At 45.0% G+C, this 144179-nt stretch overlaps 3 protein-coding genes across 3 annotated transcripts; 2 read left to right on the plus strand and 1 right to left on the minus strand.

Moving 5' to 3' along the window:
* Positions 1–59502: 59502 nt before the first annotated feature.
* LOC131288155 (octopamine receptor beta-2R) lies at positions 59503–62816 on the plus strand. The gene is made up of 6 exons (XM_058317268.1): positions 59503–60035; positions 60340–60438; positions 60681–60779; positions 61011–61132; positions 61918–62350; positions 62489–62816. Exons 1-6 carry the CDS (start codon positions 59503–59505, stop codon positions 62814–62816), a joined length of 1614 nt encoding a protein of 537 aa, XP_058173251.1.
* Positions 62817–73875: 11059 nt separating this feature from the next.
* LOC131287774 (uncharacterized) lies at positions 73876–113613 on the minus strand. Its single transcript, XM_058316856.1, has 9 exons — positions 113270–113613; positions 98946–99044; positions 97666–97764; positions 96204–96479; positions 95896–96127; positions 88635–90318; positions 83333–83866; positions 78685–78796; positions 73876–74095 (listed from the first exon to the last, which is right to left on the minus strand). Exons 1-9 carry the CDS (start codon positions 113512–113514, stop codon positions 73876–73878), a joined length of 3501 nt encoding a protein of 1166 aa, XP_058172839.1. The 5' UTR covers positions 113515–113613.
* A 22236-nt stretch (positions 113614–135849) lies between these two features.
* Positions 135850–136272, plus strand: LOC131284587 (leucine-rich repeat and calponin homology domain-containing protein 2-like). The gene has a single exon (XM_058313449.1). The coding sequence runs from the start codon at positions 135850–135852 to the stop codon at positions 136270–136272; it is 423 nt and encodes a 140-aa protein (XP_058169432.1).
* Positions 136273–144179: the final 7907 nt, after the last annotated feature.

Raw genomic sequence — 144179 nt, forward strand, 5'->3', positions numbered from 1 at the left:
CACTTCGCCTGCACTCGAGCTCGAGGATGTGCAAAGTTAGTTCCATCACGCGTTTGCTTGCATTGCATTCGGTGTACGGCGATCGTTTCAGCACTGTACGGATTCAATTTTCCCCGTAATGCCACTTGGACAAGTTTTCGGAGGACGTTGGGTAGAACTTTCGGTCCCCAATTGGCAACTTTGGTCTAGTGGTGGTGGTGGTGGTGGTGGTGTTGGTGCAACTTGCTTACGCTCTTAGACTTTAAGCCACCCAGCATTCAACTTACTTACTGCGGTGTGTGCAGGAAAAGTTTCATCCCGGGCCGAGGTTTGTTTGTTCCACGCACACGGACACACACACACACACCCAGCAGACTGGGGGATAAATGAAATCCCCTACCGTTCCAGCCCTTGAGTGCCTTTCAGGAAGCCAAGTAGCCAATTGTTCCGAAAAGCTGTAAAATCATCGAAAGTAGCATAAGAATGTAAGTAAAGCTTTTTTCCTTGTTGGTGATGATTTTACGGCCCGGATTGGAGTAATGGAACCTTACTTTGTTGCAAAGTGTGCGTTTTAAGTGGAAAAGTTTCATTTGAAGTGGTGCGTTGATGGAATTGAATTTAAAAACGACTAAAGAAAGTAATGCATTCTTGGTTTCGTCGAAGTTTCAATTTCAAATCAACATCGCTAAGTGAATTTGAACATTTTACGTTCGATTTCTACATCGTTAAATGAAGAATCAATGTCAGAAGATAAACGATTGGATTATTTGGGGGATTGGTTTACAACATTTGTTCAGGTTTCGTTTTTGAATGATGTTGTTTAGGATAACAGCGCTCATTTGGATGGAGCATTTTGTTTATAAACAGACTGATTACATACTTTAAAACTGAATAAATAAAAAGCCATAAACCATGTCCTACTGAAGTGTTTGTCTGTATGTAAATGTAAAGCAACTGGTTTAATTTAAATCTAAGTTCAAGAATTTACATTCATTTCGATTGTCAGGCGTCCTCACTATACCTGTTTGAAAGTATATCTCTATAATGAACGAGAAGTAAATGGAATCTGCCTGCCTAATAATTTCTTAAGTGTATTTCAATTTCCAAATAGTTGTTATACGGGAAAAAATAATAAAAGCTTTGCGGAAACGTGCAAAGCAAAAGATAAACAATGGCAACGACTCATCTGTGGCGCTTTCTTTCAGGATATCATTAATTTTTCCTGTACTATGCGCATTTAGCATGGTTTTGTTTCACTTCCTTTTTTATGGTGACGTGTAGGGTAAAGTATGGGGAAAAAAACTGTCTCCATATCCTTAACACACATCCCAATGCCCTTCAAGAATAGAAGGCATTAACTAACACATGGGGAGACGCATTGTGAGGCGCACTAAATGGATATCGTTTGCATGCGGAGACGAAGTGGAACAAAGTGAAACTCCTTGTAATACCGCAGTTGATTAATGGCCAAAGCGTCCACCCGAAAACCTCCGACCGGCAGCTGGGGTTTCTCCAAAAATGGTGAACTGTGTTGCATGCGAGTGTTCTTCATATGTCCCTCCGGATCCTCTTCGAAGTGATGTCGGCGTCACCTGCAGCAGACACGCAATGGAAAGCGAGAGAGACGGAGGAAAATGTGGACCCCAGAAGCGGGAACATTTGCTTACCCGGTGGAAGGAACTGTCTCTAACCTTGACGGAAATGTCACTTTGTGGTTTTCGTTGGTCGCTTGGTGAGGCGTAGCGTCTGGTCCGGTCTGCCGGTTCCGTCGGGTTGCCGTTCCGCCTGATAGTTGAGCGGAGGGAAGCGCCGTTTGCGAAAACGCGATGGGAAAACGCTTGGAATGGTTCCAAAAATCGCAATCAACGCAGAACCGTTGAACCGCTTTCACTTTACCATGGAATGGGGCCAACATTCTGGCGAATGTATTTGGGGGTATGGGAGGAGATTTGAATCGCTTAGAAATACGGCAGCAACATTGTAATGCGCTAAAGGATGAATTACATCCTGACACAAAGTCAGGATGGAAGTACATGCTTGTGCATGTTGGTAAAAAATGTGATGGCATTTTTCTTACGGTAAAAAATAAGTGTAGGGGCATATTTGTGTTCAAATGTTTGAATCGTTTAGTCAAGATGAAGTGGAAGTAAATCTGTTAAAGAGGATGAAGAAAAACAAAGACGAACTTTTAGTATATTGAGTACAAAACTGCCACAAATTAAGACAATCACAACAAATTTATCATAAAACGGTTCGCACATTGTATGTCACGAATGTCTGAAGTAAATGATTAGTAACATAATCAGCTTCTCGTTAATTATGTGTGGAGAAGGTAATTTGCCAATTGAGCGATTCGCTTCACTTGGCCTGCGGATTTGGGTTTAGCCGCGGTTTATTCAAATCGACATAACACATTACTTTTCTCTCCCAACCTGACAATGTGTCACCCTTGTCGGAGCTCATTAAACGTGTCTTAATTCGTCGCCTTCCCTTCCACCAGCACAATCATCAACACGAGCCTAGCGGAAGTCACCCTCAGCGAAAGAAATGATCAGGATCAGAAAAGTAAATAGGAAAGTGACGAGGGCAGGGTGCTTGGAATTGGCAAAAACAAAACACTAACAAGCGGGTCAACCTATCCCCCGTGTCCGGGGCCTCGCGGGCTGACCTTAGACACGCCGTGACAAGCTGTGATGGGCGTCTCGCCGCTAAGTGAGCGCGAGCTGGCAAGTGGCAAAATCAGCCGAAAATGAGGAACTCACCCGGGGAGGGAGAAAGACGCCCGGACGAGGGGACTATCGCCGCGACTGGTTTGAAGTGGTTGACAATTGGGGCAATTTAGATTTAAGAGACCGAGGCGCACTACCGGTGGGGTATGTGCGTGTGTGTGTGTGTAGATTATAGCCCGTCTCGGATTCGCTGCCCGTTCCATAACAACAACCGACCGCCGCTGGTCTTGAGGAATGAAGATTTATAGCACTCGAAGGATGCTCGTCCGCAGCTCGCGTGGAATTCCTGGCGGATGACAGCTCGCCGTGTAGTTGGCTAGCGATTTGTCGCCCTTAAGGTCGGCCGGCCCGAAGGTCGCGCTTTTGCAGCGCATGTCTGCGTGCGCTGAGGGCGTGAAATCACAGAACCGGAAGAAGCGCTTTCTTATGCTAATGGGTGCGCTGGGACGCTTGAATGTTATGCATCTACCAGCAGATGTAATGCACACCCACACACCTAAACACCGCACGCTTGTCAGTGGCAAAGGACGCCGCCGGAAGATTTATTGCACAATAAGACGACGAAACGGTTTATTGACGAAAAACAATGTGTCAATAAATTAGTGGCAGCCGGCAGGCTGGTGATGAAAAGTGTCATAAATTTTGACCAACGACAACCGTTTTATGCCGGCGGGCGAACTAACCCTCCACCTCGCCCGCCGTGTTCCCGCCCATACCCTCCAATGAAGCTGAACTGCGATGATCAACAGACGATTCCGATGCCGCAATGCGTGAGTGTTGTTCGGATGGGTTCAGTTCCAATCCTCCCGTTTCATTCGCGGGAAGGGAGGTACAGTGGTTTTGCAATAAAATCGCGGCAATGATCGTCAACATAAGGTGCGATTTGTGTTGGGGTTTGGGGAGGAGGTCAGGGGTTGTGGTCGAGCGTCGAGCTCATTATTGGCTCGGCGTAGCGCGAATGGCTAACCGCGACTCTGCGCGAAAGTAATCTACTAAGTATATTTAATAGATTGAATTTTATTCATTGGGACGACGGGTTGTTTTTTTGATGATGGGACTGTTGCTATCAAGTTTTGAGCATGAAGGAGGTGAACCGGCGGGGGAACGGTTTATTTGACGAGATAGTCTAAGCCGAGGAATGATGATGAGTGGTTTTTGGGTCAACACGGTCGGGTGGTCTGTTTAGTGCTTGAAGGCTCATAAATTGAATAATAATACAAACAGCAATCAAACACGTGAGTAGCGGCAGTTTCATGCAATCGGTCTTACAATGACGACATTGTGAAATAATTCCAATGTTGCATAACAAATTAAAATAAAAAAGTACTACCTTCAAATCATTAGAAGTTTGGTTTGGTCAAGTATGATGAATTTGTTTGGTTTGTCGTGGAGATGATGAATTCATATTCTTATAGTTCTGTTAGTTCTGTTAGTTTTTTTTTGCCGTATGCAGAAGCTGGTTTATTGAAGAGTATTAACCTTATTCTGGTATATGCACAACTTTTATCACTTATCATATAGGGTAACGGTACCAACAGTGGTGCACTTAGTAACGTAACTAACTGATGTAATTTATAAATGTTAAGAACACAATATTTTTCATATTTGAACCAATTATGATCGAAACACGACTTTTCTTCTGGAAAACATCTATTAAAAATACACGAAAAAGAGCGTATATTTCTTCCGAGTTGCTTGCTCATATAGTGGTTGCAGTACATGGAAATGACTGAATATATTTTGAATGTGACTTATTTTTAAAGCATATTTCAAACAGAATGGCCAAAATACTCATTGGCCAATGCATTGTATTTGTCATAGACCAATGCATTAGCCTTATTGACCTCTCGCAAACCAATGCATTTTGCAGCGATTTATAGCCTTAAGGAAATCATGGCATACCTGATCAATTCTTCAGAAATCCAGCATATTAGTACAACCTGTTCGGAAAATATTAATGTTGGAGCCTTATTTTATTACGGAATGAGAAGGTTCACCTTTTGGACACTTCGCAGAAGATCAAAGAACATTTCATAGAAGAACACATATTTCCACTGTATTTATTTCGTCGTAGAGCTAGAGTTTTATTACACTACATCCACTATTGGTACTAGCACCACTATAGGAGCATTTACACTAACGATAAAAAAGTTCAACTTGTTTCAAATGATGCCTGCCTTTCTTGAGTTTAGTATTTTGAATCAATTTTATTCATAGCACACACTGTCGCTCGTGATTCCTCTGTAGGCCATTTAAATTATACCAATTGTGCATTAATATTTTTCAAGTGGTGTATTTGTTTGCTATGGGTATTTTAAAGCTAATCTACTAATTCGTAGAAACGACACGACATGTGTAATCTAAAGATGTTCAGTGCGCGAACAACGCTCTAACACTCCCATAAAGAGTCGACAAAGTGCGTCCCATAATGTCAGACGCTCGTTTCGAAAGTAAACCTTGACATGCACGCTTTCACACCTATAAAATTCGTGCTACATCGACGCCGTCTTGAAAGACATTTTCGATCGAGGAGTGGCTGACAGAGAAGTAATGTTCTAACTCACCGCTACGGAGTTCATTGCGTGACCGGCGATGCTTAAAGAAGCACGAAAGCGTTAACCTACCGGTCTCCTAAAACTCCCACCAAATCTCTTTACTCTCTCGCGCTTTCATTTTCCTTCGCTTGTGGATCGTCACTAAGCAGGTTTAGCGGCGACCAGAACATGATCGGTGGTCTTCATTTCGCTAGCTAATAAGGAGAGGACATATACATAATCCTCCGTCGGTGCTCCTCATCATCGGTTTGGGTACCTTTTTCGGGCGAATGAAACACCAGTAAATAATCCCCACCCGGTTACTTTGGAGGAGGCTTGTATCTAATTATTACTGGTGGAATGTTTCGTCGAGGCTCACGAACGGTTGGAGTGGAATGCTTTTTTTCTTGTTGGAAAATTCCTCTCAACAGTGGGGCAAGCCGCGGAAAATGGTAAAAATTTCATTTGGGCCACCTTAATGAAGCCCAACATCGGGCCCGTCGAGTACCGAACCAAATGAATGGTCAGCCAGCCGTGGGGGGAAGTGGGGGGAAGGGTGTGCCACATTGCATTAGATTCAACTTCCGTTTGGTTTTGCCTTCGCGAGCGCGACCTTTCACGAGGCTCTTTGCCGGTGCTATTAAAAATCGTGGGTAAATCTTTTGGTTAGCCTTCACCGGCGGGACTTTCTTAATCCTAACCCCGGGGGGTGGGATGGCAAAAAGAAGTAAAGAGCGAAAGAGAAAGAGGCCAATGCTTTAATCGAAATAATGACCCGAAACTGAGCCGCCCGCAAACGGAGGATTTGTTTCCTGGCTCCGGCTTGAACCTGTGGTGGGCAATTTTTAATTAAAATCATTCCATTGTGCCGTGGCCCGATCGGGGGGTGAAGCTTGAGGGGTGGAACATGCCGGAACGGCATGCGGCTTAATTCGCTTGGCGAAGAAAAGCGTATCGAGGGTTCGGCGAATCGGGCAGCCCTTGGAGCAGGTGGAAATAATTAGCGATCGGCCTCGGCCCATCAGTTTTTGCCCGGTCGCACGAAAGGGCGCCAATGTTTCACTGCACCCACCGCACCTCACCCGTGGTGGTATCGTCCACTGTTTGTCCTTGAGACTGAGTGCCGGAGAAAATGGCGAAGATCGCGTTACTTTCACGCAGCAAAGCCGACTGACGGGGAACGGGGCGTGATCTTCTGCGGTCGATTTCCTCCCACCGTACGGCTGTCAACCGAACCGAAAACGGACCCGCAAGGGTTCGGGATGGCCACGGCGAGATGATGGATTTCCATCAATCACAACCCGTAACATCATCTTTTTCAATTAATAAACGTCAGTCGGCGCTGACTGACATCGGAATCTGGCTCAAATTTGTTTCGTGCCTGCGTAGGAGACATCCGAGAGGGTGGCAAGAGAGTAAAGTGATGGATAGAAAAAAGGAAGAGGGGAGGGGGGGGGGGGGAGTGATACACTGAGACCACTCTATCCATTCCGTGGCGAAAGAGTCGTCCCCGACGCCCCGAAAGACATTCCCTTTCAACATCTCAGTGAGGCGGCCCAGCAAAAACGAAAGGTTTTAATTTCTGAAGGGTTTCATCGATAAGAAACCCTTCTCCCCGGGGATGGTCCTTTGGGGTTTTTGCGGGGTCTTTGTTAGCCGCGCGGGATGTTTCAGATTTTTGTGGACCGAAACCACACGCCCATGGGAATAGAAGGGAACCGCTCCGGTTGACGTTTCAGCCCGAACTGGACGGGAAATGAAAAATGAAGACCATCAAGCAGGATGAAACAATTTGAAGTATTCCTTTTGGGGACCGCTTTTGTGAGGTGGGTGGAGAGAGTGGTGGTGTTTTCAATCCGTTTGGCTTTATTTTCAATGGTAAAGTTAACTCCGGGAATGTCACAGGAGTTGGTTGATTTTGATTTACTTCGTGGAATTCCGAAGCTCAAAGACATAAACTTTAGGAGAAATGTTCTAGGAATATGGTGTTTAATCTCATACTAATATAGATATTCAATCAGTTTGTATTTTTCAATAACACCAGTGAAACTCAATTTCAATCTGGCGAAAAATGTTAGGTACTTATTCTATTTGTGTTCCCTTCCATTAAGGTTAAAGTCCGGTTTGAAAAGCAAAATTAAAAGATTAGCGTTGTTACCAATTTCTTACGGGAACCATTTATTTCAACCACATAAATGGCGCACTTGTTGTGTTTTCATCCGACCAGCTTGTTTTTCTTATCCGATTCGAAGGACTTAGCGGCAAGTGGCCCTTTCGATCAACTTCATCTTGCGTTTCGCGAAAGGAGCTTAAATAACTTCTTTCCATGTTTTTTTGTTCTCGGGCTCGGTGCGGTGTTATTCTCCGTTTCGATTTTTGCTGTGTGAATTTAATACTCTTTATTTATGTTTAAGCTTCCAACAGAAGCAGAAAAGGTTCGGTTTATCTTTAAGGATTTTTTTCAAAGCATTAACATCGAAGCAGAGGGTCGAGTAGAAGCAACCGAAGTCGGTGCGAAAAGAAGATCAGAAAAGAAAAGGTAAAGAGCAGGAAAATAGAAGCCGAGTGTCTGCTAAGTGTCTTGTGGCATCAATGGGCTTTGGAAAACCACGGCATAAGCAACGGAAAAATCTCTTTTAATTAAACCAACCGGAATCTACCGGAAAGGAGGCTCTGGAGGGGTGATGGAAGAGAGGGTAGGTTTCTTTAAGTATTATTTTTTGTTCGCTTTGCGTGCCACCAATAATGAATAACATGCGAGGTCGTAAAAAACGGGAAAAAGAAACAGGCTTTTCACTTGAAAGCGTTTCTAGCGTGAGGGAGGGTAAAACAAAACGGAAATGAAAAACAACGGATATTTTCTTTTGTGTTGCAAGCTTCTTTGCTCCGCGAGTTGTTGAGGGAAACTTTTTGGCTTGATTTTTGGGCTCTCGACCTCAATCTGGACTCGGAACGGAAAAACCCGCATCACTGTGTCAAGGAGAGACGAACACTGATAAAGGTGCGGTTCACCATCGGTCACTTGTAGAGGTTTTTCCTTCCCTAAAAATGTTGAGGATCTATTTGTTTTTTGCCTGAGCTTTTCAATAAAGTAGCTTCCTCAATCAGAGTGTTTATAATAACGAGCAGAAAAAATCCCTCCGATGGCAACTTCCCATCGTTCGCAATCAATGCGAAGGTTTTTGCTAGCAAAACAAAAGCCCAGTAGATGAAGTGGAAAACAGTGCGCGCACACCATGGTTCGATGGTTTTGTTAATTACCCATTTGGCTAATTTAAGTTCATTTACCCTGCCTCTCCTGCCTACCGTCCCCAAACCAGTGGTTTCGCTTGGACAGTTTTGTTGGGAGTTGAAATGGAAAAACCGATGGGTGAAAAAGCTTTTAGAAAACCAATCAATCGCTGAAATCAATCGGCTGAATTTTGCCACCGCACTATGGAGCGAAAAGAGCAAATTGCCGGGATAAAATTCAGAATCAAATGTTTTGCAATTTTTTCATTGTAATATCGTGTAATACTATTATATTACACGAAATTATGATGTTTCGGGACAATCCCGCCAGGTGGCGCTGCAAAAACCTCATATTTTTGGAATTTTCTATGGGTGCATTATTTTTTAATTTTTTTTTTTATACTAACTTAAAGATTTTTTAAAGTTTGATATAAAACAAACTAAATTTACTACAAACTTCCATTCAAAATATTGTCATCTGGAATATAATTGATATTCAAAGCATCTAACGCGGACATAACGTCTCCTAACGAAGAGCTACTATCTGAATATTCTGAACTTGTACCATCATCTTCTTGGGTTTGAATTGGCAAGGGACTGTTACTATTTGAGGAGCTGTAATCTACGAAGAATGTTTTTACTGCGTCTGGGTATGGAATTTGTTTTTTATTTTTCAACGATTTAGCCAGAGATATTGTTGAAATGTATGGATCGGATGATTGTAATGCTCTCATAAAAATGTCTTTAATATTGAATTCTCGTGACATTTTACGGGCGTGTTCTCTTCTATCCCTTCTGTATATTTTATTTCTACCTTCTGCTGCTTCCTCTCCTAAGGATCCCAATGGAGCTGGGGCATTTACAATGATTTCACCTACATGCGCAAGAACTTTATGGACAGTGGAAGGCATTTTGTACCAATTGTAATGATGTATGTAAAACTTGTATGTATCTTTGCAATATAGACTAATAGTTTTTGGATTTAAAGGCTGTGAACAGTTGATGGCTATTAAAATATTTCGAAACCTTTCTATGAGTTCTGTTTCTATTTGCAAAATATCGCTCAATTTTTCTATGTTTGAAAAAGCCCGACGACAAACATTTCCCGTCGTACTATTTCCACCCATTTGCCTTGGTTCATCTACTTTTACACCAAATTCCTTGTACATCTTTTCCAATACAATTTTTTTTCGATCATTGTACATGCTTTTAAAATTTTTAGTAACCTTCCATTTTTTAAATTCAATTCTGTACGAAATGTGAAGCAAGCATTCGAAAAATCTGATCCAACAGTGCAGTGGAGATATTCCATAAGATAAATTCTCAGGAGTTGGAATAAATCCATTTTCTAAGTGCTCTACACTGTTCATTTCGGTTGGTTTTGCACCACATATACAACATGTTTGCATAGATAGAGTGTCGGTTAAATATGCCAAAATTTTTCCATCAATTAAACTCATGTAAAATGAATAGTTTACCGTCACATTACTTGTTTCATTTAGCTGAATTGTATAAGGAACTAACCTGGTTATTTGGCTTTTGATTTCGTCTACTGTTTGTAAAACTTTTTCTTTTGACTCTTTCGCAAACTCGATCACAATTGGCCTGCAAAACCTAACACTTTGAGGCATCAAGTTTATCCAGATGATATCTGAATCGTCACTGATGAACGAAAGACGGATAGGCGTTAATGCCGATACTAATAAATCACTGTCTGATGCAGTATTTTCTCCGGAACCATGAAGCGGTTGATTGTAAATGCTGTGTCCACTAGATCCGTCAATGCCCCACGAGCACAATAATACGACGCTTAGTGAATCACACAAAGAAGATGAAAGGTGTCGCAAGATTTCTGCCTTTTGTATTTCAATTATTCTACACGCAGTGTGATTAACCAACTCTTGTAGATTAACTTCAGCTTTTGTTTCACTAATAGAAATAAAATCTTCACTTGGTGCGCAGGTTTTTTTAAGTTTGTTGATTTGGTAATATGACGGAAAAACTTTTTTTGATACTTTATGCAAATCATTATACTGGGATTTTGAGAAACTATTGTCTATAAAACATGCCAACGCTTCTTCGGCAGATACTAAAACATCACTTTTGGTTGTCATTGGCATAACACTTGAAGGATTTTTCAAAAACATGTCTATCATACTCATCAGCCTTAACTGCTTTTCTTTAAAAGCTAACAACCTCACTGAGTATAATTCCTTTTCGAGATTGCCGTTGATATCTGTCTCTTTGGCCACACTTCGACGTTTATTCCTCACGCAGAGATCATTAAACTCTTTTTTTGGCCGTCCACGACTTTTGTTTTCCGTATAGGCACTAATGTCAAATGGTTTGTTCAACCAGATTTTCGAATCCTTTTGAAAATTCTTCGAGTTTCTAGCACATTTCTTCAATCTAGCCTTGAAACTTTTTTCCAGTATCATCAACTTATTAGTCACTTTCAATTTATCACACGGTTTGATGCTTACTTTACTTTCAATGAACTGTAAAGCATACCCAATGTTTTCCTTGCAAGAAGCATTGTTTTTCAAAACGTTTATGATATCATTGATTATAAAGGAACCCATCGTGAAATTATTAAATCAATCTCAGATAGATTATTTACTTGAAAACTAAAAAAACGTTGTTCGTTCTCCAAGGAGCTTTCTGACAATTGGTGTTTATGCTGTTCAAGGTAAAGCTTGAATGATGTTTTTATAAACGAACGTATGTTATATATGTATCTTTTCAAATGCATACCGCTATGGTATGCCGTTCGAAGGTCAAAATTTTAACATCTACCTTAGCTGTTACTGTATGGTTAGGGTATATTGTTTTCAAAAGCAAATATTATCAAATAGTTGTGTTCACTTCTATGAGTTATCCACCCACAATTAGCGGCGTTTTACCATTAGGGTAGAAAAAGAGTGACAGGTATATCTACCCAAAATTCACGGCTTTTACAGGTAAGGGTACAAACAGAACAAAGTGTTAGTGTAGGGTACATTTATTATTATTTATTATTTTAGTGTAGGGTACATTATTCCGAGGAATTTTGGGTATAAAAAAATGGGTTTGTGAGCTGTAGAACAAGTAAAAGCGACCTGATACATTCAAAGCAAACCAAACCAAGTTTCATTCTTTGCCAGTGACTTGGCTTGTCTTTCCCCTTTTATGTGATGTTCAATCACTACCCTGCTTCACATTTTTCATTGAATGAGAATTTCAAATTTGAATGCATTGAATGAGAATTCATATTTCTTACCACACATGATGCTGCATATGGCATGATGGAGGCGCCTAGTAGCTGATAAACTATAAGCTTCACATCTAAAGTACAGAATAACGTAAAGATGCGCGCGTATGCGCAAAAAAAACTATCATTTATTGTTACAAAACATTCTAGGCTATAAGTGGGTATGCATCATATTACAATCTTTCGCAATCCTTAGCGATGGCATAAGGTTAAAAACAGAAAATTGAAAAATTTTCCGGGAGTTTTGCGAAACAATGCTTAATATTTTGTGACATTCAATTTCAATTAGCTTAAACTGTCAATAATTTTAAAGCTTGATAATAAACCTTTCCAAAACTGTGCTTGGAATCCGATTCCGACCATTATTATAGGAGTTACAGACCTTCAAAGTTGATGGATTTTTTTCAATTTTTCACGCAATATTTTCACAAATCTTGACTTTGAGAGGCTGTTTCTCAGAACCTGGAAGAGCAGAGGCTCTAGTTTTTATGTCATTTCTTAGTTTCATCTTGTAGTTTAAGAAAACATGTCTCTTTTTTCTGAAATCCAAAAATGAATTTTTGATTTTTATCCCGGCTTCGCTCCATCGTGCACCGGTCGGTTGCCGCTCGGTTGATTCGATAAATATGGAATTAAAACTCGATGCCAGCGGGGGGATTTCCGGATTTCCACCGCGATGTGGTACGGATCGTTAGGCGCGAGAGTGACCGGAAAAAGCACCGGCAATGCATGGCTTGTGGTGCTATTTCATTACGAACGTCATGTTCGGATCATTATTGGTATTCCATTGGACTCAACCTTGTGATGACGTTCGTCCCTGGTTCGCATATGTTCGTATGGCTTTGATCCAGACGAGTGTCTATCTTCATGGCTCTCTCTACGTTGGTCGTTGCAAAATTCCAAATAATTAATTCCGCATTCTGGCTTGTCGGATGTCCCGTGGCGTCTGCGGGAAAAACGGGCAGATTCACGGGCAGGAAGGAGTGAAGGGTAATTTCAATGCAAGTGTGCAGTTGCAAATGTCAGCATGACGCTAAGCTCTTGCCTCAAGGCTCTGGGTATGTCCCAAGCAAATGCTTCATGCTGTGGAAAATGGGTGACCTTCGCTAGACCGTAGCTCGATACTGTGAAAATAATCAGTATCGATCCATGCCGACTGGAAGTAGTTGCTTTTCCTTACCACGCTCTGGTGAAGCATTGATCTGTGAAGTTTGTATTTGACGCCTATAGAATATAATAGAAAGACTATTTTTAATTATGTTTTGCGAAGAAAGTTGCGTGTATTTTCAAAGCCGGTCTGAATTTTCTCAAATATCATAGAATCTTACTAATTTTAAAATTGGAAAAATTGGATCGATAATTTTTACCCATCTGGTTTGATTGAATCTTTTAGATAATATGTTCAAACACCGTTTAACTAGTGAGTAATCACCATGACTTGGTCAGTTTGATTTTTCATTTTCGCTTTTTTTTCTGTGAACTACCAGGCGCCTCCATGGCCATCAATAAATAGCGTTTGGTGCAACGATCGACCGGTGATCAACATCAATCCAGCAAAAACGACAAATAAGCTCCTCACCAACTCCGGGATTCGTTCCCGAGGCTTAGCAAAACATATCCAAACGAACTTCCGACTTTGGCCAACGATCGCTGCAAACCCTCGTCCCGCTGGGAAATCAGAGAAAGTTCTCAACGCCGAGTCGGGGGAAAAGCAGTTTATTTTTCTCCCCTTCTCAGGTTGGCGGTATTGTCAGTTTTCGGTGGAGTGTTGAATTCGCGCACCCGAAGGTAAACGTCCCACTGTTTGCCCTTCGATTGTCTGTGGCGCATCCATTATTGGGTTTGCCGGTCGGTTCGGGAGCTAAGATAAAAGCCCGGAGGATAAAATGAAACTGTAAACGATTCGATTCGGCGTGGAGCGAAATATGATAACGTTAACTTGCGAGTGGGCCGCGCTAAGAACGAACTTGTGAAGGTTTATAGGGCACGAGCGCTACACTTCTTGGAAAATGGTTTCATTCTTGCACGCTGTATCATTAGAAGTTCACGGCCGAGTGGTTGGGGGGGTTGTGGGGGCGGGCGCACGGAGGAGTTGGGTGTGCCCATGGGAAGCATTGTATCATGTTGCCACCGGCCCAGCCTGATGCTACCGGCTCACCAGGGTTGGTGCCGTGCTATTATGTAGCAAATTGATGTCGTTACCGGGAACGATGGTTTTGACACTTCAGGCTGAAAATCATTTGTATGATTGAGGGGACATTTATCTCGAAACGATGTTTGACTTGCATGAGCGACGGGCGCTCGGTGGCGGCAGTTAACGTGTCCTCTACGGTTGCCAGCGGAGGTCAATTTGTCGCCTTTTTGATGCTGGCTCACGGAGGGATTCGCCCAAATCGTTTCCATTATTTGAGTGGCTCGTTTTGGGCCACTTTTCTTGGAAGCGGCGCGTAGGATGAAGTGATGAAAATTATGGGGCTATTGTTTTATTCATCGTTCACTATCGTTTGGTATACAAATAACGGGCTTTGATTTATGGCGAACGATTTATGTCAAAATTAATGAAATGTTGTGCTCCACCGAGCGAGAATGACAAGATTAAACGTGAAACTCAACATTAAACACAACGTGCAATAAATTTTTATTTTAAATCATAGCTTGATGTAAATAACCAATTTCTCCTTTTTCTGTTTTCAGGTAACTCTTTGAAGCAAAGGTATGTAGAGATTCAACTCGATTGCTACCTTAAAATTAGTCAGTCCGTTCCAAGAAAGATAACATTTCGTAAAGTGCTCCATTTCACAAACAAATGAATCAATGAACCGTTTTCCAAACCAAGCAAATCATTATATCCGCCCACTGATATTGTAATTGATTCATCTGCATTGCAACGATTTTTCCTACCCTAGAATTCGGATACAGCTATTTTGCATGCTTGCGAGTGAAGACCACCCGGCGAGGTGCGGGATGTAGCGATTTTTAAACCAACGCGGCCATTTTTGGACGCGAGATGTTTGTTTTTGCAAACGAAAAACAAATAAAAATTAGCCATTGAACCATGATTTAAGCCGAATGTAAAGAAACCCACGGTGTATTGTTTGTGGTTTAATCTTGTTTTTGTGTTTTTTACTGTAATGGTCATATTAATGACATTGTCGTTTCCCTTTTGTACGTTGCGAGGAACAACAGTTAATGCACGAGCAGCACGTTTTACGCAAACCAGCGTGATGTTCACGCGAATGGATCGTTGTATTTTTTCGTCAGCTCTGCAGTTTTTTTGCCGTCGACCGAGCGTTGTTAATGAACGGATACTTTTTCGCTTAAATTAATGTGCCGTGAAAGTGTCATCGAATGCAATTATCCATTTCATCCGAACCGCAATAAAATAAACAGTGAAGAGCAATGGCTGGTGCGGTGAAGAAAAGCCGGTAGGAATGAGAATAAATGGGGAAAAGAACAAGTTTTATAAGGCGTTAATCGGATTTGGTTAAATGTTTCACTCACCGAATGCAATTTGTGGTTGACCTCCGACCAATATTGATGGGGATTAATTGAAGTCTAAGAAGCTTAAAGTGATTTGAATGCGAAAGTGGCTCAACATATTCAATTAGTTTTCTAAACCACACTTTTTAAATTGGTAAGCAGACTTTTTGTCCATTCATTAATGTATGGCAACCTTTAGGCAGTAATTCCTCTGGATCAATGAAATAATGACCATCAATATTGCTTTAGAAACCAATTAAATTTGTTCAATTGGGCCCCATTTAAACTTATCTATTGGCATGCCACAGCTGTGTTCTCATTATCATTTTAATAGATCCTATTGGTTATTGCATTAGCATGGACGAAACACGAACTACCATACACTACATGAGGCTTTCATTGTTGCTGCCCATAAGTCTGTTTTTAATGATAGTGCTGGAAATGGTAGCATAACGTGTTTTTGATTTAATTAATCCCACCTCCGCTGGTATTGTACTCAATTGCGCTGTCACTAGCGGCAGGGCGGGAAACGGCGGGAAAGACGAATTATATGGGTCGTAAATCCCTCAGATGTATTTGCATAATTAAACAAAAACAGACTGATTCAATAGCTCCACTTAATATGATTAGCATTGTTAAATGAAATTGATGTTGGCCGCCATTGGGAATGGAAATGAATCCGGCAGAAATGGTTTAGTTTCACGCGGTGGAATAGTGTTACATTAGAATACATTGATGAGGTACTTTGTTTTCGTAGTTAGACTGGTTTTAAGTTTAGAAAAATGAGGATATGCTGTAAAATGATTTCAATTCAAACTTATGAGGCGGAAAATATACGATTGTCAAGTAATCAGGATATCATCATAACTTCGGCCTTACCTACTCTTCAGATTTAAATTTGTTCAAATGAAATAAACGAGACTTTTGCACCGCATCCGAGTTAAATTAGGATTCAATGCGATTAGTTTAAAACTTCTCAGCACATGTTGCTGAACAGCCGAACACCAATCATCGCTCATTAAACACTTTGCGTAACAAATTGGCTTTAGGGTTGCTTCCACTTCCACACCGGAACACCTGCCACAAACAAAGGGGAACAAAAGCATTAGTACGTAACGGGCATAAATCAACACCAGACGCAGTCAAACGAACCGGACGCCAAACCCGTTGCGACAAATGTTTGGTGGCTGTCGTCTAATTTCGGTTCGCCGGAAAATGGCCCAATGACGAATCTCCGGTTCGGTTCCGTTGATCAACCCGCCTTCTGGGTATCATAATGCTACTGAGGTATCCTTAACCATGTTGAGCGGTGTTGGGAAGGAGAGAGAGAAGGAAAGTTCGCACAGGATTCCCCAATCAACGACGGTAAAAGGGGACGAGAATGTAAAACAATAATCCACTTAATGATTTGGCCCGAGGAAGATGCAAGGAGAAGGGCCAAGCGTCGGTTTGGTTTCGTTTCCACATCCGGGCGTAAAACGTTCGACATCTTCCACCGAAGCTACGGTGTACGGTATCCAGTTGCCTTCGTGGAACCGTCTGCTTGGTGTTGGCAGCCAGTTCTCCCTCCAGGTATGCCAGGAGCCTTTGGAGCGTAGCCGGTGTTCGACTTTTGGTGTTCTGTCGGTGTTCCGCTTTTCCCCGACCAACCTCATGGGATAGGCGACCCTTGCCCAAGGCGGCCCTTTTCTGTGCTTAAACCCCCATGCCTGCCTAATGGGGGAAAAACCCTCTCGTGAAAGGTGTCCTTAGCCGATTTCCGGTCGGCGGACGGATGTCTGCTGGAGATGGGACTGCGTCCATCCATCCTGCCTCGAGTGGACGTATCGACCTTTTCTCGGTCCCGTTTTTTTACGACACCCAACGTTCCCTCTCGATTTTCTTTGCATATTCGTTTTGCTGAACCTTTAAAAAAATAGAAGGCATGGGAACACTGGGTGGAACTAATGGGAAATATCGAATATCAACGTATCGATGATGTTTGATCTTTCATCGTACGGAGTGTGTTGGATCTGAGGAATTTATATTTTCCCGTTGTTCATCTGAAGCGACGATAAACGGTGAAATGATGAATCCAGTGAAAGTTTAGTGACCCGAAAACCTGTTTCTGGTTCAAAAAGAGGAAAACTACATAAAACACAGGAAGGGAAAATGGTAAGATAAATAAATTTTTGGCTAATATCGTTGACAAAGAGCGAGAAAATAAGCCATTAATTTATCAGCCTATTAGTTTCTTGCGATTTTTCCAACAATCGATAAAGTAATGTAAGGTAATGCATTATGTCACATGCAAATATGCAGTTGATTGTGAAGCGATAGAATTGCTGTTTTAAAATGCAATCAACAGAACACTCACGGAAATAAATACGTCAAACCAATCCAGACGATCAACCCTCTCGTATGCCTCCGTGAACAAACTGTCATCTATTTATCTGCTAGCAATCAACCGTCGATGGAAATTGGCAAATTGCTACAGATAACACTGGGGCTTTTCCACTTAGCTGGCCAATCGATGTTTCCACGTCGAACCGGTCGATATGGGACCCGAAATCGGCTACGAACCTTACCAATTCAATCGCATTCGTTCACACGGAGCGCCACCAACAAACGATAAATCTGGCTCGCCGCAAACCGGCAAAACCAATGCCGGACGGTCGACGGTGATTTCGACGGTTTGCAAATGTTCGCAAGGTGTAATTGAATTGTGCCGGGTACGTGTACATTTCTCTGCCGGCCACCGTTCGATATGGTCGAACTTTGGCCACTTGCGGATCGGTTGGCCGGGCAAAACGATGCTGCCGATAATATTCTCGGGAAATTCACTACAGCATCTGGTGCAGGTTGTGTTGTTGCGCGTCCCGGGAAGCTTTTTCCAACTTTTCTACACTGGACAAGTAAAATGGCGAAAAAAAATTGAGGTCATGCTTAAAATAACACAAAACTCGATACTGGAATGGTATTATTTTTGCAGTTTGATTTTTTCTGTATCGGTAGGCAATAGAGTTCTGCCAAAGAATATCATTATGCAATTCGATTCATTCGACTGAAAACGTGGCGGAAGGCTTTGAAAATTGTTTTCCTTTTTGCATAGTTCAGTCTAGAAATTGATCACTGCACTGTGAGCTCTTTTGATCTAGTTGCATTTAACAGTAGGAGAGAAATAAGGGATACAAAAATACCATGAACGGTCGATAAAAGTACAGTAGCAAAAGACTTTTTTTGAATTTATCATTTCTACTAGGTTTTTGTGTTTGAATTTTTCAAGTATATTTTAACTTTAATCTTCTTAAAAACATATAGTTTGAATACGTTTTTACTGATATATTAATGAAAACGGAAATCGATGTTGCTGCATGCTGAAGGACTCTAATTTTAATATCATGCCCTACTGACCGCTACAAAGTGCGCTTAATGACGAAGCAGCTGATAAATTCGAAGCAAAATCAAATTGGCAACCGGTTACAGCGGGCGAAAACACGATTCGATAGTGTTAGAACGGAAATGCCAAAACAATCGAAAGAAAGACCTGACAGCCCGTTCCTCAAACAAGCCCCATTTCACCGAGAGAGGGCGCCAACGAGTACAAGGACATTCGCGCCACCAAGGGCAACACCGTCCTCGTCCGTTTTCGTGGAGGCGGGAGGAGGAAAGGTTCACAAAAAGACCGCCCAACAGCGGGGTGGAAAATCATAACCAAACAAACACAATAACAGCCACAGCGAAGCAGTGTGAAGCCGGAAAATCGAAACTCCCAAAGGGCGGGCAACGGCCCGGTGGAGGGGGCGAAAATACGACAACGAACGGCCTTGGGTGGACTGCGACTTGGTTGCGCGGGGAGGAAAAAACAGTTCCCGCTTCCCCCCCTCCGTTTCCCTCCGCTGCTGGGTTGAGTTTTATTTTTATTTCAAATTAATTAAGTAGCTCGTCGCCATGCGGGCTCGCTCGGGAAATGCTGAGAATTCGATGGAGGCGCCCGGTTTTTTCGTTCGGCCAAGCGTTACTTCGTTGACGACCGAACCGAACCGAACGAACTGGTTTGGGATGGAATAAAAGTTTAACGCACGCTTGAGTACGTAGCCATCGTCGTTGAGGGCCGACTTTTGCGGATCCGTTTCGTGCGCTTTGGGTGGTTATGAATTGAATGATTCAAGTATTGCATGAGAAACAAAAGTTTACCGAGGTACTTAAAGAGGTGTTCGTTCGAGGGTAAGAAGAATTCGACTGAAAAAAGAAACGCACTGAGGCACGAAGGATTTTGAGTTCGAAAATAATTAAAAGTTCTCATTTTCGTTCAAGACGCACTGAAATGAATTGATAGCAAATCATTAATATTACATCGAAATAGCGAAATAAAATGCGAAATGGCAACCAAGAAAACGGTGGAAGGAAAAAGGAAATAAAACAAACTTTTTTATCTGGCACGTAAATCCAATCGAAACATGAGCCACATTAAACCACGCACAACGCTCTTCCCACGGTGGGCTTTTTCCATCGGACTAGATTTATTAGACCTTTTTCTCCGTGCCAGTTTCGGAGGAACAGCGTGCGGTTTCATGGTGGATGGCGTTCCCGCATACCTAATGGCAGCAATTAGCAGCCCGAGACGGGGTCCGGTATCGATCGTTTCGACATTAAAAGTCACCCGGATCTTGCCGGAGGTCACGTAACAATGAACTTTCGCCCGAGTTCGGTTTCGTTTGCAATTTTCTCGCTACAACTTGTACCATTTTCCCCGCCACTTTCATTGGTTGCACGCCTTTCCTTTGCCTGCCGGTAGCAGCGGTAGTTAGTAGGGCAGCTGGAAATAGCATCTCGCCTCGTACGAGGTTCCATGGCCTGCCCTGACCTAGCCAGCCTCGTCTGCCTCACACAGCCCTGGGAGAAGGTCTTGCCGAAATCATCAAAGGGTCAAAAGGGGCGCCTAGACGGCCGACGGTAACACATGCGCCGGAGCAATAAAAACAAATCAAAACAGCTTCAGATGTAATCAGTGCCCGGACCGCGGTGCGTTCTGTGTGGTACAAATAATGAAGATTTATTGGTAACGTCATGACCAGGCGGGAGGAGAGATTGAGGGGGAAGAGGGAGCGTCTGGTGAGGTAAGTAAATTCACCGGACCTCGACGTGGTCCGGCAGTGGGACTGGAGTTTGGCTATTTGATTGGTTTATTTTTCGTTGGTTTTGTTCGTCGGTTTTGAGCTGAGGTTAAGGTCGTAAAGGCCACGCTCCGAGGGAAGTTTTAGGAAGTAGCCGGAAAAGTTTGGAAACCATTATTTTGGGAAGGCCGACAATTTATGCACTCGGTCCCGACGGTTGTTTGTTGCTTACTCCTTCGTGTGTATCTTCAGGCAAATTGACGTGGGGTGGATTGACAAGTTTCGTTGAATGTTCTTACATTCAAATGGGACTAGTTTTAGCATTTTCATTTTTAGATATTTAACTATGTCCTGCCAGGAACCAGTAACTGTTTGATTATTTATAGTTTCATTAGTCCATCGTTTAAATTTTGACCCCCAAATTTATGCCTTAGTATTTTTCGAAAATAATTCTATAGGGAATGTAAGAGAAACTCCAAAGTGGTTTCTCAAGATTAAAAAACAAAATACATAGACTCCTACAAAATTAGAACTTTTCCCTTCGGTAAACCAAACGTATCCCATTCCTTGCTTGATGTAAAAGGCGAACAGTTGACGGGTGAGTGAATGATTTACTGGATCCCTGAAAGCAGGAAAACCCGGCGTAGACTAAAAATAAGTTCATCCTTTGTCAAACACAACCGTTCGGCAAGCACCACAACCCGCCGTGGTCTTCATTCGGCTGTTGGGAGAAGAGTGCGAGAAGAAAAGAACATAAAGGTACGCGCTTCTGCCTTCGTCTTGCCGAAAAACCCCGACCTAATCGTTAGCTTGTTGACATAGGAAAAACTTTGCTGGCAGCCGCAACGTCAGAGGCGGCCCGGCCAGCCTGTTTGGAAAAAGGGAAGCATGTGTAAGACGAGTTCGGCCTGCGAGACAACAAACCGTTCGTCAGGGAGGATGCCATCCTTGCCGTCGGTCTTGGCCGGGGTTGCTTCGTTTAAATGGTGACAAATTTTCCATCCCAACGTCGCCGGAAAACGGATATGAAATTCACGACCCAGAAAGCAAACAAATGAATGAATAAAAAAAGTGTGCTGAAGAAAAGCTAGCAAAACCTGAAGCGAACTTTGAAGGGCTGCTTGGAATTTCGGAACCCGGGAGTGGAGTTGCTTGTCTCGGCAAAAGAGCTCATTCTTGTCCCGGAGAAAGTGCGTTCTTTTATTTACGCAGTTTCTTGCAAAGTCGTACGGGTGAGGAATGAACAGTGTTTCCGGTGAGCAAATGTTCGGAACACAGGTTGTACTACAAACAGGTCTAATAATTCATAACCCTTCCGGCGACTGTACAGCGAGATTGGACTCCTGTAAGCAGACTGTACCCTACCAGAATCCCGACCGGAACGTAGCTTATTTACTCTTTCGTTCTTGCTTTGCTTCCAATCCTTAGGGATATGAGTTTGTTCTGTAAGCTTGATGACATCGAGGTATCGAGAAATACGTGTCCGTTTGTGGGTGTGTGTGTGTGTGTGTGTCAAACACGGGTTTCTATGCGGTGGAAGGAAGCCCACGCCCAGCGGAAACTACACGTCCTGGACCGGACCGGATCTTCGCCATCAGTTCGTTCACACCCGTTCGTCGGTTGGGATTAGCGAAGGCGGCGCTGTCTGCTCCTCCGGGATCAATCCTAACGCCTCGAGGAAACATCAGTCCAAACAGCACCCGAAACCGGAAGGACACACCACCCGACGACAACCGGGTCCATCCGATGCGAGATTATCGAAGGCTTTACACTCTCGCCAGTGTCGCTTTTTACTTGGACAAGTCGAGCCATGAGGCGCTGTATTTGCGCTTACCGACGGCTTTGTGTGTAGCTGGTACATTTTTTCATGTTTTTCGACAAGCTTTGTGTTCGTACGAGCGCGCTTCGTGTGTGTGTTTTTTATGCTGCGTTTTCCTTTCACCAACCAAAAGCTATTTTACTGTTTGAAGAGGATTTTTGCGCCGAGGCGTCGACGGTTCGCTGTTCGGAATAGCGGGGTACGGCTATTCGAAGCTGATGTCATCTTTTGTGTGAAGGATTTTTCCTAATCTCTCCAGGACGAGAGTATCACAGTTTGGCAACAAAAAAGGAACATCCCCTCTACCTCGTCAGTGGAACAAAAGAAAAGGAAGGATGTGGTGGTTGTGTTACTTGAGAGGTTTTTTTTTGCCATTTGCTGACGAGAGCCTGTCAAAGGCTCGTCAAGTGTTTGGAACGTCTTGTTGAATGGCGTGTAGTTGGTAGTTGATAATATTGTTTGCTTGGGAGGAAGATTTTTTTTCACTGAACCAACCAATCAAATTGTTACCTAGGTTCAAAAGAACCATCCGAGAAAATTTAAGTTGGATGGTTTTGAATAGTGAAGAAAATTTACTCCTGATATAGGCGGGTATTTTCCTAAATTTAAACCGATTGAAAATAACCTTGGACTTGTGTCATTCACTGAGCATCATGTGTCTTTCCGTCACTTGTAAAAAATGTCATTTAAACTAACGAAATATAGTTGATTCAATACTTTTATTGAAGGGTTTTTGTCTAAGGGTGAAGAATTGTGTTTGTTTGAAATTCGAACTCAGGTTTGACAAGACGTAAAACTTTCTGGCATGACGAAGAAAACAAGAAGATCCGAATAAGAAACAATGTTCTAGTCGTTTTACAACTTTAATGGTCACTCATACAAAAATTGGGTTTATTCTTTATTAAACAAATTATGCTATCTACCTTCATCTCAGCATGGACTAAATAAAGAAAAATGAAACGATACGTGCACGATAAACAAAACGACTAAAGATGCATGCGTTACAACGAATGAATAACGGACATGGTGTGTTTCATAGTTTTGCCAAGGTGCATGATGCTCCCCCCTGCGTTGAGCGTTCAAATGGAGATGCCGTTGAAGTAGAAAACAATATGATAAAAGATAAAAATAATATAAACAGTTCCATGCACACATCACGCCACGCCACGAGCGGCATCCTCTGCAGTGCATTTCAGCTGATGATCGCGAAAAAAGCCGGCGCTCGAGGGAAGCGGTGGGGGCAGTGAGCGTTGCATTTTTTGTTCGGGGGTAACCATTCACTCTCGGCAGCTGCAACGATACATGAAGGTACTCAGTGGAGGGTTTTTTTTAAATTCCACCGTAGGAAACGTGCCTCCACGACCGGTAAAGTAGTCGTGCCACACACTACTCGTGGCGGATTGTTTTACAAATAAACAATAATAAGGGCCCGCGTCATGCGATCGGTGTGTTTGTGTGCACACCCCCTCGCCCGTTTGAATGGAAAGAGGGGTTGGTTTTGTTGTTGCCCATGCGCTGCCACCCATTGTGAAGTGTCTCCAGCAAACACCACCTGGCGCAGTAGTGTTTTGCTTTTCCCGCTGATGATGTGCCTTTTTTTTTATTTTAACCTATGTTGCTTCTTTTTTACACGCTTAGAACCAACAGACCACAAGGCCCGGCTAGTTACGGACAATGTTGCGGACAAATAGAGTCGTTGAATGGCAGTTGATTGCAGCTCGAGCTGGGTTCGAGGGTCCGCGAAGCATCAATTTGACGCACGAGATGCATCGATATGTTTGCTTCCCGCTGTTCGAAATCTGCGCTTTAATGCTCTTTAGCAGAAACAATAAAATAGACCGGGTTGAGTGAAGATCGTTAAGGTAGCATCTCTCCGGGTGATTGATGCAATTAATTAAAAGTAATCCCGTTGACAGAGATGGATGCACTGTGCGCCATCGAAGGCGGTATTTGCTGGATTCTGCTTTGAATGCTCCATCATCTGATGGAGGCACTAGCTTCTCGGAAAGTCCTCTTCCGGCCGAGAACATCTTCCTACGAAAGGGTACGGGTGATGCATTATAATTAAATTATTCCACCGGGCGGATTCCTCGGGAGGTAGCTCAGTGGTCACCAGTCTTGGCACATCCATCACGATGCATTCCGTTGTGACAGTTGGAAGCGGGTAGCCTCACCTTTTCTTGCCCTCACAACGCGATGATTTGACATCTATGGAATGCGATGGGCCTTTCCCTCAAGTCACCCAAGCACCCGCTGGTGCTTTAAGAGGTCTTTTCCTCATGTTATTCCAATGCGAATGGAAATAATTCTTCAAAACAATTTACCTACCGGTCGGAATTCGTTACGGGTTTCTTTCGATGAAGATTTCACCGGAATCGCTTCCGTGCCTAATCCCATTCCTCGAACGATGCTACCTCGGTTTGTCTTTATTGTATCGATATCAATTCCACTTGTACGCAACGACCCCCCTCCAAGCAGGGATGCAAAACATTCGTGCCCTTGGCAGGGCTTGTCGGAATGGAGTAAAAGAAAATAAACCATCCAAAATGGCCGGCACCTCGCATCAATTCGTCAGCTTTCCATCAATCAATCGTCGAGTTGCTCAATGGTACGCCGAGTCAATCATTGATTTATTCTATCCATCATTCACCGCGCTGGTGATTTATTGCAGCCGAAGGAAAAGATAACGGCGATCACATAAAGGGGGCGCCCCCGGTGACCCTTTTTGTGCGTGGGAGATGGAGAGGCAACAATGGGTTCCAGGATTGATGGAATTTAAATCGATTCGATAGAAATGGTAGTCGCGTACAAGAACCCTTTAAAATGTACCGTGCAATGAGTTCCGATGTGGGAGTCTATTCATGTAAATTCCAAGAAATAAAACCATTGAAATTATAATCTTATCGTACGAAAATAAACGAAAAGCTCCGAAGCAATTTGTATTTGTTTTGAAATTTAAAAATTTCATGTTCCAAGAAAGCTTGCCATTCAGTGGAAGGAGTAGGTTTGCGTTGGCTTTAACAACTCACCACAACCGGGATGATTCCAGTGAGCTGGAACTGCTTTTCACCATTTTCGATTTGCTGGTTCGTTGCGCACATTGAAGTTCCCCGACAGCGCTTGTAATGCGAAAGACAAATGTTATTCTTTCTCGATTCGACAAGCGAAAATCGTCACTGTTGTGTCTTTGCGTCGTCGCATTCTCGAGTGCCCCCGAGGCGCTGTTAGGAGTGTTTATTTGTTATTTCTGCATTATCAGCAGACTTAACTCAAACAAAATTGGGAGACATCCTGTACCTACGTTTCGTTTCGATGTGGTTGTTGGAGGGAGGAAGGTTGAAATTAGGGGGGAGGGGGGGGGGTGGTCTTGGGCGAATCGAATCTATCTTAACTTAATTAGCTTCAATCAACGCCGCTCGCGGACAAATTAAAGTGCGATAGAGCACAACAGGAGGGGTTGCGTTTGTGTCACGCACACACACACACATACAGACACACACTTCCGGAATGGCCCGGGGTTGGGGTCGAATTGAATTTATTCATCAGCCGCCCCGTTTTACCGGTTCCGAACGGCACGCGAACGCGAATGGCACCTCGTCCGGTTGTCAATTTGTCCCAATCAATCCCATCGGGGATGTCCCCGCCGGGAAGCATTCCTGGAATGCGGCCGAAAGAATGACGGGGTGTTTAGGGCACACACACACACACCGTTTGGTCCACCCACGTGGAGGGATGGAGTTCGGCGAATTGACAGGCAGCTCACGCCATCCCGGTGTGACGATACGTTCAAGTATCAATTTCAGATCTCGCGCGAACCGGCGCGAAATGTCATCCGGCGATTGATCGGACGACGAATGAAAATGATCGCCAATTAAGCGCGCCGACCGCAGAGTGTGAGTCCCGCGAGCGTGAGTGGTTTCGCGTTTGATCGCGAGCGCACGGTGAGAAAGTGAGTGAGAGAGAGAGAGGGAGAGAACGAGTGCGGCGCGCGTGCAAAGCCTTGAACTTTGTCGCATAAACGGTGCGGGTTGATGGCGCGAACGTGAGACATGCGGTCTGCCGACGGTTGGCGGCAATTAAACGTTTGCTCGTCTAACGCGCTGGCACAAACAAATCGAATTAGTTGGCGTCGGATGAATGCAGTGTTATGGAGTGGTAGGTTTTTTTTTTATTGAAATCACTTGCTTCCCTTCGATAAACAGTTAACATTCCTATGGATCATGGATGAGTCAATTAGTTTTGTAATCAACTCAGACACCCCTACTGAAATAATATTGATATGATTTTCATGAATTTAGTGTTCGATTATTTAAATGTGGTACAATTTCCATCGAACAACGGTGAAAGGTGCTATTTTTCTACCGGAAATCTCAACCGACTGTCATGGTCATCCGCAACGTGGACAATCCGTTTGCAACTTTCCGTCGACGGTGACGAATCGGTTCGGTGTGTGTTTCACGGCATTTCCCGGGGCCCCGGGTCTTACACCTTCTCCAACCTTCACCTTCCCACCCCGGAACGGGATGAGATGGCTGCGGCTCTCGGGTTGGCATTTCGTGTGGCGGTTCATTATCGACTCGTAAGCCACCGGAATCTGCAATGCAAATGTGCCCACCGGTGCCGTTTATCCGTTGCTCCATCTCAACCATGCATGCGTAGGTGTGTGTGTGTGTATGTGCATGCACCGAAGCGACCTGCTGCATATCATGCGCTATAAATAATGTCCATGGAATTATCACCGCCTGGGGTCCAATCAGTTTGCCCACGGATCTCCTTCGGTCCGGAGTGCGGACCAAGAAGAAGGGCGATGAGCATGAAAACGGAAAGCAGCTCCAGAAGGAACGGAACTGAACGGAACCGAACGGAGAGAACGGGGCCTCCATCCGGCACCACTTGGCGACGATTTGACAGACAGACTCGCCGCGGGAAAGTGATTGCTGCAGCCATTTGCATTCGTCGTCGGTGCAATTGTCCTCTCAGCTTTGCTGCAGCTCGTGCACCGTGAGACTGTCGGTGGGGTGTGCGAAACGAGGGGGGGAGACGGTTACTGCTAATCGCATCGAAACGTGGTCTCACGAAACGGTCTCGCCAAACAACCAAGAACATTTTAAAGAGCAGGAAACTGGTCGAGCATTCGACAAGGTTTACCTTTTCATGAAAAGTACAAAAAGTAAACTTATTGATTTTTGAAAATATTATTATTTGCCTTACTTTACCATTTGACCTCATAAAAAACATTTAAACAGTGTTTCTTTTTTTAAATATTAAATTATTTGCGGAAATGTAAAAGGTTTGAATTATTTAGGTGAAATATTATTATTATTTAATATTATATTATTTAACACTTGTTTTACAATGCTTTAGTAATGTTTAGTAAATGTAAAATGTTTTCATATTATTAGAACGTACAGCTGAGTATGTTTTTCATTAATAATGTATCTTTTTTTAAGTTGTTGGACAGTTGTTTTACTCTTCTTAAATTCCATTTTCCGGGAGTTCTCCGTGAATCAAGTGGCGTGGAATTGTTTTTTTTTCTGAGCTCGCACTCGTATATCAAATCCTCCGCTTATCATTATCCCTTTTTTCCAGGACAGTTTGACATTTGTGTCCACTTTTTCCCCGGTTTTCTTTTATCCCCTTGCGCGATTGCCATATGCGCTTCGGAATGGTGAATATATTGTTTTTCCGGGCTGCACCTGCACCGGCACGTCCGATAACGGTGGCAACTAAAGAACCGAAATGAATATCAACCCCAAACCCACCCCCCGCACCCTTTCCGTCCGCGTGCCGTCAGAGGTCAACTGAGTCGTCCGGTGTGTCCGGGTCGCTTATGGGTCATTCGTTCGCCGGCGCGAGTGTAAAATGTTCCGTTACATAATTCTGCGCATAGACAATATTTATCACCAGTGCATAGTTGCAGTGCCTGCCATCCCCCTCCCCCCACTTCCCTCGAAAAGACGACCGTTTTTCTGCTCGTTGTGCAACGGGATATAAATGCAGCTCGGTGTTGCACTCCGGCGGTGTACGGCGAAACAGAGAACTGCATTCAAATCCGCATGGCACACGGGCACGTTTTGTTCTTTTCTGCCTTTGAGACTGCCCAGCATTCATCAAATTTGCTGAACTGGCCGTGGATTAGTTGGGGTAGGTGGTTTTTGTTTAGCTTCGGTGGAATGAAATTAAATTTTGTTTTGCAAGCAATCAATTTCAAATTTCGCTCGTTGGTAGTGTAAAATTGTCCGCGTCAGGTTCGGGCACGTCCACCCCGACACACACACACACACACACACTCCCCCACACTGCAGTTGCATCACGTTCCGGCGGTTGCATGACACCATCGGACTAATGTCAGCGGCGTCCGACATTTACTCATTCATGCCAAAGCGTGTGCTTGCCGTTCGCACTCGCGCCCCATTGACGCTGGAAACGGATGTCATAAATTGATTGAAACTGCCTCGCTACATACTCGCACCGTAAGCCCTTGCCCCCTCACCCGCTCGCTGCAAACCCTCCCATTCGTTCCAGTAAATGTTAACATGCACATGGTTCTAACATTTAGTGCCGGTGTTAGTTATTAGCATGCGATCGGAAACGAACGGACGAAACAAATCCCCTTGGGTGTCGCTCGGTGCGATTCGTTCGATTTTATCAGCAAGCAGCAAAGCCAAGGCGAAGGCGGTGGCCAACAAGAAGAACGAAAAACCCAAAAGGAAACTCTACTTAGCCTTGTCGATTAGCGGGAGGTTTGCCGCCATTAAAGCAAATTGCCTGCAGTTATAGGGTCGTAAAAATGAATCCAATCCTCCCACAGACCGGGACGACGGGGTGGGTGGGGGTGGGAGCAGTGCAAACAAGCCTCACACCGGCGGGAGTGCAACAAAAATGAGGAACTGGAGGATGAAAGGAGCGTTGAATATCTTGAAGACGGGCGAGACGCTGGGAACTCGCCTGTAATCGCTTCATTACGGCGAAACCGTTCCGTTTCCGTTTAGTTGGACACGTGCGAAGTCGTCGAACCAACCACGCGGGGGGGTGGAATGGGAAAGGCTCGTACGAGAATTATGAAGCTCGCCGGTCGTAAAGATTCGTCCGATTTTCGCACCGTCTTACCGTCGTCGCTTGCGTTCCCTCCGGAGCGTCAACCGAACGCTCAAGTGTGGCGAACCATATGTGTTCTGGTCGCTCAACATCACACGTACCGCAACACGCAGCCATACATACATACAGCCACACCTTCTAAATAGGTGGGTGGGAATAAGTAGCGTTTCGATTGACAGCTCGTACCGCACCCGCGTTTGCAGTGCTGCAGCCCCCAAAAGGCACACCATTTTCCCAAGCAACAGGGGAAAATCTTAGCGAGCTCAACATCCTTTTCCCACTGGCTGTGTTGGGAGAGACCGAACGCCACGGGTGTCCACGGGCAAACCATAATTCTCGGTTACGATTTCGTCGGGAAAACCGGGCTGAACTTTGCGTGCGCTGTGGTCCTAGACGGAGGAAAATGGGAGATTTATTTCCCGCAATTTTCCCTTTCCCGGTGGGGAGAGAAGGTGGCCGGGTATGTATGTCAAGACACCGCAACGATCCGTCAAGATAGTGGTTGGCACCTGACATCCGTTTGTGCGTCTTCATTTGTGTCGAAGCAATCGAAACGTAAACATGGCCGAGACACTCTTGCATTTGGACGAGCATTATTTGTGAGTTAGTTTTGTTTATGTTTCGGACTGTCTTTAAATTGTTTACGACCGTAGGAAAGTGCATCAGCGGATGCAGCAACGATGCACCGAGCTGACGAAGTTAATTAGCGTTGCAAACAGTTGGTTCATGGCGAGTAGAAGGTAAATCGAACTGATTGTGTCGGAGTGAGTTGTGCGTATTTGAAAGGAGAAAATAAACACCCGGGGAGTTTTCTATTTGCCATTTGCATCAAATGGTGTTTCACGGCTGGCTTTTATTTAGAAACCGCGAGTTGATGTGCACACAAACCGATGTTTTCTATTCACCGATGTGCGCTCAACATCATTTACGATTGTTTGTTGATTGTAGAGCTTAATTATACAGAACACTAGCGTTGTGTTAAAACAAACTTTATATCATTTTCAAATAGTAGGATCAACAATCTGTACCTTAAAAAATTCAGCTTAAATAGAACCCTTAACGTGAATCGACTCTCACACAACAAGTATTGTATGATATTTTAACATACTTTTCAGTGATAAACCCCATTTAAACATTGTAAAGAAACACTTTAAGTCATATTTCTGTCTTAAAGCACACGGGGGTGTGTGTGAATGAATCATTTTTTTCCCCCTTTGAACAAAGTATCTCGCAATGTCGTAAAATGTACCTCAACGTGTTCGTGTTCTAAGGAAAAACATGGAAAAGCTCGTTTCACATGTGCTACTTCTAATAAAACATTCCTTTCGCTGCCATCGGCTCCAAATCCTTCCAGCTGCTACCAATAAGCGCACCATCGTTTGCAACTTCAGACACATTTTCCAACCAGAACCAGGAGAAAGCAGAACCCATCGGTTGGCTAGCGCTTCCACAAACGGAACTTTGTTTCGTAGCCTTCGAACACGGGCGCAGGATGTTGGAAGATGACAAAAATAACTCCACCGACAAGGAGCGACTCCAAACCCATCGGGCTGACTTTTAGCGGGTCAAGGACGAACCGTTCGGGGTGTTCCAAACGTTGCACTCCGTCCAAGGACAACCCTGGAACGGTGACATTTGCGCTGGGCTCGGGATTGGAGGGCGAATAAAATTTCCTTCACTTTTCCTTAGGCTGCAAATTGTTTTAGGTAGAATTTTTCTTGAAAACTTGTTTCAAAGCAGAAAAGAGAAGGAATGAACACCGTTGAGACATGGAAAAGGTAGAACCAGAGTTCGTGAAGGGTCCGGTCATGCAATCCACGTGCCGCACGAAACTGTCACTCGTCGCGATGACAGGAAAATCGTGCAATCGTGTCAAAAGGAGGTGGAGTTATTCGACTTGCCCTCCTCCAGAGCCCTATTTATAGCTTCCACCATCCGCAGAACGAGACAACGCCATTTCCGAGGGCGAACAAATGACAAAAGTTTTTCAATTAATTACCGATCGATCTCCGGGGAGTGTTTTTTCATTCTGGCGGCAAACAAAGAAGACCAAGAAGAAGAAGGAATGAAAAGGTGATTCTAGACGGTGGCCAAAAATCATCGACTTTCGATCACGTCCTATTGGAATAACCCCCAACAAGGTCATCGCTAATCCAAGCCCTGGTTCTACATTTCCATGAGCGGGAAAAAAGAACCGCTCGCACGGATAATTCGTTGGCCGTCTGCCAAGCCGTCGGGGATCAACCGATTGATCGGGTTCTGCTTAATTAAACCTATTTTCTGCACTCCATTACCTCTAATTAGTTCGGCCCCGTTCGCTGTAGCGCTTGCTGCAGGATAATCCTCGCACAACGGCTTCGATTGGCCAGTGAAAATGGGAAAAATCACTACGTACACATACATACACCCACAGACAAAATCGTCCCGGTGGGAAAATGTGAGCCCCCCAAAAACAATGGCACAATGACGAGCGCGAGTCTCGGAAACATCATCATCATCATCGTCGTCATCATCGACTTCATCGGTTTTCCTTCTCCATTTCCATCTTTACGTCTGCCGCATATTACGACCATCAATATCCTCATCATACGATCGCCGGTTGGCGGAGGGTGTGTGTGGAATGTGGGTGAGAAAAATCGTGGGGTACATTTTCGGCTTTAGGATTCGAAAAGGTAAAAAAAAGAATACGGTGAGAATACAGGCCTCCTTTTCGTCGAATTTGGGGAAAAGAAACCTTCGGTTCTTCTATTTATCAGCGACTCATGGTTGGGCTCTCGGGATCGGGCCTTCCTCTTTTTTCTATTCTGTTTAACCTGTCAAATTGAAGATGTGGGATCATTTCTTTCCGCCTTCCACTCTCCCACTTTAGTATCGGTGGAAAAAAATCACCCTACTAAAAAGTGTGATTTCGACCCTTCGCCGTAACGTTTAAGAACCGCAAAGCAATACCGTAGAACCTTTTTGCCCAAGACCCCGGCAAGGTTTTTCTTTTTTTTGTTTCATAAATTTATGTCTGCTTATTGAATGGAAATCGCTTACACCGCGTTCATGTGCGAAATTGACTGTCGCCCTTACAGTTTTCCCTCTATCCGGGGTGGGTCTTCAATATTTACTTTCGATTTTCCCATCAGTCGCGAGATTCTGGGAAATAGGGGGCTCGTATCGTGGCTAAGATGGTTGTGTTTATTTGTTTATGTTTCTTCGTTTCGGTGGTACGGTGTTTGAATTTCGTTTTGGTTCAATTTTGTTAGTGCTATGTATAACAAAAAAGGGATGTGATATAAGTATAGCAAAAAAAGGGATGTGCAAACATGACAGGCAAGCAATTTTAAACGTAATTTTTACAACAAGGCGTTAATACAAAACCAATATCATTTGAAATTTAAAAAGGATGATTTGAACCAAATGTTTTCTAATTGTAGAAACAAGGACAACTGTTTGTATCTATTTTCACATTTCAAATCCTTCCCGTACATATGAATAGGAAGTTTTGGTTGTGTAAAATATAAAACAAATAGATTCCACATGTTTCAATTCAATTCCGCGAAACATAAATCTCAATAGCTTTAATCTGCAATATTTTGTCCGAGAATCCCAGTGAATCGGAAAAATACCCAAATCTGTTCATCGCTCGAAAAAAGTTGTGTCCAATAGGGGAAAAAAGGTTTACCGTGCTTCAGCTTCACCTAGGCCCTTTCCAATCCGCGTTCGAACATCGACACAATATTTCCTTTTAAATAATGTTTGCACAATTATGGCGGTTTTGTAGTCTTTCGGAAGGAAGTTTACGATCCCCATCGATACCCGGCAAATGTATTTTTCCCTTCGGAGCGCCAGTGGGACGTACGTGGGTGGTACCGGCCAGCCAAGGGAAACGAGGTATGAGGGGTTGCAATTTTGAAATATGATTTTTATGAGTTCTTGCGATCAAACAGCACTGCCCTTCCGCACACCGGGTCAAAGCACACGTTGCTCGACACTTTGATGTTATTTTTCATTACACTTAGCAAACCGATGGAAACATTTGTGTGTGTGTATGTGCGCATGAGTGTTTGTGTGCAAGCAAATGTTTGCATTTGCCCCATGTTCGCTCCTATCAAGAGCATCTGGTTGCTGGACTCGTTGGAACATTCGTGCGGGGATGGAAAAGAATCCGATTCCATCAATACGATACCATTTTGGCAACAAACTTTTACATTTTGCTCCTCACGTGGTTTTATCCGTATGCACCACACAGACCCATGCACATGGGTATTGAAACTTTACCGGGGGTCTTGGCCCAAGTTATGATGATTGAGTTACAGCCCTCCGGTGGCTTTGGTTGCTTAGACCCCGGCGGGCAAAGGAAACCTACACCTGTGCCAAAGTTGAAGGAAATATAAATTGGTTAAAAAAGAATTTGAACCGATATTGATTTGAGTGAATCCTTTTTCCTCCCTTTACTTGCATCCCGTTAGCTGAATTCGAATTGAACAACTGGTCAGCTCTCAAGTCAGTCGCTAAGAGAATGTATTTTGCTGGAAAAAAGGCTTAACTAAAGTAAGAACCATCCACACACACATACACTCGTACAAATATATTTTCCAGCGAACCCTTTGCGTTGAACTTTTGCACTCGGGAAACTTTGTAATCCTATTACAACACACTCCGAGATTGGTTGGAAATGCTCCGGGGAAAAGCGCCCAGGGGCAGGGATATTCCACCCGGGAAAAGGCAGTAGCCGTTGCAAATCAAATTTGGTGTACGATCGTTCACGTCTTACGCGGACGGTCGTACTTTCCGAGTTGCCGAATCCCAACGCAAAAGTCTTATGCCATTGCTTTCGGTCTCGGGAGAAAAATGCGTTACTTTCTCAGTTGAAATAAAGGGGATTTTAATGCCGGAATGGCGTAGCTTAAGGTGAGTGGGCAACGGATGGCGTGTTCTTGAATTTATTTGCATACCATTGCATTTCCCTCTTAAAGTTAATCGTGTGAAAAGAAAAAAAAATCAAATCACGAGATATAGGAATCCCAGTAATATATTTTCTAAATTTGTTTCCATAAGTATGAGACAAGAGAAAGTTATGTTTGATAGGAGTACGAATGATTCAATTGTCCTTTCTATCTGCAGAATATAAGTTAATGACGAAACATCCGAAGAAATAGTAGAAAGTGATCAATTGAAAAACTATAAAAACAAAGTTTGTATTTGTTTTAGCCTTTTTCGGTCTTTCTTTTATAGATTTTAATTATTTTTCCTCCCTACCGAAAGACAATTATTTCTCTGAAAATCATCAAATCTTTCCTCCCTGTACCTAAAAATGACTGCTTCTGTTCCTCTAAACTGAATGAAAATAGACATTTGCGAGGGGTGTGCGATGAAAGAAACTTCCATTTTCTTTTCCCATTAAAATGAGAGGAAACCTCTTAAGGTTAGCTCCCTCATAGATGCCATTGTTGAGAGGTTTTATTTTCATTGCGACGTGTTCTTACATCGCTTGCACCACCGTCGAGAAGAGGAGAAATAGGCCACCTGGAAATATCTGTAAATGAAGTCAATTATGTTTTAATGCTTCCGGCCTCTTTCCACCGAGCAGCATTCGCAAACGCAAGAACCGAGGTTGAATTGAACCGGAAAAAGGTAGAAGGTAGTAAAAGTAGGAGTTTCTTTTTATAGCCGTTCAAAGTTCGTTGCGAAAATGTTTTTTACCTATACGTACAAAGTTTTTCAATTCAACAATATTTAAGAATGGCTCTTCCATTGTTCAAATTAAGGACTTTCGAAACATGACTCGTGTGACAAAAAAACCCAAAAGCGCTAAGAAACGATTTTTCTCGCGGTGTCAATCGTTAAAGGCATCGAAGATGGAGTTCTGTCACTCGTTCTGTGTACTATATTTTTAAAACTCTATTTTATCTCTTCCCCGCCCTGTTCATGCCATAACTGTGCAACAGATATAGCAATTCTTCTTACTCGAATAATGCCACCGGGGACACTTTGAGATTGTGTACTAAAACAGAGCGTTTCATCTCGGCAACCTCGAGCTATTTATTCTTCGTTTTTCTTCCCATCTCTTGAAGAAAAAAATCTCAACCCACGCCCGGGGCGGCTAGGGGTGGAAAAGTTTCGCGCACGAATCCGGAAAACGGCACCAAATCGATCGGGCAACGATTGCTCGATGACGCGAAATCGATTTAAGCTTTCCGTGGGCTTTCGGCGAAGGGGATTTGTAGGGTCTTTTATTTTTCGATTGTTTTATTTGTTGTTGAAAGTGATGTGAAGGGTGGGATGGCTGGTGAGGCCCACGATTTTCCGTCCCCGCCCCCTTGATCACTGCGATTAAATGGATTTGGGCAATGGATTTACCCGGATGAGTTCGTTCCGTGGTCGGAGTAGAATAAATGATCAAATCCTTTCTACTGCCGCCAGCGGAACGATTCATTCGCTTTCCACGGATTTGGAAGGGACGCGTCGAAATAAAGGGATTAGAAAGTGATCAAACTTTATAATACGCTGAGAAAGTTTTCGATTTATTCCGTCCGCTGCGCTGTGGCAGGAGGAAGGATAGTACAATCGCCAGGCTAATGTGCCTTTTCTTCCGCGGATTGGAAAATTCATCCTTCCGTCTGATGCCGTTTCTTTCGTTAGGTCGATTCTTCTTGGCTCGATGGAATTGTGATCGGCTGCGATTGTCTTTTGCTTCAACTTGGATCCTAATTTAACCACAGAGTTAACCATTTAAAGTTAATAATCGTTTTCCAATGCGATTTCGCATCCATTTAGCGCTCGTTAACGGGTTTTGGCGGTTCGAGAATGTAAACGGCTCGTCACGTTTGCAGCGCACCGATTTTGCAGCGCGGTCCCCCCGTCGGAGGTTTTTCCCTTGTTGGCAATCGTGTTCGCTGTCAAATTTAATTTACACGCCAATGTCCGCTTGCGTTTTCGCGACGCGTTGCGCCATAATGGCCGCATTTGCGTCCGTGTCGCTAAGGCGTCGGTTTTCACGGGCTAATTTGATTGTCACGTCGCGTATTAATACAGTAATTAGGCTGACTCACCATTGGCGGAGAGCTGTCTATTCCGTGGCGGGGCGGGGAAGTCCATCGGGGGAAAAATGACTAACCACGCCACCGATTTCCACGATTACGGTCGCATTACGCTTATCATTCCGAGCCCACCCGAGGCTCCAGGGAATGCACGTTGCTATTGTGCTCGTACCTGTGGTGCGAACGTACGGATTGGTGAAGCGATTAAATCTGCTTTAGTCGAAAAGGTTACCGCCGGGGGTTTCCTTTGGGATGAGAGCAGATCACGAAGATTTATTCTGACGCTCGGAGACTAATGTGTTGTGGGAAGTCAACGAGATCTAAAATTGTGAAAGAAGATTAACATGCTAGGTTTGTTTCTTTACAAATAATTACTTTATTTTTAAGGACATTGATTAGAGATGATTTGAGATTATAATAATACTAAAGACAAAGAGATATAGACTCATTTGAATTAGGTTAGTTTTGTAATAATACTTTATATTTTCCTGCTCTATTGTTATTGTATTTAAATAATTACATATGATGCTATTAGCTTCAAAATGTATTACATTAATTTGTAACTTTTTTGTTCGTTAAGATTGATTTAGTTGCTACCTTAACTGTTACAGTTCATACTACACAATAAGTACCGAAAAGATACGGTTGCGTTTTGACAAAAAGTTCAACAATTTTCGTTACCGCAATTTGAAGGTGGACTAGTTTAAGTAGTATTGTATGCATTCAGCAAGAATTGATGAATTCAAGAAATTTTATGATTGTAGGAGAGATTTGTAACCTAAATTCTGTTATGAATTAATACTTTTTTTTTTGCTGTTGTCTCATTTTTTGTTGGGATTCGAATTTCGGCTTAAGATTTAAATATTTGTTGGGATCAGTTACTCATTTTCTGTGTTTAATATCAACAGTTAGTATTTTAATCATCATGATGATTATTAAGGTCGATTTAAATCCCGAAAATGTGTTATGCTTCCCATCTCTGCTTTCAGTAACACCAGGCTGATATATAATACAGTTTTAACTTCTTAGCAGTGCATTGAAAACATACAACGCTACAGTATGTGGGATGTTAAGAAAGAAGCTAGCCGCAAACGTAGTGTTTCAATGGACAAATGGCGACGAAAATAAAACAAATGGCCTACCTAGCCGCGAAACGTGGAATGAAGCTGCAAACGAATACCGACATCAAATGGAGGTTTTTCGCGATACTTTTCCCGGGGAAAATCTTTTCTCGCCCTTCCCCATTCCGCCGCAACAGTGCGAGCGAGTTCGAAACCTTCCAAAGTCACGCTCATCCATCTCGGCGGCTGAAAATTGGACATTTATCTCCGTTCGTGTGATTTTGCACACGAAATGAAGATAAAACGGGTCGACATATTTCTTCAACCCCCTCTCTCGGTGCTGCGGGCTGGGATTGGGGGTTGGATTGTGTAGACCAGGGCACGCGAGGACCATCGAATGTCTCGTCAAACCATTCTACCATTTCTTCGCCACTCCAATGAGTTTACCCAGCGAGGAGTTACCCGGTGGCGATTTTTCATTGGGGGGTTTTTGTTCTACTGCTGCCCTCGTTGGATTTCCCAGCTGCGACGACAATGGCGATGGTGATGACGGTGATGATGATGATGATGTTGTCGATGATGATAGTAGAGGGCCATAAAGTGGCCGAGCCTCCCGCCTTCGGTTTCGTCACGTCGGGAAAGTTGTATCGCCTTTGGGATGGGGGACGATAAATTGTTTCATTACAGCCCTAACGAGTCTCCGTCAACGGTCGGGCGGTGGTCGTGATTTTCATAATAAATTTACACATTTTTTTTTCCGGGCGGATTTCGTTAGGGAGGCAAGTTTTCCGCCTCGAGGATGACCATTTCACTCATCGGCCCGGCGTGCGTTGCGTGTTGTATTGAAGATCATAATTTGTTTGCACTTAATTCCACTCGCATCAATCAAGGTTTCGGAAAAAAAACGCTCCAAGAAGCAATGAGAGAATGTTCTTTTATCTAGTGCTGATTGCTGGTGGTTGTACGAAACTATTCGAATGTTGACACAACTTGCACCTCGAAGCTACCGAAGCACCGGGTGCTTCAGAGGTGTTTCTTTTGGCATTTTCATCATTTTTCTTCTCCTCTTCTTCTCCTCCACAGCATTCTCACGAGGACTGCTTGGATGGAACGCGTCCAGCCATCGATGAGGTAAGTTCACTCCACCGGTTGGCCACTTTTTCGCCGGGCGAGACTCCATCGACCTGACAATGACAAATGGCACTTGGCGCCGAAACCGACGGCTGCCGAATATCCTTCTCGAGCCGTCCCGCCATTGTTCCGTCAAGTGGACGAAGCAGGACGTAATAAGCGCGCACCTCGGGCGCGTCAGGTTGGATCGGGCGGAAATTTGATACGCTCTCCATGGCACGCTCCGGGAGGGAAAATCACGTGCTGCTGGAGTTACCGGGAGGCGGGGAGGAAAATACATAAGCAGGGCAAAAAGGATAGGAAAATCCATAACACAAGATCCTCTTGACGTGCGCTCGCCCGACGTGTCATATGTTGATATTGTGTTTTAGTCCCATCCACGGTCCCCACTACCCCCTCGGTGTTCGGTCCCCGTGGAGGCGGAAAATTGGAAATGTGCTCCCCACGGCACCTTTCTCCAACCGGAGCCGAGGGTCTCATCTGGAGTCGGAACTCGCCCGAACCTTACGTGACACAATCCCATGTCGAAGCACTTCGGGGGACACTCAAGGCACTTTCTTTTCCCTCGGATCCAGCGTTTGTTTTCTCTTTCCCTCCCGTGGGAACCGGTATCGAAAAGAAGTCGACGGTCTACTACGTCTTCAATAGGATGCCGTGGGTAAATGTCTCAAGAGGCGTATTGTAGATAACGGACGGCAAACAGATTAGACCGTGTCCTAGGTTCCGGCCACGGAGACGCGTTCCGTTCTTGGGACCGATTTTTCTTTCTCCTTTTGTTGGTGCCGCAAGGCCGTTGTGCGTGTGTGTGTGTGTATATGAGGCTCCTGCGGGGAAAGATCCAGGCCCATGCCATTGTTTCCTGTGTATTGAGAAAATGAAAAATAACTAAGCTTATTGCCACGAGTTCCGGGCCGGCGCCAGCACAAATTGACTCGAAGTGTGTTGCTCGATGTTTGCGCAGTTACGGCTGAGGAAACATTTTAACAAGAAACTTGGGTCCCGCTCGCTCCACCCACCCGGTCCCGGGAGGACTGGCCTGCGGCCGGATGTTGCGTGGCCGGAAATATATATGTATAAATATGTGTGTGTCTCGTGACATTTGGGCATTCGTGGAAACGGACTGGCACAGGTATTGAATCGCCCGGCAGTGCATCAAATGTCTGTTAGATAGCAGGTTGATGGGCAGCTCGGGGTCTAATGAAATATATTAAATAAATAAGGTCCAATAAAATAAAACACGTGGGTAATGAATTGGATTACAAGTAGGAACCCGAGAAAAATGGCTTGGTGTGATGGATGAGTAACGAATGATAGGGCTTCATGCTTTCCTGCAACATTCCGAATTGAATAGCTTAAGTTACTTGAGGAAGCTTCTTCCTGTAAATATGTTTACCTAGCCGTGTTTAATTTTCCTTCCTTTCGTTCCATTTCTAAATGAACAATATTACAGGTTAATCGTTCTATTTTAGCTACCCCAGTTTACTTGCACGAACGAAACAGAAAGAATCTTAATGCGATCATTCAGTTCCCACCCGAACGAGCATTCGCAGGAAAATCCTGTTTTCAATCCGGCGCATGCTAGAAAAACGGCACATTTGTCACGCGCACAATTATATTAAAAAAGTTCCAAAAGCGGATAAGTAAATCAATGCCGGGTCCGGAAACATCCGAAGCCGGGTGGAAAAGCTTTTCGGGGAATGAGAACAAAAATATAAAGTACCGACTCGTTGGCGACGTTTTCATTTCACGCTGGGAAAACGGTTTGCATTTCGCTGCTCATTTCGGTTGCGGATTTTCTACTCGTTAATTTTCGCTTCTTCGGAAGGCGGCTAGGCTTCCGTTTGCTTTCACCTTCGCCAGAATTCTAGACTTTCCATGCTGCCAGCTCGGGGCTACACTTCAGTGGGAGGGATTTTCGCGATTGCGAGAGGGGAGTCGCGGAGGGACGGGGTCCAAAGGAGCTGCGGGGCATAACATGGTTCGAGGTAATCAGATGTACCGGAAAAGTTTCGTGTCGGCAAACAGGTGCACAGTGTATCCGTAGGTGGAACGAAGGATCATACGTGTGGGCGTGTGTATGTGTGCGTGTGTGTTTGTGTATGTGTGCGAGACAGGTTTCGTGGCCGAACGCGAAACGATAAAGCGGACCCCGGTAATGTGTGGCTTTAAAGTGTAGCTTTATAGCAATTCACTAGCCCACGCACTGCACACAATGGTGTAATCGTCGGAAAAGCGGGTTTTCCAAACGATCCGCCCGACGACCGATTTTGACGCGCGCGGGTGTTTTTATGCGGAAACCCATTACTTAATTAAAAGCCGTTTTTTGTTCCGCTTGTGTGCATTGAAATGGCGTCAAGGATAAAGCAAAAAAAAAACCTAATGCAAAATGGAAAATCCCTAATGAGCTGTATTCAAAGGAACTGTGGTTAACGTTTTTCAGCCCTTTCCTTAGAACCATTAATTGGCATTCATCTTAACAGCGGGAAGTATGTTGTTCGTTTCACACTTTCCTCGCTTTAATTACCTTCAAAGGAAAACTACTTAATATTAGCATTCTCGTTATATATTTTCATTTACACTGCATTCCACTTCTCTTACTTGTTGTGGTGCAGGAATGTTGCAAGTATTAAAACGGGTTTGAAGTTCTTTTTAAATCAACAAACGTTAATAACGTGTTCCACCTTACCGTTTTAAAAACACTTCTATGTTACTCCTATTTGGAAATTTCCCCCTCCAACATTAAGTGTCTGCTATTACTTTGTTCAATATCCCCGTGTGGTTCTATTTATTTTTTAAAACGCTCTCAAAAGTGGGTCCCTACAGGTTACGTACGAAAACCATGGAAACCCGTAATGGCGTCATATTCAATGAGCGTCAAGGACATTCAGGAGCAGCAGCATCCAGAATAAAACAATTGAAATACCACCGGGCTCCTTAAACCCCACTTCAAGCATCCTTAATTCATGCGGAGCTAGCAGGAAACCCTGGCCCCCTTCTCCTTCCTCCTTACGCTGTGAGGTGGCAAAGGAAATTGAATTTCAAACAGGTTTTCCTTCCGTTTCCTGTGTGTATGCCTGTCGCCGGTCGGTTTTTCATAAATAACTAATGAACCACCAAGGGTGAGGGGCGAGTGCCTTACGCGATCCCGAAAAAGGAAAGTTGCTAATGGAACTGGAACTTGTATGGTTGCCCCTCCGGGAAACCCGAACGTAACAACGGAACCGGATCGGAACAAGTTTTACAGCGGGCATCTTAGCTCTCGGTTGTCGGCAGGACAACGGAAGGAAAACCTATCGAAGATAACGGTTGTGCTGCAGGCTCGGGTTTTCTCCGCTCGTTATAATCAGAAAGATCAATAGCAAGTCTGCTGGCCGGTACAGAAATAAGGCCGGAAGCACCATGATGGCATAATTTCGGTCGCCCTATTTTTTGTCATTTTGCTAAAACTATTTGCTTTAAGGCCAGAATGGATAGGTGAAGGATTTTCTCGTGTCCTCGTTCCGTTTTGCTCGCCCTGCTTCTCGATCGAAAGGATGGAATCAACTAATTCAACTCGGTGCTCGTCGCACGTCCCGAGGATGATTTGTACCGAACCTTCCTTACAGGATAAAGTTTCTCCTCAGAACCCTGTTAGACGGCGAAGGTTTTTATCTCATATCCTGTTCGCTTCGTATCGATCCGCGGCAAAATATCGGAAGCTATCCCATTCTGTGGAGGTAGTTAGAAACATGAACCACATGCAGTACGGGTTTGCCACTGGAAAGGCATCACTGAAATGGTCACGAAGCACTGCAAAGGTTTCTTATCAAGAAGGATCTGCCTGAAGGCCCTGTAGTGCACAGGATGAGAAATGGCTAATATTATGAGAAGATAAAACTTAGTCCAGAAAAGTAGTTAAGCTTAATTTCAAAGCCACAAAAATATAACTCTAAAAAAGAAACCTTCGACGTCAAAGTAGTGAAAATTTGAACACATTTTACAAACCCATGAAACCAACCAAAATGGACAACAATAATTACACATCTGTTTGAACTCTTCAACTACAACCGGAGAGTTTCCCTAACGATCCTCTCGAACAGCCACTCATCTTCGGGCGTCCACAAAGATGCAACCACTTCCCAAAAATGTTAGTCATGTGCCCACTAAACTTGCCTTTGCCGCGTTCCATTCGCCCGGTGCCGATTGTTCTTGGTCAGAAAGTTTCTAATCAGTTCCTGTCAGCCATGCCCGAGGCGGTCGGTTTCCTCATTCCGGAGCCCGCCACAAGAAGCCACTTACTTACGAGGAGCCAGAGCCATAAATTAATTTCTCCCAACGGAGCACCGAACCACCGGTCCGTTCCGGGCTGTGGATCCGGTTTGTGGGCCGGGCTGCGTTTTTCCACCACCGCTCAGGTTAGTTTTCTCCACCCTTTCCCCCTCGGGAGGCGGAAAAGAAAACAAACAAAATGGAAAAGCTGCTGCAAAACAATTGTCTGCAAAATCGGAGTTGAAGGAGGGGGAGGGGGAGGCTACGAGGAAGGTATGGGTGAGGCAGGAGGGCGAGAAAATAAGCTGTCATTTTTAGTGCAATGGGAAACGGGCCGGGGAAAACAAACGGCCACGGCTGGCACTCGATGGGCTACCGGGAAAAACCGTCCTGAAGAGCGGTTTGCGCTTCGCTCATCGATGCGTGTTTGTGTCGTTGTGTGTGTGTGTAAGGATGGTTTGAGGCTTGTGAAATATGAAGCTCTCTGCGCGTTTTCCGACACGTGGTGCAGCCTGTGTTTTTCTGTTTTCTCTCCTTCGACCCAGCCTTGCCATGGTTCAATTTTTTTTCTCCCTTCCTTGAGCTTCTGCTTAAGATTTTATTTGCTTTATGACTGCGCCATGGGAAAATTAAGCCCCTAACTGTCGCACAACGGCGGCGGTCTTTCCTTGCTGTGGTTTTTCCTGCGAGAGTCGTGTCTACGGTTGGAAAATCCTCCCACTCAACCACCACCACCACGACCATCCGCTGGAAAGTGTTGAAAGCTCACACTGCGGTCATTCGGAGCGGTCTGGAGGAGGCAAAGCGGACAAGGACGTATAACTTTATTTTAGCTCCGACGACGACAACGACGAGGACAACTGGGCCACGTCAGCGGATGCGATGCGGCGGGTGTGAAAATCTAAAATTCCATTATGAATAATGGGACGATGTAATTATTTCACCGGAGAGTGTTGGAAAAAGGAGAACGCCGGCTGGTGGCGGTCCCGGGGAAAACCGTGGTGCATTCGGTCGGATGGAAGCGGGAAAGTTAAATTAATAAGCTTTGGGTTGTCCACTGCTACCGCCTGAGCCGTTCACGTCAGGGAAGCGTTTTTCTTGCAGTTTACCGGTGCAACCGTTTTTCCGACACTTGAAACTATTCTTCCAGAAGTAGTACTGATGTTGTAGAAAACAGCTTCGGACAATAGTATTGATAATTTATATCTTTGTTTTGGCTTATAACTACGAAAAGGATGTGTTGATATTGATAAGTTTTAATACGATTACGCTAGTCTTAAGAAATAGTAAAATTTCGAAATTGATGAAATTGTCGAAGGTTTAGAGTTCATGGACGTATTCACAACAATCATGTTCAAATTCTGTACAGTTCCATCGGCAAGGATTAAGAACAATTGTTTGATTCAAAAAGAAACGAAAAATTGAATGCTTGTGTTACTTCTCAAGTTCGATACTCTGCAGAAGAGTTTCGGAAACATTATTCAAGTGGCACTCAATATAAACTGTACCCATACAACAACAATAAGAAACTAATTAGCAATAAACTATGCCAAACAGCATCAAGTCGCTTCAACTCACCCCATTCACCATTGTGAAGGTCTTCGGTGCAGACTCTTCTTTCGGGCGAAAAAAAAAGATCATTATCATGCGGATTTTCAGCCAATGGAAATATGTTCCCGCAAGAAAATGGCCAGCAATTCAATAAACCATTATTGTCTCGTTCCAAGCCGGTAAGATTGGCCAGTTCCGGAAGTGAAGTGTTCGAGCCGGCAAGTCGGTACGAGGAAGGATATTATTTTTTATTGTTTTCCGAAGTCGCTTTTCTTTAGCAGACTTTCTTTTCTTTCTCTCTCTTGCTTCCTTGTTCACTTGAGCTCTTATTTGGCAAACCGTTTCGCGTTTCCACACGACTGAATACTTGATTGGTGCGCTGGATCGCAGCATCGTCTACCGCAGCATATTGCTTCCGGGCTTCGGAGCAACCGGTTGGATCCTTCCCGCCGAAGGAAACAGTTCATTACCGGCCATTTAGCATATGCTGCACGCATCCGCCACAATCGAGCCGGCCACGGCGTTGATTGGAAAGATGCAATGGTTTGGTTGAATGTTACGCGCGGTGACCAAAAATCGATGGCGAAACAATGTAGCTTATGAATATAGTAATGGTTAGTTCGTGGAATGTTTTGTTTGATAGATTTAAATGTTTCTTCAATATTTATTTGAACAGATCAGTGTTTCTCAACCCAGGCTAAGTTGGATCTAAGAACTGTGGCAAAATTGTTCAGCATACTTGCTCAACATAAAAAGGAAGAACCATAAAAGTTATAATCGTCAGAATCATACAAGCATTAACAGAACTTATGTACACGTTTGTTGATTTTTTGGAATGTTTTCGTGCACTTTTACGGCTTTTGTTACTTAGTTTTGCCTTTAACTCATCGTGATAAATTGAAATATAAATATAAAACCTTCAATATCGATATAAAACCTACAATATCTATAAAAAAAAACAAACAAATAATTAATGCAATGCATGTAACCTTTTGTTTCTGATTTGGCCTGCTGTGTACTGGCTTCTGTGGTGTAGTGTATATCATCAAGAATAACAACAACTGCCATTTTCCCTTGTCAGAGACAAAGCAGATAACTACGAGGCAAAAGTAGATGCGTTAGAGACAAAAGTTGAAGAGTTATTTCATGTGTATGCCTTGCATAAACATTGTAAAATCAGCGAAAGGAATATTTACTTACAGCATAAAGTTGTTTATGACAAAAAGTAAATTATCATTTTGCTTTCGAGAAATTTAAATGAATCATAATAAAGTTGAAAAAAGATTGTTAATTGTGTCAACCAAATTATCTTGTAATTACGAAACTAGGAACACCATGGCACGTGCAACAAATAATGTCTGATGTATGAAGCCTTCCCGCTGGGAGAAGATATGAGCTAGATACACGAAACAAAGACTAGTGTTTACAAAATCCCTTCGCATCCATGACTAAACGGTATGCATTGTAATAAATTTTAACGGGAAGCAAAATCTCACCTGCTGCAAACTGTCGCAAACGGCCATCACAAGATGATAAAACGCTTTTATCCCCTATCCTGCTCCCCGGACGCTACATCTGTCGCTGTCAGATGTGCGCCAAAATTAATGGATCTAAAACAATCGCACCGCCCGAGGGCCCCCACGGCAACTGGGGGTGCACCCTCGGGTGTGGAAAACTAGGTGACATTTCTTATATCCTCCGACTTGTCTTTTTTTTTTTGTTCATTTGATTGAGTCGGTTTTTTATTAAAGCGGAGTGTATCATGATTTCTATTATTTATTATCGTTTTCATCACGCCACGACCAGACGGGTGAGGTCCGGTCCCGCACAAGACGCTAGAAGGGTCGCCAACTCGAAAAGAAAATGAAAGACACTGCAGATAATTCTGTTGATCCGTTGCCACCGTCGGCTGAGTGGCGCGCTTCTGTTCCGCTACAAAGTGGCGACCTCATTCGGGAAAACGCAAACGGCTGGATGACGTTGTGCCGAGGTTTGTGGCTATGTGTGTTTGTGTGTCTGTGCGCGCGGAGTGGTTGGCGACGGACGGCGGTGACGATATTTGTCGCCGTACACGTTTTTCCGACTCCAAAAATAGATGCCCGCAGTGGCCGAAAATAAAATCGCTTCAAACGCGTCCACCCAAGTTCGCCCCCCTCCCCCTGCGAGGGCGCGCGCGCGCGCGAATGTTGAACATGCAGCAAATTTATCACCTTCGCGCATAACACCCCGCCGCTCACTCCAACCCCCTCGACGACCGTCGCTTTGGGAAGGCGAGTAGTGCGACGTTACCCTTGACGCGGCCACCATCGGCAGCGAAGCGCAATGCGAAGGACCTTATGGCGGCGACCATCGTGGCGGATTATCCTCATAAGTGGATATATATTTCAACGGTAATTACCACCGTCGCCCGCCACCACCACCAGCCGCACCCTGCCCTCCTTGCCCCGCCTTCCGGAATCATCGACGATGCGCGTTGATTTTTCCGGACGAAATAAACATTCGCGTCGAGATCATTTTTTGCTCGTCTTCATTTGCCCGCTTCTCAGTTTGTTTACTTTCCATTTGTTCCCCTCCCCCCGGGGGGACAGGTCGGGAGAGCATGATAAATGGGTGACTTCTGGCCACTTCTCACCGAGGCAACATTGCGCCACGATGCTGCGGGATTCGGTGGCGATTTGTTGTGCGACCGCAACTCATCAGCTTGGCCGCGTGTTTAAGGGCCAACAACTCTGTTCGTAACGTTTCGTTACAACTCTCCGCATGTTGAGGACCCTTGAGGGAAATTGTCGTTTGTTCATTGTCTCCTCTAACGCGCCATGTAAACAATTAACGGCGGCCATGATTCGTTGATATTTATCGCATCAAGATTCCTGCGAAAGGTAACTTTCCAATCAACCCTTTCGCAACATACGATGTAAACGACAAACCACTGAAATATAAGTACTTTTAAATCGTTCGCTATTCGTTTGCCCACTCACTCACAACGGAGTGTTGTGCTATGGACAAGCAGAGGCACTTCCAAGTGAAATTATCAACTCACCATATTTCATCAACTTTTGAAGAGTCCCGCGAGCCTGGAGTTTCCCCTCCAACCACTGCCGCTCGGAAGGTGTAGCTTGAAGGACTTTGCCTGGCGAAAAAAGTTGATGCACGGCTCGTTTACATGTTGATTGCCACAGCGGGTTGCGCGTGTACGCGTACAGCTAGGGATTTAATGCGCCAGCACAGGATGCAGCTGTTGCAGGCGCTGCCAAAGTGGCTGACATTTAGGGTGTAGATTTATTCCCCACTCCACCCCCGGGGGACAACTTGTTCGCGAAACGTGTTCATGCATGGTTAGATTGCGGGTTTCGTTTTTTTTTTCGAGGCGACATTTTCTCGCGCACTTTCTCCCAGCTCGTTGGTTGGATTGGCTTGGGTTGGGGATACAAGTGGGAATTGAAATATGCCATTACACCTGCTAAGCACCATCTCATCGCGTTGGAAGCGGTTTCCAGCAGAGCTCGAAAGCCGGAGTGGGATTCAAGTGACTCGAGGTGAATGATATTTCGGATATATTTTGCATTTAGATTGACTTACTTTTCCTTCCCTTGTTATGCAGAGTTACTTTAAAAGTGGATTGATGCTGTTGGAAATAGTAAACTCGATAAGAAAAGTAAATTTTCGCGTGGTATTCAACGAAAAATGCAGTTTATGTAAATGTTTGCAGATCAATTTGTTGGGAAAAGGTCAGCAGCTTTCTCGTCCCAAAATGATCCAGGAATTAAACTGCAACGCAAAACAAACCAACCGCACGGTCGATCGATCGGTTTGACGATGGATTACGTTTCCTCTCGGGAGCGTGTTCTGCTCGATGTTTTATTGATCCATAAATCTCTCCCGGATGCAGTTCTGGTGCAGCTGCATAGTTTGTATGCACGCAGTCGCTTCAGCCAACACGAGCTGGAATCGAAAAGCGGTTCGGCGCTGGATCATTACGATTCTACTGGACCGTTTTGGATCCTCCAACCGACCCGGGGAGAACCGGTGGGACGAGTGATTAATTGCAAGTTTTTCGACGTTCCAAAAAATCGCTTGGGGTTTTCCTTTGGTGGGTTATTTTTTTTTGCGCCAACCCCACCACTGAATGATGCACCGTTGCACCTGCTGCAAACATCCTTTCAGTTGGTTTTATGGCCATGAAAAAACATGTTCCCTCTCGTTGAGAGGGCGTTACGATGTGGTATTATTATATTCCGCACCATATCCATCAGCTTGTGGTGCAATTGCAAGCGTTGGTAGATATTTTTTTTGCCGGGTTTTTCCTTCCCCCTTGGCGCCTATTTATCGCGCCATAAATCTTCCTCCAGCGGAAGCCTTTTCCCCGGTTTCGGTGAAGCCGAACTCACACGCCCGCGATTTCCCGTGCTATCCGGGTCCGTGACGGTAGATGAATGTATCCGCACATTAACCTTCGCCGAAGATAATCGACTCGCCAACGGCTTTTGATGGCCGGCCGATGATCGATGTTGTTTGATGAAGAATCAATTCAGTGACTCGATCGATTGTGTTGATGAGTATGACACATTTGTTTCGATGAATGTGGGTGGAAAATGAAAATTAATTATGTTTGACACATTTTGCATTTTACTACTATCATTTTTCCTTTTCATTTAGACAGATTCTTCAAATGTATTTATGATGTTGTTGCCATTGGTTGCTTTCAACTTTCAACTGCTTTTATAAAGATTCTTTGGATGCAATTGAATTTGGTTTGCTTAGTTATTCTATTACCTAATTTTGTGGTTGCCAAATCGTTTTTCTCGTATAACGTTGTAGAAAATACATATGAAAAAAGGAAAATGTTTTTAATGTAAATCATCAACAGTTGTTTGCTCGGAAAAGCATCTTAAACAACCCCTATTTAGTTATCTAGGTAGTTTCCTTTTGAGAGAAAAATTAAATAATATCCCAAAACCCCTATTAATTCCATCTGACCTAAAGCACAAGCGGATCCACACCACTTGGGAAAAGAATGGTAAGAAAACCTAATAGCAAACGATTTTCCGTACATTCGATCCGTCGGACGCCGGCTGATCGATTGCTTCGATTCCGGCAATACGCGTGCTTTCCGTACGTGATGGGTCTTTTGCTCGCTTCCTTCCTTTTGCTCCTTTCTTTTCCCCATCGCTTTGGGTCCTTTGGCGGCAAAAAGTCAAACGGGAGCTGTCAAAAGCCAGCTCGATTTCGTCGATAAAAGAGCTTCGGCATGCGATGTGGTTGCCCGCTCAAGTTTTCCAATAAAACTTTCCCTGCCCGGCACTCACGGCTGCATTCAGAAGTCGTTGCACGCGAATGCTAAGTTCCTTGCTTTGCAGGCGCCTCGGGAAAACTGCGGGCTGACGTGGCTATTGATTTATCGAACCTGGATATGTGTGGGTGTGTACGCGTGTGTATGTGAGTCTAAGCCTTTTGAGACCTTACGCAAAGCTAACGGCGGAGGAAAAATCTAGCCAGTTTCAACTGGAGGACGGACAATCGAACACCATCACTTTTCCGGATGGACGAAATCTGCATCTTGTTTGGCTGCCGATAGTTTGTTCAACCATGATCCCTCACCAGCGCCACCTTATCCGACGATTTATGAGTCGTAGTCCAAGCAAAAGGATGGATGCATCTGATGCCCGATGCCAAGATGGCAGGATAAGCTGTGCGTTGCGGCTTTTCCGGGAGCAAAGGCTCGCTAGCGGCAGCGAAACGGAAAGCCGCATGTGGAATGTAGATAGACATTCCTGGACACTCCTCCGTTTGCTTCCCAGCAGCCACGTTTGTGTGCTTGCCTGTGGAAACTGAAGAGCACTCTCGGCCTCATTTACACTCATTCCCACGGCATTTCACTTGGAGGACAAGCCAGCCTCCAAGCAGGTGATTGAGGTCGATTGCGATCGATTTCCATTTCCAATCGAGTTCAATCGGGGAAGGCGTAGTTGATGCCGAGACCATTACCGAAGGCATGCAGCATTGGAATGTAATTATAGCATGACAAGCAACCTGTGGACTCCATAAAGTGTGTGTGTGTGTGTGTGTGTCTGCGAGAATAGGTGAGCTGTAGAGCGAGAGATAATTCTTGTTGAATTGTTCGCACGACATCATTACTTGAGTTTGTTAGAGAGACTCCACCAATTGGAGTGATGATGAAGATGAACATTTTTAATGGGGCCAACTTCTTCAGCATACACTTTCAACATGTATTTGAAGCATCAATCAATTCATCGTTGCACTTTGCTGACTAATGAAGTTTTCTTTGTATAGCCTTTGATTAATTTTGAGGCAACTGAAAAGATTTTTCAATTTTAGATAAACTTCTCACCAAAATCTAAATTCAATTCCTGTTCAACAATATTATGAAACTTTTGACCGTCATTGTTACTTAAAATGTGTGCTTTCCAACAGATTGTGACGTGCCAATTTATTCGTTTCGACTGACGCTCGGTCGACGGAAAACCTTTCGCCCATCACGGAAAACTCACGATTACCATACATGCCGAGGCCACGGCTATCAAGCCGGTGACAGCAATCAATTTCCTTTCCATCTTCGATGCCAAACCGCACCACCAAACGCAGCACCCCTCCCCTCCTTCCTTCCTTTCCCGAAAGGGGGCAGAAAGCGAGCCTTCAATCGAATCGGTCCTGGGAAATAAATTACTTTCAATCATCGTGACAAATAGAATAAAATCATCGTCACCGCAGAAGCAAGTGCTTTCCACCTATGTAGGTCTTTCGGTGCGTTCGGAGGACAGTTTGCTTACTAGAGAGATGTAGTGTTTTCGTTTTCTGGAACCACCTACATATGGCGAGTCCGACGTCAGACATTCGCTGTGAGTGGAAAATGGGTTGGGATTTATTTTTCCATTTTTTTCACTGCAGTCAATTATTACCACTCGCAACAGATGGCCGGGGATCGGGAAAGGCTGTCAGTAACATCGTAATGTAATAATGTTTTGGTTTTTCCTACTTAAGACCGTGCGCCAAACGCTGAAAAACGCCCGTTGAAATGTTTGCCGAATTTTTGCACGCACTTGACTTGAAATGCTTTTTATTTTCGCACAAGCGATGATTGAGGATGACGTCGATCGGGTTCACTCACATTGTGCTCGAGCACCCGGCGAGTGGGTGGTTGTGTTTTCCGCCCGAAAAAAAAAAAAAAACGGAAATCGTCCGACCGAGCGTGAATGCGAATCTTCCGATGCGATGAGTGATCTTGCACTTGAAACGAGGAAAAACCTGAAACCCCATCCCACCGATCGAGTGATGATCGAGTGTCGCCGCGAAAAGGAGGGGGTGGTGGTTGGTTGGCTGGTTGGACTTAAAAATAACCAAACACTTCAAGTTCGATCGGTTCGGTGGTCAATGAGAATAGATCACAGTTGCGAACTGGGGCGACTTTGAGTGCGATTGCGGATTTCGTTCGCTACGTTTTAAGATGGCAAGGGGAAATGGGAGCGTGCGGAGGAATTCTATGCTGCGGAAGGGAAGTTTCCACTCACGTGAGCCGGGCAACGGTGGGAGCAAAAGCTGCCGATGGGGGTGGTGTGGTGGGAGGGGCCGCGGGATCGTATTACCGTCCCATAATGTGTTCGTTTTAATTATGTACTAACGAGATCCACCATTAGTGTCTATTTCAGGGCGTGGTGGAAAAGGATGTTTGTGTCGCAGCGCAGGGAAAACTATTCATTGCGAAAGAGAATATTTGATGAATGGGTTTTAAATGTGCGGCCCCGTGTGAACTATATTTTTGGAAGTATTAGTTTTTGTGGCTTTCTAAAATAGAAATACGGGTTTGTCTTGTTTGATTGATAAGTTATGATTGATATTTTGAAATTTAGTACGTCCGTATTCCTTTACTTTTATACTTCCAAACAAAGTGAAAACTTCTTTCAGCTTGAATGTAAATTTTCCAATCGGGGATACAAATGGGGAAATAGAAAGGTAGCCTAGGTTGATCAAGAGATTTGCATCGTGCAAATCCAATAAGGCCTCAATAAAGCTGCACCTTCATCGGTTCGGTATTCATGCTGTTCATGCCACGGTCGAGCCCTTTTCCAAGTGCCCTTCCATCCATTTTCCCGCCCTATTTCCACTGGACCATCGGAGTGATCAGTGCCGTCCGTCAGGCGCAGTGACTTACACTCGAGGGCCATTCCGGTAGGGAACGGACCAACGCAAACGCTCGAGTGATGCTGCACCTGAAAGCCAATAAAACCCTTGTGGATCACATGCCTCCTGCACACATGCACACATACCAACACAAGCGACCTCCCATTGTCGAGTAGTCGTTTGGAGATCGCCGTTTTTACGGCGACCATTCCATCGCCACTTCGATTGCTTTCGGAGAGGACGTTTTGGGATTGAATTTTCATTCAACAAGCCCTCCATCCGTTTGCCTGTGGGAGGGGTGGGAAAACACCCGTCCCCTACGGGCGTGTGTTGAAAGGGACGTTCCCGTAAAGGGACAGCCAACCGCCCGGTCGAGAGTGTCTGTTTGCCAAATCCACCACTTTATCTACTTTTCGATTATCGAATCGACAAGTTGAAGTGTTCGGGAATCAGGCGATGCTTGTAAACTCAGCAGGTTCCGTTCCATTTCGTGCTCTATTTGGTTCTGTCTGCAGGTTTGTTGTTTGTCGTACTGCCTTTTGCTAGATTCCTATGTGGTCAATATGTTTATTTGAGCGACGGGATCGACAAAAAGAATCGAAAAATGCTAACCACACGTTAACAGGCACTAAAACAATTTAAGCAAGTGTTTTGAGTTAATGACTTCAAGTATCCAATGAAATTTGTTTGATTTATTCAACAATCAACACGTTGGATTTTTATGTGCATACCTGGGAGTTTTTTCGCGCGTTTCAGAAAAGAATTTTGTAACCGTTACACTTAAATTCCTGAAATAGCACCGTTTGCGACAACGAGACATTTTTCGTCACCTTTTGTGTCATCGCTATTCGGTCGAGTTTTTCTGAACGACTTCGATGGAAAATGCGCGAACTGAAATGTGTGTTGTTGTGTTAAGGGGGCACATTATTCGCGTGGCTTTGTTGTTGATTTATTTGTCACATTCGCCGACGGGAATCCCAAAACACACACACACACACGCCACACCCGAACAGGACATTCCGACCCCAAAGGGCGGCCCCCCGACGGTGGCCTCATTGTAAAAACATCCGTTTGCAAACGAGCAAACATCGTCAACAGTTTTGGGATAGTGTGGGCAGGGGCGAAAAGAAAAAAAGAACTCCGACAAGGTGCACGGCGTCTGATGATCTAATCTACCCGCCTTCGGCACCCCTACCCAACCCACCGTCTGCGTTGTCTATGCTCGCCGGGAATGGATGTACGAATTTGCTCGTGCGGTTCCATCCATTTTGTTCTCGGCCGTGTTTTCCATCAGTGTTTTATCTTTTTCCCGCCCTTCCATGTTTTGAAGGCTTACGTGGTTAGGTGGTTCCTTTTCGCCTCCCATGATGGTGTTTTCATGCATGCAGATTGAACGGAGCAACTTGTTTCGACCCAGCAGGAGGATAACCACAACAGCAACTAACAAACCGCAAACCATCGCGATTGGCTGGACTGGACTTTGTTGCATCCTTGAAGAGGAAAAGGGTGGCAAGTGGGAGAGCGCAAAAACATCCCCACCACCCTTTCCTACTTGTCTATGCCCCTTTCCGTAAGGTGGAATGATCGAAACGCGGTGGCAATCCTGTGCTGCACGAGATCGGCATCGATTTTCAGTGCGAACCGAGCTTCCGATATTTTTAGTGTCACTGTCAAACACCAAAGTCGACCAAGCCGCCTCCCCCCCCCTCTAACACCTGTGCCATGCATGTGGGGTGGCAGGGGTGGTTCCGTTTTTCAAATTGGTTTCTAATTTTAAAAACCCAACCACAACGCTTTTGTGTCTAGTTTGTGTTCGACGACTCTCGGCGACGACGTACGGGTTGCGTGTTTTCCATACGGTTGTTCGACCCCTTCCGTACCTACCTCCACCAGTTCATAGGAGTTGGATGGGTTAAGGAGGGGGCAGCATTGTCGCAAAACGGCTCGTTCCTCGGCGCGTCGTCGTTTTTCACTTGCAACACCTGTCTTCTTCTTTTTTCGTTGAGCGTTAAGGAGGGTGGCTATGCTGCACGAATTGAGATCGTTGAACGAAACGTTTCTATTCGATGGGACGACCGAAAGTGTACACAGCTGTGGCCCACTCGATGTAAGGTGGACGTTGCGTTCGATTGAACCGACGGCCAGCTGGTCGAACACCCTTTTGGCCCGCTCGGCACGTGTTGAAGTGTGGTCTTCGTGTGTTCGTGGCCTTTTCTAATTGCGGCTGGAAGACAGTTAACTCGCACCGTTTATTTATGTGATGCTGATTCCACTTTAAGTATGAAAATAAATTACTTTTGCGTAACCGCCCAGAAGGGCTCTCTCATATGGCGCACCATTTGTTATGAGGGTTTTAAATTGCGAATTATAAAACTACTAAAAACTTCTAGTTTATAAGGGCCAAGCTATTCACGCCGAGATCCATACCAATGTGCTGTGAAGTGTCATGATTGAGGATTATCAAAATCAATTTTAAATACTGGAGATGGATTACTTCGAACCATTGTAGGGATTAGTAAAAGTTGTATTGGGTTAACGCGATGGAGATGTGAAAATTACTTCCTTGATATAAAAACATTAGAACTTTGGCAACGAACACATCATGTGTTGTCATTCCCATGAACTAAAGCTTACACGTTAAAACCATTCCCAATTCTCGAGTTTCCTGGAAAACTCTAATAAGTTAAAAGGATAAAGATAATTCGGTACACTTCTTTTTTTAATACCGGTTTAAATGATTGGATGTGTTTAATCTCTTTTGGTTGGGAGAACAACATGATTTCCTAGTGTGGTGTTCAACTAAGTGTATTATGTTTCAGCAAAATTATTGTGATACTCGAAAGTTTTAAATTATTTGAAGGATATGCTTGTAGTAATTTTTCTTAAAAACAGTTTTGATTCTCATTCCTTTTGCTTTGTTTTGTTATCATTTCGTTTGCGAAATCTATTTCGTTGAAATGTGCTGATTTTGCATATAGTGTGATGCTAAATTCTTGTATTTCTAAAAGGCATTTGAATAAGTAAGGTGAAATACCAGTGAAGCACACAAAATGCCGTTGTAATTGTAACTAAAGAACGGTTGAAAATGAAGCCAGCAAAGTCCTGCTTGGAAACGGGACAAGGCTTTATCGCCTCCGATTTATCTCGCTCCGGGAGACACCTGGCCGGTGTCACTGTGCTTGTGCTCCATATTTGACACGTACGAACCCAAGTTCCGGTTTCCACACCGCACCGTGCCCCCGAAAACGAATCCATGGTGTTTCTCTTTCGACGTTTCCGGTGGGTACGAAAGCTTTCACCTTCTGTTTCCCGTTTCGTTTGGCTGTCATTCGAGGTGGAATTGTTTTTTCTTCGAATCTGCACCGTGATTCTCATCGTTCCGTTGCGACAAGAGCTCGGCCAGAAGGTCCTCCACCGTGTGCCTGGAGCACTTTAGGGGAGGTATATTTTAGCGAGCTTGGAAGGCGAAAGCACGTACGAACGCCGGAAGGATGAAAATTGTGGCATCGGTTTCGTTCTTAGGGGAGTTTTTTCTGCACTTCTTTGCCCCTCCCGAGGGTGACGGTGGCACCGGCACCAGCACCAGCTGGTCAAACAGAGTGCGAATGTGACAAGCATTTTTTAAAGGCCGGCACAGGTGCGAAGAAGTCTCGCCCGACCATCGCAGGAATGATCGCCCATTTTTCGTGTACGTGCGAAACGCTGAAAAGTAGATGGAATCGTTGCTTCGCTCGATGAATTTTCCCGCATCCCGCGCAGTCTTTTAAGAAAAATAAAATCAAAGGTAAAATGAAAGTTCAAGAGGCAAAAGAAGCACGTCCTGGCTGTCACACCTACACCGTCGCGGAGCTGAAGGAAAACAGGTTCTGATGTCTCGGAAGTTGAGGCGAGGAAAAGTGCTGAAACTTTGAAAATATATCAGATTTGAAGAAATACGCGAAGGAGGGAAAAGAGTGAGAGATTAATTTTTGTTGATCATCAAAAGATGTTTCAGTGCGAAAAAACATGTTTCTGAACGTTTAAGTTATTCTTTCCAGGCAGAATTTTGTTCAAATCATATTATTTTACTTTCATTTAATTTCTTGTATCAAAGTTAACGATGTGTTTACTGTTGTTGATCTTACTTCTTTAATTAAACTCCTCTGTACCATTAACCATGGAGATGGTGAGTTGTTTTTGACCATTTTCCTGCACGAATTAAACCTCTTTACGCTTGAGCTTGGAAATACATGTAATCTAATGGTTTCCATGGTGGAGGAAAACAAATTGAAAAACTGCCTGCTTTAAGACATAAGCAGCTTTACGTTTTTTTCTCCACAAGAATACTTGTGTAGAAGTAAAATCCGTACGGAAAAAATAGAACAAAATCGCTACCGCTTATATGTCTTGTTTTCGTGTTGCTACGTTTTCTATGGCAACAGCTACTTCTAAAGTCCGCATGATCGGGTCGAATGGATTTCTTTATTAAATTTTCTTCTCCTGCAAACTGCACGTACACACCACACATACTCGTGAAAGGATGCTTTTACGAGCACATTGCAAAACCGTATGCCAACCTTGCCATTTTCCAAAGCGACGCATCCCGTTTACCAGAGCCCGAACCGAGCTCGTCCCAGTGACCGGGGGAGAAATAAAATCGCTAATCCTACACCGCTCGCAAAGCACCCGCGGACGGTGTTTGACCTCGGCTTACCGGAGAGTATCATCATTAGCATGGTGAAGACTTTCCACTTTCCGTCACCACCACCCCGCGGTTCCTTGTTTGCTCCGTTGACACAGATCCAAAACGCCGAGAACATCGACCGTGTCCCCCAGAGGACGCTCGCCATTCCGGCAGGGGGAGGGAAAGGGACCGTGAGCGGCAGGGCACGGGCTAGAGGGTGGGAGATAGTGGCGCAGCTCGCTTAGAATGCTGAAATTATTGCGATTATCTGCATTGCAAATAATACGGTACCCGGGTGCCGCCATCTTGTCCGTGCGATTGCACACCACTCGGATGCTGCGCAGGGGTCGTGAACGCGAGTGGTGAATTATGGCGGCGAGGGTATTCATTATGCCGTCGTATGCTGCCGAGGTGAGCTTGCCGCGCTTGCACCGGAGGTGGAAAACGAGCCAGCAATTTGTTTTCCCCTACTGTGGCTGTATTCCTTTTTTTTCGAGTTGCAACCTGTTTTTTTCCTGCAGCGATGGAAAAAGCACATGTTTTCTTCGTCTCCGGTCTCTGAACGAGTGTATTCTACATGGATGACTTTAAGCTGTTCGTTTGGAACCATTTAAATATGATGGGATATCATGGTTTTAAGCTTTTCCTTTTGCTATGTTGACGTTACCAACCCATCGGAACACACCTTTGGGGGCTTTCCATTGGCCATTGGCAAATCGCTGCAAACGGAACAAGCGTTGACAATCCATCCCTGAAAAAACCACCAGGGATTGGATGTTGATCAGCTCGAATTTCTAGGAATTGTTTATGGTTACTTTTCGAAGGCTCAAGCGTTGAGGAAAGCAATCGAATTTTGCATCGATTTGAAATTCTGTAATGGAAATGGAAGTCGTACTCTGTTGCATTCCCGTTGGGCCAGTTTTTTTATTGGTGCAGAAACCAAACGGTCCAACGATTTGCTCGTTATATATTCACAATTCTTGGGAAGGAAAACGGGACCTGAGTGATGTTATTGAAATTTCTCAAACAGTTTTTTGAGTTCGTGATGATGAAAGTGTATGATTATACAAACTCGTTTGCACAGTTTTCATGCATATCGTTGCGTTTCTTTGAATAAACTTTAATGCACCATGCTCTTCACTCGAAATGCAGCCATGAGCTCTCCGGTTTTTCCGCACGATAAAAGTCCATTTCGTCGGTCAAAGAGGGCTGGTTGTTTTCCCGTTCCATGCGTTCATGTTTTGCAGCATCTTATTGTCCCATCAGCTCGCAACGAACCGTGTGCCGAACCCTTTGACCCAGTTCTGTAGCACCTGATGCCATCTTGGAAAACCCGCTCAACCCACTCCCCTCCGCCGCATCTGCATCCAAGGTTCGTGACCATCCTCTTTTCACTCACACTCAAACACCTGACGGACGTCCGGCGTTTGCGGGGCAGGGTTTTTGATAAAGTGTGTCGCTTCAAAGCGGAAACGTGCCCTGTCCCGGATGCGGATCTTGAAATCTCTCCATCGCACTCTCTCTTTCTCTGTGAAACAACATGAATGCACTTTCCCTCCCAGCAAAGGTGCCCCGGTTAAGAACCTACAGCAAGCAGCATCTGGGGTTCCCTGGTTCCGTTGTGAACGTGAGCGGGGTTCACGGAAGGCATACCAGGAAGTATCATTTTTTTTATGATACGATTTGTTTGACTGTGGTTCTGCAACGCAGTTTGTCATCGTCATTCGCTCGGCCAAGTGTTTCTGACAGCCCGTCAAAGCAAGTGAACCATTTGACTGTGCTTGAATATGTTAAACAAACCCGACCCGAGGGTTTGTGATTTCATTACGCTCGAGTGCTTTTAACGTATAAATGATGCCATAAGCCCTTGAGAGTATTTTCAAGATAAACCCTTGAGTGTATTTTCCAACTCTCGAAAGGTTTTCCCTTTGTACATGATTTTGTCAACTCTAATTTTGAATTTCAACATCCGCCGATAACTTTCACCCATTTTCCTTCGAAGCAGTTGTTAAATTCTGTTTGCTCGAAAGCCTTACACTTATGGATAGTCCTTGTAATTATCTCTAATTATTTCTCACTCTCCTTAATCTCGCTTCCAGATCGAACACGGATATTGCAACCCCGAGCGTCGGCGTCCCGGTTTCCACTGCACTCAATCAACGATGAGTTCGATGAAAGTATGCCGAACTAGCGGAAAATTAATGATCATTAAATCGAAGATGAAGTGTCATTGAAGCGTGTCCATTGGATCGAGTTTTGTGTTGGTGCGAGCGGGAAATAAGGCGAGTTCCTCTTCGGCAGTGTGGTGTCTGGGAAAATCGAAAAAGGAGTGAGGCGTGTGTGGGTGTGTGTGTGTATTGAAGTGTACGATCGTGCCACCGGGATCGCATGTGAGCAGTGCGGAAGCGGGAGTGCAGTGCCGGGAGGGAACCGGAACCGGGACTCCGGAGTGGTTTGCGTCCTGTGCGATGAATCCTCCCAAGGATGACTCGCCGAAGTACATGGTTTCGTCTCCGGCCTCCTCTTCCTCGTCGGCCGCGGCCCACCTCCAGTCGGTGGCGGTCGTGCTGGCGTCCTCGCTCGGGCTCGGTTCGATGGCAAGCGGGGCACCGGCGGGGCGCGGCGCTGGCGGTGGCCTCGGTGCCGGCGGGTTCTTCAACCAGAGCTACCACGAGCGGGACGGGGTCGGTGCGCTGGCGTCGGCCGCGGTGCCATCGATGGGCGGGGAGGCGGCAGCGGGATCGGCGGAAGGTAGCGGGGCCGAGACGCTGTCCATCTTCGACGCGTCCGGGGGCAGCATAATACTGCAGGGCTTCACCTCGACGTCGCCGATCGATGTGGTGGAGGTGGGCGGGACGGATGAGGCGATCGTGGCCGGGGGCGAGTGGATCGACGTGGTGCTGCTCGTGCTGAAGGCCTCCATCATGATGTTCATTATCGTAGCGGCCATCTTCGGCAACCTGCTTGTCATCATCTCCGTCAAGCGCCATCGGAAATTACGGTAACTTCCATCACGCCGGAAAAACTCCCCCCCCCCCAAGAGTGGAGAGGTGGTTGAGGGTGGTGGTCACGAATGGTAGAGGCTGATGAAAACATCATTAAGCAGTCGGAAATCCCCCTTCCCAACCTAGCCGAAACACTTGCACGAGCCTCCGTGACATCGGGCGTGTAAAACGTTTCCTATGTTTCAAAAAGCACACTCATTTTCCACCCGCTGCAATTTAATACCGAAAGCCCACCCCTCGCACCGCCGGCTCGTAATTTCTCACTTTTCTCACACTGGTTTTCTTCTTCCCCTTTCGCAGAGTGATTACGAATTACTTCGTCGTGTCGCTGGCCATGGCCGACATCATGGTGGCGATGATGGCCATGACATTCAACTTTAGCGTACAAATAACGGGAAGGTAAGAATTCGAACCCGGGATCTGCGAGCGATAAGGCACGCACCAACACTTTGATGAAAAAAAAAACCGGGGTGTGAAAATTAAATTGTCATCCCAAACCAATTCGGCTCATCACCACACTGGACACGTCAATCGACTTTGGTCGTGACGTTTGTTCCTTTCTTCCAAACAAAATGTCCAACCTCTTACCGGATGGGAATTGAAGAACGTCCTTTTATGCGTTTTTTTTTTGTTCCTTCCAGCTGGAAGTTTGGGTCGTTCATGTGCGACGTGTGGAACAGCCTAGATGTCTACTTCTCGACCGCCAGTATACTTCATCTTTGCTGTATTTCAGTGGATAGGTAAGTGCAGCTTCTTCCCAGCTCGATCGGCGACCAGGCGCCTCCATCGGGGACCGGTTTGATTTTTCCCTCGGTCCATGAGTCAACCTTTTTTTTTTTTACAATATCACTCTACTTTACTATAACACACTTTTTCCAACCCGATAAGACCCAATAAACTTCTCCTCCGATCAGCGAACGATCACTAACTCAATTCTCCTTCCCGTTCACGTTTCGTTCCAACGATTTCAGATATTATGCCATAGTGAAACCACTTAAGTATCCGATAAGCATGACGAAGCGTGTCGTCGCGATAATGTTATTAAATACTTGGATATCACCAGCGCTGTTGTCATTCGTGCCGATCTTTGCTGGTAAGTTGCGGAAGGCTCGGAACGACGGAGAGAAAAATAGAATAACAGGGTAGGGAAACGTAAAAGGACGAGAGCATGAATTGCATTATGGAAGCAAAAGATTGGAGTGAAAATTGGGCGTAAAGTCGTCATTACAGCAACAAAAGAAGGCCCAAAAGGGAAGCAGAATAATGACCGACCGAGTGTTTGCATTCAGCTCCAAACAGTTTAATAACAGCAATTAAGTTAACTGATTGAGCCGTAAATGTCAATTCTGATATAGCTTGATGGTCGACTCTCGAAGGGGTAATCATGGCACTTGAACATGTCTCAATTAATTGGATTTACAATTTGATGAAGGAAACTATCATGGATATTTTGTATTATAATGAGATTACTAACGATTAAACGTTCAATTCAACCATATAACTTTGGGTATCAAGGGATGGTACAAGGGAACATAAAATGTAAGAAAATTAAGGGTAGAGGAAACAAGTAGAAAATTAAATTACGGTATGTTAAAATGCAAGGAACAAATGGGAGTTTAAACTACAAAAATGAGGTAAAAGAAAAGCTAGAATTTAATAGTGAGAATATTGGCAGTCCAACGTAAACCAGTCAATCTTGAGGTTAGTTTTGTATTGAGAAGTTGTACATGTAAAGGAAAATAGAGAACGTCCGACGTAAAGTGCAACAGCATGTATTGAGAGGAAAATAGACAAAATAGTTGTAATCAAATACTTTTTTTTTAAACTGTAGAGGCTTTTATCATCAGCATTTAATTGAAATTTGATTATCTAACTCAGGTTGGTACACCACGGACAAGCACAAGCGGGACGTGCTGCTCAAGCAGAACAGCTGCCAGTTCATCGTGAACAAGCCGTATGCGGTCATCTCCAGCTCGGTGTCGTTCTTCATCCCGTGCACGATCATGGTGTTCACGTACTTCCAGATATTCCGCGAGGCCAATCGGCAGGAGAAGCAGCTGGCCCTCCGCCAAGGCACCGCCATGCTGATGCACCAGCAGCACGGCGGCGGCGGTGGCCGGGGAGGCACCAACGGGGAGGCACTCAGTGGCAGCGGGTCCTCCCGGACGCTCACCACACACGAGGTGGACGCGGAGCAGACGCCAACGCGCGATCGACATCTGATCAAGATGAAGCGCGAGCATAAGGCGGCCCGGACGCTCGGCATCATCATGGGCACGTTCATCCTCTGCTGGCTGCCCTTCTTCCTGTGGTAAGGATCGTTGGGATTACAGTAGATATATAAGAGGAACTCAACGAGGAGCATAGCAGATTTTCTAATTTCTAACACTTCACTCAAATCGCAGTCTATGTCTCTAGCTCTGATGACTTAACTCTCTCCTCATCGCAGGTACATCATCACGTCGCTCTGCGGCGACGAAGCGTGCCCCTGTCCGGACATCGTCGTCGCCCTGGTCTTCTGGATCGGGTACTTCAACTCGACGCTCAATCCGCTCATCTACGCCTACTTCAACCGAGACTTCCGGGAAGCGTTCCGGAACACGCTCGACTGCATGTTCTGCGCCTGGTGGCGCCGGGAAACGTCCCCGCTGGACATAAACGTGCGGCGGGCTAGTCTACGGTACGACTGCCGCGCCAAGAGCGTCTACTCCGAGAGCTATCTGCGGCCCTCGTCCCAAACGGACCGCTTCAACAGCGAGATCGGCGAGAGTCTGTAACGGCGGCACGCGCCAGAGGTGGTCACCGACGACGAGACCATCACCATCGCCACCACCACCACCACCGAGTGCACCCGGTTCCTCGAGTGAGCGTTCGACCCACTGAGTCCTCGTTCAGTTGCGACTTTCCAAACCAAAGATTAGAAGACTACGTTCCAACAGGCGGCCATCGCGCCCCCGGGAATCGGGGCAGAAGAAGCTCGTCACTAGTTGCTCGTTGCTGTACATTTCTAACTGTTATAGATCCGAACGCCCGGTTTGGGTTCTCTATTTATTCTAGTTCTAGTGCGATAGGTTATCGAAGCGCCCCCCGGTGCGCCCGTAAGTCTGGTTAAGTTCCCTAGAGACTAGCGTAAACGTAGCGGGCAGGTAGTCCGAGTCCGAGACGGTTGTTCCTGTTCGTCCTCTCTTGTTTGTTAAAGTTTTCTACGTATCTGTAGCAGGACGTTTGCTCTCCAGTCACCGACTAGCGATTGGCAGCTCGAAACGGTTCTGTTAGTTTAATGTTTTGCCGATAAGTTCATAGCTACGAATCCCTCATTTCCTCCTCCTTCCTTTGAAGCTCCCGTTTCGGTTCTTCCCCGCCGTTCGCTGGCAGAATCGGAGGATGCCACAAAAACCACCGCCGTGTGTAGAAAAAAAAACGAAGGTACACTTTTATTAATAGCACACACTGGCATACGCGGGGACGTCCTGCCCGGTGGGAAATGCCAGCTCCATCCAAGTGTGGCCAAGCGCTGGCCGAGGTGCATCCAGGCAGAACTAACCAAACGAACCGACTCCGAAACGGCGTTAGGCAACGGCTCCTGGCGCTGACCGTTGGCGTGTGGGTCGAAAGGTGTTGCGTGTGCAACGAATCTTGGTGTAAAACTAGCCATAAAAACATACACACACACTCACACACACATAGACGCGGACCCCACCATGATCGAATGTCGCACAAGGCGTTCCGCTGCAGTTACTGCAGTCCTCCAACGGGAAGTTGCATGAAAGTGGAAACCGAAACATATTACGTATTATTAATCAAATAAATAAGAAAAAAAACAGCATGAAAACACGGAACCAGTCACACACACACAAGAGGAAAACACCGTTCAATGCCATGTATGAAGGCGAAACACGTAACAGAGAAAACAGTCTCACACCACACAAGAAAGAACAACACATAACTATTCAATGCGGGTATTTGTCTGTAAGGAATCACATTGACCGTAAGGGGCAGCATATTGTGTAGCGTAATGAAAGTTCTAGCGAAACCTTTAAAAAACCTAAACAACAAATCAATACAGTAGCGCAAATTAATGAATGTTAATATTTAGCATGGAGTAAGTAGCGAAACTCAAACAAAAATCGAATGAAACAGTAGGTTTGCGTAGTGATATAATGAAAGGAGAGAAAGTATAATAAAAAGGTAGGAGGGAATTAATACGAAACTGTGAGAAACCATTATTCAATGATAAACGATTGCAGCATAATTGTTTACAACATGAACGCAAAGTGAGAAATAAAACGAAGGATTGTGTAGCAAAATGAAACTGTGTGAAACCTGAGACGGGGAAAAAAATCGAAAGAGAACTAAACACTAATTGTCCTGAACAGTGAAATCAAAAGATGAAAAGCTCATATAGAAGATCGTGAAAAGGAGATTGAAATCGGAAAAGTAGTGCGAAGAGAGTCGGATGACTTTCTATCGATACTGAAATGGAGAAATTGGGAAATCAATACCCAGGTGGACGCCGCAGCAAACGCGAACGAACTTAGTTTAATGACTTTCACGCCAAATTATCCAACACGTCACGGTCCGGTTGCGTTTCCCGGGTTGACTTTAGGAAACTCTCGCTCAATTGCCAGCCGGTGGCCGCGTGCCAAGAGGCGGTCTCGTCCGTTTCACCGACCAGCTGTATTTTGTTCAGAAGGATGGGGTGGAGGGGGGGAGCGGTTCCCACACTTCCACCACCCCGTCCGGTGCTCTTACCTAGATCGATGATTGATGATCGAACTGATTACGCCCACACGAGGTTCCCATCCAGTTAGCAGTTGGCTGGCGCTCGATGCACCTGCAGTTTGATGCAACAGATGGCTACACATGCCAAAACCCGCCCCAAACAGCTGCCCGGGCCAGACGGAAAATTGGGAATACGGGCGAGCTCGTGCGATGGAACGATCGACGATGAATTAATCGACAAACACGAAACCTCGGTTGCGAGTCGTGATGGAAACACGTTGTTTTTGTCGGCCGTTTTTGTGTGAAGGTAAGGAAAACTTTCCACGACCCGGAAAACACTCTGGCCTGGTTCCGGAGTGCAATCAATTTTCCATCGAGCTAGCGTACGGTTCACCCGCTTATTGGTTCTTCGTCGAATGAAACGGTAAGGTTTTGGGAATGTTGTTTTTCGACAGTTGATGCATTCCCGGCTGCAGTATACACACATCGAGTTTGTTTATTTTGCTTCCGGCGGAATACGAATCCGATGCCCGGAGTCCAGCGGAAGCAAACCGGATTATTTAGATTTGTGATGAATAGTTTTTAGGTAAATCACTTTTGGTTTGTAACAGTGAGGAAGGGTTGTTTTTCCACTTTGAGAAATTAATTGTTTCTCGTACGTCTTAAATACCAGATAAATGTTTTCCAATGATGGTTTTGTCTAAATGATTTGTTTTATTAAAGAAAACATTTCATACCTTATATTTACCATTGAATGCATATTCTTTAAACAAAATGGATGACATTCTACGATTCCTCGCGCAAAAATACAAAACAACAAAAAGCTACTTTACTGTGAAAGCTTCAGCCAGTGTAATATTTATTTGGTGTTCGATAACAATATCATTTAAATTTCTAATTCCGTTCATGTGGTTTTTTTTTTATTGTGGTAGTCATGTTCTACCTATACTAGAGCACCAAAGTTTTCCATCCCTGCCATTTGCCACTTGGTGCTCGGTTCAAACGGCACACTCTGTTAACCCACTCCTGCAGAAATGCTGCAGCCTTCGGGTTGTCTTTACCGATGGGATGAATTGCCGCGGGAAGATGTATCGTTCGAAAATTATCTGAACAGTGAATCACTCCACCTCTGGCGGGCAATCATTTGTCATTGTACTCATCTGTCCGGAGGTTTGCGTATCAGTTAGTTTTTCGGGGGATAGAACCGTACCGTTTCCGGTTTCCGGTTCGAAGTTGCACTCAACTTTTGTTTGGGCAAAATTGGTTTGGAAGAGTTTGCGAACGAGAAATGCCCACGAAGCAAATGAGCAGGCTGGTAAAGGATGTTGTTTTCTCGCTTTGTATACCGATCTCGTTTCGCAGTTGATGAAATTCACATACACAGAACCGGGTCGAACAGAACGGAGAAATCTGTTTTTCGCTCGAGGCTTCTGATGGTTGATGACATAAAGGGTAGGATGACATAAATCAATGAATATGGACAAGCGCTAAGGTTAAAATGGACATCACAAAAGATCAAAGCAAACGGAACCCTGGACATGAGAAAAAATAGAACTTCTGTTCTCTTGTTCCAAACCCGCAACGTACCGGCCATTGAAAGGAAACTATGATAAGAGAAAAGATGGTAATGAATCAAAAACAACGGAAAGGGAGGTAAAACGAAAGGAAAACAAACCACCGGCTAGAAAGACGATTCAATTCGCCAGCGAAACGAAAACTGCAGAAGGGTGAGGAGAAAGTTCGCCATCGGAGGCAAAAACTGAATAATATTGAAAAGCAATATTTAGCTTAAAAATGGAAAACCAATTGACACGGTCCGGGCCGCAGGTCTGGGCAAGTCTTGTGCGAATACCGTAGTTTCGTAAGGTCGTTAGGATTAGTAGAACCAATCTATCCGTACGTACTGTTCGTAGTATTGTCGTTTTTTCTTTCGGAACCTGCAGTGTAGAAGGAATGGTTCATCTCCAGCGTCCTTTTCATCCGAAACAAAAGCAAACACTCCCGAGACGACTTGCTCTTTGTAGGTTAAGTATTGGGAAAGAAGATCAAACGATATCGAGAGATAAGTGTTAAGGAAAACGAACAATAATTTGAAATTGCATTTGGTTTCTACACATTTTGTTCAGCGTACGAAATTGAGTTTTGTTGACTGTTGAACTGTTTTCCGCCCAGACCTTTTGATTGCGTTGGCAGTTTTGTGTTTTAGTCCATTATTTTTTAACCATCTTCTTCCATGTTCAAAAACTAAACCCATTACTCACTTGATATAGATGTTCGGAAAACATTTCTCCTACCTTCCCTCTGTAGAGCATGAGACTGTCGGGAAATGGCAATTTTTTAGCAATTTTTCGCTAGTATAAGGATGTGGATTGAGAAGAAACGTAAACCATACCAAGTAGTCACCATTTTGATAACGATTTGTAGCATACATACGAGGGAATGACGAGGGTTGTTCGCATCAACACGAGGACACTTTCGTACGATTTCGTTTGGGAGGCTTCCAAAATGTGATGCGTGTATTTTTGGGTTTCTTCATTTTGGTTTGTGATAATCGGTCCCATTTTTCACCAGCTACATTCACCTTTCTTACCGAGGTAGAATCGTCGTACTTCTAGAGTAGTTTAAGCCTAGCTGGAAACTTGTCGTGTTTAACGAAAAAAAAAAACAACAGAGATTAACTCAACCATTCACTCGTCGTTTGTAAATGTTTGGATGCATGTTTAACATAAAGCCGAAAGCCGACGAACTTCAATGCAAATCTTCAAAGTGTGCTGTTAACAGGTCTCCGATGCTTCCGCTATGAAATATGTGTATGTGTGTACGTGTTTGTGAATGTGTATGAAAGCGAATGTGTGCCAGGGTACTATAAGGGACGAGCAGAGGAAAGTGGAACAAGATGCGCATAAGAAAAGTGGTAAAATATGTTTAAAACTCCATGTAAATTTCAGGGGCTCTTCATTAAAATTTAACCAAGGAAAGTGGTTTATTATTCCACACGACAGTATAATCTATAACATGTGTTTAAATGAAATGTTGAAATCAAGTCACAACATTTTTAAATGGCGATTGCTCGCAATAATTATCCTATTGTTAATAATTTGAGAATTTTATCATCGTTTTATTATTTTTTGGTAAGAAAAGAGATGATATAGAAGCGAGGTGTGAACATTTGGGGTAGTTTTCTTGAATGGATAGCTAGAAATTAATGTTTTTTCGATTCAGTGTGCATCTTGGCTCACTTTACCTTACGAGTTTAGATTGATTGTGAATGAGTGGATGCAAATGGATAGGAGTGTATAAAATATATCATTACGAAAGCGGAAGAGCACATCTATAAAAATAATTGTTTAGATGAAATATTTCAATAAATTCTACAAATAACAACTATTGAACACATGTAAAAAACCTCCATCCCGGGGAACAGTCACCGACCTCCGGATTGAAGAACAAGCGGCAAAAACTCAAAACGAGGGTATGGAAAAATAACACAATGTGAGAAGATCACACTAAACGAGCCAACCCCAGATGGTAGTTCAATAAAGATACAATTTTGATAAAAAACCAGACAACTCCACACGCTGGAACAAACCCCGTTTTGCATGACGAAGAGCAAACATTGAAAATACGCAGCGCTGTATGTTATTTACAGCGGGAAGGGAAAATGTTTGCAAGGAACCTGATGGAAGGAACCTAAATCCAGTTTTCCAAGCGGAGAAAATAAACAATATCCACACGAGAGTTGGGGAAGGTAAATTTCCCGACACCACAAGCTGTTTGGCTTGGTGTATGATTGTGCGCGAGTGTGTGTATGTTTGTACGTGTGTGGGGGTGTGTGTGTCTCATGAATGAGTGCGTGAAAACACGGAGGGTAATGATGGACCGAGGGATAGCAGGCAATGCGTTTATTATTAACTTACCGCTCCTCCGTACCGACCATAGACGAATGTAACAAATCTGGCGTTCAACAATCAAAACTGTTTCCCCTTTTCCCATGAGCTAACAAAATGCTAACCAAAATACGATACATAAAGTCGAGCAACCCCCCCCCGAATCCGGCGTGGCGTTGGAGAGTACCCGTGAGGTAATTGGTCGGTTTGAGGAGCGAACGTAGACATTGTTTGTAGAGCATCTTAGGGAAATCATTTATAATACGAAAGAATGCACACGAAACGGGAGTGGTGGGGAAGAGAAAGCGAAGGAACACTGGCGCAGTCCGGAGGCGGAGGACGAAATGGTTGTGGTTGTGGGCGGGCAGCAGCATCGTAGCGAAGGGGGAAGGGAACAGTGAAGCGGAGAATAATTAGTGAAAAAGCAACATATACATATACACGTAAAGCGTTAATGGGTCTAGTTGTAAAATTGATGCTTAACAATAAATAACATTAAATGGTGTAAATGTTGACATTACCAATGTGAAACATACAATTACCGGAGTCCAGGAAAGGAGCCGAAGGAAAAACTAGCCGCGATTCAAAATGCACCGAGATTTAACCCCAAAATGATAAAGTCTATTTATAGTTTTAATTATTGTTCACGTTAGGTTCCTTATGACAGATATTAGTTCCAAACGCGGTGCACAAACGAACAAACGCAGAAGCTAACGTTAAGGAAAACTCGTATCGAAGCAATAAATTCGATGTAAACAGAGAGCAACACGCAAAACAAATCCTAAAAAGCTTTGAAGGTTGAAAATTCCGTGGGAGTTGAAAGTGAAGCTGAACAAAATCACACGATAATTAGCATACAATTCCTGCCGGTACGCAGTGATGGAAGCATTTATGAAGCAAGTATCATCCGAGTGCACAGGAAGAGGTTACCTTCTAGTGATGGCTTCCGGTCAGTGATAGTGAGAAACGATTCGTTGTTAGAGAATCTACAATATCGTCATCGATAGCCCTAGATGATAGTTTCGTTCGGTAGCTTATATTCTGTCCATTGAGGGGGTAGGAGAGTCTTTGTTTATTTATTCCTTGTTATTCTCCTCTCGAACTGATGGTGAATTGAGTCCATTTAAAGAAATAAAATCAAAATGATTGAAATGATGCAAGAAGATCGTTGACTTTCGTTTCATCGTTGTTCTCAATTTGAACTATTCCGAAAAACTGTTCCTTTCCTTTCGAAAATAAATAAAACGCTTTTATATCAAACTTGCATAAAACTGAAACAGAGATTTGACTGCATGCAAGATTCAAGATAGATTTCGAAACGCTACAAACCACCAGGCGCCTCCTTTCAAAAGCTTCCAAAAATAGCTTTTTTTAATGTTCCGACAGTGCTTTCAAAAATATGATGCGCCATCTACCGGAAAACTGCCACAGTGGCAGTGTTACCAACCTGACAGCGTTGCAGATTAACGTCGTTCCCGTTTACAAAACCAAATTCGATATTTTCATGTCTTGCCGTAGGTCAGAACGGTTGGTCTTAAAAGGAATCTGCAAAATTGTGCAAATTGGTATTCAGTTTATGGTTAAGGCTTTACATATCTGTCAATTCTGTTTTGTACATTATTTGTACAAGGCAGAGTTTGTTATAATAATTTCAAAGAGCTTAGACATTCATTTATACCTTCATGTACGATAGTTATGAGCTGGACAGCTTTGTTCTTTGAATTAAAAGGTCTCGGGTTTAAAACTACAAATCAAATATAACGGTAATAGAACATAAACAAGGGGTATTTAACGAGGGGCTCCTGCAAAAGAATTTTCTTTCAAATACAAATGTAATGATCCCTTAGCATGGTTACTTGTTTCTATTTTCGACAGTCTTTATTCAAGTTTTGTTAGTGTTACTGTGAGTGTATGCGTGGGCTTAGGTAGCTGTATTGGCTGGGTCGTTTATGATAAAGATTTCGACTATTTGCTTACTCTCGGTCACCGCCTTCCTAAACAGTAGATTTGGTTTTTTTCTTCATTAACAGCTACAACCCGAGCAGGTTTGTTAAATAGTTTTGTTTTTTGTTCTGCCTAGCGAGCACTCTAAATTACGTATAGCAATGACTTTCACACTGCTTTGATTTTGTTTAGCTTCTATTTGTTCATAGATTAAAGTGTTTCCAAATTGCAGTGAAAATAAATCCAAAAGCCTTCACGCTACGCAAGGGGTGGGGAATCTCTTACGCGTTGAATATCTCGTCCTACACACACTCACACACGAACACATACACCAAACAACGACACAGCATCCTTTCTAGTAAGGGAATCAGCATTCTTTCTCAGCTAGGTCGGCTAACTCTGGCCTCTGGGGATATGATTCTTTGCCGTTGCGCTACATAGTTCTGCCAGCTACTAGTGATTCTGTAATGTTTTCCCGAACATTTTCCTAAACAAAACACCGTCCATACAACGCCCTCTTGTGTTTTCATTTTCTTCGGACAGTAGCTTTTGGTACGGTAGAACAACCATTAGTTTTCATGTGCTTCACCTTTATCTCTACGATAGGTTTTTCTCAGCTATTCACTTACAAAATATTTCATACACTAACGATCAGCGATCCTACTGAATCAAACGCTGACTCTGTCTATTGATCTGTATATACCCGTCTCACTGATTAAGCTTGGATGTTTCTCACTTGAAGGTTTGGTTTAATTTCATTTTTCAATTTGTAGTTCTCTGATGACGATTATTAACTCTAGCCATGTATTTGTCGGCCAGCGTCTCTTCGTGCACCGTACGGTACCTATACTACCGGACTGCGAGATAGTGCCACGTTTTGTGGCAGCAGGAAAACTACTGTTCGTGGCAAAATAGTTTTAGCTAACACAGATTTCTATTTTCTTTACCCTATCGCTCGGCTCATCCCATACACTACGAGCATTTTAATACATTCCTAACACGTTTAAACACACACGTACCTTCGTTTATATCATTTAACAAAACATGTAGTAAGCGAAACGATCTTCAACGAATTACTTCGTTTGCTTTCCAACGCACTGGATTGTCCTTCTTCTATGTACATAGGTATACAAAATAATTTCGACAGAAGCAGTGATGACAATTTATTGGCTTTAAATTGCTTTAATTATTTTCGAACCTAAAGTAAATTAGGAGGTATTGAATAAATTGTGCGATTTCTTTTATTACATAAAACGATGTCTGCGAGCTTACGGGGCTACCTGAAGCTAAAATTAAAGAACAGATTAATTTATACCTTACACAAATGTTGACTCCGCTATTTCAAAGCATTTACCATCAAAATTAAGAATAAAATCGTGCATGAAAAGGAATAAACTAGTAAAGTAAAATCCAAAACACTAGATAACATAAGGACCACGTTATCGTAACGGAATAATGAAATCGTCAATTTTAACTATTACAGTTGTTTCCCAAACGACAAGCGAAATGTTTTGGAATGTTTTACAGAACGCAGGAACGTTGAGTTTATTAGCTATCTGTTGCTTGTCAGAGCTGATTATTTTACTGATGCACTACTACTTCTAGCTGATGAACACCTATTTAGGTTTGATGATGGGCAATACGATGCGGTTTGCTCTTGTGTTATGAACTGTATCGTTCACCACTATTTGATGCAACAGGAAAGCATGCGCTGCGTAAACACAGAAACATCGTTACATTCTTTTTTTAATACTATTCACTCCCACTTTTAACCATTTTTAATCACTCTCGATATAGCCTTTGTGTGTCGAAAAATAAAGCCTGCCATTGTGATGCACCTTTAAAGCAGTTTGCGCTGCTTTATGACCTTAACTGCTCGATGATGATGGGTTTGTGTGTTCCCTTCCAATAACAACTATTATTGCTACCTTTACAAACTATGTTTCCCGCGATCTAGGGACGAGCGTACGGGAGGGGGGGTGGCTACACTATCAGTTCAGTTTCGCTAGTTTCAAGGGTGGCTCTAGTTTCCTTCCGGTCGGTCCGGGTGATCGGACACCAGCGTAATCGCATGTTGTTCGCTCGAACGGAATGTTTATTTTCCGTGAACGAACGGAACGCCGGGGATCGGGTTTGACGAGGGTATGAAAGTAGGAAGGAGAGAAGAGATAAAGCTCCACCGCCCCATTGTTCACTGGAATGGCTTGACATCTTTTTTTTCCAGCACAATGTCAACGGAGTGTTGTGCGTATCGCTGTCGAGGAAGGAAGCAGCTCCATCGATTGTAGCGGGCATTTTGGTTTTTCGGTTTCACTCCCAAATCTGATTATTGCCAAATTTACTCTCACGCCGGCGATGGGGGCAAAGGGTGTCGAAGGTGGGGTTCACGCAAACAGGTAGCCAATTCCCCGCTGGGAAAAGCTGCTGGGTAAATACAGACCATCGCGCACCGGGTAGTCCTCACGGCACAAAATCGACAGTGTGTTTACCCAACACACTGGGGACATATGTGCGTTTGTGTGTGTGTGACGTGTGTCAAAAAGGAGCACCAAGGAAGCTGCTCGCTTCACTGCACCGCCGATGTTTGTCAATATTTGTCTCCGCCGTCGGGAGAGTGTCGCTTGAAAATTGATCAAAGCTGACACAAAGCTGCCGGCAGCAGGCGGTTTGGTGGTGGTGGTGGTGGTGGTTTGCAAACATTCGCACCGTTTTGTCCACTTCCCACCCCTTGGAGCTCCGCCATGCGTGCAGGAAAATATATCGATACCCGGAGACGCTCGGAACGAGTCAACGACGAAGGTGCCATTTGGACGGCCCGGTTCGAATGCGTGCACACACCGCTGTCTAATTCGATTTCGAATCGACCGCAGGCAAAAATGGCAGCCAAAGATTTTTAACACCTCAGCTGGTGGCACCCGAAATTGCTCAATTATGCAGCACAAAGTGTCAGGCACGATCAACAACGGTACCCCGTGGCGTGAAGCGAGGGCCCGCCAAAGGTTTCCCGCGCGGTGGGTGGAAAAAGCGTGATGAATTATTTTTCGGCGGGCGAGCAGCAGGTCGGAAAATACCTTACACCCGAAGAGACAGCGGTGTGATGGAGACATTTTGACGACCCCGGGAGATGTTTGGTGGAGAGATTATGGCCCTCGCTGTACTCTTCCTCCTGCCGTCTTCCTTTGTGCGTCTTCCAAACAAGCGGAAAGTAAACGAACAATCTTGAGGGCGTCGAAATCGAGCGATGGCCACCGTTGTTGGTCTACCGACGAGGGTGCGCTTAATACTACACGTAGTACACGCTGTGGCCGTACGGGCTGCGTCGAACGAAGCAGGGCAGCAGGGACTGGAGCGTGTTCCGGAACGCTTCCCGGAAGTCCCGGTTGAAGTAGGCGTAGATGAGCGGGTTGAGCGTTGAGTTGAAGTAACCGATCCAGAACAGCACCGTGATCACGACGTCCGGGCAGGGGCACGCCTGTTCACCGCAGAGCGTCGTGATGACGTACCTGGGAAGGAGGGGAAATTCGTCCGTTAAGTTATGGTTTACACTCAGAAAACGAATAATAAGAAATCAACCCGGCGCTTTTTTTTGTCAGGCCGTTCAGTCGCTGGAGTTGAAATGTTCCATGAATGAAAATAGAAAGGCTTACGAAAGGATTATGACCCATTTGTCGCATACTTGAAGCATACCAGACGACTTACAGTTGAGCTTAGAATACAATGTATTTATAGGAAAACCATAATCAACGGCTGCCCTGTCCCCAGAGAAAAAGAGAGGCATTTAGTTTCGGAGTGAAACCTTAACGTCACGAGAAATGGTGAATGAAGAAAATGATTGAAACATTCGTTTTTCGTTTTCTATTTGACGTGAAAAATAAAAGTTGTTAATTTTTCACCTAATCAGAATTTTTTGCAATCTCAATGCAATTTTAAGAAATGTTTCTATGCAAACAGCAGCATAAAGTAATGTAGTAGGGTTATTTTTGAAATGAAACCAAACTCTAATATTAATTCATGCAGAATGTGTAGAAGAAAACTTAAAAGGAATTACCTTATTATTGCGAGTATATCAACATTTTTTCAGCACCAAGTATTGTTTCAAAAAGTTTAAAAAGAGATGGTGCTCTATACAGTAATCAGTAATAATGCAATATTTTTACACCAAGTTCGGAATTTAATAAAGATTAAAGGTGGAACGGGATTCAATTTTCCATCTTGACTTTTTACTTTGCGCATTGAAAAAGCAAGAATGGGCTGTAATCCATTTTGAAAAACAAAAAAATCAAACATTGTAAAGTTGAAATTAAATAATCCTTGAAATTGTAGTACTTCTTAAAAATTAAATTTTAACTAAAACTGAAGTTATTTTATTTAATTTTTAGAGAGAAAACCCTTGTTCACAGCAAAACATTGCCTCAAAGGATGCTTACGGTGCTTTACGGTGTACAAAACCGACATAAAATCTTTAAACATCATATAGACTAGAGTTAAAACAACTATTAAACGATATCACAACTTTATTATTCTATCAATAATTAACAGCGTATAGGAAAAAAATGGAATAATTGGACTGTTTTGCCGAAATATTTTCCGTTGGTTCCAATCTATATGTCCAATGTAATCTGAACCATTTTTTGTGACATTTTCTTCGAAGAAATCTATCATAAATCAAAAAGAATGATCAGCAATCAGGATAACAACCTTTCTGTTTTTTGTCTTCTCACCGCGACCCTTATCTGAGAGTAGAAAGAAGCCCTGTGGGAAAAATATATCGCGACACGGGTAAAAGTAGTCCGTATAATTCTTAAAAGAAAATCCAACGATAAAGCAAGATGTATATTATTTTTTATTTCCAATGGAAACTCCTACACTTGAATTCGTTTAAAGTTTGAGTAGGTTTTGCTGTATGTTTCAATTTGCCACTCGTTGCATTCAGAAGCCTCCATTCGGTCAGGGTTGGCTTTATCCGAAGCACTTTATAGCCCGTAGTGGGTTGGCTGAATGTTTCGTTGTATAATCCAAAAATCGGCCACATTCCCACCGCCGGCTATCGACCCTTCCTCCCGTTGGAAAGTGGAGGGGCGAGTTCTGGTTTCTTTCGATGGACCAGAAAAATGGCTCCCGGTTGTAGGTTGTTTCCACGAACGAGTCTGATCATATTTCACGAGACATCGGTTGACGAACGTTGACAGAGTGGCCTGGCACACACACACACACACACACACACGCGCATACGTACACGGATACCCTTAATTTTCAGCACATATCCTTTTAAGGTCCATCATCATCATCATAATTCAGCAGCGTTTTTCATTTCTCCACCCATGCAAAAGTTTCCCTCCCGGGGCAAGGAAAGCCCAACAGAGGGAAGGAGGGTAGGAATGTTGCCATTCTTGGTAATTGTTGAACGATGTTGTGGCCCCTCACTTCTTCCGCTGCATGCTGAACTGACAAGCAGCCGGATAATCCCGGCTCAGTCTTGGTGGAAGTCACCGCCGGAAAACTCGTAAGCGCCTTGTAGCGCCAATCGCCGAGCTAGCACGGGCCCACAAAAATCTGCGATGCGTGTACAAAAGCCAAAATAAAAGCGACGAAAAGAAACAAAAACACGCCATGACAAACTCCCGTCCGGTCGACAGCTCCGATTTCAGCCACTTTTCACTTTTGATTCGCGGCAATCAAGTTCTAGCGGATAACGAGCCCGCTGAGTGGCCTGTTTGCCAATCATGGCCGTGTCGCGAGTGTGCCACTTGAGCAGACCCGAGCAAGCTGATCCGAGGAAAAGAGTGGGAGAAAAAAGGAAAATCTGCACCGGGCGAGTAAAATTTGTGCACTCCTTTGAAGCGCCAGCCTCCGCAAACACCAAGCGATCAGGATGACTGAGTGGGTTTTGCTTTGAATGTGATACCGTTTGGATGAGACAATCTTTAACACAAATATATAAAATACCATTATCTGATGAACAAATGACAAAGTGCACATAACAAAATTTAAGTTGTATCGATCATCTAGATTTACCATGTTTTGGCGATCCATTAGCAAGGATCAAAATAAAAATGTAACCAATTAAATCGAAAAAGGTGGTTGTTAAAAAAATAAACGCGCCTGGCAAAATTAAATGGATTCATAAGATTAAAAATACAATTTTTCCTTCTTCTTTAGACTTAATTTTTGATAATTTCATTAAAACGAACCGTCACACTTTCCAACAAAAGCACTAAACACCTTAATGCCGGTGTGCACTTAACGGAAGTAGGGATTATCTCGACAAATTAAATTTGTCTGTTGCAATTAATTGTTGCCCAAACCGAAACTTTCATCCCTTTCCGCCCCCCATCTGTTAACGGCGCCGAGTCGGAGGTAAAGGCTTGACATGTAAAAACGCGCGATAAAACGTTTAACGAACTCAACAAAATGAGTTTTCCCGCGAGATACGCAATTCGCAGTTGACAGTGAAATGAGTCTGTTATAAAAGATCCCTTTTCTCTCACACTTGATCCCTCTTTTTTTCTCGAAAAAAATGAGGGGTAAGTGTCCATCAACAGGTCACCGGATTCGTCGCGGTGGGTGTTTGTTCGAGTTAAAAGTTTTTCCTCTTCCCAAACCGTTCCACATCCGCGAACCGGTTGCACGTTGATGATGACCTAATTGATGAAATAAATTTCCATAGGCCTATCGGGTTGTGTTTGAAAATCCCCCGAACCGTCGGCACGCGAATGGTGAGGTGAAAGTTTGCGCGCATGGTTTAACGCAACGCATCATGGTTTAATCAGACGGAAAATCAGTCAATCAATTAACGCTCGGTGAGAAAGCGTGCGTGATGATTTGTGCCACCGGGGGAGGGCGATGATGTTTGCGATATTTGATTCCCCTTGCAATCGGACGCCATCAAACGGAATTTGTGGCGGTTTGTTTTCCCATCCACAAAGTCAAATGATAATTTTCATTTCGTTTATTAACGAGTTTTACCGCTTCGGGACGGTGGCTCATCCGTCGAGGGGACCAAAAAAACATACGGACAGTTTTAAACTCATTTGTGTTAATTATGAAAATGCATTGCGCGCGGTATGGTAGCGCTTAAATGATTACGCTTTCGCTCAAATGTAGTGCTAATTGCTAACAACCGGTTCGAGGCAAAGTCAGCGGTTGCCTTAGTGCAGTGTCATCGGTTCGGGTGGACACGTTTGGTGGCCATTGCAGACGAAAGCAATTCTAAACGCTGGTCGATATTAATTGCACCATTCCCAAATGCAGAACCGAACCATGGGGGATTTCAGATGCTACAACGACACTGTAATTGGTCCGAGCTGTTTTATTGCTCGCTTTACGAGGCTATGCGCTGCAGGGAATCGATATGAGTGTATCGTCAAATGAATGAACACTGAATTAAATGTAATTATATATCTGTTGCAAACAGTTTATGCAACACATGCAAGTGGTTGTGTTGGAAACGTTTCGGTCCAACGAAGCTGGCCCAACATAAACGTCGCCGCGACGGCGATGTTTTTAGAAAATATAAAAAAGGAACGAAGGATGCGCCTTTTTCAATACGGAAGACGGAAAAGCCAGACGATTTTTTGACACAACAAAACACAAAACGAAGATTAAGTGTAAAATAAATGTGTTAAAGATAAGGCAAAGAAAGCTGGTTGTCTTTCCTTTGATTTCGTCAATTAGAGCGCTGTTAAAGACCATCCGTCTTGAACAGGTTGATAAAAAGAAAGAGGTTATTAGACAACATGATTCAACTACGTCACATGAAAAGAAAAACAAGATTATCAGAGCAAATAGAGAAAACATAAGCGACGATTGAGAATATTTAAACGATACCAAGAAAGGAAATGATTGACATTTAATTAAATAATTTAAAACCAACGATTAAAAATAACAATAAACCAATGAAGTATCCAAGTGAGTATTGAATTATATCCCATGACACTGCAGCTGGGGGAAAAAATATTGTTCTCTAACGAAATTAGCATTAAACTGCCTTCTTGCTACCGCTCGAATGACTGATCGAAAAGCGAACGAGAATAGTCGATTCAAAACAGAAACATTTAAATGAAAACGAGTCCACTGTTCGTCATATACTCACCAGAGGAAGAACGGAAGCCAGCAAAGCAGAAACACTCCCATGATGATGCCGAGCGTCCTGGCCGCCTTATGCTCCGCTCGCCATCCTTTCGACTGGCGTGTCGAAGTGCCGCCTGCCATTCGGCGCGTCGTCAGCAAAAGAGAAGCGACCGTCGGGACGGGTTGGAGAAGTTTAATTAGGTTTCCACCGATGCCAGGCAACCGATGGGGCAGTTCCGGTGTTGTGCCAGTTTTCCCGAGCGGGACACCATCATTTCCATGCCGGATCGGGTGTCCGATGGCCGACGGTTTGATGTTTAGAAGCCGATGGGACGATGGCCGGTAGTTGATCGAAGAATTCGAATTGCGAAGGATAGGTAGGCACGTTCAGCATCGGCCGGGTAGGAAAACGAAGGGAAGGAAAAGAAACAGATCGAAGGTTGGTAAGTGGTAAGATAATTAAATCACGTATCGAGCACGCCGTACAAGAGCCATACACCGATAGCTGAGAGGCCGCATTGTAACGACACGGTGTAAAAGCTACGAATACACACACCAAAACTCTTCGTTCTACATGGTTCCGCAGTTAGTGCGCATACTTTTCCAATGCTTCTTTCTTTCGTAAACGTAAATTTTGCAACTTTTAAATTCCACCCAATTACCGCCCCAGGCTTAAGCTTCATTTAAGCGCCCGCTGCGTGAAGAACTTAAAGAACTCAACTTTTAATACTAGGAAAAGCCGGAACCGAACTGCTCGAAAGTAGCACCGCAACTTACAGCATCAGTCATTTCTGGAGAGGCGTGTTTTTCGTCCTCTTCTCTTGAACGCTTTTTCAAACTTTGATTTGGGTGTCAGGTTGCCGGAAACGGGCAACTTTCTTCGTCATGTTCCGCTTCGCCGGAGTTGCTAACTTCATTAAGAGCGATGCATTGCTGGCAAACATGCCAGCTTGCTTGCAAACCACGCCGAAAGTTGCTACAATCAAGCTGCACTCAAGTCACGCGTGTTAAAATAAAGAGTCGCAAAAAGCATACACCATACTTAATTGAAGTTGTTTATCGACGCGAGAAATACGGGTTTTCTATTAAAATTTAAATATTTATATAAATATAAATATAGGTAAATTTTAAATAATTAAAGTGTCATCGCCTACTATGAATCAATTACACACGTTACACAACAAATAAAGCAAAGGAACTAACTGCACCGCCATCATGCTGTAAAGTAGATTTATATGAAACAATGTGACGTTTAATTGCCCAACAGCTTCGCCCAATCAAAAGCATAGCGGACAGTTAAAACCTAGACGATTACCGTTTTATCAACCATGCACAAAGAGCAAAAATAATCGACTTAACACAACGGAATGGAAAAGTAAATATTGCCATAGGCTTGATGGTACCAGGTGGCTCTTCTTGGAAGATACAAATCCGATTAGAAAATGTATCGTGTTGGTCAACCTATAGCTTAGTCTTTGTTTCCTCAGGTGGTGGTTATATTGTTGTGGAATTGATGAATTTCTAGGAACCGAGGCAGGTTTTTAACGTTTTACTCCAGCTTTGACAACTAAACGTTTTGTATCAAACGTTTGATTCATATTTAAATAAAGCAAATACGTAAATTCATGTTTAGAACCTTTTTCATTGAAAATGAAGCACATGAACAAAAGAGGCTGAAATTGGCAGCATCTTCATTGAATTGTAAACAAAAATGCAAATTTGTTTCATAGTTCGTTGAACATAATTTCCTCTCTATGTATTTTTCTGTCCAGTTATGCTGTTTGATTCAATTTAAAAATAAGCCAACAGAGCCTGTCAAATGTTTTTTTGTTGCAAATTTTCATCAGAAACAACGCCGGACGAAAATTTTCATCACAAACACATAACGAAATACAACTGCAAACAGGTTTTCAGGTCAATTGATATTTAAAATCTGTGAAGCGAGAAAAGTTGCAATGCACACCTTGTCAACTAATTGCAATTGATTTTAATTCATGGGTGGAAAAAAAGTGTACAGTTTCAAGTACCGACTCAGCAGAAGTGTTTGCTTACAGGAGCTTTGTTCATAAATGCCTGAAAAATGAACAGTTTTATTCAATTTGTATGATGTCCATAAAAAAGGAAACAAGAACTGTATTGAAGCTATTACTCTAATTAAAGCTGAACTTTTTTAAATGTAACCAACTGGACAGAAAAACATGCTTCATTTGGATACATTTAGTGGTCTGTTGCAATTTGTTTTTGTTTTGGTAGCGAATTACTTTAATGAATTAAATTAAATTTCCCATCTAGAAGGACATCGTTTTTGTGCACTTTTTTGCGAACCTTCCCACGTCTAACCACAGCAACCCTGGCCGCAAACGATGCGGGCACAAAGGAAACTCACGCACCACTAGGAAGGGCCCCGCGGGCGATCAAAACGTCGGAACCAGGAAGCTTCGGTTGGCCGCGAAGAAAAACCACACCAAACCGGTCGCGGTTTCCAATGGCATCGGTGTCGGAGGAAAAGGCGTCAGGGGAAAAGCGTCCGGCGGGGCATTTGTTAGCATTCCGGCCGGACGAAGACGCAAATGCTAACGCTCATTCCCTTTTCCGAAAGGCGAACGCCCCGGCTCGAATTTCCCAGTCCACCGTACCGCGAACGTTGACCTTGGCACCGAGCTGAATGCGATGGATGCGGGGATTCTGGGCTCTCTTGTTAGCGATAACAACGGTCGACGAAAGGAAAAACTAGTCGTAATTGTTCGATGTCGCTTTTGACCGGATAGTCCCGGCCTGAAAATGATAGCGCCAGATGACGGCCGAACGCTTTATCCCGCTAAGGCGCTGGAAACCGACTCCCAGCATTCCAAACAGCAGAGGTGCAACACGAGCATCGCTTTAACCGGAATGGGATGGCCATTTTTTCCCTCTCACAGCCATGGAGTTTTCTTTTCCAGCCGCGAGGTTCGTGTGGTACCGTTTTCCGCACTCGAATACCGGAAATAAATTATCGCAAAAGGGAGAACTAGATCATTTATCTTTCTCCGCCTGTTCGCTTCTCGTAATCTCGAGGGGTAGCTGAGGACAACGTAAAAAGGCCAGCTGCGTCCATGGGGTGGTTATTATTGAACAGTTCTCTGCCCGAACTGAAAGCGGGAAGTTTGAGGACAATTTTCTGCATTCCGTTCTTCTCATTTTACGCGGGTGGTGATGGTCTCTGAACTGGATAATTTGCGTAGTTCTTTTATTCGCAAAACGAAGCGTGTTGATTGGTACAATCGATAAAATGAGTCGCACAAGCTTAAGCTGTGAGTAAAGGAAATAATAAAAATAGAACATGCACCATACTTTGTAACGTTAAACTGGTTTACGATCCATATTCTTGGTACACTTATAAATTTTCATTTACAACATTGCCGTTTCATGGAGGCTTCTTTTCCAAAGTTTTCAACTCTTTATCTTCATATTCTTAGACGACTTTAAACAATTATTAAAACTTGTTTGGAGCATCAAGCAAGCAACATAACATAATGCGGGTTCAGCATAGAAGCTTATATGGACTGTTGTAGTAAATATTTTTTTAATGTATTATATATGAATATGTTACATTTAAATTGGAAGTTGCATAACTTCATGTTTCTAATTTAAAACCGTATTTAACCGTATCATAGATTTAATTCCTTTCACATTTCAATTCTTCTGAACCTCTATTCTAATTTGTTTCGAACCTCTTACAACAGGGTATAGTATGCATAATATATTGCACATAAATTAACAACTTCGTTCCACGAAACGCATTAAAACCAATGACGCCACATGCAGGAAACTAGTCGGTAAGGCTGAATGTTGCTGCGAAGGCACGCATTAGCAATTTTAATCCACTGCAAGCCATAAAAGCGTAGCTATTCCAGCGTTGCGTTGAAAATTTCTCTCTAAAAGCTCCCGGCGCAACCCGTTTCGTGCGATCGATTGAAAGCTATGTTATCGCGTCATTAATTACTCATCGAGGTGTTACTCTCGGTGGCCAAGCAAGCCCCTAGGCCACGCATTAGGATGGTGTATTTTTAACAGCTTTCGCCTAGTTTCTGTTCCTTTTTTCCCCGCACTTGGAACTATGTGCTTATTTGGCCGTTGGCGGTCGGTCGAGCAGGTGAGCTAAAACCTAATCAGCCTAATCGAACGCGTCCAGAGTGGAATGAAATCAATTCGATAGACTGAAGCCGTCTAGTTGCGGCCGAAGGTGTCAGGTGCCGAGCTGAAACGGAAACCACTGCAAACGCTCTACACTATTTTAACAGAACGAACGTGTCTACGGTAGGCGGTAGGAAGCGTACGGGATAATGGGCATATCATTGATCCGGCAGCAAACCAGCAACACAAGTGGCAGGATTAAGCGGTTTAAGTGATTGTGAAACAGTTCGTAACAGCTAGCTAAGGGAGTGGTGTTTTGATGGGGGAAAAAAGCAGCTAATAGTGGAACACTTTAGTCTAGGTTCTGGATTGTTGATTATGTACATATATGCAATGTAATAACGTGCGGGGAAAGGGAGAAAAAGCAAGCAAGGAAGCGGAACGAGCAGAACGAACGGCCACTGCTGAAGCAGCGGGAGGCAGGCCTCGGAGGAGCAAGCAAGCGAACTGAACGAAAGCGAGCGAACATGCGCCGGAAAGTAGGCAATCGGACTGACCTTCTCCGCATCCGACGCTGGAGCAACGCGAATGTCGGCAGCCGGCGCCGGGCGGAAGCGGACTGGGCACGGTCAGCCGATTTCCGGTGGCGAAGGTGGCGGGCGCCCTGTTGCCCCCCGGGTCGTCCGCACCGCCACACCCCGCCGGGACACGACGCCACCCGTACCGCTTCAGGTGGTTCCAGAGGCACTTGATCTTGCGGAACTTGTGATGGCGGCAAGAGGCCGCACCGGAACCGTCGTCCTGGTGGCCGCCCGGGTAGCAACAGCTCGGCTGATGCGGATGGTGACCGTGGTGGTGGTGGTTGTGGTACTGTTGGTGCTGCTGTTGTTGCTGGTGGTGGCCGTAGGAGCCTTGGTCCTGGTCGTGTTGCTGGCCGCTGCCGCCGGCGCCATCGCAACCGGGCCAGCCGCACACGCTGCCGCCACACTCCGGCTCGTCCAGCTCCGTGTCGGTGTCGTTGGCGTTCACCACGTTGTCGTTGTTGATCACGATGCAGATGGCGCCACGGCGCTGATACTTCTGGCTCGAGTCTGCCGGCGAACGGCGTCGGTTTATCGTTTCCGTATTTTTGTTTGTTTGCCGTTGTTCGATTTGGTTTTTTTTCCATTTCAATGTTTATGTTTGTCCCACAGTTTGCCGCCAAATGCCGCCATTGCCCGCGGGTAGAAAAACACAGGTTGGTTGGAAAGAAAATTGTTGGAGAAAACTAATAATAAAAACAAAACTTACATACACACATACACACAGAAACACCCACACGTAAGGATTCGGTTTTTTGTTCTTGTTTCTTAAAGATACAATCAGGTAGAGAAACATACAAGGAGCAAACGGAGTAGAAACAAAATGTTTTCAAACAATCCTGTGACCTGCGACACAGAGCAAGGAATTAATGATCAAGAGGGAGTCAAAAAAGACAGAGAAATAAATGGCAAAGTGATAGAGAGTCAAAGAAGGAAATAGAGAGAGAGACAGAGAGAGAGACAGAGAGAGCAATGCAGGTGAAAAGCACAATAGTGAGAGAAGTGGAGGGATACATTTAATTACGAAACAGGATCAAAACCTCATGCCAGTCCCGTTGGCATGGTGTTGGCTTTCGACGCGATTGTCCATTTCCGTGCCGATAGATAGCGAAGTAAAAGCAACCCAGAAAGAAGATAATGGTGTAAGCAAAAGGTGCCGACGAGCCGAAGAGAGAGAGAGAGAGGGAGGAAAATTCCATGGAAAACCAGCGCACGCAAATGGGATCCATGACGCGTGTCAAGCCTCGCTGGCTAATGGCGTTTTCGTCGCTGAGTGTAAATCAATCAAAAGTCGAATCGACCTCCCACCCCCGGAAACCAAACACGCGGATCGATTTGGAAACGCGCAAGTGTTGCTTTTGACCGTGCGTGTGTGCGAGCTGTACAATTTTCTCTTAAAACTTTTCAACTTTTATTTCACCCGGATGACTTTCACCGAAAGGATGGGAAGCTGGATCCGGAAACGATCCATAACAAAGAAATTTGCAGCGCCATCGCGAGTTTCGGTTCAGCGTTGGATGTGTGTATGTGTGAGTGTGTGTTTGTTCTTGACGGATATGAAGATAAATTGTATCTTTGCATGAATAAAACGGGAGCTTTCAACTGCCAATGAATGAAGGATGGGAGCAAATTTCCACGACAACAAAAATATTCTTTCGTTCGACTATTCGAGGATGAACAAAGCGAAGAAGAAAGTACAAGTATCAGAGCAGTAATTAATACAATTTTAGAAAAGGTATTGTTTGTTATTCCAAGATCCTCCTTTATTAAAACCCTATTCTAACCAAACACAAAACAAATGCATGTTCACGTCCAGAAGGTATAAATCCAAAACGTAAACACTTATGGCCCTTGAGTAGGGATCGAAATCAATCAATTTTGTCAACATGTAAAATAAGTTTTGAGTTGCAAAATCGTGTCCGATTGCCGTTGGCTGACCGAGACAGCGCCTTGAAATGAACTTTCACGCCCACTGCCAGCTGCCCGTTTCGGCTCGCCGTTTGTTCATTGAACAAACACATCGTAATGGCGCAATGTTTATTTAACTTTCCAAAACCCACGAACGGGCCGCATTGGATGGCGAGTAAAAGCAGGCGCTCGAAGTTGACGAGGGACCGACAGCACTTAGAGACATTGAAAAGCAACATCATAAATCCATTTTTGCCGCTCGGAAAAGGTTTATGGGAGCCGGGAGCCTGTGTTTGCGCAGTGACACCCGGGGAGAAGTGCTTGAGTGCTCCCGAGAAGCGTAGGCTCTGGGAGGTTCCGGGGGGATGCGTATGGTAGACGAATAAATTAGGGTATGGACATCACACGTTAAACGGTCCATGGTTTCTAAACATAGTCTTTCTAGTGTGTGCGGAGTGTCTAGAGTCGTGCGGCTGAATCAGAGCATTCCGGGAATGTTTAGAATCAGACCAGAAACTGATGTATAGACATAACTTATATCGTGTGCTACAGACAAGATCTGGGTTCCGGAGCAACTGGTTCCTGGGAAATATTTTTAATAACTGCTCGTCACGGCTTGCAAGCGTTACTTGTCAGGATTAATTTTCCCCAAACCAGCAGGCAAAGTTGTTATTAAATTAATTTTTGATTAAAGTTTGCTCCCCACACAGGGAAAGAAAAACTCTTATGTAAACGTTTTCATCAATCGTGCAATCCTTAACCGCATGAACGGGGCGAATGAAAAGAAAATCCATGCTCAATACCCTTTAATTCCATTTAATCACTTTTGACTCATTTCCAACCGCGCTCAGTTCTTCGCCTTTCTCCGGGCGAAACTCCTGCTCGCACTCAGACTTTCTCGTCGAATCGCCAAAAAATGAAACATTGTACACGGGGTACGTGTCAAATGTACCGCACGCCCAGGTACACCGTTGTGGCGAGACGGTTTGGAGTTTGGATAACACCAATAAACTAGGTCCAAAAGTGGGCCAATGGTACACAAACACAGACACACACCCATACCGGTAGCGAACCGACCCCGGGCATGCGGTTCCTGCATAACGAACATCCATTAAATGCCGGCGATGATTTAATCCTCCCCGCCGTGGAGCAACTTTTTAATCAACTTTCTACAACTTCCACGAATGTTGGTGTGCTGACACCCAAACACAAACACACACACACACACACATACATAAACACCGGCGGGAAGGACAAAGGCATGGAAATGTAATGTACATCTTTTGCATAGGGCGAAACTCCGAGCCGGGCATGCTGGAACGATGGTCACTTCAATCAGCGATTTATTGTCGCTTTAAGGTGACGGAACGTCGGCGATGAAGATGAAGGTATAGGAAAACCCGGAGGAGAGGATAAAGTTTATTAAACGGAAAATATTTATCCTAAAAACCACTCCCGCTCCGCCTCCGCCGAACCATAACGACCGAAGTCGATGGAGGCGCCTGGTGATGGACGCGATTTGAAATTAACTCGAGTAAATTGAGTCCCCGGCCAAACGATGGACTTCGCAACTGCTTCGTTGGCATTTTCATCCGAGAAAAAACAACGGTATGAAACATAACGGAACGTTGTTCCAAAAAACAAAAATTCGTTAGTTTTTTACTTTTCATCTTTTCATTTTCCGTTACATGATGTTTCGTCAAAATTTTCAACTGATCTTGCGCTTCTCAGTTCATGTGAAATAATGGGAATTTTCTCCCTCTTATCTTTCCATTCAAACGCGCAGTTCGTAGTAATTTTTTCTCATTAAAATAGCAATATTCATTAATTCCTGCATCACCAAGCAGCCGACGTGCAAGAACGTTTTCCACGGAAATCAGCCGAAAAGAAATATACTTTGCATCCACCTGGTGACCGCCTAACGATGTGTAATTAAATCCTCCCTAACAGCGTTCTTGAGAGGGCAAAACTTGAGCTGCTCTTCCATTTTTTGACGCTCACTCGGAATGGTCGGGATTTGAGTTTTGCTGCTAAGCGTGGTTTTGTTGGCAGTTATTGGTTTTTCTTTTTGCACGTTCCCGAGTGAAGGCACGTCTGGGGAAAACTATCATTCCCACTCGGGATGCGACAATCTGCCAGACGGCACGAGAAGGTCAGCTGGCTTCCGTCGCGCCACTAAGAAACCAAACACCTGCAGGCTAGCTAAAAGGAAACACCAAACAATCACACACACACACGCACGCACACATACACCTGTACAGCCAGTTGGAGTGGAAACTTACGGACAAACAAGGTGACACAGAAGGGGTTAAATCGGTGCGATTTGGGGTTTTGACGGGAACAGGAGTTAAAAGGGGAGCAACGAAAAAGGGGAACGGAAAAACATCACACCGACACTCGCCCTAACAGACACTAAGGAAACCAATTAGAACACGAAGATGTGCGGCAGTGTAGTACAGGACTGAATATGGAATGGGATGGCCAGCAAAGCCCAAAGGGGAGAAAACAAGATTCTCATGTGGGAATGTTGTCTTTAAAAAAAAAAAAACCCCCGTATGGGAAGAGAACAACGACAAACCTTTTAAAAGCGAACAACGGGACAAAAAAGTTTCTAATGGAAGCAGTTTTCCATACTCGGTCTCGCACGAAAAGAGCAAAAGACGCACTTGTACCAATCTTCTTTCTGCCTCGGGAGGTCTCACAACCATGGAACGTACGTCGACTTTTCAACACATTTCTACATCAAACGATTGAATTTGAGGTATGACAAAAAAAGAAGGACACAGCACACACTCAAACCGTCACACACAAGATGAAAGGAATTGTTCATTTCAGAGGCAATAAACGTGACACACACACACACACACATACAGACCAGCTAAAACCAGCTCGCGTTGTGGTTTGCATGTTTCGGTGATGATAATGAAATTCTCGTTCGCACCGCAACATAGACGGTGTTTTAATAATGGTGATGGAATGTCGGCCCGCTAATCCACCGCGTGCGGTAATTTGCTTCAAACGAACAATTTAGAGCTTTCAGAATGTTCACGGACTGCTTGGGTTTTGTGAGGTTTTCAGCCGTCGCGGTTCTAAATGCTTTTGCTGTTGGTTTAGTTTTACTAGAGAAAGTTGTATAACCTTTTGCCAAAATGATTGAAATGCTGTGTTTCTTTCTTTTCCTCTTTAAAGTATTCATTTCTCGATGCCTGAACAACTTCAAAATGCAAACGAATTGGAATGGTTGGTGGAATATCAGAAACAACCTGAACTGAAGAGATCCTCAATCCCTTGATCTAAGATCTAGTGGGATTGACCGACTTTAGATCTACGACACAGACAACAGTTAACCCAATTATGGACTGGTACTCACTCGTTGAGCTGTTGGATCGTCCTCCGGCCGTTGCAGCCCCTCCACCACCAACACCCCCACCACTGCCGTTCCGGTTGTTCAGCTGGAAGCTAGAGTCGTCGTCCGGATTGTCGCCGGTCTGGAAGTTGATCACGTTGATGTTGTACGTCACGGTGGAGGACTGCCGTTTGCGACCGAGCCGGGGATGCTGCGGCGAGGGCGTCATGATGGAGGGCGCCCTCGATGGGGTGACGGTGCGCGAGGTGGGCGAAAGGGAGGCCGCCGTGTGGCTGTTGTCGATCACGATGTCCGGATTGGTGTCGGTCAGCATCAGCATCTCGCTCGCGATGTCGATCGTGGTGACGGTGGCGGGCGCCGACGTCGGTACGCGTGGCAACTTCTCCTTCGGGCTGGTCGCGACCAGATCCAGCGAGATGGTGGACGCCTCGCTGAGCTGGATGTTGACGGGACTGCAGCGTGCGTTCAGGGACGCGTTCAGTGCCGTCGACAGCTGGTTTACCGAGGCGATCTCCCGGTTCGGTACGGATCCCACGGACCGTAGGTCATCCACCGCCGACGGGGTGCTGTTGATCGTCGAGATCAGGTCGATCACGTTCCCCTCTAGAGGGACGTCGACGGTTGGAGGACCCGTTTGGACTGCAACTCCTTTTAGGCTGGAGGCCCGGATGGGCGCTCCTTCGTCCGCAAGCAACTCCTTCACAGTGGGACTGCTCACCGTTGGACGAGATCCGGTGAACCCATGGTCGAAGCATCCGATCAGAATATCCGGAGTGTCCATGGCCGCCGGAACACCCTCTCCCACGTCTCCACCATCGCCAGCCGCGGTGGGTACTTCTCCGCCGACAGTCTGAGCGCCAGATTCACCGTTCAGGACTATCTTGAAGATCGCACCATCCATACCACCCGCCCCCGGCGCACCCTGATCTACTCCCACCAGGTTCTTGAAGCATCGGCGGGCCGCTCCCTCATCCTGCTTCTGGAACGCGGCACCAAAGTCCGAATCGCTGAGCGCGTAAATCAGCTCCTTCTCGTCCTTGTTGCAGTTCTTCAGGCTGTGATTGTTCTTGCCCAGCTTCTGGCGCTGCTTCTCGATCATTGTGAGAAAGTCGGACTCGCTCGCCGCTATCTGGTGGCGCTTGTGCGTGTTCACCTCCTTCTCCGAGTCCTTGTTGAGCGAGGAGGCCACGTTGATCAGGTCGATGATGTTGTTGTTCGAGCGGTTGTCGTTGTTCTTGTTGTTGCGCTCCACCGAGCGGCTGTTGTTCAGGTTGCCGCTCGCCGTCCCCCCGACCGTGCCGCTGCCCTTCATGTACGTTTTGAGCAGCCCGTTGCGTGAGAAGAACGGCTGGAAAAAGTTCATCTGCCGGAAGCTGTCCTTGCGCGACGCTCGGCGCTGCTGCTGCTGCTCGACCTGCTGCTGTTGCTGCTGCTGCTGCTGCTGGAGGGCCAGCTGCTGGGCTTCCTTTATGTGGATCGGCTCCGAGCCCGAGTAGCGCAGGTTATTCTCGTAGTGCAGCGGAAAGATGGACGACACGCTGTCGGAGCCCTTGATTTTGCTCTCGTTCTTGTACTCGAGGTCGCGCAGGTCGATGCTGCTGCGGCTGAGGCGCCGGGGTGGCGAGGACGGAACCAGGAAATCGTCGTCCGTGTTGGCAACGACTGTTGGCACTATGGGCCCCTGCAACTGGTTGGGTGAAGGAGCGGAAAGAGTAAAAACAGAATTTAAGTGAGGTGTGAGAAACATTCCATAAAGTAGTATAATTTTATGGATTTGATATTCTCCAATATTTTCACATTTCATAATATACCGTAGACAAGATTATATTGTTTAACGTACCATAACTTTATAAAGATAAAGCTTGGTAAGAGAAGGGTTCATGTAGACAATTAATAAACTTAACATAGATATAAATAAACTCAATGAAACCAGTTTTACAACTCTTGTCGACCAATAAAAAGGAATGAAAGATTTTACAAATCAACCATTTTTAATACTAAATAAAAGTTAAAAAAAAACAAATTTGCCATTATTTTAGCTACTATTTCTTTGTACTAAATTTTATTCTTTGTGTAAATAATAGTTCCTTAGTGTAACTAACTAAACAAGGCTTATGGCAACTAAAGGGTGTCTATAGCATGCGTTGCTGTTTATTTTACATTTAATGGTTTAAATTGAATTGTTTGTAAAATTGTATGGTTTTCGTTTCTTTTGTATAATTATGGCCTCTTTTTTAAATATTCTTCTGATTAAAACTTTTCTAAGCTTCACAACAGTGTTTTGATACTCACAGTCTTCGAAGGACTAGAGTTTTGATTGATTTGATTGAATCAAAAAACTGTTACGGTTGATGAGGAATCAAATAAACATTATTTCTTCAGGAAAGTACACCAATGGTACCCTCTCAAAACATGTCTTGCCCATAATTAATTTCATTATGAAAACTCTCCCATACTAACGTAAGCACCAGCACACACTGTCACTGCAAAAGTAATTGGAAAAATCATTTTATGTCACCAGAATCGTTAACGGCAGTTTATGACCCTGGTCGCACTTGCGTGGGACGAAGCTTCGATAATGAAAACCACATTACTTATGCACATCCCAACCTACGGTGCCAGTAAAATGGCTTCCCGGTCCCGCATCGTTCACCCGTGGCTCATTGTTTACACCGTAAACATTAAACACACACAATTCTCCAGAGCGAAGAACGAGAAGCTTTCTGCTCCACGTTGAAAGGCGGATTTGCGTAGGTAAGCAAGTGCTGAAACATTTCCAACCGTCTCACGATGGCGCCAATGCTGGGTAGCTAATAATCATTTGGTCCCACGCAACAGGCGGAGCTTGTGATTAAAATAGAAACTGTTTGTGCACCGTTTGTGCTGGATCATCTCACCTTCAACGGCCCGGTTTCTTATAAAATTATTTAAATGCCTAAAGAAAAGCCGGGGCAACGGGATGCGGTGGACTAACACTTGCCCAATGTTTCGATTGCCAGCGTGAAGGTTAAAATTTGATGGAATACAATCGTTACCATCGCTTAGCGAGCTAAATAGACGGACGGAAAAGCAGGATCAAATCAGCCCCAGGGTTTAAAACAAGCAATATGCTTTCCCAAATCATTTCTTCGAGCAAATTGATCCCCCTCCCGCTTTTACCCGCGAGTCATCGGACCGATCGGGAAGCTTATCGAGTTCCCATGAAAAACACACCGTTAAACCCTCGGTCCCAAATGGCGCACTTCCCCCCTCACACGCCTTCCTCCCTCAACGCGCGTTTCACGAACGCTTATTGCCCGTAGCGGTGCTATTACGAAGATTACCCGTTATTGAATGGAAGAAATCGGATCTGCCGTTGCGTTTGGAGTTGTTGCAAAATCCCCGGACGGCGTCCTTTTCCGCTGGCACTGGCTGAGGGTTTCCTTATCCAGTAACCCGGAGGGCTACAAGAAGCAGATTGTTAATCTTTAGTAACGATTATTATCCACTGCGGGAATAATCGCCGGGCCAGAGATTGAGATCGCAGTGCCGATGGTTCGTGGGAAAATGTTCCGTGGAAGGTTGCGAACTATCTGGATGGGATTTTCACTTCATATCAACTGGCTGGAAAAGGGCACACGGTCGCTGGATGAGCTCGGCGGCTTAAGGAGTTACTGTAATGAACCGTTCGATGATCTTACGACCAGGTTGGTCGAGACGAGGGTGTGAAATGTGAGACGTTATTAATGAACGCGCTCGCCATTATCTGCACTGATCGAGGGATACGTTTGACGTGTGGTAGCTTTATGTAGCATTAAGTGATTTATTTTTTCTATTTTCCACATTTGTTTCTGGTTTATTAAATTTAGATTAACTTCTGATTGAACCAAACAAAACCACTACCGCGGTCGGCGAAGGTTTCATCGAAAAGAGATCGTCCATCAACGTCTCATGAATATTCAAACCGTTGCTTATCACACTCCGCAGTTGGCTCCGCCACGAACGGCATGCGAATATGCTTTGATTTAAAAATTTGTCTTCATCCAATAAATGACTCGCTGCCCGAAGCCCGGGCCATCAGCTTCCCACTTCAATCCGTCTACGCCACTGTTCCACGGCCTAGTAGAGATTCATCTTGTGCCGCTTGTCTTCTCCCTTTCGTCCTGCACGTGTCACAGTCATCAGCGGGAAAAACAGTGGCCTAACACACAACACACACACACACACACACACACATACATACATTAATACAACCGAACGGACGGAAGGAGATGGTGCGAGAGTAGTAATTTAAATTTTATCAGCCTCGGAATGATCATCGCTCGGTGAGCACCCGGAACGGCATCGGTGGTGATGGCACAGCAATCGTACGTGATTCTTGTTTATGGCTTCTCATTTATTTCCCCGTTTTCTCCATGCCATAGAGGCCTATCCTTTTCCCTTGCGTTGCGTCTCCCCGCTGGTGGAAGACAATCTCCGTCAGCACTCCGGGACGGCTCACGTTTCCGATCGGGCCACTCAGCGCTTCGCCCGTTGTTTCTTATCGCACGAGCCGCAGGTTTAGTGTTTGGGGTTTTCATTTCTTTCCCCTTCCGACACCAACCTGCTCCAAAACGGGAAATTAATGCGGAGCAAACACAGATTGTAGTGTTTGTGTACACAATTTTATGATTTCCTTATTTATTGCTGGCCTCCATTGGAACGTCTTAGTCAGATATTTCTATTTTATGTTTAACTATTTTTGTTTTATCTTCATCTAGAATGTTTCAACGAAAACGAAACATAGCACCGCCCTGCGGAGATCCCCAACAATCGTTGCATGTGCTGGTCGCAATCGGAAGCTCTATCAAAAGTAGATTAACTAAATTCATGTGACCGCGGCACAAATGACGTTAATGCTACCCTCCGCCGGGGCGATAGCTACTTTCCCCTTTCTGTACCGTTATTTACGGCGGAGCCGGACACAAATCGAGTGGTAATGTACTGCAAATGTGCCACCTATCGGCTTCCGCCTCCAAGAGCTCCCTTTCCCAAGCCGGGAGGCAGTAAACCAATCACAAAACGAAAACAAAAAAATCCCGCGCCACATAAATCAACCACACCGTTTTCTCCCCGCACCCACGCCGTTTTTTCTTGGTGCTAAAAATAGCACACGGGCGTCCAACGGCGGAACCCGGCGTCGTGTCCTTGTCTTGTGGCTAAAACCCGAACTCGGAGCGTTACATTGCGTGTCTTTCGCCTGCTGGAGTTCCATTCCGTTTCCATTCCGATTCCCACCTCCGGCATTGTTTCTCCGCTAGGATATGGTACTCGTTTTGTTTTTTTTTTTTCGGGTGTATTTTTATCAATCCTTCTCCAACCACCCACGAATCGGTCGTCCTTGTTTTCGGTGTTCCATTGCTGGTTGTTTCTTTACAACCCTGCCCAAGGCTACAGGGAATGTCGTCAATCGATTGCCTTCTTAAACGGTTCCCACCACGTGGCTCTCACCGGTCAGCACGGGTCGGAAAGTCAGGAATAGAGTGCCAGAAGCAGGAAACAAGCTACACACACACAAACACCGGGAAAGGAATGGAAATCGAATAAAAGGGAAAACGTCCTGCAAGCATGCAATCTGGTTCACGTCACTACACAGCCCACCCAACCCCCGAGGGCCAGTTTGTAAGGATCCATTTAACCGGAAAACCCGGCCACGTAGCTTCAGAAATAATCTGACCAACGGACCAACCCTCCAACTCGCCACTTTTCCCACCCAAAACCTTGTTCCGGCCAGCCTCGAGCGATACCCTCCGGCGAGACAGCTCGGTGTTGGATTGTTATTTTTCCAACCATCTTCCGCTTCAGCTCCCTCAGCGTTTGCTCGAGGTCAAAAGTTAAGCTTGGGTGGAATGCCCACGATTGAACGACCCGACCGGTCTTATCTATCACCGCCCAATCTCTCGCGCGGTCAGGCCACGATGGAGGCGCCTGGTGATTTGTGTGGCTCATTCAAATCTGTCGTCGGCGTTCTATTTCGGGGAGCACGAATTGCGTGATCGTTCGATTCGACACGGCTTTGGCAGGAAGCTCGCGTTCAGCGAGTGGATCTAATGAATTGGAGTACAAATTGTCGCTGGAGCAAATTACGAGAGTGCTGCGAGAGCTGTTTGATAAGCTTCACAACACGCGACACGCCATTGAAGACACTCAAGCGAAAAAAAACATCATGGCACGAGATCCAACCAGAGTAAAATTGAAGATTACCCTTTTTCCGGATGGACAGAGAACGGATCGAACTGCCATCGACTTCATAGGACAACGATGGTCAGGTATCGTCAACGGAGATCTTAGGAAATGCGTTACGAAAGCAAACAATCGATACCGTCTAAGGTTTCCCCGGGTTTTAAAACGCACAGGCGTTGAGATTCTATGTTAGGATATTGGATATTGCCCAGTTAATTTAATTAAACGACAGGAAATCCGTTCCCATCGTCCATTCCAGGGATGTTTTCCGTCGACAATGCGGCGTGGAGTTAATTCCATTTTCGTCAAAGGGCTCTGCAGGGTAGATATATTGTGTTTCAAGATTTTTCTCTCTAAAGTACGTCATTGTTGTTCTTTTATGGTTCACCACAAAATTATGTGTTGAGAGAGTTTAATTCCCTCGAAAAATAGGCTGATTCACAAGGTCATCCGCGCATCGTTCTCCATTGGGGAAATTAATTAATTGACAGAATGAATCGTTTCTTCCCGCCAATCAAAGTCCAATCTGTACCGTTCGCTCTCCATTGCCGCTTTCACAACTTTCTGAACGCTGATGGACAGCGTTCGCATTTCTCTTAGTCAATGAAGCAGTTTTTCAAACGGAACCGGCATCCCATTCTTTGTTGCGCTCCTACCGGCCCACGTGCTCATCAGCACGTCTAATGCCGTTAATAACGTTCATTTAAGAGCCCATTTGTTTCGTTTCCCTCCCGCCCCGTTCTCGCTGGTCCCTTTCCCCGCCCGGGCGGCTAATGAAACCGGTTGAGCCTTTTCGCATAATTTTCTCGTTATCGATAGCCTCCCGATGCCCGAAAATCTTACCCGACCCGCTCGACGATCAACAGGACGCATCGCCGGCCGGTTTCGATGGTTTCGGTCGGTTAGGGTTTAATTTGGTCATTAATTAGCCTGCCAGTCCCTCCCATCCCGGGGTGCTGCGTGTGGGCGTGCGGCAAAAAGCGCACGGCAGACAAAACAAAACACGAAACACTCCGTTCGCAATGGGATCGAAGGAAATAAACACTCCGTAAGTGACACTCACGTCGAGATCGCTCAGCTCGCTGTGCGTGTCGTGCTGGATGTCCTTCAGGTCGATGCCGAGATCGCAGTCGCTCGCCCGCAGGTGATGGTGCCGGTGGTGCAGATGCTGCTGGTGATGATGGTGGTGATGGTGGTTAGCGTGCAGCGTGTTGGACGCGTTGTTGATCTGCACGCTGTTCAGCAGGATGTTGGAGCTCGTCCGGCTGAGCGCCTTCCGCTGACGAACCGCTTCCCTTTCGGTGGAGGAAATCGAGACGGGACACGTTGAGCGTATGGGATTTAAAGCCCCGGGAGCGCTACCTTACTTACTTGTAGATTCGGTAGTACATCGTCAGCATCACGATGCCCGGTATCCAGAAGCTGATCGAGCTGGACACGATGGCGTACGACTTGTTGACGACGAATATGCACAGGTTCGGGTTCGTCCGCGCCGCCTTCAGGTGCTCGGCCGTCGTGTACCAGCCGAGGAAGATGGGCGTGAAGGAGATGAGTGCCGGCAGCACCCACACGTTCGCCAGCATGAAGAACACCGTGCGGTGCGTCATATACAGCGGGTACTCCAGCGGCCGGACGATGGCGAAGTATCTGTTCGAAACAAGAAATTACGGTGAACATTTTACTCGTAACGAAGCAAAGAATATAGACACTTGGAATTAAATGTAGCGGAAAAGCATTCGTAGAAATAAATTCACATCTTTTTTCCTTTGCTTCTAGTGAACCAAAAGGGAAGGCCTATTGAAAAATACTGTTTATAATTTTTTCGACGGTTTTCAACACCTCAAGTTTCAGTGTAATATGATTTCACGCTAGATTTTAGTACGGCCAAGTGCCATCTGAGTAAATGGAATGAGAAAAGCATACCTAAAACCATGAGACCGTTACCGTCCGTGACTCAGGAAAAATATTCGTAAAAAACTCTAACTAAAACAACCCTCGAATGGAGTACATTGCATTTAATACAGAAGTGAACTTGATGGTTGAAAACCATTTAGTACAGGCTTTCGCGTTTTTGTTGGTTCGTTCGTTTTTAATGTAATAACCTGCAAACGAAAAGAAATACATCGCAACATCAACGCGTTGTGACGACGTCTTTTTTTTCCCGGCTCCACTGGACATAACATAGGACAAACCCCCCCGCAGTGGGCGTACAACTGTCATTGCCTCGTTGGCTCGACAATTCATCATAATTTCCCATCCATCTTCGTTGCTCCGAACAAGTTGGGCATTCAGTTCGAAAATTATTATTTTCTCCATCGGCGCACGGTGCGGCGAGACGGAGCACGGATGTGTGTGTGTGTGTGTGAAGTGATACTCTTTTATTCGCCGTGTCAATGATATGGCACTTCGGCTTCCTCTGCACTTGGCCTCGTAATGTTGGGAATGGGGGAAAAAAATAAAGGTGGTATACACCGAGCAAGGGAAGAGAAGTGAAGGATAGGCGTAGGCAACAAAATTGCTGATACTGCAAGCAAAAAACGGCGAACACGACGAAGCTAATTAATAGTTGAGTCTTATCACCATCGGTCTTTCGACTTGGGGGCGTTTTTTGTGTGTGTCTCTTTTCCCCCCAGTCACATTATCCCCTCGTGTTGTGCACGAGAACAGAGAGCGAGGAAGAAAAATTACTCCCGGGAATGAGAAAACTTTTTCACCATCAACTGCTACCCTCGAGGCGCGAGGGCACGAGGTAGGGAAGAACATTAAGCAGTCGGCAAGAGCGAAGAGGGCAGAGGTTAGAAGCTAAGAGAAACTTAAGCCTGGTGGTACTTACCGGTCGACCGATATGCAGCAGAGGTGAAGTATGCTCGCCGTCGAGAAGTAGACGTCCAAACTGTTCCACACGTCGCACATGAACGATCCAAACAGCCATCTGGAGTTGTTTCGGTAGGAATGGAAAGGGAATTATTTTTCGAAGAAGGCTTTTCTGTTAGCTGAATAAAAGCATGGTTTATGAAATTGTTGAAAGTAATTTAGAATAATTTCTAGCAATTCAAACATATTGTCACCAATTTCTTCTAAGGACGACGTTTTTCTACTAAATGCTGAGCGCGTTTGTTCGTTATTTGTGTTGTTTACATCACGAGGCAATCTTTTTTAATTATTGAAATAAATTTTCTTCAGTGCTGATAATTTTTTAAAACCTTCCAGTAAAATTTAAAATATTGCTTCCCATCTTGTGCCCCATTTCAAGCTTCCGTTTTTCCACTCAAAAACGATAGCTAACGTGGATGGGTTTTTTCCTCTAATCTATGTTACACCGGTAATATATGTCCTCTGTGGTCTGTAAAAAAACCCCAACTCAGGCGACACCCTCACAATGGGTGACAGTTGTTCGCTACTATTTTCCGAATTTGTTTCAGTCACCGAACGGTGGAGTTTGTTTCATTTCACCACCGGCACGGCGAACGCTGAGCGGAAATTGAATTTTCCAACTGGTGAAAGCTTCGACACACCGGCGCTAAGTTGCGCAAGGGCAGCGAAACAGAAGCAAAAAACCAAAAACACCGACAGCGAACTCCAACTTTGACAGTTTTTCCGAACGTTCTGGATTTGGTGGAAGCGGAAAAATAAAAATAAAACACAAACTCCAAACAGAAATCCACTTCAGGGCGCAGCGAACGAAACTTATTCCCTCGAGCAAGGGAACCCAAAGTCGGGAAATGGGTTCGAAAAACGCATTTGGAAACACTGTCGTCCCCGCGTAACGGACCGCGCCAGGTGCTCTTGGGTGCAGTCGGAGGGAGGGAGGCGGCAACTTCGCTTGTAATTTCATTTTGAAAATTTAATGCTGATCGAAAGCATTCGATAATTAGATTGTTTTCGGCAACAAAGCTTTTAGAGAAAGGGCGTAGAGTGGTGGTAGTGAGCGAAAAACGCCGAGTTTATGTCCGTTTAGTGTCGGAAGCCTAAGGAGCTGAGGCCACGGAAATAGTTTCGGTAGTTCAGTATCCTCAGAAATTACTTAATAAATTAAGAAAAACGTAATTAAACACCTTTTGTGTAAAAAATCGTAAAATTAGTTCATGAATTATCAATCAAAATTCAACTTACCTTCCCGACAGCTCCACCGATGCATTAAAAGTCATCGCACAAAGTGCCACCAGCATGTCCGCCATTGCTAAAGATACTACAAAGTAGTTGGTTATTACTCTGCAAAGAGATACAAGAAAGGAAGGTGTCAAAAACAGCCCATTTTTATATAAACCACAAAGTAATGTGCTCACTCGACTGTGAATTAAAAGAATGAGTTTCATTTCAATGCGATCGAATCGACGGATATGATGAGGTGATGGATATGACTAACGCTAGCTGGAATTACATCCGTACGAAGCTCAACAAGTGGGGGACGCTCTTCAGAGCCAGATTCCATTCGCAAACCATTTATTTTCCAAAGAGATGATCTGTGCCGTAACACTTGGTCGCATTTCTTCGATTGCCGTGTAAGGTTCCCTCCGCCCGGAGGACGATGTTGGTTTACGGTAATTTTTTAAAACCCTTTTGCCTTCCCTCTCCCCCACCACCACCGCCTGCTAACGAAGGGCGATAAAGCGGTAATGGAGCGAGCGGTAGAAAATGGTAAAACTTCGTCCTTGATGCACACGCTCGCCGGTGCCGGATGTTGGCGTCTCCCAGCGCAGCAGGAAAATGCTTTCGGAAGGCGCTCGAAATCTAATCAAACAATTCCTATTCTTCAGCCACCCAAGCCACCCAAGTAGTAACGGAACGGGTCGACCAGTTGCTTCGTGCGAGTCCTTTCGCTGGGCAAATACGATCGTGGCATGTGGTACAAAGGTTGGTGGTCGGTTAGAAAGGACAAAAGGGGGAAAAAACACCGACGCTGGTGCATGCGAATGGCAGGGATAACAAGAAATAAGACCACCGACTGGCAGAAATGAGCAGTTTCCTGCGCTGAGAGGCTGCTCGAGGTCCGTACCGTAGAGCACGATGTCATCTTCAATCTGCTCAAGACAGAGCCGGTCGGTGGGGAGGGGAGCGAAAGAAAAACGAAAAATTACAACGTTGTCTGTCCGTCTTCCAACGATGACGTTCCACTGTGTTTCCTGTGCGAGGGAGTGGAAAATGAATGCCCTCCGGTTCAGGATGTCCGGTTCCTCGAACATGATTTCTAGATTGCTTATCGCTAACATTTATGGATTTACTTTAGAACCGTTGAGTCCTGTTGAATCACTCACTGATCAACTAACCGATCGGAAAACCTTGTCTCATTTCTGTTCATTAGCAGTTTATATTATCGAGTATGCGACGTTACTTACATTAGCACCACAGCCCATCACTCAAATGCAGTTTCATTCTTTCTTATGACTTTGTTTCACTCATCCCATGTTTCAGAGTAGGGGAATAAATTGCATTTACACTCCACCTCACAATTACGGTTTGCAAAACCGGCTAAGTGACTGGCAAAGGCTCATCCTCGAAAACTTTGCCACGCTCCGGATTGTGGAAGCTGCAATCTCATTATCCTGTGACGGACAGGCAGGAGAAATTCGCCGCATTAACCGCATTCGTTCGTTCGCTTCCGTCCTGAGTTGCTGAAACTAAGAAGGAGCCGGCACGAGGTGCCGTGTGCGAAGCGTAGCAGAGATTGACGGGAGAGTGTTATGAATAGATTACGAGGGAAGCGTGATTCGTGACCTTCTCACTTGCAAAGCTTTACTCGCCATTATTTAAACACGTCATAATGATGCAAGGATATGTTTCACATTCGTTGAAGTTTCCCTTTACCATATTTTATTCGATTATGAGAATATTGCTATTTTTTTTGGTATTTTATCATTGGCTCATTATGCGAACGCGACGTGAAAAAGTAGTACAAAACTGTTTGTTTATGTTCATCGTTATTCCATTATTCATTTTCAAATGTTTGAGTCAACAAACGACGAAGCTAATTGAAACATCTTTCATGCTTCAACATTAAACGATCAACAAATTTCCCCCGAAGGTGAAACCATTATCTACCGATTCCACCGTCGTCCACGACAAATGGCGTCACACGAAACTCCGTTCGTCGACTTCTATTTCTATTGCTACCCCGGGCTTCCCCGTCGATTTTCTGAGGCTCGTGGAAAAGCTCTGCCGGTTTGCGTAAAAGGATACCGCATCCATTTCCGTTTCCGTCACTGCGGAGAAGGTCTTTCGCCCCAAGCACCCCCACCCCTCTTTCTCTTGGAAGTGTGTTTGTCGCTTTTCATGTTGGATCTATCAGTGAGCCGGTTTTGGATATAGACAACATTCAATTTTCCACCTCCCAAACAAGTGGAAGGGGGTGAGAAATTTCACTCACAAGGGAAGGGACAGGTTGGGCTACATGATAAGACACGCGTTACACCACGAACGTGGTCTTCCTAGGCAAGGCAAGAACCAAGGGAAGCTCCGGACGTATGGAAAGTTTGTCTGCTTGTCCTCCTCCACAAAGCTTGCAGGAGGAAAACTAGACACCATCGAACGGCCGGACCAACCGGCAGGTCAATGAATAAGGCCGACCCGAACCCAACGGCTGGGTGGATGGGGTGAAAAAATAGAAATCACAATAACCTCATTCCATTGTTTACTTCCAGCGCCGAGTACACGAGCAAACATGCGAGGGATCGTTGGAAAGAAAGGACACCGCAGGGACATTTCCGTCGTAGCCTTCGTAGTGTCGCTTTCGGTGTAGCTTTCGTTTTTTTTCCCCCCACCGTGCACGATTTTCCCATCAAGCACACAGTAACCCACACTCCCGCCACAGCCCAACCCACTACCCACCCGGCGAGGCTTAATGTTGTCCCCAAGGAAGCACAACGCCACTTTTCCCGTCCCGATGTTATTGATTTTGCGATTTGATTCAATAAAATAAATATTATCCTCCGAGCGATTCCGATCGAATCAATGCGCTGGCCCATGTGTAAGAGTGTGTGTATGTGTAGCTACGTGTCCAACAGCGTCGGTTCTCTCTTTGTCCTTCCCTTCGGACGTTTCATGCTGGTCCGAGGCGCGGAAGGATTTTTTACAAATAAAAAAACACCCGAGCATCGTTGGCAATTTCAAGTAAAACACGGGCGCGGAAACCGTTTAAGGCAACATCCATCGATGGGTGGATAAATCCCTGCATTGTTGTAAAGAGAAAAACTGTCCTAGCCAACGCTTACTCGGCGGGTGAACAGGGGAGGATAGGCCAGCGAGGCAGAAAAGCAACAACGCTCCCAAATGGAACGATTTAAGGCTTATTCTTCCGGCATTAGTCCGGATATCGAGTCCGAATTCTCGAATCCTCCCCTTGGGAGAGATTTTAATTTTGCTTTAGCTTGTTCGTAGAAAGCTTACGCCGTGCCGGAAAATGGAAATAAATCGATAAACAATGCCAACGAGAAAGTCGAAAATGTGTAGGCTGGTCTGAGAAAATCTCAAACCCATTAAATAATCATTCTGGATGAGAAAAGCAACCAGGCTAGTTACTTAAATAGGCTGCTCAAATTAAAACTCAACCAATTTATTGTTTGGTTGAAGGAGAATAACTTTCAATATTTGTAACTTTAGTATAACTTCTATAAAATGCGTAATTTACTGCTCCAAATTTTCATCCAAACAGGTAAACGTTATTTTGTTTCTTAGATCAACATGTACGTGCAGTCTGCAAGCTTTAATCGTAAGAGTTAATTCATGCAAAGTCCGAAGCAAATAAATGGACCTAGCCACTATATAGTGAACTCAATCACTTATATATCGTTTGATTTTTCTTTCAACTTGTTTTAGTTAGATGAGAACTGAGCCATAACTTAAGTGACAAATAATTCCAATAATATACAAAGTTACTTTCTTTTGAGTAATTAATGATTAGTTAAGAGAAGATCAACAAAACTGGAACAGCCTTTATCCAAGCATGCTGGATTTGCCCTTGCTTATTCACACCAAAGCCAACGTCATCCGATATACACCGTAAGCAAAAATCCATTGTCGAGCGCTGTTTACACGCAATATTTACTCAAACAGAGTGAGCAAAGGATTTCTTGACCGGCAATTACTCAGCCCTCGTGGTCGACATGAGGAAACACTGGCGTGCCAGAAACGTGCCTGCCAACATAACACGGCGTACGTGTCCTGACCTTCGATGTGCGACAAACCGGCAGCCGGAAAACTTTTCCTTTCATTTCAAACCACCACACACCGGAAGGCGCAAAACCCCCCGGTGTAGGGCGACGATTGATGGAAAAATAAATACATCTGATTGGCGCTACCAATTGCCACCCTCCCGGGAGGGGATGGTGGCCGGAGGAGGGGGAAAAAGTCTCAGGGTGTTGAAACAATTGGGCAGCAAATGGGACGCAAGCATGAACGCCAACAAATGGTGCGCCCTTTCCGCCCGGGGTGCGACAAACGCACGCGTTGTATTTTTCATCCCTTCCGGTTGCAGTCGGTTGAGGCGAGTCGTTTTTCTCCGCCCGGGTCCTCCACGGGACGGGGGGTGGTATGTTTTTCTTCGCCTGGCTTGGACAATTTGTCGTGCTCCGTAACGTTAGTTGCACCCCGGAGGGTAACGCGCGTGGTTACGACGGTTTTATGTCGTGCCTGTAGCTTATTCCGTTCGTTGGAAATCTTCTCCGGACCAGGCGAACCGTTCGAGGGTACGAATAATCGTCCCAATGGCGTCGGTAATGACTTCCCCTCAACGGACGACGGAGAAGGCGATCGTGACGATTAACTCCGAGGACCATTCATCACGCTTTGTCGCGCAGAATAAATCCCGCGCGGAAGGTGAAGCAGTAGTTTCATCGCAAGCCGTGTCCTTCGATTCAAGTTTATCGCGGCGTTTTGGTTTTCCAGCAAATGGAATCAATTTACGCGCCCGACGAGGGAAGATGAAGTAAAGGTCACACAGACCGCTGCGACGCTTACGACCACTTGGGAGTTGTACGAGGGGTCCAATTCCACCACTTGCGTTCCCTTTTTTCGCCCAAACCGGAGCTAACTATTTCCATAGTTCAAGGACGTCCGACGGTTCTACTCTTTGCGAATTCACCCTGGGGCGCTTTTCCGAAGCGAATGTGCATGCATGGGTTAAATGGTAGGTGGGGGAAACAAAACCCCGACCAAATGATTACACAAGCCGACATGTTCGAAACAGAACTTGCGGTTTCAGAGTCGGTATGCCGCTTTTTGCGGATCGCTCCTTTCAAAGGGTCCGCTGCAATTAGTGCAAACAACGGTCCACTACCACACACGACCTTAAACGATAAAAAAGAGTGAGGGAGAGAGAGGGAGAGAACACCACCAGACAACAAATAGTACAACCGGGATTCGCCGGGGAAACGGTTGGCCTGGGAAAACCCGCTTTTCGTAACTCGACCGGCCGGACCGAGTGTACATGTATGGTGTAATGCGCGAATATTAATCTGCTCGCTGAGCCGCCTACAAATTGGACGGGATGCTAAACGGTTGCACGGAATGGTAAAACATTTTCCAACGTGTATGACCAGCTTGGGTGTTGTTTTTGTTCAATTCTCGAATCGTTCGTCTGATTAAAGGTAGGCGGGATGTTGGAAAGTGGCAAAAATGAGTGAAATAGCTTGGATTCAAACAAAGCTGAACAAGCTTGTTTCTAGAATGTAAACGATATTCCAATTTCAACAATGATTAAGAATTTTTCCATGTTAATGTGTTTATCACATTGACGTCAAAGGATGATCCTTAAAATTGTGAACACATCACTCAATGTGGAAAACACTTGAAATACGAAAACACGATTTGAAGACGATCAAATAAAGCAAAAGCTTTCTTCACTCAGCTAATCTTTTATTCAGAAAAAGCTACTGATTCAACCTAAATAAACACACAACTGAGCTTTAATCAGATTTAGGATTTTATTTACTTCAAGAGGATTTCGTCGTCACGACAATAAACACCTCAACGGTGTGATCGTTCTGAAACGTTTAAATTTAGTTTTTCTATAAAAATCGATGCTTCTTTCACGAAACTCAAATACTTTTTCCTACCCAATGTAAGTCATCCAAAAGTAAAAGGTAAAGGCCAAACCAGGAGAGAAAGTCAAGCTACTCAAACAGTGCCATAAACGACGCCCCGGCTTGTTTGGATAGGATCTGTTGAACTTTCCGATAACACACCGTTCAGCGTGTGTGTGTGTGAGTGTGTCGCTACGTATGTTTATTCACCTTCTACTGAGTATTTTCCGCTCATTATTTGCTGACGGTTCCACATTTTCCCATCCAAGACTCGAGACGCCGGACGGTGCGTTCTATTTACCCAAACGGGAAGCATATACCCGAGCTCATTTGCACACTCAAGAAGATTCCGGTTACTTCCGACGAACCGGCGTCCAACAATCCGACCTTGTGCCGTACAAGCGATCGATAGCAGAACGACATCCGTCGATCCGGATGAACCTGAAAGTGCTTGGAAATGCGATACTTTGCAAACCGTACGCTGCACTCGATCGCCCCGGAGTCCCGAGGCCGAAGCCGAGGCTCTTATCTGGTCGACTTGCGGTGACTTTTCGAGGGAGAGTGGGGGAATGGCCGGCCGCAGCGGCAGATGTTGTCTGGAACCAGGAATTAATCATCAAAAGCCATCTTCGTACTGCTCCTCCTTGAGAAGTTTGAACCTTCGTCGAACCAATACTGATAGGAAACACAACGGATCTCGTATCTCGTGCAAACAAGAAATCCTTGGCTTCACATGTTCGTCGTTCGAGTGAAGCTTAGTAAACGCGGCCAATGGGAAATCCCCACCGCTTTCCTTCGTCACCACGAGGGCTACGGGCAGTTTCTCGAGCCCAGCAAGTGTACAGCCCGATCGAATTTCATCAGACGTTCGGGTACGAAATTGACTTGAGAAAGCATTCTTAAGTTTTCCTGGATCGGAGGGAGGCTCAGCGGGAGGAATTCTAGAGGTGGAAAATTACCAAACAGCAATTTGATCGACTAACTCTCCCGAATGCCGGGGTTTGCCGAAACATCCACCACAGAGTTGGCTAACGAGCTTAAAGATGCTGGTAAGATGTGTTCAAAATAGAGCCAGCTTTAATGTGAAAAGTTTAGCAAGTTTTGCAAGCAAAACTGAAACAAATTTTTATAATCAAACAACTTACGTAATGATTTTATCTATCTTTTTTATAAACATATACTGGATTCCGTTTTGATCCACTTTTGTAATTTGATAACTTTCGCAATTCCTTATGTCATCTTCCACCATCGGTTATTTCGGGGAAAATCTAATTCTCGATCAATAACAAACCAATCAAATTAGGCTCAAACCTCTCGCAGTACGGTAAAAATATTCGTTTACCATTATGACATCTTCTAAGCCCTTTAGCTTGCTTTCACGGAAATGAATGCTCCTTCATTATCATGCCGAAGGAAAACCGGCGGCACAATCAAACGCCATTACAATTAATTAAAGGATTATTCGGAAAAGTAAGGCAGGTCGGCCCGGTTCAACGGTGCTCGGTGAGCCTTGGCATCGCGTGTGCCCGGTAGTGTGTGTGCGTGCCCCCGGGGGAAAGGCAAATGAAATCAATTTTTTCCACATCTTCATCGATTTCGACCGCTAGGGTGGGCGGGCGTTTTGGCAAACCCGTTCCACCACGCTTTCCACCAGACTTTCCACGTTTTCGTGGCCGGATGAAGCCATCCAGAGCGGAGTGCCAAAGAATCCAATCAACAGTCGAAGCAGGTCGATTTCACGGCCCTCGAAATTGAGTTATCTTTCGCTTTCACCGTAACCAATTTCACGACTTCTAAGCATCGAGAGGGAGGGCAGCTTTTCCTCTCGTCGCACGTAGATCTTTATTTATTTCAGGCCGTGCTGCGACACTGGCCGGCAAATTGCGCGCTATTGCATGGTATAGTCGATGGGACCCTTGGCATCCGCTATCGATCCACTTTACGGCTCAACAGATCGCCAACGTCGAAAGGGATAGGGATGTGTTTCAGAAATCGATGTCTAACTTTTTCAAATGCTTTAATGCGTGAAGCATTAGCAATTTGTTGTCAACAACCTTTTCTGTAGCAGACATACTATTGAAACAATTATTTTAATTGTATTTCAGAAGTTGAAAAAGAAAGTGAAACATTCAACAGAACAACGAAATGAGTCGAAAGAAAGTTATTTCGTCTCTGCGATACGAAAGAAAGTTTATGCGTCAAAACACTCGTTAGGGGCAAACACGAGGTTACGTCGCTTAATTAAATTCAAAATCCTCCTAACATGGAAACACGAACCACTTGAAACACGAGTTCGGGAATGTCTACCGCGTCGAGCACATCAAGGACAGAGAAAACTTATTCGCCGTCATCGACACCGGCTTAAAAAGCGTGGAGTCACATTTCCGAGTACCGGGAACATTCCACGTTCCGCAGAAACCACCACCGAATCCACAACCCTTCAGTCAGTCATCACGGTTCCTATCGACCCCTCGAGGGGGGAGGGGGGAGGGCAACACATAAGGGACGCAAAGATGGCGCACGGTGTTGCCTGTAAATTAATCACAGTTTCGCACACGTCAACGCGAAAGCGCGCTGTTTGTTGGATAACAGTCTTTAAGGCGCGTTCAACAGGCGTGTGCGTGTTTGTGTCTCGCCGTGGCAGAGGGGTATTGGGTGTGCCGAAAAACGAGGAAAATTTCCTTAGGTCTGGCGAACCTCGGAGCTTCCCAATATGCCTTCGTGTCTCTCGAGATGGTTGTCTGCCTCGGTCGATCTGCCTCAGCGGGCATTTTCTTATGTTCACGTTATTGTGTTGTGTACCGGAGATGTTTGCGACCTCATGATGAAGAAAAGTGGAACCACCTGGCGACAACAACTCAGACAAGAACTAATTAGTGTGTACGAACGACGCAAAACAAGCGGTTTTCCAAGACGGACAAGAGATGAGATTCAAGAAAAAAGATTAGAAGGCACCTTTTCCAACGGATCATAAAAACGAACCTTTTTGAGTGTTTGATAAAATTTACACAATCTTTCTGTTTCTTTTAGTCCTGTTTTCAAATTAATATCCAAAATTAGTATTTCACTGTTCAACAACTCGGAATAGATATTCTGTAGCGAGAGGTTGAGCAGGATATTCAATTAAACCTAACTTTCGGATCTTTCCGAGCCTGATTGGATAAGTACAAACAAATATTCAAGGTGTAAGCGTTTGACAAATCGTAATCTATATATACTGATATAGACGTGATAACGCATACAACTCTTCCGGCTAATGTCATAAACCTTTTGATGTATTCACACATCTCGGTCTTCCAATCGAGCGCATGTCGATAGTGGTCGAACTCGATGCCTTCCAACACCTTCCAGACATCGAAGTCCTGGTTGTTCGTTGCTTCCCAATAATCAACGTTTACCACAGGATATCTCGAGTCCAACGCAATCTTGCGGGCTCGACAGGGGCGTGAAGAACTGGTCCTCTTCCTTCTCCGAGTCGGTACAGCTCACATTTTCGTCCTCGCTCTAGTTACTTCGTTCTTCGCTTTTGGGGATCGTCTTCGTCGAGGATTGCAAACCTTGGAAGGCGCGATACGAGCGGAAAGGTGCTTGGAGGTCAGAATAGATCCAGCATCCACCATCAGTTGCTTCAACCCTTGATCACCCATGTTTTTTTTCTATCCGAGCTATGCCAGCTTGAGCGGCAGGTCATCACTCCTGTTTGCCAATTCCCTTTTAGCATCACCATCGGTACCTTCCGGTATCAGTAGCGCAGAGCGTTTCAGGCTTTGTTCCTTTTTCTTGCAGCTCGAAGGCATTCAGTAGAAATTCCTCGAAGAGCTGCAAGCCCTCTGAGCTGGTAAGATTGCAATATTTGCCCAGAAAGTTCCAGTACTCCTTCGGCCTACGGTTTCCAGACTCTGGGTGTATTGCCACAACGGTAACTAAAGTTGGTGTCACCATCAAACAACATCTCGGAGTCGATGAAGCTGTTGTAATGCACTTAACGGAATATTCCCTACCGGCGTCGAGGAGGGATGGTTCCGATTCAGCGAGTCAATCCAAAGTCGTGCCTTTATCAAGTCATCGGTGTAAGTGATTTCATTAGTCTTGCAGTTTGCAAACATCTGATGAGGCTGTATGTTTATCAGGCATAATTTTCCGATACTGTTTGGTTCAATCATCTTTCGAAAAGATATCACCAAGTGTCTGGTCGGTGCTACATGCTTTAATTTTTCCAGCGTGCTAGACGACGATGTTGTTCCGGCTTGAGCTGTATTAATCGTTGGGAACGGTCCTTTGAGGTTAAAATACATCGCATCCTCGTGCGTCAGGAATGCTTTCATCCGAGCTTGCTTGTTTCGCTTCAACACCGCCAATACTATCGTCTTGTCGATGTAGAAACTCATGATGGCAATATCTGGAATTTTCTCCGGGATACAAATGGCGTAGTACCTCATTGACTAGATTGGTTTGTCAGGCGACAGCACACCATATGGGTTCATCTCGATGAATTGCTTTGATTCCCCATTAGGAAATTGAAGGAAATTTTAGGCAATCAATCTTGATTTTTGTTTACGTTCATTGTATGTCAATTTTTATTATTTTCGTTAAAAAGCTGTTTCATTCAAGTGAACTCAAAGCAATTCATCGAGCTGAACTCACCTGATATGTTGAGCAACCTTGAGCTGTCACCCTTACTGAGAATGAACAGCAGACAGTAGTCTATCTAATGTCCGTTGATTGACCACTAAAAGCGGGTGTGAAAATACGGAGTTCAAGAGAGAGATTTTATCTTTCCTAACTGTTGGTGTTTAACCTTCCCAACTGTTGTTGTTTGACGTACGTCACAGAAAAGCATGGTGCGAAGTATCAATATTTGAGGTATTGTGTGCTACAGAGGATGGATTTCCATCCACCCTTCGTCTGATTTCCTTCCGAAAACCGAGAAACTAGTGCTGTTCACATTTTCAACGATGCACACCGAAATGGTTCGCTGGGGGATCGGCGTAATTTGTGCCCGAAATTATCATTTTAATATTCATCACACGCTCAACGTTGACTGCGGTATCCATCGATCCGGTCTAAGCGTTGAGCTGCTCCGATCGATCAAACTTTCAAACGAGCCATGTTTGACGAGTAGCATCACGGCGTACGGAGCCTCATTTTGCGCCGCTAGCAAACCGGTCGATTGCAGGACGTGCCTCCTACTAACAGCCTAGCACATTTCCAGCCGTGCCAGACCTCGCGATAATTCTTCTCCATACATTTTTTAGCATTTCCCTTGCGCAACAAATCGACTCTCACACTGCGCTAGTGCACCGTTTACGTGCTTTTTCCCAGGCTCCCTCGGGGGAGTCACGAAGCAATACACTAATTGAACCACAAGTCCAGCTCTGAGCACATTATTGATTTATGCTTCCACATCATGCTTCTGATGCAACACTTCTTTTGGCGATCGGGCTCAAGATGCTTGTGAAGCAACGATAAACTCGGTTTTGCCCAGCCGGCAACCGTTGGTTGAACCCGAAGGGATTCTGTTCTGATTTGGCTCATCGATTTTCCCTGAAGTTGCGCTGAATATTTGAAAGCCTGCCAGCGAGGAGGAAACACAAACACACAAACGCCCAACGTCGAGAAGGTTGGAGGCATTTTCTTCGTCGGTGAAATCCCGCGAAATTTTCGCCAATCGACGATCGAAACAATCGCAAAACCACAACGGAAGGCGTTCGCGTATTTATTTATTTACATTCCAACGTAGCATAAACACTCGAAATGAACGCATCAGCATACAACAGCCGGGCGGGAGTGGAGCATAATTGAAATGTGTTCCACCTCTTGAAGTTCCTATTTTTAACCGCCATTGCTGGGTGGCGAAAATGGCGCCGGAACTCTCTCCACCGGATTTCTTTGCGGCTCAATCAAGGGCAACAAAAGCGTTTGCGTTTGTGTCGGTTTTCGGGGCAGCACAAATGTCGAAGTCGCAAAATCCAAACCAATCGGTAATAACATATTGTGTGCTTCTTTTTCTTCCAGAAGGTGTGAGAAAAAAGCACTCTTGAAGAAAGTAACTGCGGGCAAGAGGTGGAACCCATAAATCAACGCGCCATTCTGTTTGATGTTTTCCCCATCCCGAGGCCCGTTCCGGGATGGATTGGTGTAACGCAGGTAAACGAAATAGGAAGAAAACTTCCCTTCACGTGCCCCTGAAGGGAAATTGTTTTTTTTTTCTGTTGCCCGTCTCGAAAGCGTATCCTGTCAAATTATTCACGCCTCGCCAAAAGGTGAGCCGGCTTAGGCTTACGCGTGTCAATTACCTGTCAAATGGTATTTGCCTCCAATTTGCGCCAGGTGGCCAACCTTGGTTGGCTCAACTTTGGACCAGTGTCCACTAAATTCACCACCCCCCCAGACGCTAACTCCACTTCATCCAACCCGGGGTCGCGTCGATTGATTTTTGGTTTCGCTCGAATATCAATTAAGCTGGTCGACATCGTTACACAATCTTTAGCCGGCCGTCAATCATGCCGGAGAGCCGCTGATTGTTTTTCCGCGTTATTAGGAGAGGCAGGAGGGGGCAGAGATTCGTTTCAGAACATGACTTCATTTCCCGCCGGGATTGATTTTCCCCCCTGGCGACGCGATGGAGGTCGATTGGGGGGAGACAGAAACAAGCTCACTTCATAGCCTCTAATAGTGACAGTTGGATGGAAAATATCGACATCGGTTACAAGATTGGCGCATAAATCGTGACATTGTATACTAAAACCAAGCGCAACGAATTAAGATCTCAACCTTTTCCCATCGCCGATAAAATGTACGCGTTTTTGACCTCTTTAAGGGTCCAAAGCTGACTCTTGAAACCGACAGGTCCATGCAAGTAAAGTCCATAAAACCGGCTACGTTTAGGAAATTGTTTTAACCCGATTTCCATAGCCCGCAGCCCTTTTCAGCCGTCAGGAAACAGGAGAAAATTAACTACGCTGTCAAGGCCAGCAGGGTTACCTTCGAGTATCCTTTTTATCTTTTTTCCCTCACTCTCTTTATCTCTCTCTCTCTTCAACCGGGTTGGGGTTCGTTGCAGAATGAAGTGCCACACAGTTTCCTGCGTATCGATCGACTTCGGAAAACATAGAAACGGGGTTAGTTTAGAGGGCGCAAAAGAACGCAAACAAGTTCGATGAGGTCCTTTGCGATGCCGCCTTCTCAAACCCGAACCCGCCGGGTTTCGTTTCATGCTAAATAATCGCCCAGCTCGTAAACCTACTCGTAAACCCCGTTGACTGAAGCTGCCACCCTGCTGGATCATGAATAGTAAAACATGTACCTACGTTTCTTTCCACTCTCAACAACCCACGACGCTGCAGAAGCAATCGAATAGCAATGAATGCAAATGAACGCACTGCAAACGAATATGCTTCTTCGCACAAATAAAGTAAATCGGACGCGGGCGTTTCGGAGGGCCATCGATCGCAACACCGGCAGCACACTCGAATGCGAGCCGAATGGAAATGAAACAGAACATTTTCACTTAAAGGACCCTTGGAGGGTGTGCTAACATTTTATTTTACCATAAGTCGATAGGCCCGGTTTCAGCGGGGAAGCCTAAATTTAGTGAGCACTTAAACCGCTGTAAACTAGGATGGCTCAATGAGCCCGCCTCCTCTACCAGACACGACTGCGACTGGGGGGGAAATTATGATAATCTGTCATTGCTCTCCGTTTAATCTTTTGGCTTCATTTTCTCCGACCCGTTGGCCACAAACGACAACAAAAAAAAAAAAACTGCTAAGTAATTTGTTTTCGCTCGCTCACCCGCTTTCCAGCGAATCGAAATCAACGAAACTTTTCGGAAGCTCTCCGTCAAGCAAGTGGGTTCATCAAAAGTGGAATAGCGAAAGGGAAGCGGGTAGAAAAAGAAAGCAGAAGTTTCAATATCAATTAAGCGAAGAGAAATGATGATGGAGAAAGTTTTCTTCGGCAAGTAAAACAAACGACGCTACTTAGCCGTACGTATGGAGCGCGGTTGGAGGATGCATGCATAACGAAGCCCCCCGAACCGGAGGAATGACTTGGGAGAGATTGTCTGCCCCAAAGTGGGAGGAAGCTGTTCTGGAACGTTCATTACTCGCGGGTGAAAGCTCGCGTCGGAGTCGAAATGGATAGTAAAACACAATTGCAAAATTGTGGGTTTTGTGCTCGTTTTCGGATGGTTGAATCCAATTGGGATATAATTTCATTAGATGAGCTAAGAAAACATTGCCCGTTTAGGGGAAGCGATCCTTTTCCAGGGTGTTTTCGTTTAAAAACAAAGTTGAAATGTACGCCATCCAACCAAAATGAGCAATCAAAACGGAGCAGGGATTTTCATTTAGAGACAAATATTTCCTTCCAAAATGAAATGTTGTAAGTAAACATCAACCATTTTTAAAAACATCTTACCTTAATTTCCTATTTTTGTGCACCGAAATGATAACGAGTGCATTGCCTAGCACAGCCCCGATGATGATCGATCCGAAGATGAGACTCTTCAAGCACAGCACCGTCAGCTCGACGAGCCGATCGGCCGGTTCTACGATTGTTGTCGACGCGGTGCGTTCGGTCGCGTTCACCGCCAGCAGCTCGGTGGTTCCGTTCCAGAACCCGAACCCACCGGGCTCCTCGCTGCCACCGGAAGTCGGTGCCATGGTGGGTAGTCCGGCTACGGGCCCGGCGGTGGTGGCGCTGGTGATGGTGGTGGTGATGGTCGGGGCCGCAATCGCCGACGCCACCGTCACGAGCGTTTCGTTGAGCAGGGCCGCGGTGGCGGCGGCCGGGCCGAACGGGGACGGGTATGAGCTCACTTCCGGTTTTTGCGTTGCCAACCGGGCGGCCATGGCTTGTTTTCAGCGAGTCGAGCGAAACCGCACCAGCCTCTAAGTCCTCCGTTCGTCGGCACTCATTTGTGGTACCGATTCACTCACTCACACACACACACACATAGTAACGGCGAAATCCTTTCCGGCACGTTCCCGAAGCGGAACCGTAATGGACGTCGCACAAGCCTCCAGGGTAGAGTGCGCAGGGGGGGGGAGACTTCCGGTGGAAGTCGTTACCGCGCATCACGTTCAGCACCGCCGGAGTTGGACAGGAACCCTTCCATCGTGGTGTGGCTTGTGGCCCGTCCGACTCACCCCTTCTAACACACACACACACACACACGTGCGCACTGCACTTTCACCTCTCTCCGGTTGGAAAAACGCACAGATTCTCGTACCTCGGTTGCTCGCCCTTGGGTGCGTTTATTGTTCGAAATTAATTAAGGTAAGTCTGTTGACCGAAACGCACTGCCGCACCAACACCTCTACGTTCGTTGCTCGGGGAGTGGGGGGATGGTGGTGTCTATTTGTTGGCTCGCAACCTGCAAACCGGTTGGGAAGTTCATTAGATCCTGCAAAGCGTAACGAAGTGAAAGAGAAAGAACGGCACACATGTTAACGACCGCCCGGAAACAATTAAGTGTTGGGGAAAAAAACACAGAATACCATCCACGTGGAACGCTAGGCAAATCGCGCACTTTATGTCCGTTTTCCCAGGGCATTTTCCATTTTGATGGTGAAACGATTAACTGTCAACCGCAAGTGTTACTCCGACCTGGGAGCTTAATTACTTCGCTAATCTATTACAAACCGACAGGGATTCAAAAGAATCAGAAGCCACATAAGGAAAAATGGAAACAAAAAACATTCTGGTAGAATCCACTCCGCATCAAGGGTAATAATTATCGTTTCACCAATCGAACTGCCATTCGTTCCGATCGTCATTCACAATCCGCTGGTTTTTCGAACGGTTTGACGTTAAAACCAATGCGTCCAAATGTATCACGGCTTTCATGTCGAACCGCGGACAACGAACAAACAAGCCGACCCCAAACGGAACCAACCATAGCTCACCGTTCGCATCGGGGAGAAAATTGAACCTCCTTTCCACCTTTTTCCCCATATAAAATGAAAATCCCACCATCATGGCGTTGACAAAGCATTACAAAAAAAAAACCAAACCCGGTCGGTCGTCGAACGGCGGGTGAAAACAAACAGCCCGTTTTTGATGTTTCATTCTGTGGCTTACAAAAACCGCGCTGAAAGTGACATATTTGTGTGGAACGGATGGAAAGTGAACGGAAGAAGGGCAAACAAAACGAGTCGGCCGTATTAAAAACAACACTGTTTGCACCGGAAGGACGGTGGTCGTGCAGTTTTTCACATTGACGGGGTGGGGGGTTTAGGGTTTTTTTAATACTAAAAGCCTTGTAGTGTGGAGGGCGTTGCAAAAGGAGGTGAATGTGTAACTGCGAGGGGAGCCAAAAGGAAACATAAAATACATCCTGCCCGGGAAGATCAAACGGTGCACGGTGGCATTCGTCAAATGTGGAAATCGGTTTACCAAACTCGCCGGTGGAATAGGTTTATGATTAAATCTATCAATTTCATTTCGAAATAATGAAGCGGATATGCAAAATAGAAAGGGATAAAAATGGAAAAACGAATTGAATAAATGCATGGAATATTAAAATCTATTCCACAAACAGTGCATTGTAATCACGAGTCAAATTTCAGTGCAGCGTTTTTATTTTCCTTTGACCTACATTGGTAGAAAAGGATATTGTTGAAGTTCATTTCCATGAAAGTGGAAAATATCACCCCTGTAATGCGAAGTAACACATTGGCAAACTCGCTTTATTCGTTGTAATAATCCTTTCTATTGAAAAATATCCAATCAGCTTCATCGTAGGTTAGTCGTTCCAGAGGGTAATTGAAATTTATTCCTCCGCTCAACACCGTTTTCACACAAATTTTATGAAAAGTAGTCGATTTACATTCTCCTGTCCGCCATCGCTACGAGCTATCATACTTGCACACCGTTCAGTGTGGTGGTTTGTGGCCAGAAACCTCACGGCGCGCACGATGCACCTAATTTAGGAGTGGCGCTTGCATCGAAGCGAACGTCTTCCCACCAAGTGCTCGGTTAAAATAGCTCAATCAATATTTAACATCATTACCGAAGTCACAGGGCGCTGCGCTGGGCCGTCGGTGACTCGCTGTCGACAGCACGTGAGCGCTTCTGCCCTTCCATGATGGCGTGCGCCACCGGAACATGTCACCGGGGTTGCGCGTTTTCCCGAAACAAACCTGCTTTCACCTGGCAGCGCGTTGTGCGGGGAAGCGGAAGGGTGGAAAAATAATACAAGAATGCACACGCGCTCAATGTATGCCGCGTGCTTGCACCGATGCCACTTGCCATCCGCGGTGTAACGTTTCGCTGTGCACTCGAAAGTGTCAGGTGCAGGTTGACGCTTTTCCAGTGCACTTGCCAGAGGGAGCTTCGAGGAAACCCCGGTAATCGGCGGCATTCTATATTTGTGCCTGCTCGGGTCGGCAGAACTAGGTCACCGGGACCCGCTAGAATGACACCACCCCGATCACCTCTTGCCGATGCATACAAACACCACGCCACGTTAGTGGAATGCGCGGAAAAGCCTTCGGGCGGGAATCGAGAGCAAAAATCCCACCACCGAATAGAAGCAATGTTGAAGATGCAAGTGAAAAGCATCTCATTTACTCTCCCTATTCTACTTTCATCCTCTCTATTCCTCTATTTCTCTCTTCCTCTATCCCAATCTTACCATTTGCGAAGGAAGGAAGTTCGTCTCACGTCACGATAGGGAAAAAATGCAAACAATTTAAAGCCTACTGCGTCCAAGTGCAGAAGAGCGACCCGGTTTATTTGGCTTTAGTACGCGAGACGAAAGCGGAAAACGAGTTTTCGGTTGATCCGGCGCGAGGCAACCACTTTCGGGCCACTGGTGTGACCCTGACGCAGCCACATCGACGTAGCGGGTGGCTAGCAATGCGGGAAAAGCCATAACTAAGGCGATAATGACCCGCTTCTTGCGCTGCCAATCCGATTCCGGATCGGTGCCCAATGAAACTCAATGTTGGATGGAACGGTGCCAAGTTCGTTATCGTAAGCGCACCGGACAAAAGAGAGGCACAGAGCGAGAGAGAAAGAGAAAGAGACTGGGGAAGTCCCAGAACGAAGGGGCAAAAAGGGTAAGCAGTGGGCAACCGTCTGCATCTAATGTCGTTTGGCAAGTAAATCATTTGCGAGTCCTTGGACCGCTACTTCTGTGGCCTTTTTTAAGTCCCGGGTTGAGAGGATAGCGGAGATTTCCATGTTGATCGATGCATTTCAACCGAATGGCAAAATGGAAAAAATATAAAAGAAACACTAAATGATCATAAATGATTTTAAGGGTTAAATATGTCGACGATAAACAACTTTAAAAGTTCAGTAGGGGTATAGGGATCCAATATTTGTCTATAACATAAAGCAGTTTTCCTCCGATGTTACGCTGGAGATTGTAAAATGGTGTCACTAACTTCCCAACTAAACTTTCAAGTAGAAATTATTTGAAAAAGATAAATATTTTGACTACGAATAAACATAAGAGTTTAAAACAATGTAGTTAAATGTCTACCAATTCAAAAAAGTCAAAGGAATTTGGTATCCTTTGAAATATAAGAAACGAAAATGTAATGCATCATAAAAGAAGAACTTTGTTAGAGGCTTACGAGAGGTATACGAAGCTTAAAAAATAAGAAAATCGAATGCTATTGAGCCGAAGATAATGAAATTCCGATCATTATAAAACTTAACCCCCCCTGAGAAGAGAAATTGTTACAATTCTCTAGACAAGGCTATAGGATACAAACATTAAAAAACTAATTAAATTTAATTCAATTCATTCTTCGTTGCATGCAACAACCGTCGTTAATGATTTTCGCTTGTTTTACTTTTTGCTTTTCTACCTATTTTTTTTTTAAGCTTCTCCTAACCTTCACCGGTCCTACGATTGATGATCAAGTTTTCCTTTCCATCATACCGCCATGATTACGCTGATCTACGCGCGCAAACCTTCAGCGACAATTTACGGCATAATTTTGACGATAAATAATATTCTTATCCCTTATCACGCGCGCGCCCGAGCAGCGGAATGGAAAACAGTGGCATCTTTTTACCTGCTTTGCGTTGCTAGGTACGAAGGTTTCTTGTTTCGTTTTTTGGTATTTCGCTAAGACAAAATCCTCGCTCGAGTACCACCTTGAAGAAAAATCAATATGCAGCCAGAAAATGGCTCCGGGACCGAAACATACCGGGAGGTACCTATTCAGAAACAAAAAGCAGCGAAAAGCAAAACGATGTCGTTTTACGGTGCGGAAACAAACGTTTCTCCACACGGGTTTGTCACGCTTTAGCAGCGGTTCTGGAGGTTTGTCCTGAGGCTCGGGGAAGAAAGACGCAGCACCTGACGAAGGTTCCGGAAGTCGGCGGGTAGTAATAAAAAGTAAAAGAAACAATCAGCAAGGAAAAGGCTGCCAACGAGGTAGCCGAATGGAAAAGATGGAAAAAAACACACTCACACAGAAGTGGTTGAAGAGAAGAAGGTTAAGTGGCGAAAGGATTTCTCATCCAAGCTTTTGCCCTACATTCAAAACGTATCCCAAGATGGTGGTCGTTTTATTTGATTTTCTTCACCAGCGACCGGTTCGTTCTTTCTTTTCGCACCGGTCTCATTTTCCCTTTGGTTTTCCGCTTGTCGAAAACACGCTCGTCACGCACCTTTTCCGGCGCACGGCAAGGGAAAACGAGTCCCGTTTTGGGATCGTCCGGCCCGGGGTTCCGATGAAGTAATAATAAAAAGGGATGAATCCTCCCAGGAACAAAGATCCTTTTGGCACCTTCGCGGAGACAGGTTGTCGAGTGGGTGGGCGGGCGGAATTTCATTTATTACAAATTAAGTATTGACATCACGGTTACGGATCGGGCTCCAAGTGGCTAACCGGTGGCACGCGAGAAATTTGCTGCAACAGCAGCCTGGAGGAGAAACCAGGCTGCCAGTGAAATTCCCGACGGAGAAGCGCCAGTGAGCGTTTTTCGCTTGGAAAGCGGACAGTTTTCCTTCGTCGCGGAAGCCGCAATATTATGCAAAAGCGGAAGCGCAACTAATACCTTTATACACTTAAAATATGACGATCTTGGGAATAATAATACAGACGTTAAAAATAATCGCACCGGTTAAAAGTAATGCCTCCGCCGACACCGCGTAGATCCTCCAACAGGTGTCACGTTACATTTTAAAGTGAAATGGCGGACGTTTGTAAAGAAACGAGCCTGTATGTGCACTTGTCCGGGGATTTTCCTTATTCATCGCCGCCATTGTATATGATCAACATTTTCAAGATTTATGATCGCACATTAACGGAGCTGATGGTGTGCTGATAAAGACACTCACGGTGGCGAAGGTCACGATGGCGTCTCGAATCGATTCGAAGCATCTTTCTTTATTTATCTTATCCAAGACGCTGCCTGTTTCCCTCCCAGCGTGAGTGGAAAAAGCCAAAGCCGAGCCGCAGTAAAATAAATAAATCCTCACGATCCAGACGAGGACCGATCGAGTGGAAGCCCCACGGAGGAGGATGGTTTTTTAACTTTGGAACGTTACAATGAAAAACGCTGGATAATGATGAATAAATCAGCCGCTTCGGTCTCCGCGGGTAGGGATGGGCGAGCCACGGAAACCATCTTCCGTCGCTGCTGAAGGATAAGAAGGATTATGTTGTGAGATATTCCGCCGCCGCGTCCGGAGCTAAACTATTCCGAAACGCTTTTCCTGCCCTCCTCCTCGAGCCGCCTTTCTGTGTGTGTGTACGTGTACCGCTTTGGCATGACTTGAAGTTTGTCTGCTAACGTTGGCCACATATGTGGAACAAGGGGGTTTTCGAATTTTCTCCACAAAAGAAAACGATAAGAAATACAAGTGAAACGCGCACTGGAAGGTTGGATGGAAATATGGCAAGATGTGCCAACCTATTAACGATAAATCACCACTTAAAGCGGGCCTCGGCTCACGGAGCTATGATTGATGAAACATTCTCTTCCGTTCTTCGACCTCGGAACCACACCGGCCCACACAAGGTCAAGAAGGATTTGGCAAGCAGAAGCTTTCCCCCTTCGATCGGTTTGTCGAGGTTTTCGGATCGATCGAAGCTTTGAAAGGTCGGTGGAAAACGGCTTCAAGCCTATTTTCTGGCAATGCGAAAAGAAATGTTTCCGGTAAAACGTCTCTACCATGAGGGCTGTGAAACGAAACCCAAAACCATCTCGCGCAGATAAAGCTGTGCAAATAAAACATGTATTTGTCCATGTGCGATCTGCCACGTGTTAGAGAAAAAAGCAGAAAGTGGTAACATTATTTTATTTATGAAATTTTTCTCGCGACCTCCGAAACGCGAAAGAAAATTCCGGCAGATGGCAATAACCACTAGTCGGAAAAAAAGAACAACGAAAAATGAACTCTTGTTCCTGATAAAAATAAAACCTACCCCGCTACATAAGCGGCTCCCCGATGGAATTTTCCGACTGAAAAAATTCAAACACAATATGCTCAACAGGGCCGTAGCGATAGCTGTTTGAATATTCCAGGCAAGCAGGTTTTCCGAACCCAACTCTTGTCCGGTATGTGTTCAGCTGTAAAGGCCTAAGGACTTATCCCGGGCCGATAAATACCGAAAGCGGCTCCGGCACAAGCACCCATCTACGCTCACTTGCTTGATTTCTATTCTTATTTTCCCAACGTTTCCCCTTTTTTCGACCTGCTACCGGGCACCGGACAAAGACTAGGAAAATTGCTTGTTGTTAAAAAAATTAAGCCCCAATCTTCCAACTCCACTCCCAATCGTCGAACGAATGTCAACTGGAGATTATCATAAGCTTCCCTTTTACTTGTGGCCAAGCGTGGGCCGCCGGGGGAAAAAAAGGGAAATAATCTTACCCGCTCGCCTTCATTTATTGACCGGAGAACCATAGACCAACGATGAGAGCAGCTCGATTCAGGGAAATTCAATCAACAAATCGATCAGACCAGGTCCGTTCGGAAAGCAGATTTTTCTTTCCGCCCTCGGGGCTTGGGATGAGAATTAGATTACTGCAGCCCTTAATAACGTTGTGCGGCCATTGTTTTGCATCGTTTTGCATGGAATGAGAGATGGAACGCAAGCTTTAGCTGCGCAAGAGGAACTTGGAGAACGGTTCGCAAATGTCGATATGCAAAAATTGATCTAGTTTTAGTGGAAAAGATAATTAATAAACGATCATGGTGCAGGGATTTAAGGATGAAGATCACATAAGCCGCTTATTTTTATCAACAAACTCGCCCTATGCGTATGAAAATCATCATCATTTGAGCGTACTTCACCATTGTCCATGATCTCAGTGAGGAATTATGCATCAGTGAGGAACTAAACAATACCCACTCGGCAAGCACACAGTTTTCCACGCAATCTTCCAGACCCAAGGGGCAGTAGAAACCGCAAAACGATAAAATAACAATCTTGCATCTGGCATTTAGGTCGATTATTGGGAAAATATGCGCTAACCAGTCTCGGGGAAAAATATTTTCCCATGATGCTGCTCCGCTGTTTGTGGAAGTAAATGAAAAAGAGCTTTCATACAATTCCTTCCCGTGCGGACAACAGACATGACACACGCACACACATAATACCGCTTTCCCATGATCCATCATTTCCATCTTGGTATCTAGGGCGGATGGAAATTATTTATCCCTACTTGTGAGCTCCCGCACCATGACAATGTAGTCCAAGGGGCGAACGAAACGTGGTGGAAAAACTGCAGGGAAGAAACAATAATATCGCAACCCCTCCACCGCGTAGCCCTCCGCACGGCAACTCCTTCCTCACGTCAATAATCATATTTACGCTGAGCGACGATCCCGGTGGACGTTGGTGGTGCCCAGGAAAAACTTTTCCCCGTACGTGCGATGATTTTCTTCCTTCGGTCCCGGCCCTGCTGGATCATAACAACACGTCCCATTGTACTATTGAAGTGGATTTGCCTTTTTCTCTCCCAGCGCTGGCTTTCCGTTCCTTGGAGCACAAAAAGCGTTACCGCGCGCGGCCAAGCATGGGAACAGTTTTCCAGCAAAAGCGTCGGCTCGGGCAAGAATGAAATCACATCGACCCGGAACGCGAGCTTTTCCTCACAAGTGCACGCGACCGAAGGGCGCGCTCGAGAGGCGAATTCGAGAAAGGTTCTCCAGAAAGGCCTTGGAGGAACCACTAGAAAGCCCCTTGCTGGCCCTCGGTCTTAAAGTCCAACCGACGGTCACGAAGGTTCCTTGAGATGTACTGGTGTCCTCAGGATCAAACCGGTTGTAAAAAAGTGGGTTGAGGAAAAAAATAAGTTCTGAACGGTGCACTGGGAATATAAAAGATGCAATGCTTTTCATCCAAACCATTTTCGTCAACGATTGATACCCGTGGGGTGTTGTGGAAAAGTTTGGAAGGATAAATGTGTACGAGGCAGGTGTGGTTTATTACGTGATTGGGCCCAATTTAAAACAAGTATTTCATAATTTTCAAAGAAACTAAATCGAAGAGATTTGTATTTCAACACACGCAGATAAAACATTCAACACAAACATGTATAAAGGCTAAAGAAACATATTATTGAAGATACAAAAGATGAAATAAAAGTGCACTTAAATTGATTAACGCTTTCATTTGAGGCTGTTTAAACCATTACTTTGGTTCGAAATACTAATCAGCTCTTCAATGCTGTTGTAGGATTAGTTGTCGATCGGTGTATTCATGCACAAGAACTGAGGGTACTGAGAATTGACCAACTAATCGGACTACCCACAGACTCATCTAATTCTATTCGACACATGAATAGGATCATCCCCGACCGACGCACATTTCTCATTTGGGCATGTTTGCCCGATCGAACGAGGCAAAGCACACTTCACCGCAATATGTCTGGCAGAAGTTTTTCCATTTTGCAAAATACACTTGCGCTGCCACTTCTCGCAAAGCTGGCCCGGCCTCACGGGGACTGGAGTAGAGCAAGTCCTTAAGGAGTACAGGGGAAAAAAGAACGCCCATTCATACACACATACGTATTCCCAAATGAACCGGCTGTCTATGAAGTCGGCTATGAACGTCTCTCGGTACCATGGTCTCGCTGCCAAGTGGAGGGAAGCAATCGACACATATGTGTGTCCGTATGTGCCTGAAGGCAAAAGTTTTATCAGCTCCAGCGCACTATATTTCAGAGGTGGTTTAATAGACTCACATCCAGCTGGACATTTTTCTCTTGTACGCTCTGAGGAGATTTCGTTTAATTTATTTGCTTCAGCACATTGACAATCACGCGTCCGGCTCCTTCCTGTGCCGAATTGAGCCCCGCGTTGTCTTTCGAGCTTAATGAACCGAAAACAAACAGTACGATAAATCTTACCGGAAACGTCCCGATTGCTTCGGGTAAGTGTTCAATTTTCGCTCACTTTCAAGCACCCCGAAAACGTCTCTTTAGGTGGATCACTGGATGTGGTCATATGTTGGAAAGTACTTTACCTCGGGAAAGCAATTCTCTGGAGGGTCTATAAAAAATTGCTCCTCAAGCTCCAATTAGGGTTCCAGCTGGTGTGATGTGATCGTTCCGCCAGCACATTTAATGACCGATTTTCCAGCTCCATCGCTTCAAGCATCCACTCGCTCGGATCGACCTCCCTGTTTAAATAACGATAGCCGAAGGTATTTAAACGAAGGCGTCTGTGAATGGCGCAACTCCTCCCCACTATTTGTGGTTTTGACCCATTTTTATTTCCATTTTCAACCATCCCTCAGGTACCACCGCAGTCGAGTGCATCAGTTTTCTTTTGTGCTGCTGCGGCGGATGCACCCGTAAACATGATCGGTCTATTCTAAAGTGTCTCGCTGGAAGGTTCCTGCCTTTTCCTTGGCGACCGACCGCCAGTCGTCAACAGTGTCCAGGATTTTACGTCCTTATACGAGTGGCGTTTGCTCAGCGAGCTGCCACGGAACAACTTGTTCGTACAACCGAACCCAGCGCCCGGCGCAGCGTTCAGCACACTTTGTCAGTTTTGATTATGTTTTATTATTTCCCTCCGCGACCGGTAAGCATCCCTTCACTCGCGCAAGCTGAGGACTCCCGACGTCGACCATATTCCTGACATGGAGCGCGTTTTCGTCCATGCACAAACAACACACTCGCGCGCACACACACACACCTAGACACAAACAACACACTGGAGCAAAGTGGAATTTGAAAATAGGAATAAAAGAAAACCGCCGCTCCGCTCGAGGCGAAACAAGGACGAAGGCGAAAGATTACGGATAAAAAGTTTACAAAACATTACGAGAGGCGTCCCGTGGTGCAAGGAAAACGTTGCTTGGAGATGTTTATTACTGTAAACTCCTGGCAATCATCCTCGCGCTATACACACACACACAGTTTCTTCTAGCAGTCGTGGATGAAAAGATTTTCCCGAGTCAAATGGTTTATTAAATTATTCTTGATCCGTGGAAGAACAGATTTGCTCAAGGCTAATAGTTTATTTAGCAAAATTTTGCTTCAATCAACGGCGATGTAAATGTTATCATCGTATCAAGAGTAAAGGAAGAAACATAAACTTTCTACTCTTTTGTTTACTCTAAAACAATTATTTAAATTGTTACATTGCAGACATTGAATAGTGTTATGTTTTCAATTCGCAGAGCCTTTCAAATAAAACAATCATTTTTCGACACGAGAAATACTTCCTACGCTTCACATTCGACAAACAAGCATAAAAACATTTTCCTTCAACCAACATAAAACACAACTGTTTAACCAGCGAACCACAAAAAAAAATAGGGATGAAAATACAAAACAATGCCATACAAATGGAATTAAAAGCACAAACGCGTTTCCTACCGGCAAATTTTCCGCGAAAAGCGGTTTATGGTTGTACTGGTTGGTTTTTTGTTTGTTTGCGCTTTTCTTTCGCGAAAGCACCAGCGGGATAGCGATGCTCGTTAAACAATGCGCCGTACGATCATAATTTACATAAACTTGTGTTTATCAAATCGGAGCATATTTCTTTCCTCGTTATGATACGCTGGTCAGTCTCCTGCCCGTAGGATGGACAGTGAGATGAGGTAAAAAGAAGTGTCACAAAACAGTTGGTGGTGCTTTTGATATAACTCTAATTGCGTTCGTTTTTTTTTTGGCGAAAGAGTGGTTTCTAGGACGCATCCTACGGGATAAAGTTTACTTAGAAAGAATTATAATCTATCTTGCGAGGCTATTTTGTTGTTAGAATTCCGAAAAAATATTGTTTTGTATCGTGTATACAATGTAGTTAACAACATGAAAATCGAAGTAAAACGCGTCCCAACAGAATTTAAACGATGTGTTTAACAGTTGTCAGTAAAAATAATTTCAATTGTTAGAGATGTGTCGACAAAAATAATTCCACCGGAAATAAAAATTCTCCACCAGACAAACCCTTCCAATCCACTGGAAACACAGTCTGCCGGCTTACCGAGCTTATCGATCGTGCGATTGGTTGTGATTCGCGTCGATACACGTCTAGAGGGCTTCAGCAGCAGCACAAAGTCCTTCGGTATTTTGCAACGCCAGGGAGTGCAAATTTTGGAACGAATAGAAAACCCGGCGAAAAATAAGCTTCTGCAGGGAAGCGATCGAAGCGGGCGACTTGTAATACGCTATTGAAAAGGTATTTCGAAACAATCTCGACGCCTTAAGCCAGCGAAGGAATCAATTTATGGGTGACAGGATTTTCCGCAAGCGCTAACTTCGGATCGCACCGAAGCCTGAGCCGCTGTGTGCTGGTGCTTCTCGCCTTTTTTTCCCCCAAGGATTGTTGGGTAAATAATATTGTGTTGAAGGAAAACTTGACATTCCAGTCTGGCGGAGTTATCTTCCGTGGCGTAATCAATGGTTCAATTTAAGAGGAATGTTCATGACGCATCCAGTCGTGGGGGGATGGCACGACAGGGAGCTTAGAGAAGCGTCAAAAGTATCTTAACAATCAACAATGGTTGGTTCCTGTGGGGAGATGCCGATAAATCAAGCTGAGGTGACGCAACATACATTGCGCTAACTTGGAAATATTTTCGCCGAAAATCAGGTAGCAAAAGATGGTTTACACCAATGTTTTCTAAGTACTTCAGGCACTGACCGAAATAGTATGACAGCAGCAGTTGATAATATGACCGTTACATAACTTTGAGTTCATCGGAATGTGCAAAATCTTTGAAAGCCAACATAACACAGGAACAAGGGATAAGGTTTTATATGCTACGGAAGTGAAGATAAGATTTTGTACGCTTTACACCTCATCACGTAATCTTCCGTGCATGAAGACAACAAATTGGCTTCTAATCGTACCAAGTGCCTTGCCGTTCTCTGCACATTACATTTTATTGCTCGCTTCAAGAACCTTCTCTGCTACTCCTCTCGCGTACGGTTCTGGTAGCTACAAGATTGGAAAATTGCTTTCGATGCACTCTACTGCACAGATTGCAGCCGAGCGAACCAATTTCAATTCCATTTGCTGACCGTTTCCCTGCCACTTTCCAGTGACCTAGTTAGGTTTGTTTATTTCTCTCACACTCAGCCTCAGTTCATATTCAAAACCATTCCTAGCAGCGATTCTGCATGGTTAGTGCCTACGACCGGAAGGATACTTCGGCAACGATTTCCTCCACTTTATCTACGGTACCATTCAGTTGCATAGAGACAGATACACACAAAACACACATACAGTTATTGACCCTTTAACTGGATCGGATCCTTCCGAGAAGTTTTTGGGTCCGTTTTCGGGTTGAACACAACCTTCGAACTATGGCCATAACCTTAAGAGGCTCTTTGTTTTATTTTACTCGGAGCTATCTTTGATGTTATTCTCGGGAAAAAAAAGAGATTGCTTGTACTTGCTCGGCCAATTTTCGTCCATTTTGTGAACAAAATCCGTTTCTTTCAGGCAATGCTAATGTTCAACAACTTTTCGAATGAACATAAAATACTCTCCCCCTTTTTCCTAGTACACGCTTTACACTTTCAATCAGGCGTTCAGGCAAATCGTCTAATCCGTACCGTTCGGCGCTACACTCGACCTCCGCTCGAAACCCAATCAGTGCCGACGCCATTAATTAGTGGATAGTGAACCGTTTCATCCAATTATTCATGAACAGCAAACGACTGGCGGAAAAACGAGTTGCGATTAACTCCCAGCCTGGGCCGCATTAAAGTTGAACGAGATTCCAAAGGGTCATTTTACAGCCTCCAGGTTCATTGAATGGTTTGTACTTTGTGTTTCCCCTCGCGAGTTGTTCGAAAAAGCCATCCTCTATGGACCCCGAAGGCGCTCAACACAGCATCGCGTCTGGCGTGTGCTTCACGTTGGAGTGTTAGCAGAGCACCCCGTTAATTAGAATAGCTTTTTTGAAAATTTCTCTCCCAACCCCCACCGAGCCGCACCGGAGATCGACGGCGAAGGAAAAGGTTGATCCAAGCAACCTTTGAAGAGCCCTTTACTCGCTGTGAAGGATGTTTTCAAACCGAACCTTCACGAACAGATCGTTCGTATGGATTCAAGATGGTTTGAAACACTCGAACCAAATTAAATACATTTTGGAGATATTTTGCTCTTTGTTTAATTTGACATACTTTCATTGTCGACAACCACCGGGCGTTCGGACGGAGTTCCCCCAAGGCCTTGCAAGGCCAGAAGGTATACGCACAAATAATGGAGGCGCCCAGTGTTTCATACGCAAATGAATAATTTATGAAGTGAAAGCTATCGAAATGGTCCACTTTTTCAACGAAAACCACCCTGACCGATGCGTTAGCATAAATTCGGTCTTCAAAAGGATTAATTATTCGACGAAGAGGATTATTTTCAATGAACTTTGCTGTGAATTTCATAAGTACGCAAAAGTTGGCTTCTTCTACTCGTATCAAGGGTACACTCAAATACAAAGCCGGGGGAACGGGCCGTTCCCCGTTGGCATCATACCATCAGTTATCGATTTTAAACCTACTTATACAAAAATATATTTTTATGTACTTATAAAAGTTAAAGAATAACAAGTTTCAAACACCTATTTATAAAATGTTCCTATCCCCAAAAACATGAGTGTACTAGAGTGTACGGTTTCGGTAAAGCTGTCGTTGTAGAACTAATGCTTGTGTCCCACGTTTACGTAATGCCGAAAAATTGCCTTCGCCTCCAAAACTGCTCGCACAAAAACGCCATTCAAGGCAAACGTGAAGGCGTACCGTTCTCTGCTCAACCAAACCACCTTACCTACCTCACCTGCCCACCGCAGAAGATGCATTCAACGGATGCACGTTGCAACGTTTCGCTGCACGCCCGCTTTCGCCGGCAGGGTCATGTGTTTGCAGTATTGATTTTCTACCCTTTGCGCTTCAGCTCCATTCATCTTCCAACCGCTTCCTGGCTAATGCAGAATTGCTCACTGAAGCATTACGAACTATGAAAAGCCCAATGGATCCACCTTCATAGGCTGTGCCACCCACCAACCTAGGCCTCCAGCCGCAACTGAAACTCCGAAACAAACCCTACCGGAACCGCTTTCCCTTTGCTCCGCAAACCTATGAAGTTTATGCAGATCGATAAGGGTGACTCTTTAGCTTTTTCAACCCTTTGCCGAGTGCACTTTATATGTGTGTCATTGAAGACGTGGTGTTTCTGCTCCGTGTTTGGACAAATCCAATATAATGCGGCAGGTCGAGAGCTGAACATGAAAATAGCTAACGGCAAGATAAAGTTGGACGTACAGTTTTGTAAGCCTAAATAGGGTCATCAATAAAACGCCTATCTTTGTCCGAGCAAGAACTATCCAACGCATGTTTTAGGATAGGACCAACATTTGATTGGAATGACTAGTTAAGTAAACGATGATTTAATAGTTTACAAACAAACAATGTCCAACGAAAGTGTTTATATCAACGTGTTTAAACAATTGTGTTTAACATAAATAAATAAATAAATAAATTGAAAGTTTCTCTATTGCTATTATGGCCTTGTAAATTTCCAACAGTGACTACAATTTCCCGTCACGTGTGCTTCGATTGTTCTAGTATTAAATTGCTCGAATTAAAACTGTACATGCAGTAGATACAAGACCAAGCACTGCATCGATTGACGTAAGTATCAGTGGTGGCAATTGTCGGTTTTGTTGCATATATCATAGCATGACTTGCCGATTGGAGCACGTTTCCCCATTACCATTCTGTTAAAGATGCACGCGGTACGCTTTTCTTGAAAGTACTGGGCGCCTCCATTCGGCCCTTCTGAGTTTAATGATAGGAATTTAATAACAATTTAAAAGATCAATTTTTCTCTATCTATGGCAATTTTAAAAGTAACTTTAGCACAAACACAATTTGAAGAGCATGAAATATTGGTCTTGAAATTGTTCTCTATTTTTTGCGTCAGAGATTCTGCTCCAGGGAAGTTTTCGGGCAACGTTCCTTGAACGCATAGAATTCCGTAGGAAAGGGATTCGCTTTTCGACAAAAGATGATGAAGTTCGTAAGGAGAACTTTATCGTTGGACGAACACGAGTTCTACATCTCCAAACCGGATGACCCGAAAACTAACTCAGTATTACCAAACACGAAGTATTCGTGCTGGTATTCCCTGCGTAGAAACAACCTTTTCCCGCTTTTCATTCACTCCCTCGGGCCACACTTCCCAGAATACCAGGTTTGCGTCGTGCACCAGCAACGCTTGGTGACCGTAATCCTTTTATGCTTCATCAATTTCAATAAACTTCCAAACACCTAGCGGAAAGACTTTCGAAGATCCGAGCGGGGGATGGCAATGGCGTAGGGAGAAGCGACGTCGGTGTTGGGTGAGAAAACACACGTGAGTTGCGTTTGTGTTTTGTCTAACTCCTTCGTCAACCCCAGGTTTCGAGAGCGTTCGTTGAAACCCAAGCCCGTACGGAGGTAGAACGATCCGGACCTTGGTCAGCTCCGAGCCTAGTCGAGTGCATTAACTGGCAACAATGCTTGCGGCTGACCTAAATTACCCCGCGTCAATGCAGGAGTGGTTGCTGCAGGACGAAAAGCACGCGTCGTGTGGGCAGGTGCATTGATGATTGATGGCCACAGCACACATCGGCAAGGGGTTGAAGCACGTGAGCGAAGTACACTCAAGGATACTTCACGTCAAAACCAACGTCAGCCCACAATGGGCATGGGAGATGCGTTGTATTCCCCGAAGTGGCCAATCTTCTTCCCTCGATGGACTAATTAGAAAATTCCTCGAAACATCCTCCTGCCATTGAACTCTCGATCTGAAGGATTGGTTGGAAATCAACAATCCTTCCCAGTTGGTAAAAGCAAGTAACAAACAAATGACGCTTTCACACGCCTTTTTCCTCCAAACCCGAAAGAGGGAAAGAAAAGAAAAATGGCTCTTTCGCAGTTTGTCTTGCTAAAATCAATCAATCGATCGACGGGTTCCAGACGGCGGTTGTTCGAGCTAGGCAAGCTCTATTTTTAGCCTATTGTAACCCATTCGCATGTTGGAGCGACAGGGCGTTACAAATACGACACGAAAACTTTGTTGTTTATGTTCTATTCCATGCACGGAAAACAATTTTTGAAGAAGCGTGAAAGTGTGAACATTTACCTAGCTGGGTTTTGTAGACGAAACTATTCTTAATCAAAATTACTCACAGAATTGGGATTCAAGTTTTATGCGCAATCACAAAGTTACGTTTTAATTCAGTTAAAAATTCAAGCCAACAGCTCCCAACTGGCTTTTTGTTAATGATAATATCTCTCCAAGGTTCATAAAATCCGTATGCAATAAAAATGAAATATCGGAAGTTCAGCGCCAGCATCAAAGTATGCAAAATAATCATAAAAATCGAAAATGTCCCTTCAGCTAAATTACAACGCCATCCCTCAGTTCGCCAGCGTCCGGACGGAACGAGATTATGTTTCCGTATCAAACATCTCGGTAATCAAAGGTCACACGGGAAAACAAGGAGCGAAAAGAGAGGGGAAAAAAGGTCACCCACCTCCCAAAGTCTTCCCATTCTACCTCCCCCCACCCAAATCGTTCATCGTCCCCTAGCTTCCGTTATCAGACAATTGATCAGCTTTGCCGCCGGGAGCAGCGTAAACTGGAACCGCACCGTATCGCCGACCCCAGCTCATCAAACTTTGCTTTTTGCTCCGAAAAGTTCCCCAAAACGGGATGAAATGGTCCCATAAAGTCTAATGAAAACACCCCACACCTCGGCTACACTCTCCGATCCCACCGATTACCTTCTCGTGCTGGCCTCCTCTTCTTCGGGATCCGCTTTTCCCAAAAACAGTATCATCCAGCAAACAAACAATAGGACACACGACCTTAAACAAGACAAATCAGCTAGGGACGTGTTTGGGGTGCCCTTCGAGCATTTTCTATTGCTCCGTTACACTAATGTTTCTTTGTCGAATTACCACCGAAAGAAAGGGAAGGGCACTGGCTCGTTTCGGGGTGATGAAATTTAACAAACGGCGAACAGCAAATGAAACCAAACCCTAGCAACTTACATCGGGCACAAAACGAACACGAACCGGGGCAGCACAGAGCTGTGTGCACAGCGTGTTACATCCCGTGACAGTCCGAAATCATCATAGACCAAATGGCCGACCGCCGACTTTCTTCCGTCACTTCCAAAAACTGTACCCACGTTCGTTTGGTGGTTTTGTTTTTGCCTCCCCTTTGCACGCGGCGGGACGCTAAACTTTGTGGAACTTTGCGGGAGACTCCCGGCCAACGGGACTTTATTGCACAGCATGAAATCACATCCTCATGGTTTATGTTTCGGCCGCGTTTTTGGTCTCGATTATGTTTTTTTTCGCAATGTTCACTTTTATCTGTGGAAAAGAACCCCCGCGTCGTTGCGAGATTTACGGGACAGTTTCTTGCGGTTTGTTTCCTTTCCTAAAAAGGCTCGCAGTGGTAGGTGGTAAAGATTAAAGTTGTTTGAAACAGGGGAAAGAAACACCGTGAAATAATAAATCAAAACCACTCGAGAGCATGCAAAGAAAACTAATTCGGAAAACTGCTGCAATAAATTTTTTTCACGAGCGTCCACATGGTTCACACCCGTTTGCAGTGCAGTGTCGATTGCATAAACAAAGGGGCACGCATGTTTGAACGGGGAACACTTTCTCACCGACGCGATTGGACGTTGCAGTACTATTGCTACTATCACTCGTACTAGCGACTCGCGACACACGCATTTCCACCGTCGGAAAACCGACCCCCTTAATTTTCCCCTCGCTCACCCCTTCGCTACAATCTGGTCCGAGCTGCGGTTGACCTACTGCTGCCAGCAACAGCAGCAACCTGGAACAGGGACTCGGGAAACACACACTGTCCACCTCCGAACTCTAGTTCCCTTCAAATCGTGAAAATTTCGCCCCCTCTCTCTCTCTCGTCTATCTCTATCTGTCTATTTGTATCATTCGATCCTTCCGTTCGCACTTTAAACACTTCCTTCGACTTGCTCCCTCTCTCTCGCATGCGGGACTGCGGGTTTCCCTGTTAAAAGCGTGCGCATCATTTCGGGCAGCCAGTCCGGGAGGCAGAAAAGTGTGCCACTGGTGTCACAGCCGGTGCGAGCCAGCAAATACACAACAGGCCGAACACCGAACACTCACTCGCCACAAAATCCCAGCTGTCTGCTGGTGCTTACTACTACGGCTGCTCCAGGCTACGGAAACCCCGGATGCGAATCGATGAGCAGCGTTTCTGCTCGAAGACGACCGACCTCCGCTCGGTACGCTCGCCACACTACAACTGGAGCACCCGAAGCCCGAGCGGAACCAGCTTTTCCACCCGGCATCCGTCCGGCAAGGATTCGGATTCGGTCCGAAGGCACCCCATTTGGAGTGGTTCATTTTACCGATGAACATACGACTTTGTTCGCCTGAAGCTTACGTTCCAAGTAAATGGAGATAAACATTATCATTTTAAGCATTTTTATTTCAAATTTATATTATTTGTATACACTAAACCTCGCAAGGACCTAATGTAAATATATGATTTTTAGGGCATATCCAATGTTTTTGTTTTTGGAACTAAATAAACATGACACAAATTAGTCCATGAACTAAATACATATTAAAGATTAAAAATTAAAAACCTTTCCAATCCTTGTTACAAATCCGGCTACACAAGCAATGTCTTTTTATCAAATACTTTTATATCTTCATACAAACTCCACTTAAAACCTGTCGAATTTGTAATGAATTCTCACACGACAGTCTAAAATGAACCCAACAGAAACTGATTCATGAATCCGAAGCGATGTTGTTTTCGGGTGCGAGCCTCGATCGCCATTTAGCACGTGTCATCAGTATCCTGATTTCCCGTTCCGTCATGTTTCCGTCCGGATTGAAAAACCTTCCATCTCCAATCCACTGTACACTCCACCGGACTCTTCTACCGCTAGGTTCTCCAAATTTACCGAATCCACACCGAGCGCACTTGCGCACACGTAACCATCCTCGTGTCGGAAGGGAGGATAACATAAAAAACATACTCCAGCTGGACAGATGATTCGACGGGCTCTTGCAGCAGTTCCACGGGATAGGGTTCCTACTACAGCCCTACGAGGTAAGCGACCCCATGTGGGACACACTTCCACGGTGCCTGGGTTCACGATGAATCCAGATTTCACACGGTTGGGGAAATTCATCATATCCTTTGGAAAGCGCCGACTGAGGCCGAGGTGAGACGGAGATGGGAAAACAACTCCATTTCCAGCACGGACGGACCGCGCGGAACTCTGGTAGGTTGATTTTCTTCACGCTCGAGATGTAAATGAGGTTAGAAACGTGATTTTCATTAATCTACCTCCGGTCGGTTCGTGGCACAACTCCCCGGTGCGCCGGAATCCAAACCCATTGATCTCGGAAGGCAACCAGCGCTCTCGCTCGCGGAAGAGGGAGGACATTCGCCCCCTTCAAGGTCGTTGATGTCAACGGTCGGACTTTGACTGTTGACCTGCACGCTTTCGGGCTGCCGTCAGCCAGTCTCGGACGCCCCGTTTGGGAGTTTGCTTCTTTTCTTTCTTTTCTGGTTTGCATTATCAGTGCCGAATAAGTTTCTCGCCTAACGAGGTCAAGGGGTGCAAGGGCTCAATCGATCTTGAACTGAGCTTGGGTATACGCTTAGTTGCATTTAAGGATGTTTTAAATTAAATTAAATGTCAATCACCATATGCTTACGGAATATTAATATTTCATGTTTATTATTTTCTTCAAATATCATGAATATATGTGTAATATACAAAATAAAATGGGCTTCCCTTGGTTAAGTACAACACAATTTTAATTTATTTATTTATTTATTTTTCAGAAGGAACGGCCTGGCCGTATTGCTTATAGTTATATCTTAATTTAAGGTGGATTAGCACGATGTTCTAATGGGACTTGCCATTAGCGGTTGGTGCTCTACTCTTCAACACAATTTCAATTACAACTCAAAAGCTGGTATTGAATATTATATTTTGTATTATGTAAGTTTAAAACATGATTACGAAACATTTTCATGCATAACGAAACATTTTCAATCAGTAAAAACAAACGTTTTCAATTATATATGCTCTATAAAAACAATATTTATAAGAGAAATAAAATACAAAATCAAGAAAGTTCGAGAGCATTTCTCGAGAGCATTCGAGAGCAAGTTCAAAAACGATAAAACGTGGCAAAGATTATAAAACCTAATCGACAGTAATCGTTGTACGACCATCTTTGTGCGTCACTGTAACGTACACGCCATTTTGAATTCATTCGCACAGCGACCTCTTTAGAGAAACATTAAAAGCTTTCTTATGCTATTCCTCAAAGCTCACCGGAAATAGCTTTTCTCGAATAACCGATTCGTTGACCTTGGCGCGAACAAAACCCCGCCTAATGATGTACCAATCCGGATCGCACTAGGTTCGTTCGCAGGTCCGGATCACTTTTCCACAACCCAACGGGATGGATAGAAACACAGAAAATAATAGAATTTGATAATTTTGTATAAAAGTTATATAATTTTGATGATTGAATTCCGAAGTAAAGTTATTTTCTCGTGTATTTCTCTGACATTTTTGCAACAAATAACATAAAAAAGTAAAAGTTCACGCTAGGGAACTTTGAATTCTGTCGCTACATAAAACCATCGCTCGGATCGCTCCGTGAGCTCATTCGCAGCGAGACAGTCGACAGAAGCGCACGTAACCGTGTCGGGGTTCGCCATAGCAGTTCGCGTTCGCGCGTCGTGAGCCACAGCATTTAAAGGGCAGAAGGGCAGAGTTGAAGAAAAAAGGAAGCAAGCGCATGATAAGACACAGGTGGGCGAGCAAATAGTTGTTGTGTGAAACTAGATAAGACACGGTCCGCAAACTGTCGGTCCGAATTGTGAAGGAAGTTCGGCAGTTTCTTGTGGCGTTCTTCTTCAACCAAAGATCGTCTTAATTGAACCGCAGTTGAGTGTTTTTGTGCATGTACGTAGGTGAATTGGTGCCAATCCGCTGATCGAAACCACTGCCCCCGCCCCGTGAGGCCCCGTGAAGCGCTGCCAGTGATCTCCCCGCGCACGTCGAGCCGAGCTGGTTGTGAAAAATTCTCTCCCGTGTGACACTATTCCAGGGGGTTTTTTCGAGCGAAGAAAATCTCTCCCACCGAAGAAATAATCTGTGTGATAGTAGCTGGATGTTGGGGTGAAAATTTTCGGAAAACATAATAGCGAGAGAGAGAGTGAGAGAGAGAGAGAGGCTGAGAAAAAATTGTGCCTTAAAGTGCCTTAGACGACGCATGATTAGAAGTCTCGTGTTGCACCGAGTGCTGTGATTGAGGCGTGTATGTGTGCCTTCCATCCGCTTTTCCACCGACGGCCCGTTCTTGATCTCGACTCGGCTGTGTGAAAGTGTTGGTTAATTAGACGAGAAAAATACCCCCACCGTCGCCTGGCGCGCATTAGAAGAAAACGCTGTGATTGCATCGAAGATCAAGTATTTTTCTAGGTGCTTGTGTGTGTGTGCATTGTCCGTTTCCGTGCACAAACGATGACCGTCGGAAGTGTGAAACACCCGAACATGTTGCCCCCGCCGGCCGCAGCCTCATCCACCCGCGTGCCCTCCTCCTTCGACTACAACGGTTCCGGAGCGGGTGGCAGAGTCGGTGGCGGCGTAGGCGGTGTGGGCGGCGGTGGCGGCGGCGGCGGCGTCGTTGGTGGCAACCTCCAGACGAGCGGTCGGATCAGCCCGAACGCCCCATCCACCATGACCGGCATGACGCGGTCCTCCACCAGGCGCTGCCTGCTCGGCAGGCCCGACCCGACCGAGACGAGGCGGATATACGACCAGAACATCCAGGACGAGCGGCAGCGGAGCATCGCGCGGTACGGGTTCGACACGCACACCAGCAAATTCGTCCCGTCCAGCCCGCCCTCGATTGCGTCCGCCGGGCTGCACCATCGCAACCTCTAACCCCTAAGCTAGGAGGTTCCTCCCATCCACCATCACACCGCACGGAGAGCAGAAAAGACGCGCCACCAAAAGAGTGCAATACCGCCAAACACTGTGGGCTGTGTAAAACAAAAGTAAAAAACAAACTAAGAAAACGAAAACAAAAAACCCCCAGAAACACCATGAGTTGGTAAACAAACGAGCAAAGTTGGTTAAAATTGTGTAAAACCGTCATTCCGTTCTTTCCGCTTGGTCCGGCTCGCAAGGAAACGAGAAAATGTTGGCAGGTTGCAAACGCAACAAGCACTCGGAAAGGAAACCAGAAAACCACCGTCCGACATGTTTCATAAAGGTAAGCAGAGGCGTTCCATTTTATTCCCCATCTGCACGTGAACCTTATCCCGAACAAATGTAAAAAGAAAAAACCTAACTAAACCACGTAGGAAAATCGAACCGGGAAAAAATCGGACCGGATTGATTCGGCGGGTTTGGGGAATTTTTCGCGCCAAAATATGTGTCACCGAGTTTTGGTTGAAACCGCCCTCGCGTATGCGCGCGCGCGCAAACCCAGGATCTGCCAGGTGCGCTTGTATGTTTTTGCGTATATGTGTGTATCTGTTAGTTACACGTACGTACGTACACCTGATGAAGCAGCGCGTGTGCGCCAGCGAAGAGGAAAAGAAAAAGGCGCTCAAATCCCATTTCATCGAGTTTTCCCCGTTGAACATTCCCATCGAAAATGGGAAAAGAGGATGAAGAGCAACGGGACTGTAAATAATAAACTTTCTTTGATCGATATTTTCCAACAAAGTGCCGAAAAGTTCGTGCTTGAGAAGAGTGGAAATTCCAACCCAATCCTTCACGTCTCAATGCGAATTGATCCGTTTTTCCATCTGCATGGCGAGGCACGAACGATGGCAAGCAAAAGGACCATTAAGATCGATCCCGGGCTAACCACCAATTGATGGCGTGGTACGTGTTCAAACGTTCCCGTTGCGCGCGCAAAGAAAAGCGCAGTAGAAAAAGGCGCGCTCGCCGTTTAGCGCAAGATTTGGAGAAACCCGGGAAGAATGTCTTGCCGCATGCGGCCTTCGCTTGACCCAGTGGCACGCCTACTTCTGCACCACCACCACCACCACCACCACCACCGCCATTTCTCCGCATGCTTCTATCGTCATATGGTTTTGCCAAACACGTCATGCCCTTTTTTACTTCCCCCGTTAGGTGTTCCTTTTTCGCATACCGGTCCGCCTGTAGCGTCGTGTGTGCGTGGCTGCAGGTTGCACGCCGACGCGGGTGTGTGCAAGAGACACCCTTCGGGTGGAGAAAGAAAAAAAAGGGCACAAAAATCGCGCCCAAATACTCGAACGGTGCAAGGATTCGCGCCAAAATCTTCCCGCACTTCTTGCGGATCATGTTCGAGATCAGATCGGTGGTGGTGATGGTGGTGGTGGTGGTGGTGCTCATGGTAGTGGCGGCGATCGTCGTCGTACCTGTACACCCTCTCTCTCTCCTTCTCCCTCTCCCTATCCCTAGCGTTAAGGGATGGTTTTTCGGCGCGAAAGGTGCACGCATTTCCCACAACGACAAGTTTCCCGCCAGCGAGACATGCACATGCATGATATCCCGCTATTTCCGCCGCTACCTGCCGGGAAGAGCAAAACGAAACAGAACAGGAGAAAGAGAGCGAAACAGGGAGAGGGATAGTGTGTGTGTGTGTATTTCTTCGCGAGCACGCGCCTTTTCTTGTGCCAAAATTCATCTGAGACCGCGCGCGCTTTTCGACATCCTCCGACATTTCCGCTGGTCATCATCCCCGCTCGCGCTCGCCTCGTTGTGTCCGCGAACTCACAACGCGATGTTTTTCGCGCACAGGTCGAGTGAATGCAGATTTATGCGAGAGTCTGCGTCAGTTTCGCTAGGCGGCAAGTTAGAGTACGGCGATCTTTCATCACACCCAAGAAGATCGACCGATCGTTTGAAGGAAGTTTGGTACAGATTTGCTTATTTTATTCAAGCAATACCACAACTCCAGTGTCTCTCTACCATGCATTGGGTTATGTTTCGAAGCTAATAACCTTTTTTCACCTTTCCTTACTGCCGGTTTTGTGGTGAGAAATATAACCCATTCGCCATGTCATAGTTGACGGGATTCAATTGAATCCATTTTGACAAAGTGGAACATCTCACGGAATTTTCTTTTTTAATAAAATCATTACTTGCTCATTAAATAAATTCCCTGAAGGGATAATGCGAATTGTGTTAGTTTAGCTATTTCATAGTTATAAAATAACAGATAACTATGCCATGAAAATCAAAACCTCTCTGTTTATCAGCACGTAATAATTCTTACTTGTACGTTGCATATTAGGTTTTTCCTGCCAGGTTATGTTACAGAAATTATTAGAAGCAGGAACGTGCAAATATAACAGCTCAAGAATTCAGTAAAAATAATTAAGATCTCGGAGCGTTTACATGAGCTAAATCCATCGAAAACACCTAACGTAACTTTGAAGTTCTCTTAACTTTTCTTCGCACAATCCATTCCATTTAACAACTTTCTTCGTACAACAACAAATGAAATTTGAATCGATGCTATTTAGAAACCGAACAATTTGGAGTGCCCATGTTTGTGGGTGTGTTTATGGTAGACAATATGTCTGCCTGGGCGCAAGTCTAGACGATGGATGGTCGCGTACATTGCACTATCGCTCTTATCTTCTTCATCTCTTCGACGCAGGGAAGCATCTTTTGCGCGCTACACGATCAATCAGAAAACAAAACCCGGTACAGTTTTGTGGCGGGAAAAACTGCCTCCTTTTCACGACAAAAACAGCGTCACCGAAGAACACCACTCTGGTGGCGTTTTCTAGCGTGGAAAGAAACGAACGCAAATATTGACGCAAATGTGCAGCCGGCTCGTAATACTTCCTTGCGCTCGTATTTCTTCACCCGCGCAAACCCCCAACACTCGATCTTCGCCGGGACGCGGAGGAAGTGGAGGATGTAAACAAAAATCGAAAACAATTATTTCCCTCTGTTTGACACTCTTGTCGTCGTTGGCGTTGAAGGTGGGTTGGCGTTTCCCGCCTCGCGTTTTCCCTTTTTTTTATCTTTACCCTCCCGCTCGTATTTGCCAATGGTGGCACCTTTTTCTTTTTTACAACCTCGTTCTTTTCCTCGCCCTCGCTCCCGGTGTCGGCCAAGGTGAAGGTCAGCGTTCGGTTCGGTTGGCCTTCATTGGCGGTTGGTGCGGTGCACATTAAAATGCAAGCAAAATCGTTTAATTTTACCACCAGTGGCCGGCGGGTCGCCGATTTGGTCGTCTGCTAATGGGTTAACGTGCGAGCAAGCGCAGTTTTCAGCTTTTCCAAATCCCCCTTTTTTCCCCCCGGGCGGGATGCAAATGGAGAAGATAATGAGCCACTTTGATGGCAATCAGTGCACACCTTTGCAGCAAAAACTGAACGTGAACTCATTTTGAAGCAGTTAAAATGTGATTTAAAAAATGCATTGTACTTTATTTTGCTCTAATATATTATTTTATTCATGGTTGAGTTGTTTATATCCGATTTCTTTCAATAGAGGAAATAGCAAGAGATCATAAAACATATGCCAAGTTTTTCATTTCAATAATTCATTTCGTTGCTTCTGTATTGTTTTTTTTTATCTTTATCTACACAGTTTAACGTCATCTTCTGCTTTAATCCAAATTGACAAATGTTGCAAACAAATCTTCAATTGAATTCAATGTTTCAACCGTTTCAAGTTAATTTAAAAACGAGTATTTTGATATCCAGTTGACATTTGGCAGCCATCAATTTAACCCAAACCAACCCAAACGCATCCTCTTCCCCTTTTTTTTTGCAATAAATGATTCCTTTTGTTTGCTTCACGGTCAGAAAACGCCTTAAATACAGGGCCTCAAAAAAAAAACAACCGGCACAATAAAAAAACTGCAACCCCTACTGGGGGGCGAGTGCAGTATCGTTTGAAAGGCTAATTGCAAAACCGCGTTCGGCAAACCCGTGACCTTCTCGCTACCTCCCCGGTCAATTCCGTCGAGTGAAAAAAGAAGTCAAACCAACGAAAAAAAAAATAATGCGCGAAACCTCCAAACAACGTTCGTCAAAGACATAAAACGGAATCACTTTTGCTGTGTCTCGATAGGGGTTGAAAATGGCATTTAATGGCCGAACGATTGCAGCTTCAACAGTGAAGCGAATTCGCAACACTGTGCCTTACTGAAGCTGCACACTGGTGGTTTTATTTCGCTGCACTCTGCGCTGCTGCCGGCGGATGGCAAGTTGATGATGACGATCGTAATGGCTTCCGAACGAACGGTTGAATTAAATACGCGAGCGAACCCCTCGAGAGCCCCCAAACACTTTAAGCGGTGGAGCTATAAAATAAATAAAAATAAATTAAAAAGCAATGTTAAAGTGCAGTTTGGAAGCGAAGCGGGTGTAAATGCAGCGCCTCGATCGTGGGGACGGAAAAGCACTTGACTCGAGAGGCAGAGTAAAGTGGAGGGAAACAAGGGGAAACGCCACATCGCGCCACTCGGGGCAGGACACAAAAACTCATCCTTGCGTGGCTGAGCGTTCGAAGGCACGGAACCGATCGTGCATTCCATCCGCACACCGCACAAACCAACCCGCTGCCCCGTCAGGCCGGCGCAATGTGGACAGAATGCGAACGGAATGAAGTCATGAAGTCGTCGGATGTTGGCCGGCCGTCTTCTATTTTTACCGACGCAAAGCAGGCAACGGGGGAAAAAAACCCGTGCCTCTGGCATACGAGATGCACTTCGGCGTTGCACTTAACTCCTCCCCCCCCTCCTCCCCTCTTTCGTTCATACCACCCCCAGGTCGACCGAAAGGTTCCGGGCAAGTGTGAAGTGGGTAAATTAATTTAAGACCGCGTTTCCCGGCGTCCGATCGCCGCCTGTTCGAATTTTGATCAATTATCGGCGCCATACTTGGCACACGGCGGCCGCATGGTTTTCCAAGCCCCGTGACGAACAGGTCCGAACAAAGAAGGGGTGGCGTTCGTCACGTTAGGGGGGCAGGTTTTCTTAACAATCGCTCGACGGGTGAAAGAAAGAAAAATAAAAAACCATCCGTATTGACTTATTTGCTAACTGTAAATATATTCTCCGATCCGGGTCCTACCGTGGCCTATCTTGGGCTGGAATGATGTTTAACTTTTTAACGTCGAAACCTTCATCACAACGGGTCGCGAAACACACAACGCCTGTGCTTTAAAATGTGACTCATGCGAGACAATTGTTCTGCTTATTTAAAGATAATCTAAAGAGAGTGTGCAAAAGTTATCTATCAGGAGGGTAGTTTGAAACTATTCTAAGAAATGTAACTTGATCAACAATATGGTGTTGACACAATGCTAGAAAATATTTTCCTTTGCTACGAAAGACACAAGCTGATATTGTAGTGACTTTCCAGTCGTTTCATCACCTTCCAGTTTGTGATGAAGCGGTTTCCTTTTTCTAAAGCACACGCTCAATTAATTTTAAACATTCCATGCTCCGCGCGCATAAACCTCACACTTTTAACGAAGCATAGATTTTTATGCGAAATTTATGTCCCTCACGCGAGCAAACTAATGAATGGAGCAATTTGTAGTCACCCACAGTCCACGGTTAGGTGAGCATAAAGCCACCTCTTTGGCTGTGCCGGCTACATTTACTAAAATTTCACTTACCGTAAATCTAGCAATAAAATAATCACCACAAATGTTGCTAACGAAGAGGAAGAAAAAGGGCAAAAAGGGTGGAAATTAAAAGCAAAACAGTGAAACAGTGCACCAGCTCCGGGGCAATTAGCTGCTACCGTACTCCGGTTTTTGTTGCCCTTTTCGTCGGGAACATTAATTATTCATTTTGGCAAACGCAAACGCAGCTCCCATTCATGCAGCACTTTTCACGCGGCACTGCTCAAAAAGAAGCATTATGTGGAACGGGCGGTGGAACTGAGTTTTACCCCGCTTTTGGAATTTAATGTTTGAAAGTTGGCGAACGGGAGGTCGAAGTCTACTCAGCAGGGCGTAAATGTGAATAGGACACGGCTTTCTATCCGAAAGATGCCGCCAAAGTATATGAGGAAACGATCGCTTTCGACGGTGAGTTATTGTATGACTTACCTGAACACACATGCGCACACACATTATTCGCGCAAGATTGACAGAGGATGGCAAAAAGGTGGCATCGCGATGAAGGCGAAATTAATGATCCCAACCACGCGAAGGTGTGCGACTTCTTGCATGGCGCGCCGTTTCGTCGCGCGGAACGCATCGTTCGGAGCGATTTGGAAACTGCATAATGCACGCATACAATTAAGGCGGAGGACTTCCGGGGCGAGCGAGTTTGCGAAGCGGAAGGTTAAATAGCGTGACGCAAGAGAAGGAAGTAAAGAAAAAAGAACACGGATCCCCAAATTTACGCCCCGAGTCCGACCGGAGTTTATACTTGCAAATTGTCGATTTTCGCTTACTCGGTTTGCTTGATTTTATTTCTCCACCGTATCTTACTTAAGTGACGCTTGTTGACATGCGGCACATTCCTCGTCCCGTGGCGCTCAAGCGCGCCCGTTATCTTGTTACGGAAATTGGAGGTACCGAATAAATCAACCGAGCATATTGTGATATTTAAATTAGTTCGACTTCCATGGAGGGAGTCATTCCATTCATTGTTTCACGCCCGATTTTAGTACCGTTTTAATGGTTGTTTTTTGGTATGACTTCTTCCGGTAATCAAGATTTGCGCGACCGGGCATCGGAACAGGTACAATCTGCTTTGTGGAAAATTTCCATCCTCGGAGTGCCGAGTGGAACGAACGTTTGGTCTTTCGAGCGTGAAGAAAAAAAGACGGAAAGGAAGATACGTTAAATGCAACCGTTAACCAAAACGGTGGTTCACCGACCCGAAATCCGTCCAGATAATCAACATCGCTCACCTTTTACACCTTGGGAGCAATAAAAATCCCACCTAGAAGAGGATTAGTCGATGAAACGCGTACTTTATACGGGGACCGAGGTTGAAAGCAATCGCAGCGCGAAGGGAACACATTCTTTCGAATTGCATCTGGGCCGTTTTTGTTTACAAGATGTTGCTTCCCGCCGTCTAACGAGCACGTATCTCGGCTCCGTGGAAGAGGTGCCAGTGCGCGCGAAGAAAACTTGAAGAAATCGCCAAACTCGCGCCTTCGCGAAACACAACACGCCCCTTCGCCGGCCGCGAGGAAACATCGATCGGCCTCCCACTGGTGGAAGGGGGGGGGAAGGGGGGGGGGTCCGTGTGGAAGGCCTCCCCTTGGACGAATGGCACGCCTTCTCTCCCCACCAGAACACACACACGCACACACATGCGTTTACAGGCGCACGAGGACATTTAATATACACACATCGTGTGCATCGTAAAAAAAGGCCTCGTCCAACTCCTGCGAGAGATAAAGTTCCGTGCATACAGAACCGCGGAACGGTCTGCCGATTGACTCAGGCCAGTGCCAGTGTTTGTGGGTTCGTATGTACCGCACACACTACCGTGTGCGATGCCGGCTCGAAAAACGCGCGCGCAGCCGACAACGGTGTTCAAGCTACGCAGAGGTTTTCTACTGTCGTTTTATTTATGCAGGTTTTTTTTTTCTTTCATTCGCCTCCATTTATGATAACAGACACCTTCACCATGTTAGGTGGTTATTCATATCCGCTAGACGTCACGAGAGGTAGACGGAGAAAGAGGTACAAACACGACATAAAGGAATGTCGAGAAAGAGAGAGAGGGAGATATAAAAAGGATTTCATTTTCGTTCGATATTCACAAGCAACAGGTATTTCGCTAAACATGCCAGAACGAAGACGCCGTCGGGTGGCTTCCGTTTTGTGTTTTGTTTTGTGAGGCGTTGAAAATG

The sequence above is a fragment of the Anopheles ziemanni genome, chromosome 3 (genome assembly GCF_943734765.1).
Source record: "Anopheles ziemanni chromosome 3, idAnoZiCoDA_A2_x.2, whole genome shotgun sequence".
Classification (NCBI taxonomy): Eukaryota; Metazoa; Arthropoda; class Insecta; order Diptera; family Culicidae; genus Anopheles; species Anopheles ziemanni.

Coding starts and splice junctions, on each gene's coding strand:
- LOC131288155 (XM_058317268.1), top strand. CDS start 59,503: ATGAATCCTCCCAAGGATGACTCGCCGAAGTACATGGTTTCGTCTCCG. Junction 61,133..61,917: donor ATTCGTGCCGATCTTTGCTG/GTAAGTTGCGGA, acceptor TATCTAACTCAG/GTTGGTACACCACGGACAAG. Junction 62,351..62,488: donor TGGCTGCCCTTCTTCCTGTG/GTAAGGATCGTT, acceptor TCCTCATCGCAG/GTACATCATCACGTCGCTCT.
- LOC131287774 (XM_058316856.1), bottom strand. CDS start 113,514: ATGGCACCGACTTCCGGTGGCAGCGAGGAGCCCGGTGGGTTCGGGTTC. Junction 96,128..96,203: donor ATGTACTACCGAATCTACAA/GTAAGTAAGGTA, acceptor CTCCACCGAAAG/GGAAGCGGTTCGTCAGCGGA. Junction 83,867..88,634: donor ACGATCCAACAGCTCAACGA/GTGAGTACCAGT, acceptor GTTCGCCGGCAG/ACTCGAGCCAGAAGTATCAG.
- LOC131284587 (XM_058313449.1), top strand. CDS start 135,850: ATGACCGTCGGAAGTGTGAAACACCCGAACATGTTGCCCCCGCCGGCC.